Source organism: Patagioenas fasciata, chromosome 20, assembly GCF_037038585.1.
Source record: "Patagioenas fasciata isolate bPatFas1 chromosome 20, bPatFas1.hap1, whole genome shotgun sequence".
NCBI lineage: Eukaryota > Metazoa > Chordata > Aves > Columbiformes > Columbidae > Patagioenas > Patagioenas fasciata.
In genome coordinates this window covers 11,189,834-11,327,496 of record NC_092539.1, presented here as the reverse complement: position 1 = coordinate 11,327,496, position 137,663 = coordinate 11,189,834, and the positions used below count along the sequence as shown (strand labels likewise).

General features: G+C 50.4%; 9 protein-coding genes across 27 annotated transcripts in view; 5 read left to right on the top strand and 4 right to left on the bottom strand.

Moving 5' to 3' along the window:
• The window catches only part of MAPKAP1 (MAPK associated protein 1), a 76,889-nt gene extending 47,710 nt beyond the window's left edge, over positions 1-29,179 (top strand). For 2 of the 3 annotated variants that reach the window (XM_065853935.2, XM_071817519.1), the window contains 5 exons: positions 5,755-5,862; positions 13,541-13,681; positions 18,443-18,580; positions 27,058-27,155; positions 28,628-29,179. In XM_065853935.2, coding sequence (XP_065710007.1) covers positions 5,755-5,862; positions 13,541-13,681; positions 18,443-18,580; positions 27,058-27,155; positions 28,628-28,753 — 611 coding nt within the window. In that variant the 3' untranslated portion in view covers positions 28,754-29,179. The remainder of the gene's footprint in view (positions 1-5,754; positions 5,863-13,540; positions 13,682-18,442; positions 18,581-27,057; positions 27,156-28,627) is intronic. The other variant, XM_065853936.2, reaches the window with a different exon arrangement.
• Positions 29,180-44,413: 15,234 nt separating this feature from the next.
• On the bottom strand, positions 44,414-73,886 carry GAPVD1 (GTPase activating protein and VPS9 domains 1). Of its 7 annotated transcripts, none has more exons than XM_065853604.2 (27): positions 73,804-73,886; positions 67,578-67,793; positions 66,339-67,182; positions 65,066-65,152; positions 63,993-64,127; positions 63,688-63,877; positions 62,719-62,799; positions 61,754-61,914; positions 60,956-61,085; positions 59,960-60,085; positions 59,262-59,435; positions 58,825-58,965; positions 58,210-58,344; positions 57,533-57,652; positions 56,974-57,051; positions 56,479-56,846; positions 55,875-55,962; positions 55,709-55,789; positions 54,939-55,061; positions 54,317-54,446; positions 53,813-53,922; positions 53,057-53,216; positions 52,403-52,590; positions 50,464-50,677; positions 49,859-49,931; positions 48,805-49,002; positions 44,414-48,116 (listed from the first exon to the last, which is right to left on the bottom strand). In XM_065853604.2, the coding sequence occupies exons 2-27, from the start codon at positions 67,760-67,762 to the stop codon at positions 47,976-47,978; spliced, it is 4,461 nt and encodes a 1,486-aa protein (XP_065709676.1). In that variant the 5' UTR covers positions 67,763-67,793; positions 73,804-73,886; the 3' UTR covers positions 44,414-47,975. The 7 variants fall into 7 exon arrangements, with proteins under 7 accessions (XP_065709676.1, XP_071673520.1, XP_071673521.1 ...); XM_071817419.1 differs by lacking the exon at positions 73,804-73,886 and adding an exon at positions 73,648-73,721; XM_071817420.1 differs by lacking the exon at positions 73,804-73,886 and adding an exon at positions 69,979-70,173.
• A 1,244-nt stretch (positions 73,887-75,130) lies between these two features.
• Positions 75,131-79,231, top strand: HSPA5 (heat shock protein family A (Hsp70) member 5). The gene is made up of 9 exons (XM_065854150.2): positions 75,131-75,237; positions 75,362-75,491; positions 75,648-75,879; positions 76,191-76,328; positions 76,563-76,675; positions 76,753-77,143; positions 77,454-77,691; positions 77,826-77,993; positions 78,351-79,231. Exons 2-9 carry the CDS (start codon positions 75,376-75,378, stop codon positions 78,908-78,910), a joined length of 1,956 nt encoding a protein of 651 aa, XP_065710222.1. The 5' UTR covers positions 75,131-75,237; positions 75,362-75,375; the 3' UTR covers positions 78,911-79,231.
• A 514-nt stretch (positions 79,232-79,745) lies between these two features.
• RABEPK (Rab9 effector protein with kelch motifs) lies at positions 79,746-82,247 on the bottom strand. The gene is made up of 7 exons (XM_065854151.2): positions 82,122-82,247; positions 81,902-82,047; positions 81,671-81,820; positions 81,310-81,471; positions 80,624-80,773; positions 80,302-80,451; positions 79,746-80,099 (listed from the first exon to the last, which is right to left on the bottom strand). Exons 1-7 carry the CDS (start codon positions 82,178-82,180, stop codon positions 79,831-79,833), a joined length of 1,086 nt encoding a protein of 361 aa, XP_065710223.2. The 5' UTR covers positions 82,181-82,247; the 3' UTR covers positions 79,746-79,830.
• Positions 82,248-82,293: 46 nt separating this feature from the next.
• PPP6C (protein phosphatase 6 catalytic subunit) lies at positions 82,294-86,003 on the top strand. The gene is made up of 7 exons (XM_065854152.2): positions 82,294-82,435; positions 82,500-82,595; positions 82,718-82,783; positions 83,450-83,591; positions 84,373-84,452; positions 84,588-84,797; positions 85,203-86,003. The coding sequence occupies exons 1-7, from the start codon at positions 82,361-82,363 to the stop codon at positions 85,449-85,451; spliced, it is 918 nt and encodes a 305-aa protein (XP_065710224.1). The 5' UTR covers positions 82,294-82,360; the 3' UTR covers positions 85,452-86,003.
• Positions 86,004-86,148: 145 nt separating this feature from the next.
• On the top strand, positions 86,149-88,741 carry ARPC5L (actin related protein 2/3 complex subunit 5 like). Its single transcript, XM_065853876.2, has 4 exons — positions 86,149-86,353; positions 86,504-86,575; positions 86,792-86,968; positions 88,254-88,741. The coding sequence occupies exons 1-4, from the start codon at positions 86,213-86,215 to the stop codon at positions 88,314-88,316; spliced, it is 453 nt and encodes a 150-aa protein (XP_065709948.1). The 5' UTR covers positions 86,149-86,212; the 3' UTR covers positions 88,317-88,741.
• A 222-nt stretch (positions 88,742-88,963) lies between these two features.
• GOLGA1 (golgin A1) lies at positions 88,964-103,852 on the bottom strand. 5 transcript variants are annotated; one of them, XR_011741999.1, is made up of 24 exons: positions 103,778-103,852; positions 103,102-103,409; positions 101,554-101,644; positions 100,968-101,042; positions 100,376-100,473; positions 99,884-99,916; positions 99,519-99,647; positions 99,082-99,230; positions 98,558-98,669; positions 98,340-98,435; positions 98,006-98,131; positions 97,553-97,648; positions 97,026-97,121; positions 96,621-96,773; positions 96,293-96,388; positions 95,996-96,085; positions 95,161-95,263; positions 94,589-94,746; positions 93,955-94,116; positions 93,403-93,462; positions 92,434-92,604; positions 91,873-91,959; positions 91,629-91,782; positions 88,964-89,436 (listed from the first exon to the last, which is right to left on the bottom strand). XR_011741999.1 is itself a non-coding variant. In XM_065854076.2 (23 exons), the coding sequence occupies exons 2-23, from the start codon at positions 103,231-103,233 to the stop codon at positions 91,702-91,704; spliced, it is 2,394 nt and encodes a 797-aa protein (XP_065710148.2). In that variant the 5' UTR covers positions 103,234-103,409; positions 103,778-103,852; the 3' UTR covers positions 89,462-91,701. The 5 variants fall into 5 exon arrangements, 4 of the variants coding, with proteins under 4 accessions (XP_065710148.2, XP_065710149.2, XP_071673358.1 ...); XM_065854076.2 differs by lacking the exon at positions 88,964-89,436 and having other exon boundaries at positions 89,462-91,782; XM_065854077.2 differs by lacking the exon at positions 88,964-89,436 and having other exon boundaries at positions 89,462-91,782; positions 99,082-99,218.
• Positions 103,853-104,315: 463 nt separating this feature from the next.
• On the bottom strand, positions 104,316-135,397 carry SCAI (suppressor of cancer cell invasion). 7 transcript variants are annotated; one of them, XM_065853693.2, is made up of 18 exons: positions 135,273-135,397; positions 125,972-126,162; positions 124,302-124,433; positions 120,063-120,158; positions 119,365-119,451; positions 118,711-118,809; positions 117,734-117,830; positions 116,793-116,891; positions 116,401-116,553; positions 115,991-116,092; positions 115,603-115,704; positions 114,259-114,337; positions 112,073-112,172; positions 111,575-111,656; positions 107,995-108,067; positions 107,369-107,542; positions 107,053-107,153; positions 104,316-105,968 (listed from the first exon to the last, which is right to left on the bottom strand). In XM_065853693.2, the coding sequence occupies exons 3-18, from the start codon at positions 124,406-124,408 to the stop codon at positions 105,819-105,821; spliced, it is 1,701 nt and encodes a 566-aa protein (XP_065709765.1). In that variant the 5' UTR covers positions 124,409-124,433; positions 125,972-126,162; positions 135,273-135,397; the 3' UTR covers positions 104,316-105,818. The 7 variants fall into 7 exon arrangements, with proteins under 7 accessions (XP_065709765.1, XP_071673635.1, XP_071673633.1 ...); XM_071817534.1 differs by lacking the exon at positions 135,273-135,397 and adding an exon at positions 130,897-134,528 and having other exon boundaries at positions 125,972-130,248; XM_071817532.1 differs by lacking the exons at positions 125,972-126,162; positions 135,273-135,397 and adding an exon at positions 134,782-134,961 and having other exon boundaries at positions 104,316-105,965.
• A 41-nt stretch (positions 135,398-135,438) lies between these two features.
• RPL35 (ribosomal protein L35) lies at positions 135,439-137,280 on the top strand. Its single transcript, XM_065853698.2, has 4 exons — positions 135,439-135,588; positions 135,747-135,883; positions 136,368-136,449; positions 137,063-137,280. Exons 1-4 carry the CDS (start codon positions 135,586-135,588, stop codon positions 137,210-137,212), a joined length of 372 nt encoding a protein of 123 aa, XP_065709770.1. The 5' UTR covers positions 135,439-135,585; the 3' UTR covers positions 137,213-137,280.
• The last annotated feature ends 383 nt before the right edge of the window (positions 137,281-137,663 follow it).

Genomic DNA, 137,663 nt, shown 5'->3' with positions numbered 1-137,663 from the left:
GTGTTCGCACTGGGTGTTTGTTCACATCGGGTGTTCACAGAGGCACAGCCAGGGCTGCGCTGGCCCCGCCAGCTCCTCGCTTTGGGGGTTAAAATAGGCAAATCTGGGAGTCTGTTGCTGCTAGAGGTGCACTGCAGTGCGGATCAAACATGATCGTTTCTTTCTCCTTTCAGCTTTATTTAGAGCTATACATTGCTGATTGAAAAGGAATACAAGGCTACAGTAGCAATTAAGGAAAGCACTTCGTTAATATTCTGCGAAGGCTGGTTTGCCGCGTGTTTTCTGTCCTGCAGAAAAGCGATACGGAAATGAAGCGCTTGTTTCTTTTTAAGGGGCTTTTGACTAAATTCTTTAATTTCACTGCCTGTCAGGGTAGTGTTAAGTAAAATGGGTTTGAACTGCTGTAGTTTTTGTGTACTGGACTGGGTGTCAGAAACCTTTGCCATCACTGGAAATTCTGTCACTCTGGATTTACGATCTGTTTCCCAGAGCTGAATTCCTAAGCAGTGTGATTTAACACCTTGGCTCTCCATCAGCCGGGCCTGGCATTTATTTGAATGCATTACACCACTGGTTTCCATAAACTATTTTACAATTGTTTCATATAAATGACTGTTTATTTCTACAAAAACCATCTGTATTTCTGCAGAGAGGAGCAGATAACTGTGTGTAAAATTCAGTCATGTCACAACAGTGCAAGTTAAGGGAAAACAGATTGGACTGAAAAAAAGTCTTGTGCTCGTGCGTAATGTTAAAAGTTTGTTTGCGCTGTTTAAATAGATTTATTTATTAACCAGTATTTGCATTTGTAATGACAAAATCTTTATTCCACTTCAGAGGTGTTGAGGGGCTTTGTGGATTTTTAAGGGATAAACAGATTTAAGATGTCCTCCCGGCGGCAGGCCTGGGGATGGAAACATTCTGGCCTTCCAGCTATTTCCTCTCAAACTGTTTACATATCTCCTCTTGTTTGATTGTCCTTGCCAAGCACACAAAGGAATCCTTGCCCTTCTGTCGTGTTGTGAGAAACAGCCCACAGAAGGAGCCCCGGGCCCTCTCTGGTCCCGGTTTCTGTGCAGGTGTTGATCCCTCTCCTGCTCCGCTGCTCCCGGTGCCTCCCCAGCAGTGCCCGGGAGCAGCTCCCGGGGGTCACGGTGCCGCCTTTGCCCCTTGGGGACGCGGTGCCTCCCTTGTCACCCCCTGGGGACGCGGTGCCTCCCTTGTCACCCCCTGGGGACGCGGTGCCTCCCTTGTCACCCCTTGGGGACGCGGTGCCTCCGTTGCCGCCCCCACTGAGCTATTGCAGTTCTTCGTTGCTGCCCGTGGAAGCCTGAACCCGGGACTCAGCGCGACTGATACCTTCTGACAGACCATTTGAAATGATAGAAATACATAAACCTCCTCTTTTTTATGACCTTGTAATAACTGCAACATATTTCCAGCAAATATTTTCTATAGCAATAATAAAAAAGTGATAACAAAAAAAAAGAATATAAATATAGTTTAAACTCAAAAGAAATCACACTTTCAAAACCTAGGGTTGGAGCACTGAAGCAATAAATCACGTATCCTTGTGAAAGGAGAAACTTGAAATAGGAAGGTACCACAGACATCCACATTAAATGTTTATCAACTGTTTTCTTTTGACTGCTTTCCTGTCTTATTTCTGGACGTGGTCAGAGCCCGGAACACAGCTCCTGTTCACTTGTGTTCTTTGCCGCCGGCCTGGCACCTCCTGCCGGGGCCGTTCATCGGTGCCTGCCGAGCTGTCCCCAAACGTCCGATGGCTGCTGTGTCGGGGGTCGCAGGCAGGTGGGCCGTGGGTGGCAGGTGACAGCGCTGTGAGGAGCAGACGCGGCCCTGGGGCGCGGGGAGGGCGGTGGGAGCTGCTGTGCCAGACGCAGTCACAGGATGTCCTGAGCTGGAAGGGACCCCCGGGGGTGAGCAGCTCCCGTACCTGCCCTCGCTGAACTTTGTGCGGTTGGTGATTGCCCAGCGCCCCCATTTCCCAGACCCCTCTGCCCTCAGCGGTGTCGGCAGCTCCCCCGGTCTGTGTCACCCTTGGGCTCGGTTGCATCCCTCAGGTGTCCCAGTTGCTTGGCGTGGGTGGTGGCCAGGGGAACCCTGCCCGTTGGAAGCCAGCGTATACCTGCAAATTGTAAAATTAAATTGTAGCAAAGAGCAGAATTAGTAGGTGACATATGGGCAGATGCAGTGGAGCGAGGGAGAAATCAGCAGGGCCGTTGCAGAGCGGGTTGTGGCTGGGGAGCGGGAGCAGCCCGTGAGCCGTCAGACCAGCTCAGCGAGGATGCTGGGTTATGGCACGCTTAGGCTTCCAAAAAGATTTGACAAAGGCTCATAAAGCAATTAAGCTGTCACAGGATGAGAAGGAGGATCCTCACATGGATTAATAATTGATTAAAAGACAGGAAACAAAGAATAGGAATAACGGCCCTCCGTTATTAGTAACTAGGTTACTGGTGGAGTTCCAGTGGAACTGGTGGAACCCGCATTGTTCCGTTAATGTGGGGCCTGGAAAAGGATGTGAATGCTGATGTGACAAAATGTGCTGTTGCTACAAAAGAAATAAGAATAGTGCAAATAAGAGCTGTCTGTGAAGCACTGCAGAGGTATCTCGCAATGCTGAGTGACAGGACAATAAAACCAGAGAGGGAATTCAGTGTCAATGAGTGCAAAATAATCTACGTGGTGAAAAGCAAGCGTGACTGTATGTATACAATGCTGGGCTCTAATTGCCTTCCATCAGTCAAGGGTCCTGCAGTGGTCCTGGGGAGGTGGGAGCACTGGAGCCCAGTGCTGGGGAGCGGAGACAAACATCGGAAATCAGGGAGGGAGGAGGGGACGAACCAGGAAGCACCACTGTCCCATCCACAAATCATGGCCTGCCCACATCTCATTTCATTTTTTATCTCAGGAAGGATAATACAGGAGTAAAAAGACACGGAAAGGGACGTGTGCAAAAATACATCAGACACATGAATGAGTAGGTGCTGGGGACAGGCGGTCTTTCCTAGTCCGGAGTGGACATGGCTGGGTACAGGAGGAGCCTGTGGGTGTGTTGATACTGGTCTTTGTGGTTTAGGTTTGACAACGCCACAAACATTAAATATTGTGGTAAGTCTTTCTGTAATCCTCGTTTTACCCTGTTAACCCGTTTGGAGATGATGGCGGGTGTTGTTTGGTGTTGTTTGGGGTTTCGTTTAAAAGCCTCCTTCTCTTTTTAAGTGTTTGTTTATTGTGCAGATTCAACCCCTGACCGGTGTATTCTTCATTGCTATTGAAAGTTAATGGGGGAAAAATTGCATTCCAAACATTTGAACCTGTAGTAGCCATGGCTGAACTTAGTTGATCTCTGGTGATCGGTTCAATTTAGTTACGATTTTTAGCCATTAGGCTGGGGCTGAATGATGGTGATTTGGTTGAGGCCAAATGTCTGTAGAAAATTGGCTGTTTGATAAGAGCCCTGTTATCAGAGGGGGATACTTTCTCATTTACATTTAGATGAGTATTGATTATTTATTTACTCAGAGAAGTGAGATTCGTTCCCAATCTTATCTCTCTCGTCTCTGCTTGTCAGCAGAAAGAGAGATAGAGCTCCTGACATCAGCCCGAGATAACAGCACTTTGTAGTGAAGATAAAAGTTGGAATGGGCCTTTTTCTAGTCTTGACTGAAAGGATAAGTTTTAAAAATTAGAACTGATGGGTCATGCTTTCAAAACCCCATTCTGAAGGCTTTTCAGCTTAAATGGCAACAGAATTGGTTTGTTGTTATGCGGATGGCCATTCGCCTTTTGTAACAGAGCTGCTTAATTTGATGATGGGCCGGGATTCTTCCTGGGGGCCTGGTGTGCCGGGCAGCGCTGCGGTGCCGGGTTCTGCGGTGCCGGGCTCTGCGGTGCCGGGTTCTGCGGTGCCGGGCTCTGCGGTGCCGGGTTCTGCGGTGCCGGGTTCTGCGGTGCCGGGCTCTGCGGTGCCGGGCTCTGCGGTGCCGGGTTCTGCGGTGCCGGGTTCTGCGGTGCCGGGCTCTGAGGTGCCGGGTTCTGCGGTGCCGGGCTCTGCGGTGCCGGGCTCTGCGGTGCCGGGTTCTGCGGTGCCGGGTTCTGTGGTGCCGGGTTCTGCGGTGCCGGGCTCTGTGGTGCCAGGATCTGCGGTGCCGGGTTCTGCGGTGCCGGGTTCTGCGGTGCCGGGTTCTGCGGTGCCGGGCTCTGCGGTGCTGGGTTCTGTGGTGCCGGGCTCTGCGGTGCTGGGTTCTGCGGTGCCGGGCTCTGCGGTGCCGGGTTCTGCGGTGCTGGGCTCTGTGGCTGCGCTCCCCTCCGCTGCACCGGGAATACCGGGCTCCATCTCATGGGGAAGTAGCGCCCGTTTGGGAGCAGAACGTGCTCGGGTGCGTGGTGAGCGCTTCACATGGCTTCTGGGGAGACAAAATGAGAAGCCATAATTGAAATTCTGCTGTAGTAAATTTAAAATTAATTGGCTAACAAATTCCATTTCTTAGGCATGTCATCTGAGGCTAAAATACTTAATTTTTTTATATGTTTTAAATATTTCATCATATACTCCCATAATTCAAAGTCAGGAAACGTTCAGAAATATTTGAAGTACTGATAAAGAGGGAAGAATAGATTTCATTATTTCAGTTCTAGTTATTTCGTTACATTAAGACCTGGTTAAAGGTGCTTTGCATCACTTTAATGTTTTCGGATCTCTGTTTAGCATTATTTTACCAGCTTATCCCGAAATACATGGCTGAGAACGTGCGGTGAGCAGGAGCGGATCCCCCGCGCTGCCGGGCTCAGCGCGGCCGCACCAGCGCCTGCCTTGGAAGGGACTTTTCCTCTGCCCAGGGTGCTCACCCAAGCCCCTCTCACCCAAGCCCCGCTCACCCAAGCCCCGCTCACCCAAGCCGGGTCCTCTCACCCCATCGGCTCCTCTGGACCTGCCTTACAGGGCTGTCACCTGGAGCTGCGTTAGCGTGTGCCCGTTTGTTCCAGTTAAGGCAAATAGGTTAAGGATCCATTCAGCTGAAAGATTTATTTTTTTTTAAGTGGCCTAATTTTTGTAGAAACATTTTTTTAATCCATTTTTGTTTACTGGAAAACAGTTTTTCAAGTAATGTCTTTCCTTTGGTGATTTGGTTTGCGAAGGAGGTTGGGACCTGGGTCTTGAAGATCCACAGTTAAATGTGGCTGATATGAAAATCAGTCATTTGAAGCAACAGCGTCTGCGCTTGCTGCTGTTTGGAGCAGTTCAACGTGAGTAGTGTGCGGTTCTCTGGGAAAGATAAAATCCACGGAGAGACAGAAGCCGTCACCCCCCGCTCGGCGCAGCCGCTGGGGAGCGGCCCTGGCAGGGCGCGGGCGCCGGGCTGGCGTGGCGGAGCGCGGCTGCGTGGCGAAGTGCAGCTCGCCAAAGGGCAGCCTCCCCCAGGCACAGCGCGGGCTGAGCAGCTCTTTGCACAGGGGGCAGTGCCCTGTGGTGCAGCGCGGGCAGGGGCCGCGGGCAGGCTGCTCCGGGGCAGGAATGAAGCGCCACGTTGGGCAGGAGTTTGCCGGGGGTGAGTGCGCACCGTCCCGGCCCTGCCTGTGACAGGGCCCCTCCTCCTAGCAAAGAGCCTGGAAACGCGAACATCACCTGCCTTACCTGTAGGTGCGAGTAACCTCGTGTTAGTTGAACGTGATAAGCCATCGCTTTGTTAGAAAACAGATGATTTTACAAGTTACTTTATGTTTCAGGTCCTCAGTATCGGCTGGAGAAGCAGAATGAACCTAATGTCCCAGTAGATTTAGACTGTACCTTGGAGAGCCAGAGCACTTTGGAATTCTGCCTGGTCCGGGAGAACAGTATGTTTCCCCTTTTCACTTTTGCTCTTGTAAACTGCTTAAACTCACTAAGTTCTGTATTTTGGAATATGAGCTGTGCTGTCTGGGCGAGTAACTTCTGAGGAGCCTCTTTCCCGAGGCTCTTCTCAGCTGGGCCAGAACGGTATTCCAGGGGGAAATGATGCATTTCAAACCTTCTAGTGAATAGTCTGCATCCTGTTTATCGCTTCATGATTAATCTTTATCTGTTAAACTCTGCTCTGTAAAGTTATGACCAACACTGAAATACATGGAAGTATGAAACTTGTTCTGTTGCAGGCGTTTCTTAGTGAACGCAGCGAGTGGCCTGCAGTGCGTTCTGCCGCGTCGGTGCGGCTCTTGGAGGCACTGATTCTTCTAGTAGAATTTAAGGAAATTAACCATGCACATAGAACTAGAGCAGTATGATGATTTTTAAAGTGCTAGACAAATAATCTCTCTAGCTATGCTCAAATATTTTTATTATGTTACTATTTCATGGTCCTAATCATATTTCCTGATTTATTTCTTTACAAGGAATTATCTGAAACTTTTAAAAAAGGGCATTTAACGTTGATTTGTGTTTGTCCTCCATTGCGTTTTGGTCTGCCCTTCGTTCCTTCCAACAGTCATGCTCTCAGTCTGGGGTTTTTTTCATTCCGTTTCAGTTCAGCTGTTAAAACGCTGCTGTCCTGATGAGGAAACCAGCAGCGCTCGTGCTCCCAGCCAAGATGTCAGAACATTTGCTGCAAGCAGTCACACAAGGGCCTGTTTCAAGCAGCAGCAGAAGGGTTTTTTTCCTTCTTTACAGAGATTAGACCTTTCCATTTATGCTTTTTGGCTATAGCATTTCATATTTTACCCCGGGATGACAGCAGCGCGTCCCGCAGCGCCTCCCGGCCCACGGCTGTGCCGCGGTGCGGAGCGGGGGCGCCGCCGCGGTCACACTGGCCAAGCCTGCCCTGCTCCGGGGGGCGGCACTTGCGCCAAATAGTTTTGGTGCTACTGGTTCGTTTCTTCATGAAACGGTTCTAAGAAAGGGTAGGAAGGAGTGTGCATGAGGAGCCGGGCGCTGTGCGTGAGGAAATGGAGCGATCGTAACCTCGCTAATCAAGTTGCGCTCTTCCACAAGCCAGAATTCTCCGACGTCTGCATCCTGGCTATTATTTTTGTATCGATTTTTAATCTATGAAAAGATGCATACTAGTCATACTTCCATAGGTTTTGCACATTTTGATTAAAAATAACATTTATTTTATCCAGGCTCTGTAATTAACTTAAGTTGTATATACTGCATCTTTAACATACTTTCCCCATCTGTGAGGGATGCCGTGGTCGTTGCTCTATCTGCTGACACCCGTAGCTCCCTCGAGTGACGGGGTTCAGGTTGCACCATTGCTTTAAATCCGTTATAGGTTTGTAGGTGGTTTAGCAGGAGGCGTTTGCTCTGGGAGACCCTCAGGCCTTGTCTCAGGAGAGGTGTCAGTGGTAATGCTGGGGAACGCCTGAGGTCCCGGTGCAGCCGCTGCTGCGCATCCCTCCCGCTGGGGACACCGGTCCCGCCGCAGCAGACCCTGTGGGAGCCGCAGGGCAGGTCCCTCCAGAGCCCCTGGGTTCCTGAGCTCCCCGGGCCCTCAGCAAACAAACGCACGGTGCCAGCTCAAGCGGGGCCTGGGCCCGCGGCAGGACGCTCCTCTCCCGCTGACGGGACCGGGGCCAGACCCGTCCTGCCGCGCTGCGTGTCACGAGGGCTGTGTTTGGCCCTTCATGGTCCCCGTGTTCGTCAGCCGCAGCCTGGAACGTGGAGCAGCAAAGGCCGAGCAGACACGGTGACTCTGGAGTTGAGGAGCAGGAGCGAGTCACCGCTGGGCTTGGTCAAGGCTGGCAGTAACCCAGGCAAACTGATGCTCGCGTGGGTGCTGCCTCCGTTCTGCCGCGCTGGCACTGTTCTCTCAGTGGATGCCCAGCTCAAATGAGCAATGCAGGAGAAATGTTCTGCTTATAGTTTCTCCCCCAAAATGTGGGTGAATTTCAAGTAGTTTCCCGCAGTCCCTGCCCGGGGTAGGTGTGGAACACCTGCAGTTAACGGCGCACGCGGTGTCCGAGGACAGGGCAGTGTGCAAGGTCAGTCATCGCTCACGCGTTGCACATGGCCCGGTTCCCCAGGACACACTAAGAAATTGGCTTTTGGAGTGCTTAAGCAGCTGTCTTGGCGTGGCATTGGAATAGAAACATTGACAGCTTCGCACTATTAGTAAAATAATAGCTTGAAAATCCTAACATCAAAATGAAATATTCATTGTGTGCGTTTTGTTTTTGTTTGAAATACTTTCGGCTCAGATATGGCAGTCAGGAAAAGACTCTGTTATAACATCTATTATTTGGAAATGTGCTCTTCATAGTCTCATATTCATTTATAAATATATATATGTATGATGCCAAACATCTGCTGGTAAAAGAGCTGCCAGTTTCCTTTGGGCAAATAGAAAGTTTATATTTCAGGGTATTAAATGAAACAGAAAACTTTCCATTGCTAAGAAATATGCGTGGAGAAGTCCCCTATCTAAGCCAAGGTTTGCTAATGGCATTCGGACTAATAAACTGTTTCCAGTATGCAGAACTTTTAACTCGCACAGAGATTTATCGTTCAACTGAAAGCCTGCACTTTGTAATGTGAAATGCTTTTATCTGCAGTAGCAAACTGTTCATGGCTAATTTAGTTTTATTCTTACCATCTTACTTCTGGAAAGTTCCTCTTTCTCATTTTATCATTAGATAGTAATTAGTATTCAAGGGAAATTGGTCTTAATATATTAAAATTGGTTTAGTGCCTTTAGACCTGTACCAAAGCCAGTGTCTTATTGGAAAATGTAATTGGGGACTCTGTGTATGTAATTAATTGTATTACAATTAAGAACTTTCATTAAGCAATATACCAGTACATTAAAGTGATAAGGGACATTTTTGCAATGCCGTTAACTTTATATTTTGTTGTTTTATCGAGGAAATACACGTTCACTTGCTCTTGAATAGGCTGCATACGGCATTCAGTGTTCTGATATTACTGACGTGTCATCTTGATACATCCTCTGGTTCTCACAGGCCCCTTTTGGACAAGCTCCTTGGTTTAGCGTTTACCTTATTTCCAGGCTCGTATTTCCAGCGCCTGTTGTTTCGTTACTGTTTGTCAGAATTTTCTATGTTGAGATGGACTGAGTTACAAATATAACTCTGCATTTCACACTAGTTCAAGTACTTGAACAAAAACACCATCTCCATACTGAACCTGGTTTAAAAAACACAAAACCAAGCAAAAAACCCCAACAACAGAGTAAAGATCTTCAACTGCTGTTTCCAGACTGGGACACCTGTCAAATCCAGGGACCACAGCTCGCGGCAGGGCTGGCCGGTGGCACAGCACCGGGCTCCACCGCGCGCGGGGAGAGCAGACGTGTGGCACCCCGGTGCCACTGGTGCTTCTTAGTCCGCTTCTGTGGGCAGAAAACACTTCCCCTTGTTGGTTTGGGTTGGTTTTTTGAAGTAGGGGCTGATGTTTGGTGGGTTCAGCTGCACAGGCTGAGCAGAGGCGAGAGCAGCACCGCTGGGTCCCTGTGCTGAGAAGGAGGTGGGCGAGCTGAGCAGGAGATGGGCGAGCTGAGCAGGAGATGGGCGAGCTGGGCAGGAGATGGGCGAGCTGGGCAGGAGATGGGCGAGCTGGGCAGGAGGTGTGTGAGCTGAGCAGGAGATGGGCGAGCTGAGTGGGAGGTGGACGAGCTGAGCGGGAGGTGGACGAGCTGAGCGGGAGGTGGGCGAGCTGAGCGGGAGGTGGGCGAGCTGAGCGGGAGGTGGGCGAGCTGAGCAGGAGGTGGGTGAGCTGAGCAGGAGGTGGGCGAGCTGAGCGGGAGGTGGGTGGACGAGCTGAGCAGGAGGTGGGCGAGCTGAGCAGGAGGTGGGCGAGCTGAGCAGGAGGTGGGCGAGCTGAGCAGGAGGTGGGCGAGCTGAGCAGGAGGTGGGCGAGCTGAGCAGGAGGTGGGCGAGCTGAGCAGGAGGTGGGTGAGCTGAGCAGGAGGTGGGCGAGCTGAGCAGGAGGTGGGCGAGCTGAGCGGCAGCCGGCTGGAGGAGAACGTGTGGCTGCCGGGGCGCATGTGCCCGGGCAGAGCTGTGATCACTGCTGGGTACGGGCGGCTGTGCTGAACAGAGCTGGGGGAGCGCAGGCAGGTCCCGGTGTCCCTGGTGTCCCCGGTGTCCCCGCGCGGTGCCGCGGCCACAGCTCTTTTCCTGCTCCCTCCGTGGGTTTCCCACCCCACTGCTCCAGGAGCTGTCCCTGTGCTGGCCCAGGGCGGCGCCTCCCTCCAAGCTGTGCTTTGCGCTTCATGCAGCTTCTCATCCTGTACCTCGTTTATCCCACACCTCGTTTCACCTTTTCTCACGTTTTCTTTCACAAAGTAATCTTAGTTAGGCAGACTGTAAGGAAACGGCAGAGGTCTTTGGAACTGAGCCTGCGTGTGTTGCGGAAGGAATCTGTCCCCCCACACCCCGAGCGCTCTCGGTGCCGACACAGCCGGGTTGGCTCTTGGGCTGAATAATAGACCTGGAGCATCCACTTTACTTGATTGTCTTCCCAAGCAGAAGCTTTTACGTTCAAAAGCCACACTGTGATCTCCATTACAAATACCCTGACAGGCCTGTAAATATTTGACAGGTTTATTCACAGCTGCTTGCATGTGGAAAATATTTTTCTGCTTTCCCCCGTCAGCTGGCGGGGCTGGCGGCAGCCGGGGTGCCACAGCCGTCCTCGGTGCCACCGCCGTCCGCGCCGAGCCGCGGGGTCACCGCAGTGTGCCAGCTTCTGCAGTCAGGTTTTCCCCTGCAGGGCATTTCTCCTGTTGTTACTGATATTGCTGCCATTATCCCGGGCACCCGCAGGGGTCCGCGTGTCTTGCCATCTTTAGACAGATGATCTGTTTGGATGGTGAGGTTCCTGGCTGCTCTCCCAAGAGCAGCAACTGTAGAAATTCTGTAAACCTGAATCCATTCACAAAGCTCCATAAAACAAAGTCGGCGGAGGTGCCGACACGCGGGGCATTTGAAAGGCTTCCAGAGCAGAGTCCTGCTGCTTGGCTGCTCCGGCGGTTCAGGTGCTGACAAGGTGCTCGTGTTTTTGGCTATAGTGACAGTTTTTCCCCTGGATATGATCAGGCAGGCTGCTGATTTTCTTCCTAATACTTTTAATTTGGGTATGTGAAATCTGGGAAGACTCAGCATCATTAGAGCGACTCGTAGTGCCCACTCGGGACAGTGGGGAGCACAGGGCCAGTGGCACCCGCTGAGCGTCCTGCGGGTCTGAGTCTGGTGGAGATTTGAGAGCGTTTTGCAGGAGGTGCGAGGACAAGTTCAGGTGTTGCCATCCTTTGTGTCATTTCTGGATTCCTTATGGCTGCCGATGCAGTTTGTCTGCTGGAGTAGCACTGTGTTAAGCCCCCGCTGTACAGAGTTGTCCCCTAGCGTGGGGGAGTCTTGTCACCCGCCCTTGGGACGCGGCCGCGCGCTGGGAGCTGCCTGCTCTGAATCCTGAGCGGGGCTTCGTTTGGGGCAGCACTAACGAGCTCCCTGTGGATGGGGGCGTGTGGGGCTCGGGGTTCCCTCCCAGCCGCCTGCTCTCCACACTGTGCTCTGTCCCTGCTCTGTCCCCAGCCCCGGCTCCCCATGGGCATGAGCACACCTGGGGCAACTGCCCGCCAGGTCCCACTGGTCCCTGGGGGTGAGGAGGGTCCTGGTTCGTGGGGCTGGACGGACACATCGCTGGTCCCTGGGGGTGAGGAGGGTCCCGGTTCGCCGGGCTGGACGGACACATCGCTGGTCCCTGGGGGTGAGGAGGGTCCCGGGTCCTGGGTCCCGGTCCCCAGCCGGGCAGCGGTGCCACTGCCATCCCCCTGCTCGGCTGCCCGGCACCGCCGTGCCACAGTGCTGCGCGGTGCTTTTAAGAGCACCAAAAAGTTTGACATATCTCAGTGTATCTTTGAAGTACTGCAGCATGAGGGTTTGACATGATACATTATGATAATCCATAGTATAGAGACATTAACACAGGGGTCTTTGACAAAATACATTGTAATGTCTCTGAAGGAGCCATTACAATTTATCTTGTCATTCTGGAGCGTAGAGTGGCTGCAATGTTAAGATGGCTCTGCATAAATTCACGTGTAGACTGTTTCATTTGATTTTTGGAATTCTTTTAAGTCAAATGGCACAGCCTCATTTGTAATTAACCCTTCGCTGTCCCCCTTCCCCCTGCAAAGGTCCCCGGTTGTGTGTCGGGAGCTGTGGCATCCCCTCGACCCTGGGGCAGGATGCAGAGCTGACGTGACTGACGTCTGTGGAATGGGAATATCCCGCTTTGCACTCTCAGCGTGCATTTTGACCCATTTAACAGCAAATGCCAGTCCAGCTTTGATGCAGACGTGACAGACGCTTGTCATCGGCTGCGGCGTTTCTTACGGAATGAACAGACAGCAAAGGGGACGCTTTCAGGCAGCCAGGAGGCCGCTCCGTGCTCGGGGGGTTTCTTCCCCCTCTCTCAGGTTTGTCCGCCCCCCAGCACGTCCCGCGCCGAGCAAGCAGCGGGTGCTTGTGCAGCCGAATTCCCCTGCGGAGAGGGAGCTACTGCTCCAGCACAGCGCTCTGGGGCCGGCCCGGGGTTCTCCTGCCCTGGAAAACCCTCCCGTGGCGTGGGCCCGAACACGGAGCTGCCGTGGGCGCCCGCAGGCCGAGGTGCCGGGACCCTGCGCCCCGGCGGGACGCTCGGCGAGGGCAGCGTTGGTGCTGAGGCTGCTCCAGTCTCAAACAAAATGAATGCGGAAAATCTGACAAGTTCTGAGCCTGCTTTGCTGGATCTTTAAGACCTGTACTAAAATTCCATCATCTCATCTTCCCATTATTAAAATTTCAGCAAAATATAAAGTTTTCATTAATCTCCCGCAGCAAATTTAGTGCTCCGAACTGGCAGTTGGTTCAGCTTTTAGGACTACATTAGCTGGGAAATTAAACAAAACGTGTCAGTCCTCAGTATCTTCTGTAAGAAGCTAAATCAGTTTTCAAACATATTTATACCACTTTATCTAACAGCATCCGAACGATCATGTAGAGCTGAGATGCTTTATTAGCAGCTGGCGTAGAAATTACTCTGCACAAAATTATATATCGCATTATAGTAATGTTTAAATTGGTGTTAATCCAACGTCATAAAATGTAAAAAATCTTAAAAGTGCGTTATATTTTTTCAGTAATTGGCATTTTGGCTTAATGAGATGTTACCTTTTATAAAGCCAGTACCTGCAGCAGTAATGAGAATACTAATCAGTAAATAAAGCGCAGCCCCATTAGCGGGCGCCGCGGGTGCCACCGCGATGGCCAGCGCCACGTCCCCCGGGCCGCCCAGCGCCGGAGCCGCCGCGGGCTCCCTGCTCATGGTGCGGGACACGGACCTTGTCCTGCTGTCCTCAGTGAGTCTGTGATTCCGGCTTTGGGGGGAGGGTGAGAATTCCCCCCCGGGGACAGGGACTTGGGCATTTTGCTGTTTGCTGAAGAGCCCTGGCAGCTGCAGGCGTCACAGCGTACTCAGCGCTGCCTGAATCGTACGCGGGATTTAAACCTCTCGTTCATTACTTGTGGTTGTTTTCAGGTTCGAGAGGAGAAGAGGTCTCGGAGGAGGACCCGCAGATCGACATCGCCACGGTCCAGGACATGCTCAGCAGCCACCATTACAAGTCCTTCAAAGTCAGCATGATCCATCGGCTTCGATTCACCACTGATGTTCAGTTAGGTAAATCAATCCCTGCCGTACTGGGGCGGATGGGCGGTTCGGACCTCTGCCCGGCTCTCGTGGCTGCCCGGCCGCCTGGGGCGTTTTCCAGGCAGCCGTTACCGCGCTGTCTGCTCTGTCGTGGAGCACATCGCTCCAAAGCGTGCCAGCATTTCAGCGGTTAAAAAACTGCCGTCAGCTGAAGATACTTCAGTATTTTTATTATCCATGATCAGCTAGCACGTTTCTTCTGAAATAAGGCCATTATTTAATGACCCCCTCTCTCTTTTTTAATGTAGATTTCCGAACAGAAAGCTTCTTGCCAACTGTGTGGTTGTTTCTAAAGGACACAATGCAAAATTAGGAACGATGAGGTTTTTCCTTTTCTGAGACTGAAAGATTTTAACGAGCAAGAGGAAATCTGAGCTGGAACAAAACAGGACTGGTATTCTCCAAGAGGTTTTCTGTTGCCCTTATTAGCTTTCTGAATGCTTTTGAGAACCCGAAGGCCAAGGGATGACAGAATCTTGAATTATAAAAGCCTTATTACTGTTCTAAAATGATTGAATGGCTTTTTATCTTTGTGTTTAAATTGTGAAAATTTGATTAATGATACGTTGGTAGGTGACCTGTGACATTCCCGCAAATACCTTCCATAAAGAAATGATTCAGCAGTAAAATATTAAGTGCCGTTATGTTTACAAAATACATTTATTCTGTAGAATTCAGTGGAATTGTAGAACTGACACTGGAGCGGTTTCTGTGTCGCTGCAGTCTCTTCGCTCCTCCGCCCGTGAGCACGTACGGAAGTTCCGTCTCTCAGTTTTCCAGCCAAGCGTTCCTGGTTTATCCGGGGCTGTTGGGGAGGGACGGGGGTGCTGGTGCTGAGCGGGCGGCGCTGGGCCCGCATTCTGCTCCGGACCAGCCGTGGGTGCGATGGCTCCGGCCGGCGGAGCTGGGCTCGCCGCGTCTGGAAAGCGTCAGGAACGAGAGCTGGAAAAGGTCGTGGCAGATGGGGAAAGATAAATGGTTAAGGAAGAGCAGCTGTTAAATGAAACAAATGGCTTAGCTGGTGTGCAGCGGGCTGACCCTGTCCAGCGCGTAAGGACCAGAACGTTTCCCTTTTATAACAATCGTGAACTTGTATAATTTTGATGGCAGTGCACTGACAACGCGGTGTTTGTAATGTAATTACTTCTTAAAAATCAAAGAAAACCCCAGTGAGATATTCAGAGTTTGGCCAAATGTACAGCGCCAGAACCTCTCAGTAAGTCAAAAGTAATGTATGGCGCTGGGCCTTCTCTGGAAATTTTTATTAAAAGAGCAATGCTGGTAAAATAAGCACGGAGGTGCTGTTTGGATCAGGGCTGCCGAGCGCCAGCGTGCATCTCCTGCGAGTGCCAGGCTGCTCCACAGCCTGGGATGTAAAACCCGTGTCTCATTTTTGTGAAGTCTCATCAGTAACTGTGGTTTGGGAGCTATTCCGGGTCCATTTAATGATGGCAAAGGCTTTTCTCTGTAACATGTTTATGTCATCAGTTTTGTTTCTGCCATAGCAGTGCCGGTTTTTCTAGAGGATGCCGAGGAGCCAGAACGGTCCCGCGGCCCCTTGTGCACAGTGTGGAGGTGGCGGGAGCAGGAGCACAGCTCGGGGGCCACGCTGGACACATCGGGTGTTTTGGGGCAAGTCCCAGTCCCTGGCGGCACCTGGGAGCGCGTTTCCATGGCCTGGACCCCCACACTGGTGCAGAAACCCCTGTGCAGCCCCTCGGCACTCCCGGTTTGCTCCTGCACTCCCGGTTTGCTCCCACACTCCCGGTTTGCTCCCGCGCTCCCGGTTTGCTCCTGCACTCCCGGTTTGCTCCCGCACTCCCGGTTTGCTCCCACACTCCCAGTTTGCTCCCGCACTGCCGGTGTGCTCCCGCACTCCTGGTTTACTCCCGGTTTGCTCCCACACAGCCTGTCCACACTCGCGGTTTGCTCCCGGTTTGCCCCGGCACTGCAGGACGCACACCCATGTTGGGTTTGAATCGGTGCCGTGCTGGGCTCCATCTCAGTTGCACAGGACAGGGAGCCATAGCGCAGCTGCCTTTGTGAGTTCCTGTTTGCATACCGGCTCTTTTTGAAGCGTTAGAGCTGTTTTGAGGCCCGATCGCTGACTGTGAGGCAGGGTTCACCAGAAGTCCTGCAGTAGGCTGGATGTAGTGCGCGTCGCGCCTGTCCCGTGGCACGGGGCGGTTCGTGCTGGCGGCGGGGCCGTGCCGCACGGGGCAGTTCGTGCCGGCGGCAGGGCCGTGCCGCCATGCAGGTGGGTTTGCGGCTTTACCCGCGGCAGGAGAGCTCTGGGCTTTCTGCTTTAGCTCCTATTCCGCTGTAAGGCACACGCGGTTGTACCCTCCGTGTTTTTACAAAGGTTCTGTCGCGCTGTGGAGCAATGAGACGTTCGCCTGGGTATCACATCAGCAAAAGGAGAAGCGTATTGTCTTGGAAAATGGCTGCTGGCAAATATTTCAGAAAAGGGGGGCAGGTGCAGACCCCAGCGACGGGAGCACGAGCAGAACGGTGTTACCGGGCCGAGGCACCCCAGACGTTTCTTTTGAGAAAATGAATGAATTAAAACAATAGTCGAAGCGGCGTTTTCACTTGTTTTCTTGGGTGTGACTAATTTGTGTGGTGGGACAGGCTGCAGAAGCCACACGCATAATAGTGTTTTGATTTTAGGTTTCAACACATCCAGATTGTGCGAACAATAACAGAAAAAAGACAGCGTTCTTTGTCAGCGTGCGCTCTGGATGTGTGTGAGCTTGAGCCGGCGATGTCGAGATACAGAAATAATGGATGAAGTATACAGCAACAATTTGCAGATAAAAATAATAGAAGTTAAAGTGTATTTTACATGATAAAAAAAAGATGAAAGAGGAGGAAGTCGGTGAGATCTGAGGTGGTTGCAGAGCCCGGCTCGGGGAAGTGGCCTCTGCGGGAAGATTGATGCGGCGGGGAGTGACCTTGGCGTGGAGCAGGCGCTGGTGATGTATGTATGAGCATCGCGCTGCTAAATGGACCCAGATTTGTAGCACTAATATACATGGAAGCCCAGAACCAAACTCAGGATGGCAATAAATCAACAGCCACTTTGGGTGTCATTTCTGGTTTATATTCCACTATTGTTCTATCACTTTAATTCATGTCACTATCATCTGTTCATCTGGAACAGTTTTATATAATTTTCCAGTGGAGTTACCTGACAAATCCTATCAAATTAACAAGGTGCATTAACAATATTGACTGACTGTGAATTCTGAAGTTGCAGGACCATACAGTGAACATTTTTGAGCGTATTTTCAGGGGTGTTGTTTTCAGAGGAAGGGATGGGGAACAGCCCTTGCGCACAAAGGATTTGCACCTTGAGTTTTACAACTTGCCCTGACTTTTTCAGTGAGAAAATAAGAACTTGTACCATCGACTTTGCGTGTTTTCCTTAAACTACAGAAAATGCCATTTTGAATAGCTAACCGTTGCAGTGGAATAACAATGCCAATTTTAAATAATTTGTCCAAAATTAGATTACAAACCAAAATGAGCTCCAGATACAGCATCAGCCCACTCGCATTACGAGTTCCAGCGGTCCTGGTGTTAATTGGGCTCTTGATACAGGGGTTAATTGCGCTGTGGTCTGGGCTGCGAGCTGTGTTTGGTGACAGGGCGCCTTCAGGCGGGGGTGGGCGCGTTGCAGGACGACCCGCGGCCACGGGCCGGGGTGAGAGGGAACGGCTGCGCTTGGCGGAAAACACGAACCAACCGGTTTGCAAATTCTGACTTGGAGAACTGTTGGGGTCATTGCGGAGGGCTTGGGAGAGTCCTTACGTGTGTGACATCTTACTTCTGCTTGGTCACATCTCTTGAAAGTTTTGTCATCAGCTCCTTTAGCCTTTCTTGTGCTTGAGATGAGCCGAGTGTTGTGTATTGAAGCACCGTAGCCAAACCCCACCGAGGGAAAAGGTTCTCTCTGTGTTTTTTCCAGAGATGCAAGAGATAAATGATGTTTAAATACTTCTTTCCTGTACTGCTCCCTTTTGTCGCTTTCCCATGAGCTTCTCCTGTAACTCATGGCTGAAGAAATAATACAATTATTTTGAAGGGTCCCCACACCTCGATGTACAAAGCACGCTGGGGTTCGTTCAGCGTGTCCGCAGCTCCTGGACAATGAGCTGCTGCTCTCAGTGCCCTTTTGCTGGCGCTGCCCTGATGGCACCGGGACGGATGAGAGGAACCGTTGGGGCACTGCCTGGCTGCGGTGACCTGGGGAGGGGACACGGGGACTTCGTGCCATGGGGCTCCGGTGCTGTCCTGTTAGGGCACGGTGTGTGTGCTGCTCCGGTGCTGTCCGGTGGGCACGGTGCGTGTGCTGGGCAGGACGCGGCAGGCAGGGGCTGCGATAGTGTCTATTGCACAGAACGATGGTGACTGAAAAGCCAGCGGGATCATTTTATAAACCTTGCAGCTCGTGTGGCCGCTGCTTGCAGGAGAGCTCTGTGTGTGTTGAAAGGAAGCTTTCCGGTGGTTTCTTTCTTGTTGGTACGCTCATGCAGGAGAATAAAATGCGGATTATCAATGCAGTTTGATAACCATTTGCTTTTGGTTTCAAAAGCTCCTGTGCTTTCAAAAAGCCCCAAAGGGCAATATACTTTCATCCCATTTAAGATTTATAAAGTGTGTCAAACAGCTGATATGAAATCGCTTAAACAGATCACTGCTGTGGCTCTCTATTCTTTCTCATCTCAGGTATTTCTGGAGACAAGGTAGAGATAGACCCTGTTACTAATCAGAAGGCCAGCACTAAGTTTTGGATTAAGCAGAAACCCATTTCAATCGATTCTGAACTCCTCTGTGCCTGTGACCTTGCGGAAGAAAAAAGCCCAAGTGAGTAGTCCTTTTTATTTATGTCCTCTCTTCTCTCCCTCCCTGTATGTGCTACATGTCCAAAGAATTATTGCTGCCATGTCCTTTTCTTTCCATAGGTGTATTTTATTCTTTATAGAATGTTTTTAATCTGACTCGGTTCTGTTACAGAGAGCACAACATAAACAGATACACATTTTATGAGCGTCCTTTTCATGCTGCTTACAGTTAATGGCGTCATTAAGAGCGATTCGTGCCCCCTGGCAGTGGCTGCCGGCAGTGTCACCCCAAGGAGACGCGGGCTCTCCAGCCCGTGGCTCCGCACTCGAATACGGGCTTCAGCATAATTACAATTTTGTTGAACTTCTTAACATGCAGGTTGGTTTTAAACAATTTCTTAGGTGCGAATGATGATCTCCGACGTGCAGTAAGTGTCAGTGCCCTCTGAACGCACGTTGGCCGTGGCTGCAGGGTCACGACGTGCTGCTCCGGGAGCTCGGGTTTGGGAAGCGGTGGCCGTGCCGGCAGCAGCGGCAGCTCCACGGCAGCCCCGCTCAGCCGCGGCGGCGACGCCGGTGCTCGCTGCCCTTGGAGCGCGGCTCCGCAAGCCGAGCGCCTCGGCTCGTTGTGTCCGTGGAGTCGTGGAAGTCTAGATCTGTACAATGTGTTTGAAAAAGGACGAGATAGGCCCTGGGGGAATTGGGCAATGTCTCCCGGTGGTGCCAAAATGTAACTATCTACTATCAAAAAGTAACTGCGGTTCAAAAGCTCAGATGGATTTTATTACACTTGTGCTTTTGCAGGATAGGGATGCTAAGTATTAAGTACTTATCTGCAAGGTGACAGAGAGGGAGAATTATGTGATACATATTTACAGAGGTAATGATCTGTTGAATTCTCTTGGAAGAGTAAATTTATGGCTGCCACAGATTTTATCAGCAATTATTGAACTATATCTTTCTCCCCTTCATTACCCCTTCCTACTTCCCAGTTCTTAGTCCAGTTATCATCTTCCTCTTCTGTGTCTCCAGCGAGATTTCCTGGTCCTTGGGAAGGTGCGATCCCACGGAGAGGCTTCCCTGGTGAGCACACAGGCCAAACCGTGCAGCTGTCGTCTTCAGAGTGCAGGTGGTTTGGCACTTGTAAACGTGTTAACAGCTCTGGCTCTGAGGCCACATTTCACTTCAAATGCAAACACTTACGGTGGTAAAATCGTGCCCACAAAAAGGGGCTGTATCTGAAAAGCCGCCCTGGGAACCTGTGGTTTCCAGCTCACACTCCTGTCAACACGATGGTCCGAGCCCTTCCAGCTGAGCCCCCCGCACCGCATCCCGCTGGGGACGGGCTCTGCAGCCCCGCGGGCAGCACCCGCTGCTGGGGGACACCGTGTTTGCACCCAAATCCGGCCAGGGGGTACAAGGGACAGAACTTCACCCGCAAGTGGCGGCCAGCACGGGAGGGCAGGACTGCAACTGGAGCAGGAGTCGCGGTCACTTTGTGAGGATGCTGACAGGTTATGGCAAAGGCAGCCTTTGTGGTACCGCGGTTTTGGTTTACTCATTTTCGCACGGCTGTCATAAACCCTTCCTGTTAAATAAGTGTTCAGCATAGTTCCAGAAGGAGAAAACAATTCCTCCCGAAATCTGCTGCCCTCTTCCCGACTCACTGACGGTGTTCCCAAAGCCGTTCTTTTAGGCCAGGAGCAGAGACTTCTGGTGTGACACCTCAGAATGATGCATTTTGGGGACTCAACAGCAGATCAGTATCTCTGGAATTTTAAATGGAAAAAAGTTATTTTAGTAGCATGAAGGAATGAAACTCACTGTATTTCACAAGTTTTGTCTGTGATTTTTATCAGCATAGTGATATATGTTTGTAGCAGAGTTTACATAAAAAAATTATTCCCGGATCTTCCTTGAATGAATTATTGCAAAGAAAGAGAGGCTGGGTAAAGATAAGGTCTTTGAGTTCGGCAATATATTTTGTTTTCATGTGGTTATCTCTTGTAACACAAACACGCTCCATCTCGTCTTTCAGGACTGTTCTGCACATGTAACGGTGCTCGAGCGGTTACAGCGGTGAAAGCTCCGCGTGTGGTTGATGGGGCTCCCTGCCTTCCCCAGGCACCGGCTGGAATAACGCTGGGCCCGGCTTTGCGGGGCTGACGCGCTGAGCCTGTGCAGAGGGGAGGGTTTGCAGGGCCCCGCGGTGGCCGCGCTGTCCCGCCAGCCCCAGGGGACTCTGCCGCACCCGGCGCAACCGCAGGTTCCTGCAGGTTCCTCTGAACACGGGAACCAGCACCGCTCAGTATTCCGTGAGCTCTTACTCCCTGCAGGCTGAAGAGATCTCACAGTTTTACTGATACTTTTCTGCAGGAACGTGGGAGCAGAAGTGGCGTGTCGGTGCGGTGGAGAGCCTCTGCGTGAGTTCTGATCGTTTTCTTGGGAAACACGGCTCTGTGCGGCGAAGCTGTGGTGGCGCTGGTGCGAGCGCTGGGGACTCCGCAGCCGGAGGGGTCTGTTGTGGCTGTTCCCAGCGGGCCGGCGCTTTCCTGTGCCCTGAGTTTGCAGGACCTGGAGCTGCGCACAGTGAGAACAGAAAATGAAAATAGAAAGCTTTGGCATCTAATGTGCCATTAGCGTGGGTATTGTGGGCAGGGATGGCTGATGATTTTTGTTTGCCCTTGTAGTGGGCCTGGGTCAGCATTTGAATTTTTATTTGTAAATTAAATCAGACTCCCTGAATTTAGACAAAGGGAAGAGGTAATGGCCCTGCTGGCTCGATCAAATGCCATTAGAACCTGAAAACACTGCGTACAAACGGCTTGTTTAAATCAGGTTCAGCCTGATTATCACGAGAGATTCTGAATGTTTTGAGTCTTGAAAGGAAGCATCCTATCATTGAGAAATAAGATTTAAGCCTTAATAAAGTAGTTGTCATTTTTATAGCTGAAAAGAGCTTTGTATCTCAATTAAGTGTACATAATATAAAGTCTTAAGGAAGCAACATAATACGTTTAATACGATTATATCCCTTTGCAATAGTGTAATTTAAAGGAAATCTGATTCTGTTAATGTCTCTTACATTACCTGGACAAGGGAGAAACTTCAGTGTCACCGGCCACTGCCTTTGTCCTCGTTGCGGGTGGCCCGAGCGTGGCGGCTGCGCAGTGGCCGTCCCTGCCCGGGCGCGTGGCCACGGCGCCGGTGGCTGCGGTGCCGGTGGCCGATGTGCCGCAGTGCTGGTGGCTGTGGTGCTGGTGGCTGTGATGGTGGTGGCTGTGGTGCTGGTGGCTGTGGTGCTGGTGGCCGATGTGCCGCAGTGCTGGTGGCTGTGGTGCTGCTGGTGGCTGCGTTGCCGGTGGCCAATGTACCGCGGTGCTGGTGGCTGTGGTGCTGGTGGCCAATGTACCACGGTGCTGGTGGCTGTGGTGCTGGTGGCTGTGGTGCCGGTGGCCAATGTACCGTGGTGCTGGTGGCTGTGGTGCTGGTGGCCGCGGCGCCGGGCGCATGGGACGAGCAGCCCTGTGGGCAGCGCTTTGCTGACCCTGAGCTCAGCACTTGAGCTCACTCACAGTTTTCAACATAACGTGGGGTTTTCCGTTCATGAGTGTTTTATGATAGCTGCAGAAGTCACTATTGTTTGATTATTTACTTGAAACACTGATGAAATATTCTCTATGATCCTTTTCTTGCTTTTTTTCCTTTAATAAAGCCGACACATCTCGATTGCTGGATCCAAATGTCCCTAATATGAAGGCAGTGTAAACAAAGGTGTTCTGTAGGTCACAGAGTACATTGGTAACTTCAGTTTGTAATTTAATTGCCTGCTTTGCACCCTGCAGCTTAAGATTTCCTTTAAATTCTTATTCCATTGTTGCACTGGGGCTTAACAGAGTGTTAACCTGGTAATAGGCACAGGGCCTCCCCATTATATGTCTCGCTATCGAGCGGTTCTGCATGACTAGTTAAAAAAGATGGCAAGAAGATTAATGAAAGGCGCCTGGTACAGAAGGGGGGGCAGGTACCTCTGCGAGACTTGTGCCGAGGAGATATTAGAGCTGAACCAGAGCTCGGCTTTTTCTTTATCCCGTGACCTCTGAACCTGCCGCACTGTCGAGAGCTGCCAGCGGAGCCGACGTTTTGATTGATGTTGCTACACGAGTCAGTCTTTCCCATTGAATTCCACATCTGCACGAAAATAGCTTTTCCAGCGGTACCCGCGCGGCTGTGAGCGATAGCCCGGTGATGCCTGCGCGCCCGCGGGTGCTTGGCGCTTAAAGCTAAAGGAACTTGATGTTTTAATTCAGTAGCCAGTTCCTCCAGATTATGCATGTTGGGTAGTACTAATTTAATGAATTCGTTACTGGGTTGTAAAAGGACAAAAACCATACAGAAGGCGCTGGGAAGGTGCGGATGCATTCCTGCTGCTCGGGGCTGGACCGGAGGCGTTGCGGTTTGCTCGGAGCCTGCGCTGGAGCAGAACAGAGGGGCAACAACCGCCCGAGTGCTCTGCAAACTGCGGGATACTGGGGGCTGGGTCCCGTTGTGAAAGAGGCAGAGTGTGAAATAATAGAAGAAAATTTGTACTCGATAGAAGGCTCATCACACATCGAAAGGTAAAAAATAGGTTCAGCAGGGAAAATGTTCCCAAACTTCAGGCTTGGAGTGAAAGAAACTTCCAAGTGTGCGACAGAACTGAGGCCAAATGCGCACGGCCGCGCGGTTTGCGGAGCAGATCAGCACCGCGGCGGGACGGCACCGATGGCACCGGCGGCACCGGTGGCACCGGGTTTGCTGCTCCCTGGCCGGGGCTGCGCTCCGGACCGCGCGGGGTCGGGGCGACAGGCTGGGGGTGTTGGGGCCCCGGGCGGCCCCTGCGCCTCCTTAAACCCAGCCCTGCTCAGAGCCTTCCACGCGGGTCCTCTGGAGCGCAATCAGGAGCGTGCATTGCCTCATCCTTTTAACAAATATGTTTTGTAGCCCTATTAAAAGGGGTCTTCATCTATCCTGTCAAAGCTATTCTGCTGGGGTTTTTTAGTTTAATTACACTATCCAATTAAAACTCCGTGCTGCATTTTGATTCGCTTCTCCTTGGGCTTGAGTGGATCTGACATTTACAGGACTCGCCTTTCAGGCAGACAATGGTGTGATTGATGAGGTGCAGACGCGGTGAAGGAGGCGATTGCCATGTGGAAACGCTGCTTAGTGCATTTTGATTTATTTATCATCTTTTTTCCCAAACAAGGCTGCTGGTGAGGGGGTTGTGGGCAACCCCGAGTTCCACCTCCGTTTTCACCGTTCTCACAAGAATATTTGTTTGTATTCTGCCTTTCGCAATAATTCAAAGAAGAAACAAAAGGCTTTGGGGAAAAAAAAATCCAGATGTGCGAGTAGTTACCACAATTTGACACGAAAGGGGATGTGTGCAGCGCTTTGATAGCACCTCTGCTTTCAGCACATCTGGGCACAAGACACCCGCTAACCGCCGGTGTGTGATCAGCCGCAGCAGGGCGTGCGGACCCGGCCTGAGCACGGTGACCATGGGCAGCACTGGAGCGGCAGCGCTGCGGCCCGCGCTTTGTCCTCAGCGCTCGCGCCGTCGGTTCCCGCTGAAGCGCCGTGGGGTCAGCGGGACGCGGGGTCCGACCCGCCTGCTTCCACTCGTGTCGGGGTCAGGGCTCCATCCTCTGAGCAGCCTCTGGGTAACTCTCGCTGGCATGGACGGGCTGAGCCCCCCGTGACACTCGGGACAGCGCTGCTCCCCGTGTCCCTGCGCCCGCCCCGTGTCCCCCTGCGGCCCCCACACCCAGCAGGAAACTTCTGAGCTCGCTGGTTACTCGAGCTTCCCAGGAGGGTGTTGGGATGCTAAAGCAGCACCTGTGTTTTTGTGGGACCTCCAGGGTCACAGCCTCGTTTGTGGGGTACGCACGTGGATTTCAGACAGCAGAGTCCCTCCCAGAGCCGTTAGGTGAGATGTAACAGGGGCTGGTGAGCAGAGGCCACCCCATTGCATGCAGTGCTTTAAGTACATTTGCCTTTGTACAGAAACATTAGTTGTTTGTATATTATTTTCATCATTCCTTGCCTTTTTGCTAGTATATTTCTATTTCTTTATAATCCGTTCTGAGTCCGCGAGAGGAGATTTCAAGGTCTGATCCTGTTGCAGCCACAGTTTCTGAAATAGTGAAAATCTGTGATGATGTCAAATGACGCCCATAAGTGTTTTGCTCTTCAGAGAGGTCTTTCTCCAGCTGTTTATCCCACTAATAACTCTTAATTGTTGACTTCTGCCTTATGACCCTGTAATGACAAAGCAATCATCAAGGTATATTGAAAAATTAACATAAATTTGCATTTCCCAGTGTTTGTTTTCTTTTTTGCCCAAGTCATGAATATTCCTTTCACCCTCCATCTAATTAGTGGTTTCCTTTAGTGTGTGTAGTTGTGAAGAGTGGCAGTGGCAGAGGAGAGCGGTGTTTGTGGAGGAGCCAGGGCAATGGAGCATTTGTGCAAAACCCGCGTTGTTTTAGTTCTGCCACCACGGGCGGAGGAGCCACCGGAGTGGCTGCTGTTTGTTACCAGATATTCCTATATGGAAATATAAGCCCATTGAAGTTCCTATTGATCTCTCAATTGCCAAGGGCGGTGCTCCATTGGAAGGTCCATCACATATTTAAGTACTCTTGGAAATGGAAATCAATCTCACAATTCAGAAATTCCATCTGGCTGGAATAGTAGCCGAGCAAAGTGCCAGTTAGGATTTCAATGAACTAATATTTCATGCTGTAAATAGTGTAATGTGGACACGGAGCACATAAACATAATGCTGTAATGGGGCTTTCGAAAGAAAAGTCTTCTCAGCTCCTTTGCACTCAATCACCCGGCGGGGCGCAGGCCGTGCCGCGGACTTGGCAGCGGGCTCGGCGGCAGCACCGCGGCCCCTGTGCCCCCGAGCAGCCCCCGTGCCCCTGTGCAGCCCCTGTGCCCCCGAGCAGCCCCCGTGCCCCCGAGCAGCCCCTGTGCCCCCGAGCAGCCCCCGTGCCCCCGAGCAGCCCCTGTGCAGTGGCTGCCGTGCCTCGGCCCCTGTGCCACGTCCCCCTGCCCCCCAGCATCCCCTGTGCCGCAGCTCCTGTGCCACATCCCCTGGGTGTCCCGCTGAGCGTAGCCCATGGCTCGGTGCGGCTGTTACCAGCGCCTGTCCCTCTAATTGTCATCAAAAGAGCCGAGTCCTCGCAATTCTAAAATCAGTGCTCAAACCCAGAGTTCTGCCCTGTCAGCTCTGTAAGCGCTTTTGCTGGAAAGGAGTAAATCACGGGGTTAAGAGAAAGACGGGGGCACTGGGGAGAGTTTCTCCACCAGCGGGACAACGGCCGGGATCTCAGGTGGCTCTGGTTCCGTGTCCTGTCCCTGTGCCGGGCGGCAGAGCGGGGACACCATGGGTGAACGGGGCCGTGACCGTGAGCTGCCCGCACCCGCACAGAGAACCTGGCTGGGATCCTCCAGACGTGGTTTCAGTTCTAGCGACGCGTCTGTGTAACTGTGTGATCTGAAATGTCCAAGGACAGGCGCGGTGTCGTGTCCCCAGGAGCGGTGCCCGGATGCCTTCAGAATGCTAAAGGAGCTCAGTCCCGAGCAGAGCGGGGTGCATGCATTACCATGCTGATGAGCGCGGCCGGGAATTCCCGCGTCTTTAGTAGCACCGAGGCATCGTTTGTCAAATGATTTAAAGGAGTTTTTATTATTATTATCAGCCAATTTTTCAATATAGAATTTATATTCCAGGTTAGTGCATCATAATGGTGTTTAATTAACATGCCACAATAAAATACTCGCATCTCAGATTTCCTGGCCACAGATCTGAGCGTATATCAGTCACTTTTTGGTAACCTGGAGAATTAGATAATGTAAATAAGGCTTCAAATTAGCTTTCCTCCAGGAAAGACCTGAATTTACAGTAATGTGGCTGTTACTTTATGGATTACTTAACTTTGACCTTTGAACTGAATAGATTGTGAGAAAACTGAGGGAAAAGTACAATGTATAGAATAGGTTTGGTTGGAATTTCAGAGCCGCGCACACCCACACCAGTGGGGGTGTTTTGCCTTCCCACGCGTTCTGCGGACAGACCTTGACGCTGGAGCCACGGACACGGGCTGGGGTTAATAGGCCTTCTATTTTAAATACAGCCCTTATCTCCTGCACGGGGTGATTATACAGCGAGCAGTTCCGTAAAGCTGCCCTGTTGCGGCTGTTCAGCTGCGGCGCGGGCGGGTGAGCGGCGCTAACCGCCCGTTGGATGGGTTCTGCATGTCCTGCGGCGGGGATGCGACGGGAGGAGGAACCTCACCGAGCCGGGTTCAGCCGCTCCCGTGAGCCACCGCTTGCCTTCATTTGCAGCAACACGGGAAGCCTGTCGGCGCTGCGCCCCGTCCGGCGCGGTGCTGCGCGGGACTCGCCCTCTGCGCGCCCTCAGCTCCTCTCTTCTTGTCTTTGCAGGTCATGCAATATTTAAACTTACATATCTAAGCAATCATGACTACAAACACCTTTACTTTGAATCAGATGCTGCTACTGTCAATGAAATTGTACTGAAGGTGAGTGTTCAATGGTAACGTGTCCCAGGAGGGGGTGTTTTAGCGCTCGTTGGGCGCGCGGGGGCCGTGGGGGCGCCGGGAGCTGGGGTGCTGCCCGTGCTGCTGGCTGAGCAGCCGCGCAGGCACCGCCGCTCCTGTGCTGCATGCCCGTGTGTGTTTGGCTCTGGTTGATCCCACCAGCTCTCCGTGGGGTTTCACAGGAGCACACCGGGTTTCGTTGTGCCCTCCGCGTCTGCTCCGGACGCGGGTGTTTGTGCACAGCGGAAAGGTTGTTTTTCCCCCGATACTCCATCAGATCTATTTGCTTCTCCTGTCGCTCGGTACACACACAGACTTATCTTCTGAATCAAATTTTTGTTGCGCTCTTGAATGGTTAATTTGGATTTTCCACAAACTAATATTTTATAGTAATCCAGAATTGAAAGAGCAGTGATTTTTGCAAGCCATCTGTTGCGTTTGCTTTGATTTCCTACGTGGAGTTTGGAGGATTGCTGAGTAACTGACATACGATCAGATAATTTTTATTAATAATGAGCAGGTGGGTGTATTTGGGGGATTTTCAGCTCACTTCATGAACCCTTAGGCCAAGTCTTTTGTTCCTACTTTTCTTAAATAAGCTGCTGTGATCAGAGCACTCGGCACATCCGGGACTGCTCGGGGAAGATGTGCTGGGACTGACGTGAATGTGCAAGAGAGAAATATCATTGCCCAGCTTCTCCTCGGCTCGCAGGTTGTTGGTATTGGGCGTTTTCTGGTTTCATGCATAGGTTGCCGGGTTGTTCTCAGTTCCGTATTGGCAGTCTCAGAAATCCCACTTCTCAGGTTCGGGTTTTCACACGAGCACATGAGAGAGGCCGAGGCTTTATTGACCGTGAAAACTCCCTGCACTTTTATGCCTGAAGCTGTAACATGGAATGAAAGTGAAACACTCTACAGTGCATAAAATTGTGCAAGTTTTAAGGCACAGCAGATTAACCAGCTAATGGCAGACCAAAGGGCATTTTTATCTTTTTGATTCTTGCATTAACCTTCCATTAAAATTATCTATGTGATTATCACAAAGCACTGCAGATAATAAATTTAGGGAATAGCAGGCTTGTTAAATATCATTTTAAAATGCTTTCATCAAGTAAAATGTGCCAAAACACGGGGAAGCTCTGAGATGAGCTGAGTATGCAAACAGCGAGGGAGGAATCCTGTCTACCCAAGCTGGTAAGGGTGTTCCTTGAAGCCGTGACGGTGTCAGCCCCGCGCTCCGGGGCTTTGCCCCTCGGTGTCCTGGGGGTGCGGGTGACACGGGGGGGATGTGGGAGCACAGTGGGACCAGGGCCGGCTCTGCTGCCGCTGGTGCTCTGCACCGCCGGGACCGGGTTGGTAAAGCCTGGCTCAGCTGGGCGGGACGGGGGCCCTGCCCGCCCTGGGCCGCCCCACCGGAGCGCCAGCGACGTTCAATAGCGGTTCGTGTCTTGCAGGTGAACTATATTCTGGAGTCGCGAGCAAGCACAGCCAGAGCAGATTATTTTGCTCAGAAACAAAGAAAACTGAGCAGGAGAACAAGCTTCAGCTTCCAGAAGGAGAAGAAGTCGGGGCCGCAGTGAGGCCTGGCCCAGGAGAGCCCGTCTGCCCGGCCCGAGCGCCGCGGGAGCCGCTGCTGCCGAACCGAGCGGCCGCGCCACCGCCGGCCCGCCCGCGCTGCCGGGAGGTGCCCCGTGGTGGCCGCGGGAGGCCTCCCCGTGACAAAATAAAGAGCCATATCAGCCGGAAAGAAGACTGTTACGCTTCAGGTTCCTTTGATTAGAAATAAGAGAATGACGTAGACTGGCATCATTTAATTACTGTATTATGTACAATCACAAGAAGAGATGTGATTACATGTTATTTCACAGCCTGGTTAAAATAAATTATATACATCTGTAATACACCCACGTACACACAGGTATTGCTTGTGACATGATCAAATTTCTAAAAACAAAATGTAGGACAAATGTATCCATTTTTACTATTAATAAACAGATGTAATCTTTTCCGCGGCCCATATGATGCACAGTTCTTTTGGGGGGAGGCTGCAGTCCCAGATGGTTTCACTGCTGTTGCTGAAGTGCAGGAGGCAACCGTGAGCCAGGGCACAGCAGCCGGCGCAGGGAGCTGGTTTGTGAGGCAACGCTGAGACAGTCGGGTCTGTAGTGGTTTGGTTTGTTCAGAACTATTTTATTTAACTGTGCTTTTCAGCTTTGCGTACGTTTTGCTGGGAGCTCTTTGCTCCAGCCACCACAGTGTTCTGAAAGCAGGCGGCACCTCGGCGCTGGGCAGGAGCGCGTCCTGCCGCGCCGGCTCCGCGGCGTTCGGGACGCTGGGAAATGCCTTCGCTTTTTCTTAGTATTGTTCTTTAAAAATAAAAGTTAAGACCTGCTTTGTACCGGGATTTGTAACTATCTTGGCCTTGTCCACACGTAAGGGGATTACTGGGAACCGGGCTGCGGTTCTGGTTCAGTTCACCAGAGGTGTCCTTCAGAGACCTCCCCAGGCTCCACGCGGCTGCCGGGGATTCGGTGTCACCAAAATGCCGCCGGTTCCGAGGGGCGTTTGACCGCGGGGGCTGCGGGTCCCGCGGGCAGAGCAGGCCTGGGGTCGTCCTGCCCTTGTACACAGAAGCTGAGCCTCAGCGCGGGCGGAGGGAACTCGTCCCTCACCGGCTGCGTTCCGAGTTCCGGGTCCGTGGAGGTTCGGTGTTCCCGGCGCTGCCGCGGGAGCCCCGGCCTCGCTGTGCAGTCTTCCACAGTATCTGCAAAACGAGAGAAAAAGTATTTTATAGTGTGATATTGAATTTTTTAATATTTTATATGTGCGAATGCAACACAGATGCAATGGGGAGAGACCCTTCAAATAATGCAATGTAAATGACCCTTTTAACCAATTTTGTGAACTATTTAACATTAAAGTTGTTATGTGAATGTTCTTTTGCCACATAGTTTCAATTCTTTAAACTGAGCTCAAGAATTGCCTACGTTGATATCAGAAACTAGAGAAGTCTCGTTTTGTCCATGGCTGTAACGCTGTTGCCACCCCCTTACATTCATGTGTTACCAGTAGCTATTCCATACGTGCAGTATTTTGCTTTCAACAAAGCCTAAAGACTCAGGTAACAAACAGATCTCTGCTGGCCGAACTGCGGCGCTGCCCGCGGGTGCAGAGCCCCGTGCCGGCCTTGTGCGGCTGCCCCGTCTCTCCGGTTGTGCCGCGCGGTGTTGCCGTGCAGCGGAGCCGGGACACGCAGCACGTCCAGGAGCAGCCGAGCTGGGGAGCCCCGGGTGGGTTTATTTGCTCGGAAAGGGCTGTTTGCAGCTAAGACGTGAATTTACCTTCAAAGACCAGATCCAGTTGAATACAGGGTGTGGAGGAAACCGTCGCAAAATTCTGGAACCGATCAGCGTTTCAGGAGCTGAACAACCTCTCCCTCCGAACAGACGTTTCCACCATTTGGTGCTTGCTGAAGGGGTTAAATCAGAGCTCATGGTTGCAATCTGTGCGCAGCCGAACACAAACCCAGCACGGGCTGGTCTTTCCCGGTAGTTGTAGATTTAATTGATTCAGATGGGCATTCAACTGGGTCAGCAACGCAAGCTGTTCCCGTGCCGTCGCGGCTCCGGCGGGAGGGCGGCTGCGCGCCACGCGGCCGCTGCTCACGGCCGAGCTGCCGGAGGCACCGGAGCTTCGCTGAATCTTCTCCTACTTCTGCTGTTGGAGGGGACCCGGCTGCAGATGCACCTGGGGTTTACGGCCGATTGCACCTCACGGAGCAGAGCGTGCGCTTGAGAGCAGTCACGGGCACAGGCCTGGTGAGAGCCCACCAGGAGAGACGGGCGACCGTTGTGTGGGACCCCACCGTCGTTCATGTGCTCCTGGGTGGCCGGGCGGCCGTCTGGGATCTGTGACAGAATAAAGTAGCTGATGCTGATGAGCGGCTCTGCTGCTCAGGAGCTTCGGGCAGGTGGGGATGGCGCAGGCTGGAGCAGCCGCAGCGTGTGGGGACGAGCCCGTCCCGCCTCCTGCGCCCCATCAGCATACTGGGAACCAAAAGAGCCACCTTGGAGCAGAGGACGCTCGCACATGCGGCGCCACAGCGCGCTGGGCAGCCCGGCACCAGCTCTGCCCTCAGCTCCGGGGCTCGGAGCCACAGGCTCCTTTGCGGTTTGGGTGACAGGAGCCTGGCGCGTCCCAGGCGCTTTTGCCGCTGCCCCTGCACCCACCCTGCACCGGGACAAGCAGCAAAAACCGTCATACAGCCCTGGGTGCAGCCCTGAGATTAATGGGGGGAGTTATTTATGGAGACATGTTTGTAATGGGCCCATGAATTTCATGGAAATGCGCGGCTGTGGCGGCGTGCGGCATTGGGTGCTGCTGCTGCTGCTGCTAAAATTAAGGCCCCTTAAATCACATCCCAGTGCCGCCTCCCCGGTGCGGGCGCTGGGACGAGACGGCGACGCGCGGGCAGAGCGGGAGGGGGGGCCGGGCAGGACAGCGGGGGCTCTGGCACCGCCGCGCTGGCTCCGGCACCGCCGCGCTGCCGCGGCACGAAGGGTTAAGCACTGTCAGGTTTTATTCTCCCCACACACCTCTGCTTAAATGCAAGAAAAGAAAAAATCTCAACAGGGTGTTGTTTGCTCTAAAACCCTAAGCATGATTTGTGAACTCTCACAGTCTTGGTAATCTCATCAGAGTAATGGGATTATATTTCAAATCACCATGGCCTGTTCATTACACATTTAAACTCCTTTGACAGAGGAAAAGTTAAATAAAATGTGTGCGTCAGCCCTGGTTGACTTTCCCAGTTCTCTTTCTTGATTAGACAAACAGATGCTGAGCTCCGAAATGAAAAAATAATGTGCTCATTTATTCATTTTTCTGACAAGTCACAATAGATTTTTAACTACAAATGAGCCCCCTCCCCAGGTGGGGAGCGCGGGGGAACACGCGCGGTGCCATAATGGGCTCCGAGCCGGCGGCTCGGGCTGAGCTGGGCCACAAGTGGTCATTTCCGCGCCGCGAGCGCGGGGACGGGGCCGCGATTCCCCCGTCACCGCTGCTGCTGCTGCTGCCTGATGGGTTCCTCGGCGGAGCTGACGGCGGCACTTGCATTGCAGCCACCGGCGCAGCCATGGCGGCAGCAGCATGGCCCAGCCTGCAGCAGCCCCAACCGCGGCACCGCCAACCTTTCTGGCACCTCCCGCCGGCTCCGCTCACCCCACACAAATCGCACCTGCGGGACCTGCCCTGCTCACCGGGGCTCCTGTCCCACCCGCTCTGCAGCGCTGCGGCCAAACTGACCTTTGCGTGAGCATCCCCACAGTGTGCCACGGGGGCTGAGAATCCACCAGTGGGTCCAGGCTTGGCGGGAGCTCACGAAGACGCACGCGTGCCGGGGAAGGGCCGGGGCTGAGCGGGCCGGGCTCCCGCGGAACCGGAGGGTTTCACATTGGGCAGCGCTGGGGCTCTGTTAGGGAGCTGAAATGCCAGATAATTAGAAATACACCAGCAAACACCATTATTGTCAGGAGAATGCAGTCGCCTACAGTAATGAAGCAATTATTAATGAGCAACTGCAAGGCTGTCATTAATTTAAGCTTTTCAGGATCACAGACTAAGGCAAGTGAAGTGTTAGAACAGAGCTGGGGCTGGGCTGAGCGGGGCTCTCCCCCATCGTGGGTGGGGAGAGCGGGGTCCCGCATGCCCGCGGTGCCCCCCAACGCCAACCCTCCCACCCCATCGCCCACTGACTGCACCAGCACGGGAACAGCTCCACCATGGGAACAGCTTCACCACAGACGGCACCGGCCCCTTGGGGCAGCCCAGGCGGCGGCTCCGCGCGGCACGGGGACGGGGACGGGGCTGGGACCGGTCGGGCGCTGCCCGGTCCTGCAGCAGCGCGGCCAAGGTGCCGGCGGCTCCGTGGCACAAGTGCCGGGTGTGTGGGTGCAGCCGGCAGCTCCCGCACCAGCGCGCAGCCCCGCGCCGCAATCTGTCACGGCGGCTGTGCCTCGCCGGCTCCGCAATATGTACCTCGTGTCTGGGCTGTCATCGGACATAATTCCGCCCTGCTGGCATATTGCTGATTTGTGCATGCGATGCATGCGATCACCTGAGCGAGGAGCCGGGGGTTCCTTGATCCGGGGCTGTCAGGGCAGAGTGTTTTAGTGCCGCCTGCGATTAGCCGGAATTGACAGGCCCTGCGAGCGGGGAATTGCACAACTGGGGAATTAACAGCCAGGGACTGAAGTGGAGTGTGGCACTCGTTTAATCTGCAATTTATCAGTTTATGTGGCTTCTTGTCGCAGACAGAAGATTACGCTCCAAAAAAGAAGGCTCCCTTTTTTTCTGATTTCACCTGACAGGGAGAGGGAAGCGCGATATTCAGCGGCTGCCGCAGGCGCTGGTTCCGCTGGGTCACCCGCCCGTGCTGCGCCGGGTGGCAGCCACAGCATCCCCAGCAGCCCCGCCACAGGGCCCCATCCCACCCCCAGTCGCTCAGTTTTGCCCCAGAAGGTTGGGCAGGTGCTGCTGTGCCTCACAGCAACGGCCACAGGGAGACACGGCCCCGCGGCCCCCGCGTGTCACGGCCAGGCCATGCGGGGCCATCATCCCATCCCTGTCCCCATCCCCGTCCCCATGGCACAGCTGCTCCCACGTGCCGGCCGCGCCGGGCGTGCGGGAGGCTCATCCGCGGGCACAGAAGGCGGCAGCCACGGCAGTGCCGCCTCCGGCCCCACCGCCCCGCGCTCCAATTTTGATAATATCATTAGAGGCTGATAATGGTTTCCAGGAACACTGTAGCCTTTCTGCGAGGTGACAGCCTGTAAAAGCAGCGTGACAGATAATGTATTCTACAAGGGTACAATAATGTGACTCCGAGCACATTAAACTCCTTTAATGTGGGTGACATACACCTTCCTCGTAACACACATTATCATCCCGGGGCACACGCGGCGACACGGGGCCGGCCCCTCTGCGCCCACGGACACTCACCTGCCTCCCCCGTGCTCCGGAGCCAGCACTGCTGCTGGTGCCGGTACTGGTGCCGGTACTGGTGCCGGTGCCCCAGGGCCCCCATGCAAGTGGGGGCTCCCGCCCCAGCGCCGCTTTTCCTTCCCGCGGTGCGCGGAGGTCAAACCGCGCGGTGCAAATGCCGGCGCTGCCGCCGGCGCTCTCCTTGGCCTTCCTTGGCGGCCTGCTCTGATACTGCAAACCTTTATCCAACCTTATGGTATCAAAGATTATTTATAATCAGTTAAATACGTTTTTAGCAGCTTCTTTCCACACTTACTGCCACACTTCCACTGCCACTTCAACTTAATTAGGGAGGCCTTGCTAAAGAGATGGGAATAAATGCATCTATAGAAATATATCTATGTATAAATGAAGAAAGCAGCCACCACAGGTCAAACCAGTACTTTCAATTTATTGCCCTGGTACATTCATTTGTAAATAGCTTTGCCTTGCTGGTTTCTAAGTGCAAGGCTAATGTTGGAGTGCTTAAATTAATAGTGACGCACACCTTTCATTATTGCTATTAAATTAGGTGCTGGGCTTTGATGGATTCACTTGTTGCTGAACTAAAAGCCTTAGAGATGTGGGTGTGTGTATCCATTTGGTTTTACAGCAAATTCAGGTCTTAATGTCAAGCCAGACAGAGCTGAGCGAGTTCCTCCTCAGCACACACTAATTAGCAGGACAGGCACCTCCTGCCCCAGCCCCGCTCTCGGCAGCGCCGTGCAGGCTCGTGGTGCAGGCTCGTGGTGCAGCTCGTGGTGCAGCTCGTGGTGCAGGCTCGTGGTGCAGCTCGTGGTGCAGGTTCACAATGCAGGCTCGTGGTGCAGCTTGTGATGCAGGCTCGTGGTGCAGGCTTGTGGCATGGTGACAGAGAAGGACATGGTGGGGGAGCCCGGCAGGACCATGGTCCCAGCAGCCCGGGCAGGAAGCCGCCAGCTGCCACAGGAGCCCACACCCCGGCAAAGAGCCTGGGCTGCACTTCGAGTCAGGGACAGCCAGGACCCCCCGGCATCGTACCCGGTACCAAAGGGCTCAGCGGGTCCATGCTGCCACCTGCCACAGGGACGCGGCTGCAGCGTCCCACCGTCCCTGCCCAGAGCACTGCGAGGAAAGATGCGTTGGAACATCCACCAGACCCCGCAAAGTCCCGGCAGACATGTGGCGCTGTGACACGTAACATCAGCCCTGTCACCTCCCGAGCCGTGACTGACGTGCCAGCGTGACACCCGGCACAGCGCGGAGGGTGCTGGGTGTGCACTGGGGTCCCGCTGCCCCATGCCGGGGGGAGCGCTGGGGCAGCCGCTGCGGCTCTACCAGGTAGCCTGTTCTCACTTGCGAGGCCTCTCAGAGACCCTCTAAATACAGACAAATACACGGAGATAACACCTCGCCTTCAGTACCCGGGTTAACTGACCCCGGTGTGCGCACGTGCCGGTTCACAGCCAGCGCTGCCGCGGTGCGAGCGGTGGTGCCGTTGGTACGGTGCGGTGTGCAGCAATGCCCGGTGCTGTGGGACCTGCTGACAGCGGGTGCGGGGTCCCTGACCCATGGCCCCCCATCCTCCCGCAGCACCTTTCTGACCTGACACCGTCCGGACATCCATGCTGTTCAGTGACCGATGCTCGGTGGGGCACGGCAGCTCCCGCCCGGCTGTCCCCATGGGCGGCGGGGACAGGGACCCTGTTTGGGGCTGCGGGATAGGATGTGGGATGGGGCTGGGGATGGAGCCCAGGCCTGGGCTGGGCTGAGCTGTCTTTGTTCTGCGCGCGGTTCCCACTCTTAGCGTGCCATCTTGAGGCCATCGGCAGCAGCCCTGCGGCTCTGCCACCGCCACAGCCCTGTCCCTGTCCCTGTCCCTGTCCCTGTCCCTGTCCCTGTCCCTGACCGCAGCTGGGGTCCTGCTGAGCTCCCAGGGCCACCCACCCACAGGCAGCCCCGACACCCCCGCCAGGACGTGGCAGCTCAGGAGCTGTTTGGGCCCAGCGAGCCCCCCACGCTGTGGCAGCCCGGAGGAGCCGGTGCCCACCCTGCCATGGCGGGGGGGACGCAGCCCCAGCGCCCACCGCCCCGCTCGCCTCCCGACGCTGCCTGGGACCCTTGACCGGCCCCCAAGCCGGGGCCACCGCCACGTCCTCAGCAGCCCCCGGAGACCCAGCTGAGACACAGGAGTTGGTCTAGCGTGGGGTTTTTGTGATTTTCCTCGTGATTTCTGGTGAATTAGGCAAAAACCAGGCTCCGCAGGTCCCTTTGCAGTCAAGGTCCCTTCTCCAAGGTGTCTCTTCTTGGAAAAGCAAACAAACAAACAAATCTGTTTTCTCGGGGAACGGGCCCATTTGCATCCCGGTTTGGTGCCTCTCATCACTGCGTTGCTGGGGGGATCAAACTCATTCCCACACTAAACCCTGCAACAGAAAATAAACACGCACAGCCCACAGCGGTGGCTCCCCCAGGCTGCGGCGCGGCCGCGCAGGGCCCCGCTTCGCTCTCTGTAAAGCATCATTATTAGTCAATAAAAGTTAAATCCCCGCGATAAGACGGCACCCCCCATGGAGGAACAGACTGATGATTGTGAAGGAGAAGATCTGATAAAGGCCTAATCCAATTACTTGCCAATGTTTGCTCTTTTTTAATGGGACTTTAGGGTTGGTTTGGGGTTTTTTGATTGTTTTTTCTTCTCCTGAAGAATTTTCTGCCTTTCCTCTGCTCTGGGTGACGAAATGATGGCAGCAGCAGGAGGAGGGGCAGGGTGGCCAGGGCTGAGCAGAGGAAAAGCACCCGGCCCGGCCGGGGGGCTCAGCCCCTGGGTGGCCCCGGGCAGGGCTGTCGGGCAGGGGTCTTGTGCCAGAGCATCATCCGAGCAGCTGGCACTGGCAACCAGGTCACCGTCTCGCCTGAGGGACCCACATGCCCGTGTCCAGAGCTGGGCACAGACATCTGTTCAGTGCAGCTTCCCTGCGGACAGCGGGGCGCCTGAAGCACCCGGGGGATGCAGGAGAAATAGGGGAGCGGGAGCCCCCAGGCTGCCAGCCGTGCCCCGACGGTGGCACAGAGGCGATGGGGACACGTGTGGTGACGTTCCCGCTGGTGCCCCGTTCCTCAGCCAGGACCCTCTGCTGGCAGCGGCTCTCGGGCACGGGCCGTGCCAGACACACAAACTCCCCTCCACGTCGCTCTTTGGCGTTATAGGGATAACAAATTGCTAATCAGCAGCCACCCCCTCCTCAGTGTCCTCTGCAGCAATGCTCCAATAATTAATTATAAACTACAATACTGATCAGCTTGCGTGTTCTCCATCTGCACTGACAATCATTAACCATAATATGAAATTTATAATGTTGAGACGTGGAACCTGGTGAGATGAACTGCTCTGCTTTTTAATCAGTTTTATGGGATGATATAATGCATTGATCGACAAAGACAAGATACAGCGCATGTTCCTGTGTCTATAGCCATGCAACCTTATTAATTTAGATTTACAAAGAGTTGCTTGATCTGGAGGGCAGAGAGCAGTGAAGCCACCCGGTGCAGAACCGCGCAGGACCCGTGCGGGCGGCAGCGGGGGGTCCCTGGGCAGGGGGGTTTGCGGGATCCCCGCAGCCCCGGTTCCCCTGGCTCTGCCGTGGCACAGGGTGGTTCCGGCATTGGGCAGACTGTGCCCAAACACCCATCCAGGTGACACTGAGGGGACCATGGTGGGCTCGTATGGCCCTGGTGAGCAGTGGTGCCATCCCAGCAACACGGCACTGGGCAGCCTGTGCCTACCCGCACGTCCCTGCCCGCACCTCCCTCCTCCCCTCGAAATGCATCTGCGATTGGGGCAGCGCCTTCCCAACCAGTACGGCCCAGTGGCGGCCGGACAGCTGGTAACCATATTGGTGTGTCTTGGGCTGTCATATCACATTTGCTCGCCTGCGCTTGCTCTGCACCGCGGAGGCTGGGCCGTGGTTTTCAGGTCAGAGGCTGCATCCAGCATGGAGGAAAATTCCCATTTCCCCACCAAGACTTTAACCATGAAGTGGCACCGATGTGGCTCCTCCGCCCCAGCAGCGCGGCCACCCCGGGACCCCAGCCCCGCGTCCGCACCGAGTGACCCCGCTCGCCCCTCCGCAGCGTCCGTCCCGCGGCAGCAGCGAGGAGCTGGAACGGCCACGGTCGATAGCGAACGGGGCCGTAATCAGCACCAGGCAGCGCAGCTTTATGGAAAGCAGGACTTGGCTTGTCAAAAAATTCAGTTTCATTCTTTCAATTTAAAAGTTTAACTAATAGAAGCAACTGAGAAGCTGTGGTATACTCAGGCTTCTGTTAGGCATTTGATTTAATATTACATGACATTTTGATTAAAAAATTAGCTCTATATAATATCAATAGAGCACACATTAAAAGGATTAAGAATTAGCTGACTGACAGGTCTCAAAAAGTAGTTGTCAATGGGGAATCATCATCGAATGATGATGTTCAACATTTTCATCCACAATCTGGAAGTAAATATGAAATCAGTGCTGATAAGATTTGGGATGACAAGCACTGGTGGGCAGGTGGCAACACTGACACAGGGGAGCTGCGGGGGGCTGAGACGATGCCCAGCACCACCAGCAGCCCGGCCTCGTTGCTGTGGGGACCTGAGGGCAGCCGAGCCTCGCAGGGCACGGCGAGCGCAGGACCAGGCTCGTGCCACGGGGACAGTGGGTCCCGGCCATCTCGGGGGATGCGGCAGCAGTGATGGGAGGTGGGGGCTGCAGCCCCTGACCCCCGCTCACCCTCCATCAGAGATCACTGGTGCTGCTGCAAAGATTGATGCACGAGCTGTGAGCCCTCGCAAGGCAAAACACATCACACCGACACCTCCCGAAACAGCCAAAGCCCCCAGCAGCCCCAGGCACCACCTCGGCTGCAGGTTTGGGTGCCACGTTTCTCAGGGTAAGGCATGAGAAGGAAAACCTGCAGCCAGCCCACAGCTCTGCTCCAGCAGCCCTGCGCTGGGAAGAGCAGCAGCCACCTCTGCTGGAGCTGCAGGCAATGAGGGCTCACGGCACCCGGGAGCAGCAGCGCCGGCAACAGCGACTCCGGCACCCGCGGGTGCAGCACGGCCATGGCCGGGTGTCACCCAGGCCCTTCCCGTGCACCGTTCCTGCACATCATAGGAGCCCTGCAAATGACACAGACGAGCTGTTGGGGACAGAGGGGACAGCACGTGCCGCTGCGATGCCTCACGCCTGCGCCCCACACCAACATAGCCCGAGCTGTCCAGGCTGCCGCGGTGGGCTGGGCCGCGGGGACACGGTCACCCGCACCTGCCCGGTGCCACTGGCCGCTCCCAGCACAGGTCGGGGCGCTGCGGCTGCTCTGCCTCTGCCTCCCGGAGCAGCTGCTGAGTTTTTGAAAGGCAAATCTTCATCAGTGCAGGGAGGGTTCCCAACCCAGGTTAATTCCCAATTGTGAACGCTTTCAATTAGCGACCACAGGCACTCAGCCCGCGGGATGTGCTCATTAGTGACATGGCCTTGCCGCGCAGTGACAATCCGGATGACAAACCTGTCTGAAGGACACGCGAGGTTTCAGCTGTGGCACAGCACACGTGTTAGCAGGGGAGGGAGGGGGAAGGTGCCCCCAGGTGCCCCCAGCAGAGCGGGGATGTGCTCGCACATGGACCCCACAGGGACCCGGGGAACGGCACGGCCCCAGCACCAACGACCCCAGCGAGGGTGATGGGGTGCCTGCGATGGCAAATGTAGGAGAAGGAGCCCGCTGTCCCAGGCTGAGCACATTCATCACCAGGAGAGGCATTTGCGGAGCCCCTGGGGCCGCTGCGAGTGCTGAGTTCTCTAAACCCGGCTGAGCAGATGGCCCTGGGCCACCGTCAGAGACACCTGGCGAGAAGGACACGTCCTGTGCTCAGCCACGCGTGGCAGAGCAGAACTGCAGGGCCTCTGGTGCTTCTGCAGGGCCACAGCTCAGGGACCCGCACAGGGGACGCATCCCGCACGGCTGCGGCGCTGCCCAAACCGGCCCGGCAGGAGATTCACCGTGGGCACCGCTGCCCTCCCGGTGGCCCAGTGAGCTCCCGCTGCGAGCACCGCGGCAGCGGGGGACGGCGCTGACTGCGCTTCCACGGGGCCCGACTGGCCCAATAAAAGATGATCAGCTGAATAAAACAAGAAGTGAGTGATGCCACTATGCCCTGCTGGATTGAAATTGTGTGAGCAAAGTGGTTTTCCCGAGGAGATTTATTTCCTCTGCCAGCTGCAGGCAGCCAGCCCGGCGGAGAGAACGAGCCTCTCGCGCCCAGGCCACCGCTCCCTCCTCCAGTCAGCACGCGGCTTTTATTTCATTTTTGAGGGAATCAGAACAACAAAGGAAATGCGAACAGATATTCACCCACTGCAAAACACAGGAGCACAGGTGTGTGCACACACCCCCAGTGCACAGCACCTGCTCCAGCCCCGGCCCTGCTCCCACCGCGCCGGCGGGGCCGGGTCAACACCTCAGCACCAAATCCCACGTGGGACCTGCGGCAGGAGCTGGGAGGGGATCCCGGGGCCCGGACCCAGCTCCAGCGGGCTGTCTGCCCCAGGACCCGGGCAGGAACAGGAGGGCAGCGGGCAGGCAGCGGGCAGCAGGGCTGACCATGACGGATGTGGGCACAGACAGCACAGGTGGGGCGAATGCAGCAGCAGCTGTTGCCGTATTTGCTGCCCTGGGCAGGGGAGCCCAGCAGCAGCTCAATAAGCACTTGGCTCTGGGCAGGCGCTCACCAGCAGCCGCCAGGCAGGGGACAGCGCGGCCACCGCCTCCTGCACCCTGGCGAGATCAGCGTCCCACGGCAGCTGCCAGCGCTCCCGTTTTGGTGCTGAGCGCCCACAGAGGCTGTGCCAGACGAGTCCCCAGAGCCACAGGGAGCTCCTCGGACGAAGCCGCGGCCTCTGCCATGGGCAGCTGCTGGTGGTGGGGACAGAGCTGGGGTTCCGCCCTGCTGCAGCCTGCGGGGAGCTGAGCTACCATGACAGCAATCGTGGCACCTGAGGTCGCCCATCTCTGCTGCTCAGAGCAATCCCTGCAGACAGCACAGCAGAACCAGAGCCTGAAACCACTCGCCATCACCTCTCCCACCATGAGCTTTGATTTCAGCCACCACCCCCTGCAGCAGCCGGGCACCGGTACCTGCTCTCGCCGCACCCTGCTCGCTGGAAAGCTATTAGATCCCCAGTAATTGTAAATACTGCAAAGTGCTCGAGTCAGCAGTCTTGCTGAATTTTGCTTTCAACATCTGCAGCCCAATAAATCTTTGTCTCCTTCAGGTGAACTGCGCTCTCAGGCTCCAATTTCCATCCCTCAGCACCATCACCACAGCAGCACCGGCCCTGGGGGTCCTGCTGCCAGCCCGGGCTGTCACCCTGCAGGGCCACAGGGACCCAGCCTCCTCCTGGGAACCACGGGCAGCCCCATTCCCACCAGTGCCAAGCGGCCGCGCTGCAATGGGCCTGGCGGCCACCGGCACCATCCGCTTTGTGCCAAAACCCTTCTACTCACCAGACCTTCACTGGGCTTTTTTTTTTTTAATTGTTTTCAAAACAGATTTCATGTGGTCCCAAAATGAGACCATGATTGTAAATTAAAGTGTAATTAGCCTTTACGCTTTTATATTCATTAACTCTTCTCTGTTAATGATGCAGAGGTTGGAGCACAAACCCAGCATTATGAAACCACATCCAGGAAATAAAATAGTGATTTAGATAATGGCCAGAATGTATTGCTACTTACACATAATTAAACAAATGCTCAATTTACACTTGGAAACATGAATGAATGTTGATTAACCCCAGCCCAACGACTGTGCTGGCGCTGTGGTTAAGTGGCTGCGCTGCTGGCGGGGCTGGCAGCGGCGGGCAGGGCAAGGACCCGCTGCCCACAGCGCACCCGCTGCCCACAGCGCACCCGCTGCCCGCACGCACCTGCCCGGCCCAGGTGCTGCAGCGCTGCCCAACCACGGCCACCCTGTCCCGGATCCACGGTCACGGTCTGGCTCCATGGCTGGTGCCAAAAGCCGCCTGTCCCACAGCGGCAATGGCCCTGCTGCTGCATGGCCGGGGTTGCTGCCACCAGCACCAGATGTGCTGCACGCAGGGGCTGTGCCCGGCTCCATGGCGAGCAGCGTGGCCGGGGCGGGTGCGGCGCCGATGCCAGTGGGGCCCAAGGGGCATCGCCCCCAGCCGAGCAGCACTGTGGGCTGTGGGGTACCGTGGGCTGTGCCGTGAGTCTGCCCACCGCTGCCGCACAGGCTTTGTCTCCCTGTCCCCTGCACCTCCTGCTCTCCACATGTGCCAGTTACTATGGAGACATTGCCTCGTTAGCGCAGGAGGAGCCTAATGAAGTCCACTTGTACAGGATAACGTGATTTTTTGCTGCAGAGGTGGCTGGAAGGAGCGCCAGGGACACACGTCCCCCAGCACCGCGTGCACCCTGCCCACGGCTCTGCCGGGGGTCCGTGCCCGACCCCGCTGTGTGCCCAAAGCAGCAGCTGCTGCCGTCCCCGTCCTGGCGAGCCCTGCCCGCGGGGTGAGGTGACACCAGCACGCAGCCGAGCCCAAGGAACTGTGCTGTGCACAGGGAGGGCTCTCCCCCCCAGAGGGAGCTGGTGGAGCTGAATCTGGTGCCATGCGGTCCCCTGCAGTGTTTCCCCGTGAGGCTGACCCCGGGCTGGTGGCCAAGACAAGGCTGTGACAGACACAGCCTCACAAAGGCGTCACCCTCCCAGGCCCAGGTTGTGCTGGTCACAGGGGACCATGTGCACACCCCGGGGTGGCAGGAGCAGATCAGCCCCGGGGGACTGGTCCCCCAGCCCAGCAGGATGTTGAGAGTGGGGTGCAGGAGCTGGCAGCATCTGTGCTCCCCACACCCCAAATCCAGCCCTGTCGGGCACCCCGTGCATCCCTCAGCCCCTGGTGAGGGACAGGACGACTGACGGTGCTGGAGGGGCCTGTCCAGAGCTCTGCTCCCAGGAACTCCCGTTCATGGATCGTTGACTCAACAGGCCATAATGGCTCCATCTATCGGGGTCACTACGGGTGCCTTTGACACATGATAGACAATAATTGCTCCTGCTTAGAGACTTTTGAGTTCATGGATCATTGACCTGATGGGCTGTAACAGCTCTGAAGGAGGCTGCACACCCTGCGCCTCAGCGCCCTCGGGAGAGAGCGGCTTGTAAAACCACAGCATGTGCACGGGGCCACGCGGAACACGCTCCCCCAAAAAACACTGAGCACAGCTCACCCACGGCCCTGGCCCCTGACGCCCGGCTGTGGAGCAGAAGCCATGGTAGGAGGCACAGGAGCCAAGGCCAGCACGGACCTCGAGCAGCGGGGACAGGAGCAGGGCAGCGGGGAGGGGTTCACCTCCCGAGGGCCGCAGGCTGGAGCTCCCCTCTGCGACGGCAACTTCCAGGTATATGATTTAATGAAAGGCACAATAAGAAGTGAAACAATTAGAATTTCTGCCTCATTATCATGGTAATCTTATCAGTCGGATAATGAGGTATTAATGGAGATTTAATGTGCCTCTCATAACAGAATCCCTTGGAGAAAACACATAAGGAAATTGCTGTAAATCCACTTAATGATGGAAAGGTCCCCAAACACCATATTCCAGAGGATGAAAAATGCTGGATGCAAATGAGAGAGAATCAAGGTCAATAACACTGCAGGGACAGAGCTCACGGCAGCACCGCACCGCCGCGCACCGACCCGGGCCCGCTGCTGCGCCCGCTGCCCCGTGCGGCGGCACCGGGACGGACGCACGGCCGCCAGGATCCTGCTGCTGCGAACGCTTCTGAAGAAACAGCCGAAAGCTGGTACTTTTGGACTCGAGCGCTCCCGTCAAGGCATCAAGTGGCGCTCAGCGGAGGAGCGGCCGCTGTCCTGGCACCTGCCCCAGCGCGAGGCACCTTCCAGCGCCGGGGCACAGGGACACGTTTCTTCTCTCAAGCCCGGTCAGCCAAGCCCCACGATTCAAAAGGAGCGACTGAAAAGCTCAGCGGTGCAGCCTCCCCGAACCCCACCTTGGTTCTTTGCGAAGCTGTTGCTGCCCGTGTGGAAAACGGTCTGAGGTTCAACCCAGCAGCGACACGAACGGCACCGCGGGAAGCTGCTCCCGCTCCCAACGCCATCGCCGGCAACCGCGGGCGTGCGGAACAAGGCAGACACGTGAAACCCAGGCGGTTAAACTGCTCTCCTTTTAATAAGTTTTTACAGAATAATACATTAATAATCACGTTAGAGACAAGATGGGTTTCCTGTATACAAGATTGTGCAAGCTCATTAATTTAGATTTATAAAGGCTTTACCAGTTTCAAAGAGGAGAGGCAGTACAAAGCTTTTAAATAGAGGTAAAGCACAATTCAAAGGTACAGAACACACACTACTAACTCAGCAGAGGTTAATTCTCAAGTAGTGCAGGCTCAACCCAGTCACCGGCCGGTGCCCAGATCGGAGAATTCTCCCCCGTCCCCGCTGCTCCCGCTGCCGTGGGCACCGCGGCCACAGCCCACCCTGCGAACACGGCGCTGGGCAGGCCCTGCGGCCACCAGCACCGCCGCCTGTCCGCACCAGCACCGGCACCTGTTCGCACCAGCACCGCCGTCCGGCCACACCAGCACCGCCGCCCGGCCGCACCAGCACCGCCACGGCAGCCGGCGCCCAACCCGCCGTGAGGACCTGGCTGCACAGAGCATTAACATGTTCAAGCGACACGAACCAACACCGTGCTCACTAGAAACGCACCTACAGGAAACAGGATCACGTTCGTGGCTTTTTTTCCTGAAATTTATGGCAGTTACATTCAGCATTTGGTAGTATAAGGTCTTCTAAACAAAAACTCTTCAACTCAAATGTTTAATAGGCCACACACATCCCAATTCTCCTTAAAAAGGATTTAAAAAAGCATTAAAGAGAAATCTCGGGAGCAAAAAGGAATCTCCTAGGGATGCAAACCCAGTGCTTTCCCTTCCCGGCTCTGCCCAGCAACGGGAACCGCGGCTCACGGGATGGGGACGGACACGGAGCCGCCAGCGGGGCTGGAGCTGCCGGAGCCGCCGACACCAGCGCGGGGGCAGCAACACCCGACCTGCTCCCCACAGCCGCCCCACATCGTTCCATTCACCCTTCAGCGGTTGAAGGAACTTCATTAACAGAAAGCACCGAGTTCACAGCAACAGGTACGTGGTTGGCTGGCACCTTTTGGCAACAGTTCTGCTACTTTTGGTCCTTTACACGCTGCCTTTTCGCCTTCACTATTGCACACCAAAACCCAACAACGTCACTTCCTATTCAGGTTATTTATCATTTTAAAACTAAACGTTACGGGACACCAGGGGAAAGCAGGAAGAGAACATTACAATGAGGTTTTTAATTATTTCGAAAACCTAATTCTCCAACTACATCTACCAAGACTACATAAAGGACTTTCAGGTTAGGTTGAAAAACAGAAGCAAAGGACCATCTTGCTACGAAGACTCTCAGCTCATCTGGGGCTCACTGAAACACTTAGGGGTTTAAAAATAACTCAATAATAATAATAATAATAATGATCATAAAGACTCCAGTTCTTTTAAGTATTTTTCTATGCAAAAAACCAAAGTGATAAAAATGGTGAAGGAAATGGTTCTTGCACTTTCCATGAGAACAAATCCAAGAGATCAAATCCCGCTTGCCAGGTCTGCAAACAGCAGCAACTTCAGGGTCTTTGTGCCTCTTTTAGGGACTGCACAACACTGCCCTCGCCCAAAACCCAACTGCGGCACTACAAGAACTTTCACACATCGGCCTTAACACCTCAGGTATTCAAGTAGTAATGAAATATTACAGGACACTTCGATATAATGAAATTTCTATTGCTTTGAGATATGATCTAGCCATATCCTCAAGGGCATATTTGTGCTTTGCTGCTGAGTGTTATTGGTCAGGGCTGTGCTTGCCGTACTGAGTTAGGTGTTCAGCACCAAAGCCCCGCCAAGGCTGAGGAACCAGAATATTGCGACGCGACGCCGGCTGCGTTACCGCAGTAAGGCAGATCGGGAGGATCTTGTTTCTACCAACTATTGCTCCTCCACACAGTCGAGTCTCTTATAGAGGAGAAAGGCTATAAACAAAAGAAGAGAGTCACCATCCCACCCTCTCGCCTGTGATCGGTTTGGCAAAAGTGCTGTCCTGAATGACGAGCGAGTTTCTTTAATTATGCCTTGACAAGCAGCACAGCCAATCAAGCACTTGATACTTCACACGAACCGCTCTAATTTCAGTTATCCAAATGATCTTCCCAAGTACTTGTTGCTTACAGGTTTTAATCATCAAAATGCGCGCACACAAATGACTCCTACTTTGAGAAGAAAGCGAGGTTTTGTTCTCTTTGCCATTCACAGACACCAGGTCCCAGTAACACAGCCCCCTGGCAGAAGTGCAACCAACACCCGAGGAGAGCAACAATAATACTGACATGAAAAGCTCAGTGCTCACCGTCCTTTTCCACCGTAATCCCCGCCAAAAAAGAACAGCAAGTGCTTATATACAGAGAACAAGCACCGGCCGTCGCGCAGACCGCTCACTCATGAAAAATCCATGTGGTGGTGTGCATCAAAACCTCTTTCAATTGATAATCGTCAGTTTAAGGGAAAGGTGGGGCGAGAAATCTATAAAACACCCTGAACTGATGCCATGATATGTTTCATAAAGAACAGTGTTCTATTTTAAAATACTTTATATGAACAGTAAAACTTGCACTGCTGCATAGCAGACAACACGAAGAACATTAGTAAAAACATTCACTGAAACCCCTGGCATATGTATTTAATGTCACTAATCAAAATATATATTACAGTCCAAGGTTCTGTTAAGGATCTCTGGGGTTTGTACAGTATACACAATACTTCAGAAAAAAATATTACACTAAGGTATTTTATTTCTCCTTTTTTATATTAGACGTATCTATTGTAACTTACAGTCCCTCTCCTCTATGTACCCAAACCTTGAACACCCTAATGCCCTAGCCAAAAAGTGTCTAGCTAGCTAATAAGCCCTGTCTATTATAAATTCCAGTTTTAGAAATTTCAATAATCTTAATTACATTTCAATAAATAGTCCAGTCTGCCCTTTTTTCATCTCAGCCTTTCGAGAAGTCCTTTCAGCACCAAAACCCAGCGTGTCTCACCTGTTAGAGGTCAGAGAGGCTTTCGCTTGTTTATTCAAAGGATAATGAGTCCAAGGATAATCGTGATGCATTAAATATAGTTATATAATATTTACACTGTCCTCTCAGGTTTTAAATTTAGGTGAAATATAATCGATAACTGACGTCAGCTACTACAAACTTTCAGTGTGGCTGGTGTTTATTAATAAAAGGTGTATTAAGCTACAAAGTATACTAAGTGTTGCCCTGATTCTTCTTGATTCAGTTTTCCATTAGAAATTAAACCAGGTGAATTATTCACGTGAGTAAGAATTCGGGAAAGGGAGGTGGAAAAAGCATGAAGAATTTTCTGCATGCTTCGAGATTCCAAAATACCTGAAAACTGTGGTCCCTTTTGAGTGCCAGTAACTACAGGGGAGAAAAACGCAACCAAAGAGAAGAGGAAAACCTGTTAAATTAATTTGATTAGTAAAGGTGTGGTTTAAAATGCCTCAATTCTGTACAGTATTCTACAAGGAAAGTCTCTTCTTTAGCTTTGCGCTGTTGTACATTCTCGCGTGCTCTTCTGCTAAGAGCCTGCCCGGCCGGGTGCGCTTGGAGCTACTTGCGATCGTCGATAGTTTTAATGAACTCAACGGCTGCCGTGAACTGCATCCACCAGTACGATTCTTCTCCAGACAAACAGTTGGCATAGAAACTACTGATGTACTGAACAGTGGACAGCAAACACGGTGGGTTGGCCTGGGGGTTAAAGAAGAAAGAGAAACTCACAGCTCGTTTGCAAAGCTAAACGGGAAATGTTACAAGACGCAGAACAGAAATACAGTTCTATTCGTGCGGCGAGCCTCAGGGGTTTGTAACGTGTTACCACGTAAGGTGTCTGTGGGGCAGTGACTGGTTATCCAGACCTCCCCCACCTCACGCGCTCTGAAGGAATCAGACTTGGCGAAAGGAGCATTTTTCCAACACGGAAAAACAACCAGCAGGCCAAGAAAACAAGGGTAACACCAGCAGTATCTACAGAAGTAATCGAGGATTTCAGCACGCGGAAAAGCCAATTGTTTCAGCGTGTTACACGTGACAGACCATCCTCCAAACGCTCGTACGCCAGAAGAGGTGAGCAACGCAAGTCCCCGTGCGGACGTGGGTCCTGGAGGGCAGTCCCGAGCAGGCACAGCCCTCGGACGGCGCTGGGCGCGCTCACAACGCCCACCCCACACCCCGAGCTCCCGGGGCCAGGCAGAGCCTGCCTGGAGTCAGAACCCGTCACCGTGATCGGATTGCTGATGTTTGCTTGAACCGGCTGAATTGGACCTGCTTTTCAGTCTGGCATGCTCCCAATTACCCAAATACATTATTTTCCTCCCTAAAATTTGCTTGTTTATTACAAAAATTAGCTGGGGTTTGAGATCTTTGTAAAAGAACTCACCTTTATGAGGACAAAGACCAGAACAGGAACAAAATCATCTGCCCCAGGTACTGAATCTTCATTTGCCAGACTAAGCAGGTTCATGATGGTTGAACACATTCGCAGGATACACTGTACTTTGTCTCGGGGGGTTTTATAAGCGCTTATTGTGCGGATTTCAGACTGCGCAGATGGCCACGGTGCCTCCCGGAGATACACCTGGAAAAAGAACACACCACGCCGCCAGCTCGTTTGTCCGAGCTGCACGGGGACCTGAAGCACCAGAGCCTCGCGGGCAGGAGCGAGGCCCCGGAGCAACGGGAAGCTCCACGCCAGGACGGTCACCTTGCACTCGCAATGAAGGCGGCTTCCTGCTGTGTTACAGTGAAAATTACACGGAGCCAGCACTCCACGTGCAATTAATACAATCAGCCTGTGCTTCTCCCCGACTTTCCTAGCACACGGTTCCAGATGAAGGCAGAGCTGTACAGCTCAGTCTCCTGTATCAGCAGCATCAGGAACACTCACCGTTCTCAGCCACACCGTTCAAGTGCTGAACTGAGAACAAGGATGGCTGCACGCACAACGGGGACGGCGCAAACATCCCATCCTTGACAGGCTTCTTAAGGCTACCAACCTGCTTTTAGTTATCCTGTTAACCATGAGTAAAGTGAAAGCACTGGGCAAATTCACAGATCTGCAGAGGTTCCACTGAGGCTGGCTGGTTCTGAAAGCCCACGTGGCAGCTGGAAACCCCAGCCATGGCATACAAATCACATCAGAACCACAAAGGATTCAAATCTTGTCTTTGAAGCAAATTATCAGGAAGTTACTGCATTTTAGTGCCCTGTGGTATTAGTTCTTAAATCCTACTAACCAGGCACAAGTACCAAACTCGGAAAAAAAATGTTTGGAATGATCAGTCGGTGAAGACAGCAAAGCACGGGTGCAGCGTGTTCCTGCTGCAGGGCGTCTCAGCTGCCACGGACAGAAAAACACCAACCCTCTCCCCATCCTGAACACAAGCAAAGCCGAGCACCTGGCACACACAGGAGAGAGAAGGAGAAGTCGTTACCTCGGGTATCTGCAGCGCTTTGTGGTTTGCGGTCACCACTTTCGACAACCTCTGTATGTGCTCGTGGAGGACCCTGAGAACAAACACAAAGAACAGGAGCGAACAGTAAGCAGCAGCCAGCAGTCCCATGGTAGTTCCCACTAAGTCTGATACTACAAGAGAGATCTTCAGGGATGTACATAATCACAGTGGTCCCACAGCTAATGGACAGCAGGTCAATACGGGCGCAGAGGATTTTGCCATACAACCAAGTACAACCACACAGAGCCCAAAACCCCAAACGCATGGGAAACGCTGTCCCAAAACCAGGAGCAGTGCTGAAGCAGACCTGGGTCAATCTCTCAGCAGACACCTGCAGATCTGAAAGCCTGCAGCCCAAGGCATTACACTGATAATTGTATTCTGTTCTAGCAGTTTGTTGCAAACACAAACTTTCGCACATGATGCTAAAGCACTTCATTGCTCTTTTACAAAACATTCTGAAAGGAAACACGAGTCTGTACGGCGCGGCTGACTTGGTCAAGTCTGTCACACGAAGGCTGCGCAGCTTCCGTCTGCACCGACCGCAAAAGAGAAACCAGGTACTTCCAATTACGTTAACTTACTGGTCACGCAAAATATCTCCATCCTGATTAGGGTAGAATGCCAGTTTGAAGATCCGATTCATCACACTGCGTTCTATCGCTAATTGTGCATCCTGAAGCTGCTCCTCACTGGCATTCTGCCATATGGCGTCCTGAGCCATAGCGCCATAGAGGAACTGAAGAAAGTCCTCAACTTGGGCTGTTTTATCGTCTGCTGCTGTGAGTTTCTGGAAATCTGATTAAAAAGTAAAAAGAGCAGTTAAGTAAAAAACATTATTTCTGATGGGTTTTCTGGAAAGAAGAGCCCAGAATCTACTTCTGACTTCCAGCCAGGCAGCACTGCGGCTCTGTTTTGCCCATGCCCCAGTAAGGGAAACACAGGCATGAACATTTGAAATAAATGGAAGGGTTAAAGGAAAAGCACACAGAATACGTTTAGCAAAGCATATGGTCAAAACACTCTGCTTGATACCGCGTTAATCACTTCCTCTGTGGTACCAGCTCTTCTGTCTCCTTCCCAGCCACCCACAGAGATAACACCCAGAACAATCCCTGCAACAGCCGCCAGCGGGAACCGGCGCACGCAAAGTCGTCGGATGCTGAAACGGGGATGGGTGGCGAAAATATCACAAAGACCCATGTGTACCATTTCCCAGACCTACCTTGATCAAGTATGCATAGTTGCAACATTCACATTTATCTACGAACTACAGGATGAGTGATGCAGCCAAGCTAATGCAGCGTGACCAGACCTCTGGCCATTCATCGGTTCCGTGTTCCCGGCGCCGTGCAGCGGGGCCGCGCCTCACACCTGCCGGCAGCCCGGGCAGCGGGGCCGCGCCTCACACCTGCCGGCAGCCCGTGCAGCGGGGCCGCGCCTCACATCTGCCGGCAGCCCGGGCAGCGGGGCCGTGCCTCACACCTGCCGGCAGCCCGCGCAGCGGGGCCGCGCCTCGCACCTGCCGGCAGCCCGCGCAGCGGGGCCGCGCCTCGCACCTGCCGGCAGCCCGTGCAGCGGGGCCGCGCCTCGCACCTGCCGGCAGCCCGCGCAGCGGGGCCGCGCCTCGCACCTGCCGGCAGCCCGCGCAGCGGGGCCGCGCCTCACATCTGCCGGCAGCCCGCGCAGCGGGGGCTGTGCCTCACATCTGCCGGCAGCCCGCGCAGCGGGGCCGCGCCTCGCACCTGCCGGCAGCCCGCGCAGCGGGGCCGCGCCTCGCACCTGCCGGCAGCCCGCGCACCGTGGCCAACTGCTCCCTCCGAGCACCCAGAAATAGCTGCTGCTTTCTGGCCAAGGCAGGGGCTTTAACTCCTTCCTGGCTCACTGAATCTTCTACCAGAGCTTTAATCCCAGCAAATGTTAAGTTCTCATGTTAATTCCAGCCTATTCAGCCACACTTAATATGCGGCACTATATGCTCCAGCAGCAAGAACCGACTCCAAATTTCTGATGTACTTCATTTAGTCAGGTATGTGTATAAAGAACATAGAAATAGTTTAAGTGATCCTCTTTTGAGAGAGTTGTCTTCCTGGTGCCAATATCCCTTACTACTACTATTCCGCATATCTTCCAAGGTACAACCATGGGTTCTGTACCAAGGTCTGTCTGCTGCAACTTAATTTATCATTTATCAGTAGATCTAAAATAATTAATGGTATTCATTCTTCTGCCCCGTGATTTAGCCTAACTTAGATGTGATTTAGCCTGACTTTTTAGGCCAAGTGAGGTCAAAGTACCTTCCTTTTCCCTTAGCCCATGAAAACTGCAGTTACCATGACTTAGCTGCCGTAACATACGGTTAAGTCACTGTCTATTTGAGCCGCTAATTCATCAGCTGAAATGAAAACTGGTTTAGGAATCTGCTCCTCTGATCAGAAGTTGTATTTCAAAACGTTAACTGGAGTCAGCATCTAAAAATGGAGTAAAGGAATATAAACGTTCCACAGTCCACATTAACCTTACCTTGAATAAACTCCCTTATTTTCTTCTCTTTGCTCTCCAGCAGCAGCCTCACGCACACTGTAGTGAAGTATCTGTTGGCCACTTCTTTATCTCGCAGAACTCTTTGCAACAGCCTTTCCAAGTGTGCTTGTGTTGTTTGCAGGCCTTGGCGACACCGAGTTAAATAAGCGATATATGGAGCTCTTTTCCTAAAATACAGAGTGTTCCACATTACATTCATAATAAAGATAGAGGCTTTATAAACCGCAAAGCTGTAAAAGAGGAATCTTCAACCTGTTGTTTTTCAAACAAAGCCAATGCCTGAGTTCGGAAGCTCTGCCTTGTGCAGATTTCTCTGCCTGAATTCACTGCTCGCAGCACCCAGAGCGTGAGACCAAAGCACAGCCCAACGGCCCCTCTTGCGCGTTACAGCTGGACATTGGCCATAAACTGGTTTAACCCGACTTTATTCGTACCCGGACTGACTTCAGGCCCAAGTTTTTTTAATCTGTTTGCAAACAGGAGAGACAATTTCACCGCTTTGTGGGGAAGCAGAGGTGTAATAACCTGACTTGGTAAAGTACAATTTAAAACAAAAAGAGATCTTCCTAACCTGCTAGTGAACAAATATATGCATTTGGAAACGCATTAATAATAAGATAGCGAACAAACTACCTATAGTCCTCCGCAATAGATGCCAGCAGCTTTCGACAGGTCCTGTTATCGAAGCGGCTCACACACCGCATGGTCTCCTGCAGCTGGGCCATCAGGTTCTTGTCTTGGAGGTTGATGGCTTCAGCCAGCTGGACTTTCAAGAAGCACACGATCTCATTATCTAATACAGAACAAAGGAAAGTTATTAAGGAAAAGAAATGTAGGCATGATAAAAATAGAAATGTTTTTTAATATGGGAAACATGTAACAGTTAAAACCAAAACTTCTGTACATGAAGCAATAAATGTGATTTTAGTAAAAGTTTAATAACTGTTCCTGAATTTTCCAGATATTAAGCAATAAGTTTTCATATCACTATTATTTAGTATTTAGAACCATTCTGAAACATGAAGAGGACCAGATAAGGTACAAATTCACCTGTCTGCAAATGAACCTAGATGGGATGGAGGGATGCAAGCACAAGACACATATATTAAGTCAACCTAACGACTTGGTCAATCATTCAGGTTACTCCACCAGTACTGCAGCTCGATGGCCAAGAGTACTTTGGGAGCCTGTTCCACAGCTTGGGTCAGGCTCTGCCTGCGCTCTGAGACACTTCATTACAAACACCAGACCAGACCAGTTGGCAGGTTTGTTTGTGGAGGAAGAAAGAAAACATTTGGGGGTCAGAAAGTGGCCCTTCGGTGTCTGTGGACATGGGAACAGAGGCGGCACGCACGGTACAAAACACCTGCATACATAAGGAGCATTTACCTTCAGGGTCTGTGTGGTCTGGCAGCCCGTTCCTCGTTGAATGTGTCAGCATTGGGAAGGCAACAGAGTCTGCTGAACAAAGCGCCAATCTCAGTTTCTTCTTCGCATCCCTTAAAGAGGAAAAACATTTTCTTAACGAAGTTGCTGCGAGGTCTGCCTCTCCACGAGCAGGGCTCACCTGGGGCGGGGGTTTGCTTTTCATACTGCCTAGAAGTTATTTCATATCATTTTAACACACCGATGTTGTCAAGACTTCAGAACATCAGTTCTTTTGATACAGCGCCTAGAGCGGTTTCAAAGGAATTTTCCTAACACTGAACTGCTCTGTCCCCCCTCAGGTTACAATATTCTCCCCTTCACCAGTAGAAACACAGCAGTTTGAGATGTTTAAAACTACAAGCACGTAAAAGTTTACAATTAACCCATATAAAGATTTCTGCAGGAACCAATCACGTGGCTTCCATTCTACCCGGTGGGTGAGACCAGACCTGCAAACGGATTTACCTGTAGGAGAAAGCCGAACTCTGCGGCTGCGCCACTTGACTCGCAGAGTCTGGAAGGTCGTCTGCAGACATGTTCTGCAAGGCCTCGTCGCGCGGAGAGTCGTGCACGCTCTCACCGTCCCCAAGAGCCTCTGTGGAAACCACAAAAACCAACATTACACCTGAAGACGGGAGTCAGGAGAAGCAGCTACAATAATTCTCTATTTTCTTCTTATTCCAAGGTCGGGGGACAGCAAAGAAAACTTGTCCTGAGTAAGTGAACAAAGGGTATCAAGAACATACAGTCTACAAGTCACTGAGAAGCAATTACGTCAGTTCTGGAAAGCAATGTACTTCTGCAGTATCCATTCAAGAAATACAAACCAAAACAAGCACAAACCGAAAAATCTGGTAGAGATGTGCAATTAGCAACCAAGCAGCTCCCCAGCGACAAGAAAGCTTTGCTTGGAGTACTGCTGTGACTGCCAGTCCGAGGGACTGTCCCACAGCGTATTCCACAATGTCCCTGGTTTGGTGTTCACGTTGTTCAGCTTTTAGGACTAACATTTATCGAGGATACTGATGTGTTTTTATCTTTAAGGAGGAGAAACTATGTTGGTGCTGATTAGAAGCCAAGTCCCTACCTGCACTGTCGTAGTTTGCTATGGCTCCTTCACTAGGACTGGTTCTCTTAATGGCGTTCCTGTATTTGTCCAGAATGTCCTCGGCAGCCTGTGCCTGGGCACTGACCCTCGGGCTGGGATCATCTGCAAACACCGTTAAAAACAACAGCAGTTAACTCCGCATTGTGCCAACCGAACGCAAATACAAACTTTAGGCCTAGACGTTTGGGCTCAGTTTTTAGCCACATCAAACAAATAGCTGCTTGTGTTCCACGGACCCACAATTCAAATACATTTTATAATGCCCGAAGCAAGAGCAGCAAAAAAAAGTACAATGAAGGTGAATAAACAAAGCCAGATGCTTAGCATATTTATACTGTACACACAAATGGTTCTTGTATATTGGAATACTTCTAGAAATGATTAGGTAAACAGAAAACTAAACATTCAGGCTCAAATCAGGTTTAATTAAGCACTGCAGTAATTACTACAGGAAGGTGTCTGCAGCCATCCTTACAGCTCAGCTACGGTAAGGACACAAGCTTCATAATGAGAAAAAAACGGTGTAGACTTGAGTGAATGCCCACCCCATACATACTGACAGAAGCATGGCAATTTAAAAACAGCCTTCGATGCAAGACGTCTTTATCCACCTTCTTATTCAGAAAGGCAGTTGTGAACATTAACTACAGGAGCATCTACCCTTCTGTAAGCAGATACCTGCTGGGCACTCTGCAACCACCCAGGGCACCTTATGAGAGAAAATGACTGCAATGATATTATTCACATACCTTGAAGCGCTGGGTACCTGTCAGGCACCATGTCATCTTTGTCTTTTTCTTGTTTTTCTTTCTTTCTAAATGGAATAGGAGCTGAAAATGCAAGGTACCTTATCAAAGACTATTCTGAGACAGACTGAAGGGACTAAGAAAGCAGCTCATGCGGACAGGACCCTACCTTTGGGCATGGCAGACACAAAACGCTTCCTCCACCAGGGCTTGTTTCTGTCAGACTTCTCATCATCACTGTCTTTTCGATCTTCAGTCTATAGAAGGGCAGAGTCGACATTTGAGCATCTACCACACCAAGTGCAAAGACAATTCCTGCTCAATGTCAGGTTATGCTGTGTCGAGCGTGAACCAGAACTACAGCAGAGCACAGCAAGGCACAGCGGGCTACGGCAGGAACCCCCTCCCGAGGAGGGCAGCCCACAAACGCAGAACCAAAGCCTGCAAGAAACTCACACTCCACGTGTTTCTTTTTGCATTACTTTTCAGGACGCTGCAGCGTTTTAAATGCAAACACTACAACAAATCTATTTCTGAAGCCCCACCAAGTCAGGTAAAGCTCATCCAGTAAACTTAAGGGAAGCCAGGTTCATTTAAGCCACGCCGATCATCTGTCGCTTTAGTTTGTAAAACATTATTGGCCAATGTTTAAAAGGTAACAAAAGTGCATTGTAACTCCTTGGCTAAACACATTTAATAGCAGCTTTCTGGCATGAGATGCATAATTAAAGTGGGCACGCTAGAAAAACCAGAATGGCGTGCAGAAGCCTTACCTCTCCCCTGGAGGAGTCCTTGCTGGGAGAGGAGGAGGAGGACTGAGACGCAGCCGCCAGAACAGCGGCCCCGGCGCTCGGCATCGGCAGCTCCCTCTCCTCGTTGCCAGGACGCCTGTTCCAGCCGGGGTCGCTCATGGGCCTCCGAACCGATGAGACTATATCCGAACTCCTGCTGCGGACCAGCCTTTCTGGATAGGAATGCCTCTGCTTGAACGCTTCTAAATCGGTTGGAATTAAAGCGTGAGACCCAAAGTTTGGTAATCGGGCCTCGTTACCTCCCATCGCTCCTTCCAGGATGGGTGGATCCGGTGGGGGGTGAGAGGGTCTTGCATAGTGCACTTTAGGCCTTACTACGGCTGATACACCTGAGGTCACAAACACAAAAGAAACCACACGCGTTTCTCTTAAGATTCCTCCAAAGTAACCAACACTAACACAGAAGCATTGAAAACACTTGTTTTTTTTTTAAAAAGCTTATTCTCTCCAACTCACCCTCATTTGAGGACAGAGGGTCAAACAGCGCAAGCAAAGAATCTGTCTGAGAAGGAGGAGACGTCAACTGACTGGCTCCTGAAATACAGAAAGGAAAACGAGCACTGTCAGAACCACCTGCAACAGAAGGGACAGTGGGAAAAAGCCCTCAGCAACATGAGTTTACAACACTTCCATTGCAAAATACTTCAAAAGATATTCTTCTATAGAAAGATCTCTGGGTATGCTGAAATTAGCAGAGAATTACGTCACAAAAAGTGCAGAAATCCTGAGGAGAGATCCAGTTCCGAAGTACAAGAGGACAGTCAATTTAATCAAATCAAATTAAGAAGAAGTGAGCTTGGATCTAGTACTCAAGGGTTAGCACCATCAACACCGGAGTCTCTTTGTCAAACAAATACAGTGCAAGCAAATAAGGAAATGTTAAGCTTAGCCACCAGAACTTTGAAATTGGAAGAAACTGTAAAATTTAATGATTCTACAAATGTCCTTTTAAGCAACGCTGCAAGACATCAGTTACCAGATGTGGATTCTCAGTTAAGGTAAGGAGCTTAATTACCATGGGCTGTTTCATCCATGTCAGGACTTGTCACAGAATCTTTTCCCCCAAAGTCAGAGCTGCACTCGGACCTGAGATCCTCAATCTTATTCGGAATATCTTCAGATGTTGCACTAATACCTTACACATAACAAAAGAAGAATCTGTAATAGTCTTTCAGAAAAAAGGGAAACAAAAACCTGAAGGTGTTAAAATGTTTGGTGAACACCGCAATAATCAAGTCCTAACACACAGCAGCGCCTACGGGCATTTCATTCTGAACTTCTACACTCCTAAGATAACATCTCTGCTCTACATCTTCAACTGTTTTAAGATAGCCATGAATATGCTTTGAAAATTGGCATTAGATCCTTCACTCTAAGTATTTTGTAGAGAACTAAGAACTGAAGTAGATACATGCTGATTTACCTAAATAAAAATGGTTGTGACACTAAACTAAATGCAAGAAAGTTAGAAGTTCCTTCTACATCAACACCGTTGCTGTTGTAGCACAGAGTATTCAGTGCTCTGCTGCCTTTTTTTCTGCAAGATGAACACGGAATTACTGCTTTGAAAACTCCAGAACGAGTGCAAAAAGTTACTTTGGGAGTGAAATACCGCAAAACTAAAGGAAGCGCGGCAAAGCGGCCGCTGACCACGTCCCAGCACGGCAGCGGCCGCAGAGCGGCCAGACCCACCTGATACGACGCTGAGCCCCGGCGTGCTGGGCCGGGAACTGACCTCCCGCACCTCCGTGTCGTCAGACGTGCTGCCCAGCCCCGAGCAGCTCTCCAGCTCCTGCAGCCGCTCCTCCTGTTTTAAGTCTGGAGCCTCTACAACAGGGAAGCAATGAGAGCAGAGAGAAGAATCATTACTCAGTACCACGCTCCCTGCACGTTCACAGACAGAGGGAAAGGGGCGGTTGTGTGTTTATTCAGTGTATGAAGTTCTAAGCTAACTCAGCCACTTCAGACTCTGCAGACAGCAGCGCTCTCCCTGCACGGGCATTCTAGGAAGTTGTTACTGGTTTAAGGATCCTATTGCTTAGGGACAACAGCACACAGCCAAGTCTCCATTAACCAAGCTAAGCTGTGATTTCTAAGTAACAGTGACTCTCTCACAATGCTTTCCACCTCTCTCTGCCCAGGAACAGCCTGTCCTGTTCACACTGGAAGTATTCACAAGCATCAACTTAACCCTAAGACAGCAACTTCTCGAAGAAGGAGAGAAAGAGGTTGTTGCTTGGCATTACAGGCCCCTGGAAGAGCCTTGATTCGTGCTAAAGAAATAAGCAAAACCCGCGCGGTTCTGACCTGAGTCGCTCGGCAATACTTCCACACTCCAGGCCTCGCTTGTGGTTTCTGATATGGTTGAACCTGTGCAGGGATCAAGCAACACGGATCCTGAACCTGGTAAACACAGCAAGCTGCCTAGCATGTTCTCTGCAGCTGCACCTGCAAAAGTAAAGCCGAAGCACAAAGCTAGATACGGGCCTCCTGAAACAGCTCTAACAAGAGAGAAAAACAACACCACCTTCCAAGCGTCCTTAGGAAACCCGGCATGAAAGACAACGTTGAAAAGGTAGAAATGAACAACCAAATACAACACAGGTCATGCACACAGAATCCTCCTACAGAAAAGCTTCAGTTTAACCAATGCAAACATCTATTTAGAAAGAGAGGAGGGCTCTGCAGCCTCGCTATTTCAGAGCAAGCATGAAGCCTCTGAACATACCAGGGGTACCAGTTACCTGCTATTTCTTGCAAGCGATCTTCATCAATATTTGGATCGAAGTCACTTCCCAGTACATCCGTACTCCAAGTTTCGCTCACGGTTTCCGAGATGTCTCTGTCATCAGTCAACCCCATCATATCACGGATTTCAAACTTACGGAGCTTGTCATCAAGGTTATCCTGAGTCGTGGCTATGGAAAAATAAAAAGCTCTCAGGTTGTTTTAAGGGCTTCTCCAATCACTTCTGCTTGAACACAGGAAAAAGAATCCAAACAAAACAACCCTCTAATTCTGTCCAGTAAAACAGTGCTGTAAAGTAGGGTCTGTAAAGCACTATTATACTGTTTGAGAGATGCTGCCTGAAAATAGCTTTTAAGCACATTTGAGACATAAGAAGAAAAAACTTGAACTGCACAGAGTGAGATACTGACCAAATTGTCAGAGAAAATGAATAAAATTCAGGGCACTATTAAGAAACTGATACAGTTTCTGTACAAAGAACTTATCACAGAAAAGCTGAGGCCTCCAGAGATCATCCAAGTCCAAACCCCTGCTCAAAACAGGGTCGATTACTGCAGGTTGCTCACAGTTATGTCCAGTCACGTTTTGAACATCTCCGAGGCTGGAGACACCACTCTGGACAACCTGCTCCAGCTTGTGACCACTGCGTATTGAGCAGGAGCCACGCGGTGCTCTCAGGGGGCCGTGCACCTGCCTTGCTCGTGCTCCAGCAGCTGCAGGGCCTCCACGCCATTGCTGCCCGAGGGGCCCGCGCCCAGCTCCGACACCGACTCCCCCTCCAGATCCAGAGACGACACCGAGTTGGAGCGATTTGAAGGACCTGTGGAAACAGACGCCACTGTAAAGCTAATCCGAGTAACAGCTCCTGAATATACAGCACTAGCTGTATATATACACAATCAACTAGAAAAACGAAAATAAATGAACCAGCAGTTCCAGTGTAAAATGCTGAACTGATGAACTAAACGTACACTTGCTCTACTCTAGATCCCTATTCTATAGATACTTAACCCGCACTGTGATTTTTACTTCCCATGCTTACAGTGTCATGCAAACTAAAATAACCTACAAATACATCAGCAGAAACGGCTGGAATCTCACCATTACCACACTTAACCGTAACAAAAAGTCAGTAAAGTCTTTGCCATTCATTTGTTTACTTGTCCATGAATTTGTTTTCTGATTTTGAAGAGAGCGAGCGCGAAAACTGAATTATGGAATTACACTAAATAATGCAGGCTGAGCCTGAGTCAGCTGTACAAACCTCTTCACCACCACAAAGAAACCTCAGCTTGCTTGAGGTTCCTATAAAGAGTCCTGAATGTATTCTGAGATAAGTAATGGCTTATTAAAACATGACGAAAAGTAAGCCTGAGAAGTGTGAGTTTAGAGCTAAGTTAGATTATCTTAATGATTAGTACTGCACTTAGGTTTCAAAAGAAAATGAACCCCTCTGCTTTCTCTTTCTATATACGCTTAGGCTTCTCTTCCTAATCCTCAGACTCAGTGAGGCCTTTGCAGGTCAAGATTCAGCTGCAGACTCTTTTCTCTGCACGGCTCTCGGGGCGACACGGCACAGCCACCCCGCCGGCAGAGGCCCGGGGGACAGGCTGTAGGTGACACACGGGCCTTTACGCTTAAGGAAAAAACAAAAGGACAAAACTTCTTAAAGACTGAAGTAGCCCTTCACCTTCAGATATTCCTTCCAGATTATCACTGCAGAGGGAAAAGCGCAAGGTTTTATCAGGTTTACCGTGGAGCTTGTTTTCATCAACAGGGACATCTCCTTGCCCACCATCTGCAAGCTGCATATTTAAGACCTGAAGAGCAGGGGAAAGAAACAGGACTCACTTAAACCCACCTGTTCTTCAGATAATTGAACAGTAAACAAGACATTGTGCTCATTTTTTGCATTTTTTCCCCCTAGATGTTAACGGCACAATCAGATTTCGAACATTCCATTTGAAAAAAGCCAATTATCTCCCAGGTCGGGGCTTGGAGAGAACGTAGGGACCCGAGACGGGAACATGAGGCAAGTCCTGATAACGAGGGAGCCAGCAGCTCCTCATCACCCAGCAGACCAATATAACACGGAAGCTGATCGTTACCAGGCTGCAAAAGGAGATAAACCCGACTACCAGGCAAGGCTGCAACGCTAAAATTCAGGTTCTTCAGACTCAGGGACAACAGCCCAGGTTTGCTCTGAAGCACCAAGGTGACAAAGCCTCTGCAGAAACCCACCGGGTTCATTTGTCCTGTATTAATATAATATATCACTTTTCACACCTTGCAGGTACACTGAGTAAGGGGAAAAAAACCAGTAATCAAAGGGAAATTTGAAAGGTACAACCCCCAAATTGAATGAAATAAAGTAAGGATTTAAATTCCCATTCTGGATTTATTACCGGACTTGGTGTCCCGGTTTAACTGCTCTGCCGTTAGAGAAGGCAGAGGCCGCGCTTCCCAGAGCACGAGCGTTTCTCCATACCTCGTTTTCGGACATCATGCCCGGAGTGACCTGCGGAGCCGTCCCCAGGGAGATCACCAGCACCTCCTCGGCCTGCGCGGCGGGGACGGGCTCCTGCGAGCAGCCCTCGTGCTCCCCGTGCTGGTCCATCTGAATGTTCGACCTGCTTCTGCTACGGGTTGCTGAGGGAACATTTCGAAACACCAATATTATTAAGTTTTTCTCTGCTTAAGCAGTAAAAATGACAACGCAACTGAAATACAGAACGCCAGTGTTTTGAATTAATAATACGCATACTAAATAAACTCAGAAAATGAAAAGTCAGACTTTGAGAGATGGAAGTGGTGTTTAAACTGGAGTGCTGAACCGTGAGAAAGCAAACTTTCTAAATAAAAAAAGAGCAAACTTCCAAAATAAAAGTTTAGAGAAACTGTGCCCTGTTCACCTACGCAAATCCAGGGTATTCGAATCACAGAAAGACCCTTAACGAACTAACTAGGGAAATGAAGAAGATTGTTACCAACATCAACAGAGGTCTAGCTTCCCGTGGTTTATAACATTCGTTAACTTATTTAGGAGATTTTTTTCTCCTAAAAAGCAGGGAAATGTTATTTAACAGCTGTCCCAAACCCAGACGCACAATTTCAACATCAGGTGCTCCACTCTGCTTGGTTTTTGACTCTCTTAGTTTGGCACCGCGGGAGGAAAAACCCCCCGGAATGACGGTTTCTGAGCAGGGCAGCACGGCCCCGTTACTCCCGTGTTTGACCCAGGGACAAGAAGGCAGGCGTGCAGAAGTCACACCAAGGTTTGATTATCACACAAATGCACACGAGGCGTTTATAAAACGACACGGACACACAACACGAGTTTCATATAGAGATCAATGAGGAAATCCGGAAAAGCAAAGCAAAGCAAAGCTACGCTAACGCCACATGCTCGATGGAAAACGGCACACAGAAGAACGGAAAGAGGGCATTACCCACCAAACGGGGTTACTAGAGTTATATGAGCTGAAAGATTGGCAGCAGAAGTGTCCCAGGCAGTAATGGCTGCCAACTGCTGTCCTGGATTTCGAAAGCATTAAAATGAAACAAAAGAAATCAAAACTTGGAGCAAAAACTATTGTATACCATAAAATAAATGCTGTTGTGCCACTGCTTTACAGGCACAAGACCAGAACCATTGAGGAGTTAAAAAACCATGGGATAGATTTGTTTGGGGTTGGGTTTGTGGGCTTTGGTTGCTACTTACCATGCTTTACATATTTTCACCCTGTTACGCACTAACACCAAACCTCCCAAACAAACAGAAATATCCCACGTGGTCATACTCATGCAAATACACACGGAGGAAGAGTACCACGCTGCCCAGTTTAAGGGAAATATCATTGAAACAGAAAAGTTTAAATCCCAGAAACTATATTCAAAAAGAGAACAAAAACCCAAACATAAAATTGCATTACAGTACACTAACAATTAGAATTAGGCTGGGCAAATAATGGAGAAAGAAGAAAGCTTCTGTTCTCAGCACATACTCTAGAAGTTCTGCTCTTGCTTTTTCATCCTCCTCCACATTTGCTCTCTTCTGAGACAAAAATTCAGTAGTTATTCTATCCCACTAATAAAGCGTCATCGCTTCCACCTTCCCGCTTTCCCAAGCAACCTTCCCTTCCCTTCCCTTCCCTCCCGGCGCTGTGTCCTCTCTTCACCCTGCCCCTCATCCCCATGGCACCAGCGCGGCCGCCGGCCACCCCAGCACCGCTCTCGGGGTCGAGCGGAGCGGAGCAGCAAGGCACAGCAAGGCACCTCGGGCCCCTCCACGCACAGGGGGTTCTCCACCATCGACACAGGGAACAGGAACTGAAGGTGCAGTCAAAACATAACCCCAAGAGATGGCTGGAAAATGGCACAGAAAATGTATCTAGGTATCAGAAGTCTGCTTGCCCTCCTTACCTATTGGCAATCGATTTTTCTTGTTAGCCGGAGTAGTTGCAGGAGAAAGTTGTGGGGTATTATACGGAGTCATTTCCAGGCTGCTGCTTTTCCCTGGCTTGTTCTGGGGTAGGTTTGCCAGCAAGTTTTCCAAAGCCATCCGATCTTCCTTAAGTTGATCACTTGACATCACATTCCGCATAAAGCCAACCTGAAAATGTAGAATTAGCGCTGGTAAGACCTGCAGCACAGATTACCAGCGCTGCTCATCCCATCCGTGAACACGCAGGGCCAGGTTTCTGGTTGTAAAGAAGCGGAGCTGTTACCAGGGCCGTGAGCTGGCTGTGCGTCACGTACACCACGGTCCTGCTCAGCCCCTCCAGCAGGTTCACGGGAGACATGGGGGGAGTTTCGACCGCCCGGCCGTCGATAACCACATCCAGGAACGCAGCCACACAGCTCTGCACGGAGAAAAAGGGCTTTACATGGACACCATGCACTGGAGAGAACAGCAGGTATGACATGAGCTGAGTTTACGCTGGGATACAAGCTCTGCTTCCTACTTTTCAAATCTTGGGATAACATACCACATATCATTAAAATCACTGAAGAGCAAGCAAGGAAAGCATGCTGTTAGGTTTAGCATTTCCTTCATTCCTTTTTTGCATTCAAAAGTGTTACTTAAGTGCCTTCTTACAATTCTTTTAGAAATTAGACTGTTATGCCAATTGAACGGCCCCTTCCTGAAGAACCTGCTGAGCACAGACTAAAGTGAAACGAGGAAGCAATGCACAACATCACTTCCCGACCTGATTGAATGGGACTTTTTTAATGAATCTAAACCTTTTACGAGGAATGTGTAACAATCATAATTAGCAAAAGCCTGAAAGTTACACAAGCAAACCAACAGCTTCTTAAACATGCGATAATACCCCAAAGATCACAAGTGTCACGGTTCCTCTGAGGAACCTAATTTCAGTGTTGCTATGGACGATTCACACTAACAAAGAGAAAACTGAATTAAAAAAGCAAAACTACACAAAAAAAGGACCAGAATGTTCTTGTTACTTGGTCTTAAACCAGATTTCATATAGAAGTTGTCTTTGGATCAAAGTATTTTCATCAGGTTCCGTAGAACAGCCACAGGCAGTAATTCAGCATTTATGTTCAAGAGGTAACTTGGTTTTATTTCTTTTTTGTGTTTTAAGTAGTATTACATCAGAGTACACGTGAGAATCCCTGACCCTTAACTCTAGGACCCAGAACTTCGTTCCCGGCTCCGTGCAGGATTCAATCTGCTCCTCGGTCCCTGTAACTCACAGGTCGGCGAGTCCTCTGCAAACAGAGGCTGCGGAAGGCGAGAGGCACCCGAGCTCTGCTCTTCCAGCCGCGCTCTTACCTTGTCGAACTTGGCCAGGCTGCCCTTGGTGCGGGGATCGCCCTCCTCGGAGCCCGTCATGGCCAGCTGCTGCAGCAGCCTCCCCACCTGCGGGAACAGGGAGCATGGCAGACAGCACCCTGCTGGACCCCAACTCGAAAATCAGCTAAGTCACCTCCTTCATCCTAGATCTATCTTCATTTAACACTCCAAGAAGTGCTTCTGGTTGAGTGCACAGTCTTGCACTTGCTTTCGGGGCATAAAAGGCGCAAGAAGCTTTAGAAAACAACAGTTGCCGCATTAACCAAGAAAATCTGCACACACAGTGTGCTCTGAGCATCCACTCTTCCCCAGGAACAAAGCACGTTTTGTTTGACACCACGTCAGAGCTGAGGGTTGAATCTAGGTCATGCTAAACCTGGAGACGTTAACAGGTTGCACGGATTTTACTAAGAGTGTTTTGGAGGAAGGAAAAAAGAGCAGGAGGGCTAACCCTTGTTTGGGAGCATCTACTGCTCACTGACCCCAACTGCAAAACAGCTCTCAGTTTCGGTCACCGGTTGCAGGTTCTGCTGCAGCGCAGGGGACGCGACACGGGGAGGATCCCGATTGGGTCACGGAGAAACGCCGGCAAGGGCCCGGCCGCAAAACCCCCCGGGACGTGGCACGGCGGGAACCGCGCACCGACCGGTCACGGCCGGCGTTAAAAAGCAGGTTTTGCTACGTGTGTGGAGAGTATCCTCACTCAAACACGTGTTGCCTAACACCCTCAGAGTCCAGCTCTGCACAGTCACCAAACCGCCTCAGAATGCGCCACGAGGGCCGGGGAACACCGCAAGGTCCCTCGGAACAGCGGATAACTGATCCACAGCAACACCGCCCACTGCCTGACGAGAAGGTGTTAAAATACTTCATTATTTTGTGCAACACCTGGCATGATACTTAACATTAGCAAGAATAGCGTAACTTTAGTTTACACACATCCACAATTCTACTTATTGCCACTTTTACACTTTAGTTCCATCCCTTATAACAGCTTTTTATAAGGCACATTTGCAACTCTTCTAAGAGATATAGGAATACATGTTATAATTGTTTTAAGCTGATATCTTCAGCAAACAGATAAACTTTAGAGCATGCCTTTTCAGCCACGGTAACACAAGTATGTTGTTAGCATTTGTCTTACAGGTAGGAGGGACAGTAACTTTCCTGTAGTAACATCAGTGGGAAAAAAAGGCCAAGAACATTTCTCATAGTTTTTATTTTCTAAAGACTACTTTAAAATGACTCATACCTGCATCAGATTAAATCTTGCCACTTCGTTTATAGGAGCATCAGAAATGATCCCGTACTGCTCCGGGTTCACGATCGCGGGGCAGATGAAACAGGCGAGGAGCAGATCCGTGCACATGGCCCTGACCTCCCCGACCTCCAGCCTGTCCACACACGAGAGCGTTTTGTACATCTGAGACACGATCCAGCGCAAGCTGTGCGGAAAACAGTACGTGTTTTGTTTGAGATACCCAATGAACTTGTTCACCAAGGTCACCAGCTTGGCCTCATTGGAGTCAACCATCTCCTGCACTCTCTGCCTGAACTTCTCCGTGCCTTTCTCTCCAAACAACTTTTCCTGCTGAACTGGAGAGAATCTCTCAATTAACTTGTTTGGATCGGTTTCCAGGTGGTCTTCATCTTCAACCAGGAGCTGCATGATCGGCTCATGCAAAGTGGCAGTAAGAAAAAGTTTTGCAGAAAAGAGTCCTTCGGAGAAAAGTTTGAACAAGATGCTGAAGGCGCAGGTGCCTCGTCTGAGCAGCCGCCGCGGGTTGTCGCTCTCCTTGAGCTCAAACTCGATCAGGTACCGGAGCACCTGCAGGAGGTAGCTCTCATCCTCCTGCATGATGCAGTTGCCGTAAATGGAGGTAAAGACCGTGTGAATGACGCTCTGAGTGTTGTCCTGGTTGAGCTTCTCTCCGGCAACCAGACAGGACGCAATAAGCCTCGGGTTCTCTCTCAGCCTGTTCAGGAATTCTCCGTAAGCCGTCTCCTGAAATCCCAACTGCTTATATCCGTCCACAAACTGCGTGTCCTCCAGGACTTTAGCATGCTGGCAACACTCGGCAGGAGAAGCTTCGGCACTTTGAAGGAAAACATTGAAACAGTTTAAGTAATTCTTAAGCAAACCAACTTCATAAAAGATGCTAGGTGGTCAATGTCTTACAAGACTACCACCAAGGACAACAGTCTTTCCATACAGAACACAAATGATTTACGAATTCAGGAATAAGGAGAGTTCATTCCCACAAACTATGAACAGAAGAAAACCAAATGAGATGTTACAAAGAGCCAACGGCCAACACGGATGTTTCAGGCGCGTCAGATTGCCAAGCAGAGACTCCTTTTAAAACCTGACTATTTTTATGATTAGTACAGCAAGGGACTCCAGATACTAAGTGTGAAAAATCTGATGGATCTGCTGCAATTCACAAAGTTTGGGAGCTTGTTCTCCCCAGGACCACCCCCGCCAAGTCACCTTGTAATGATCAGTCTGTCCAAGTTAATCCTTTGCTGCTTGGAAATCCAGGCTGTGCGGTACAGCTTCTCCGCTGTCTTCAGCACGTCTGCATTGAGCCTCTGAATCAGCTGCTTTTCTGAGTTGACGTAGAGCCGCTCCTGCTTGAGGTGATGGGCCAGCGTGTGGATGTCCAGCTTCACCATCTTGGGCAGCGAGCGGGTCCCACAGCGTCCACTGAAACGAAGAACGAAGATGAAACGGGACAGGTCAGTCCGCACCAAGGAGGCGAGGAGCAGGGCACACGCTCACTCGGCAGGAGATGCTGCGGGTGCCCCGTCCATCTGCGCACATTGGCACGTTCCCTAAATCCAGAACCCACCACTTAATGACTATCAGTCCTTCCTAACGCAAGTTTCCTAATTGCCAGTCTCATTAACCCCTTGTTATATCAGCACATCAGGACACTTGCACAGTAGCAAATGGTGTTTTCGGCTCATGGACTGAATTAGCGGTAGCACAACACCACAAACCTCCCAGCATTGGCCTTTCCTGCTAAAAATAATATTCAATAATATTACTAATTAAAAAATAAAATCAAGTATCAACACTGAGATGAGGCAGAGGTCGGAAGTCTGGAGAATTCATTCAGAAAAAATTCCTCAAATCTTTCAATTCAGAAGGATATTTCTTGGGCCCACGATCCAAAAATGTTGTTTTAAAGAGAGAAAAACTGCAACAACCATAGGATTTCATAGCACACCGGGGACAAAAATCTACACAAACCACTGTTACGTCTCAATGTAACGTTAGCTCTGACTTCATAATTAGACAACATCTTAATTACCAGTCAGATAAACAGAGTGCCACACCATTCAAAACATGTTTCAAGGAGCTAATCCACCTAAAAATTAAGTCTATGGAAGAAAAAAACATCAACTGCATTAATGCTGCCAAGGGAAAGGGTAGAATCGTGTAGATCAGATTATGTTTCCATGGAATTAATGATTAACTGCTCTGTGGCGTCTTCCCCACCAGCGCTAACAGCCACACCAGCTAACTGGGGAAGAAAAGAGGGCTGGTCCAGCTCCAGTCCGCCCCAGTGCTCCGTCAGCCGCCGGTGACGGAGCCGCCGCCGAACCCCAGCGCCGCATGACAGGAACCGCGGCCCCGGGGCCCAGGAGCTTCGCCCGCACGACGGCTCCTCCACGCTTGAAGAGCTACGGACACCGTCCCGGGCACCGGCCCCGCGCCCTCCGCGCTCCGAGATCTGTGGTTCACTGCTCAGCCTGGCAGGAGATGATCCCTCTGAAGAATACAGATTAGCTCCCTAATTAGGCACAGGTTTTACATTTGTGGGGTCTTCCCAGCGCGCGGAGAAAGGCCGATCGCCAGGCGCACCGACAACCCTCGCTGCGCCCTGCGTGCCAAGAAGTTCCCGCATCTTTAGTTTCAACCTCACAACCAAAACCCCAGCAGGGACAAAAAGAGACGCTGTCGCAAGTCTTTATGCAGAAAACATTGCCATCTTATCCCACCTGATGGTTCGGAGTCCATTCCTAGCAAATACAGACAATCACGTATATAAAGCCCTCAGAAAAACCCAAACAAACCAAACCGCACCAACACAACCCTCAAAAAACCCAAACCGAACACCCCGCAACCCAAACCAGCGGCTGCAGCTCATGCATCCGAAGAGGAGATTAAGGAAGGAACTTCAAGGATGCAGTAATGTACATGTTTTTAACTAGGACGGCCTCAGAGAAATTATTAGAAAAAGAAACACTGACGTTGCTGCCAAAGCTCTTTGAGAGACAAATAACAACTTCTTGCAACAAATTTATTTTTAGTCCTAGAATTTTAGGGCTTGCAGAAAATCCCATAGCATTAAACTTGATACTACCCGCAAACCCCGCAGTAACCAGTTATCCGGCTGTGAGCTACTGATACCAGCTGGGAACAAGCAGTTGCACCCACAGAAACATCTGCACTGGAGACCTGCAGAACCACCCGCTGTCCCCGAGGCTCCGCGGGGGCCGCACTGCAGGGCTGCTCACGGCTTCCCGAACCTCAGCGCCGTCACCTGATGTTCTCCGTTCTAAGGTGTCCATGCACCGGCTCCGCTCTCCCGGCCCGTCGGTGCAAGTGGTTCTGCCAGTGAGTGAGCGCACAGGGCACAGCGGGGAGCGCACAGGGAGCCCATGGGGAGCAGTGGGGAGCACACGGGGAGCCCATGGGGAGCTCCGGGGCAGCGGGGAGCGCACGGGGAGCCGCCGCAAACAGCCGTTGACTCAGCCCGCGTTCCTGCGCCTTCGCCTTGCCAAATTTCAAAACAACTTTCTATTTTTGGGTCACTCATTATAAACACATTTAACAGCAGACAAGCTGATTAAATGGCTTCTGAGGTGTCTCATATACTTACCAATAACGTTACTTCTCTCACTGTTTCACTCACTGCCGCTGTTTTTCCCACAGGAGCTGTTTCCAGCCCCAGGGATGCACTGAGCACTTGGACCCTTCAGCCTCTACAGCTGCTTCTTTCTCCCCAGCCCACAGGTGGGAGCCAAGGCCAAAAGCCCAGCCAGCAACACGGGTGGCCTGGAAACAACACCCTTTCTGTGGTGAGTTATAATTACCGAAATAGCAGTTAAATCACTGGTAACCTTTTCTGGAGCTACAGACCATTTAAAAAAATAAAATAAAGATATCAGTTAATACTCAGAAAGCAGACAAGACTCCCACACAGCCCAGAGTCCTAACGCATGTGTCCACCTGCCCAGCAAATAAAAAGAACGACAAAGCCGTAGGAAAGGTCAGACCACTGCAAACCAGCATTGTACCACTTGTGAGGCCACCTGAAAAGTGACAATACGGGCCTTGTACGTGCTCAGAAAGTGAAGTTACCGCCTAACACCCCAATGATCTGTGCACCTCCCCACGACAGAGCATCGCAGCCACTAAACAGACACCGAAGCACTGAGCAACCAGGAGAAGCTGCAGGCTGCTGTGTGTTTTTTAAGCTAATTACCACCGTAAAGCTCAGGCCCCACACCAAACAAGGCTCTGAAGGACGACCACTGCACCTGCACCTCTAAATATACCGATCCCATGACTGCTCGCTCGTGTCCTATCAACTGGCCGCTATTCCCGTGTCTGTCTTAACTGTCGCTACTGGAGAACAGCATAAGTAATGAAGCCAAGAGAACTGATTTGGAGCTGAACCGCAGCAGGTCAGTAAGTACCACTGCTTTGTGCAGAACTACGAGAATCCGCAGGGTTTTCCTGTCCATCCATGGGATGTCAACAGTTTTTACCCTACGTACAAGAAAATGGATCTGTCTTTATAACCCTCCTCATTCGACTGGTAGTGATTGCTACTGCAATTCAGCTCTGCGAAGAGCGATGCCTCGTTCGCTCCCGTTTACTGGTTTTTAAAAAAGGATTTTCTGAAGCCACACAAGAACGGCGGGTACAGAGCAAACAACTCCATCCTCCCCGAAGGCTCCAGCAGACACGTGAGAGCACGGAGCCCGCGGCAGGTACCTGAGCAGGCTCCTCACGGCTCCGGGAGAGCTTGCGACACAGCCCAGGAAACCCAAAAAAACTCGTTGAGCAAGACGCACGCGTTATTACCCTCCTCAGACACTGGTATTAGTAACGCAGCCCGTCTTGAAAGAAAAACCCTTGTGTCAGTAACACGCCTCCATGACACACGCTGCTCCCCTCCAAAGCCCTCCTGCCTCCACGTCACTATGAAAAGACAAGAGTCGCCTTCTCGGACCTGCCCAGGCCACGGCGCCGCGGCAGAGCTCCGGCCGCGGTTACGGGTTTGGTAACGCGCCATGGCAGCACCGCAGCCCAGCCAGCCGCGCGGGTACCAGCGCCAGAGAGTTGTTGGTCAGACCATCGCTTTCTTATCAATGAAAAGCTACCCATAATTATCCAGTCACCTGATTTATGGCTGCCATGCACCACACCTGAAATAGCAGACGGCTGCAGTTGTATGAAGTATCTCAATCTCCTGAACTGTCTTCTAACAGTCTGCTGTGGCTGAAAGAACAGCAGATGTTAAATCACCCCTGCTATCTACGCGTTATTTTTCAATTCCGGCGATTTTTCGTCAGTTATTTCAAGACTGCTCGGTAACCAACTAAAAGCTGTGACACGGCAAGAGGTGCTCGGCACAACAATTAAAATGATTTCGCTTCACGATGCTCCACCACATCAACAGCAAATCCTGGCAGCACCCAAGACGTCTTGCCCTGCTATCAGTGCAACATCACCCAAGGCAACCTCTGCCTTTGATGAGCGCAGGATATAGATGGCTTCCTATGTTTGAAAGTCCTGGAAAACACCACATTTAATCTTTAGGTACCAAACTCCACCTTACCAAGTGTGGCACACAGGAACAAGTGACATCTCCATTGAATATTTCTGCAATACAGTTGACAGAAAAGAGATGAAATAGTAAATACTGCTCGTACACCAGATTCTTCTTCCTCCTCCAGCATTTCCTGCTCAGGGTTATTTTCTCCTCCTGAGTCTCGCTACGCAAGGCTCAACTTCCAAAGCAAGTTTGGGCAGATCCAGCGTGGGCAGGGCAGAGCCAGGCAAAGCTGAAATCACTGTCTTACTGAAAAAATAACTCCTAAGCTACCCTGAATAGCTTCTGTGCTAATGCACCCCAGGTGAAGCACCTCTTTCTTCATTCATATCCACAGGGACAACCAAGAAGCCTCACTTCCTTACACAAGCCAGCAGCCTATCTCCCAAAGCTGAGCTTAAAAAATCCCCATTCTTCAGTAGGAGAGTTCACCGTGACCCGGGGCTCATCTGCTGAACCCACGTTACAACATCTGCCACCTCAAAACACACGCACAACGTGCAAAATGCATTCTGATTTGCTTCAGTTCAACTGCCTAATCAATATGAATAGGAAACTCAAACCTTGAGTCTGCTTGTGCCCAGTGGCTGCTCTGAACCAGCACTGAGCAAACTGCATGTGCGAGGAGCACCTTGTTTCTTATGCTTATCAGTAACACACAGGACCAGTGGGCTGCTAAATTATCTGTATTACTGTGTTGCTTAAAATCAACAAAAGCACATAACTCTGCTAACTATCTACTCCAGTTGCTGGTGATGGTAGAAAGAGGAGTTCCCCTTACACAAGGGGTCGTACTCACAAACTTTTAGGCAGAACAATCGTGGAACTCGAAGCCACTCAAGGTGACAAAACCAACTCGCTTCCAGCCCGGCCCCTGGAGAGCAGCTCCCTCCCCTTCCCGAAACATCCCACCCGCACCCACCGCGAGGGGCAGCTGCTATAGGGAGAGAGTATCTGCTATAGGGAGAGAGTATCTGCTATAGGGAGAGAGTATCTGCTCCAGGGCCTGACCAAGCTCACATCAAACCCCTCGCACGGACCATGTTACATATCTGGGGACCCTCTGCAGCAGCAGCAGTTTCCTAAAAGCCCCATCCTGCTGCTTTTAGAGAGCGCAGTATTTCACATTCCATGTGCTGTCCGTGCCATTCCCCCCTCCATCAACTTCAATTTGCAGCCTCTACGTGCGAGTCCACCGCGTCGCCCACACACCAGCGTCCTGTCTGTCTGTCTGTCCGTCCTGTCTGTCCGCGCGTGGTGCCACACGGTGCCAGACCTTTACCGAACGGCCGTTCCTCCGGAGCACCGTATCGTGACTTTGCAAGAAAAGAGGCAGATAATTGCTCGATCAAGTTCTTCAGCATTAAGGGTCTATTACGAACGAAAAAGGGAAGTCACGGTCCTCGCCAAGTTACGAGTTTTAAACCTGCACATCACGAACGCCACGAAGGGGGCGGCGGGGCCGCTCAGCGCCGGTTCGCAGCGCCTGGTCCCCCGGGCACCGCGTCCGAGCGGCCCCGCGCCGCAGTTCGCGGATCCTCCGCAGCCCCCGAGCGGCTCCGGGCACTGACACGGCAGATGGGGCCAGGTGGGAGCGGACGAACCCCCGGGAACCCGCGCGGCCAACTTCGCCCGGGCCCCGCAGACCCCGCGCCCGGCTCCGGGCGACCCCCCCGCCCGAAATTCAATACAAATAACACAACGCACCGGCCCGCGCTCCCGCCGCGCCGCCCGCCCCCCAGCACCAGCGGGGTTTGTCAGCCCCGGCCCGGCCCCCCCTGCCCGGCCCGCTCCGCCTCCTCCGAGCAGCGCGGGAGGGTCGGGCGGGCGGCCGAGCGCGCTGGGGGACAGGGCAGCTCTTACCCGGCCAGCGCCCCGGTTCCCGCTGCGGCCCCGGGCCAGGCGCGCTCTGCGCAGGCGGCGGGCGGGACCGGGGACCGGCCCCCGCGCTCCTGGGACTTGTAGTCCCGGGGCCGGGCCGGGGGCGGGGGAGCGAAGCTCCAACCCCGGCGAACGGTTCCGTCCCAGGCGCTGGGAGTCACCGCAGAGCCGAGGAGGAAAACCCACGGCCACGAGCAGACGTCAGGGATGAAAACCGGACTGCAGAACCGGGGGAACAACCGCAAACGGGGTTTCCAGGTGTGTGCTGAGCAGCAGCAGCAAAGGGTCCTGACAAGTGCCGCTCTGCGAGGAGCCCCAGTGGCCCAGGCAGGCCCCGCGGGCACAGGAGGGGACTTCAGAACAGCCGTTTTTGCTCACAGGATGCTGACACAGCAGCAGCTCTGTTTGGAGCCACTGGTTTCATACTATAATTGCCAAAAATTATTTTTATTACATTTCAGAGCTGTTACCGTCTAAAGGTGAAAGAACAACTTTTAATTTCTCATCTTGTATCACTCTTAAATGACCCAAAACTTTGGTTTTAAATGAGATTTGTGTAGTTGTTTCTTTTTCCTTTCGAACGTGACTTTGAACACCAGCAGGCAGATCACACGTGTGTACGTGACACGGACGCCTGAGCCCATGGGCAGCAGAGACACATCCTGGCCTGGCACCCACACAACAGGGGGACCCAGGGACCTCCCAGGATCTGTGCCTTCCCCTGCCCGTGGGGCTCCCACCCGAGCAGCCAAAGGCTGATGTAACGTTGAGTTATATCGGAGCGAGGACGCGGTGACTCAGCGCCGAGCCATCCCAGCTCAGCTGGTGACAGGAGCCCTACTGGGACAGCGCTGGCTCTCCAGCTGGCCTGGGTGAAGCACCAGGGACAGCCCACGAGGCTAACGGGGGCTGCGGGGACCCGGGGGCCCGGCCCTGCTCGGCTACAGGGGAACTGCAGCGGGCCCGGGGCCGCCGCCCCCTCCACCGCCCCCAGGGTGCGCGGGCTTCGCGCCGCCACGCCGGGTCCGGGCGCACCCGGGCCGGTAACCATGGAAACTTCCAGAACGTCCCCCCGCCCTCGCCGCGCCATGGCGCTGTCCCCAGCCAATGGGCTCCCCCCTAACCAATGGGCTCCCTCCGCTTGGCTCACGCTTCTCCGCTGATAGGTCCGCGTCGCCGGTGAGCTGAACCAATGGGATGGCAGGAGGGGGCGCGCCATTTATGTCAGAGGGATCGCCTGAGTCTGACCAATCAACGAAGGCCAGCTTAGTAGGAGACAGCCAATGGGAAGGCTCCAGCGAGGGCTCTGCAGCCAATGGCGATCCTCCACGAAGTAGTAACGGAAGGTATATAAGGGCGGGCGGCGCGGCCTGGGCGCTCAGCGGCAGTTTGTGGCTCGGCGGCTCGGGTGTGACGGTGAGCGCGGCGGTGCGGGCCCGGCGGGGCCTGGGGCGGCCCGGGGGGTGGGGGCGGCGGGGGGGCTGCGGCTGCCGGGCGCGCACGTGGCGCCTCCATTTTGTAAGCGGCGGCTTCTCGGCAGGACGAGCGGGCGGGATGAGGCACCTCCTGTGGGCGCTGCTGCTGCTGGGCGCCGCGCGCGCGGACGAGGAGGAGAAGAAGGAGGACGTGGGCACGGTGGTGGGCATCGACCTGGGCACCACCTACTCCTGGTGCGTGGGGAGCGGGCCGGGGCCGGGGCTGGGGCCGGGGAGCGCTGGGCCGCGGGGAGGGGTGGGGGGGGCGGCTGGGCCTCGGGGCGGCGGCGGGGGGGGCCGTGGCGGGGGGTGCGGGCCCCGGCGCCGCCTGACGGTCCCGCCGCCCCGCAGCGTGGGCGTTTTCAAGAACGGCCGAGTGGAAATCATCGCCAATGACCAGGGCAACCGCATCACGCCGTCCTACGTGGCGTTCACGCCCGAGGGGGAGCGCTTGATCGGGGACGCCGCCAAGAACCAGCTGACGTCCAACCCCGAGAACACCGTGTTTGATGCCAAGCGGCTCATCGGCCGCACCTGGAATGACCCTTCAGTGCAGCAGGACATCAAGTACCTGCCGTTCAAGGTGGGCCCCGCGGGTGGGTGGGTGGGTGGGCAGTGGGAGGGGGACCTGTGTGTCAGGTTGGAAGAGGAGCTGCAGGTGCTGCTGCCTTCGTCTGGCAATGCTGCCAAATCACGGTGCGTTCTGAGAACTCTGCAGAGGGGTAGGGGGCTGTTGCGTGGCTATAGCCTGCAGATAACAGCTCCTTCTGTTAGCTGGCATTACCTCGTGTTATATAGAGGTTTGCTTGGTCTTCAGAGAGAAAGAAACACTTGGACAGGTGGGAGTAATCAATTCGATGAATTGTTGAATAAGACAGTGTATGTTTTTTTCAGGTTGTTGAAAAGAAAGCCAAGCCCCATATTCAAGTTGATGTTGGAGGTGGACAAACAAAAACATTTGCACCTGAAGAAATTTCTGCTATGGTCCTGACAAAGATGAAGGAAACGGCAGAGGCCTACTTGGGAAAGAAGGTGAGTTCCTGTGCGGCACTGCTGAGAACTCAAAGCAGCAGCTTCACAAAACGAGAGATGGGGGGCTGAATCTGGACTAATCTTGCGACCCTGAAATCAGTGCTGCTGGTGGTGGGTTTTCACCTCTCTTTAAAGAACAACGGGCTCCTTGTTACCAGCATTGTTGTGGTTATTTACAAGCTATAAGCTTTTTAAAATTTCCATGACTAAATGGATCTCTTACTCCTCATGCAGGTTACCCACGCTGTGGTCACTGTGCCAGCCTATTTCAACGATGCTCAGCGCCAGGCTACAAAAGATGCCGGTACTATTGCTGGGTTGAATGTGATGAGAATCATTAATGAGCCGTAAGTAGCTTTAATCTGTGGTGCTGCAGGGGAGGCAGGGGGTAGTGCCAGAGTCTGACCGGGCTGTTCCTGCACAGAACGGCCGCTGCCATCGCCTATGGACTGGACAAGAGAGAGGGTGAGAAGAACATCCTCGTGTTCGACTTGGGTGGTGGAACTTTTGATGTCTCCCTGCTCACAATTGACAATGGAGTCTTTGAAGTTGTGGCTACTAATGGCGACACTCACCTGGGAGGAGAAGACTTTGACCAACGCGTGATGGAACACTTCATCAAACTCTACAAAAAGAAAACTGGAAAAGACGTCAGGAAGGATAACAGAGCTGTGCAGAAGTTAAGACGGGAAGTGGAGAAAGCGAAGCGAGCCTTGTCGTCTCAGCACCAGGCTAGAATTGAAATAGAATCCTTCTTTGAGGGAGAGGACTTCTCAGAGACACTCACCCGAGCCAAGTTTGAGGAGCTGAACATGGTAAGTTTAGAAAGGTAACATTACAGTGCCTGAGCTCTAGGTTGGAGATGTGTCAAGTGCAGTATTTTGTGCTGTGACACTGCACTGTGGAGTATAAATAACTTCCACCTGCACTAAAGAGCCAGCAGCTGCTCCTTGCCAGGCTGGCCAGTGTGCACTGAGGACAACTGAGGCCTCATCCGGGCTGGTCACAAGCCAGCCAATGTTCTTCCTCTGTCATGGTTGTCCTTTGTACCCTAAGGCTGCATAATTTGGGGACCAGGCACATGGCAATATAGTCTTACAGTCCTGGCTTCTTTTGTCTTCCTAGGACCTGTTCCGTTCCACTATGAAGCCTGTTCAGAAAGTTCTGGAAGATTCTGACCTCAAGAAGTCTGACATTGATGAGATCGTCCTTGTTGGTGGTTCTACTCGCATCCCCAAAATACAGCAGCTGGTTAAAGAGTTCTTCAATGGGAAAGAGCCTTCTCGTGGCATTAACCCAGACGAGGCCGTAGCCTACGGTGCAGCTGTCCAGGCTGGCGTGCTCTCTGGGGACCAGGACACAGGTAGGGACACCTTCGCTGGCACCTCGAGAGAGCGGTGCCTGGAGTGGGTGTTGCTTACTGACGAATGCAGGAGAACTTTCTTTTCCAGTCCTTAGGGTGTTTTGTGCCTGAGGTCTCTTCCCTTGCCCTTACAGGTGACTTGGTGCTGCTGGATGTCTGTCCCCTGACGCTGGGCATTGAGACCGTCGGGGGTGTCATGACGAAACTGATCCCAAGAAATACTGTTGTTCCCACGAAGAAGTCTCAGATCTTCTCCACAGCTTCTGACAACCAGCCAACTGTGACAATCAAGGTCTATGAAGGTAAGTGTCACCTGTGGTGGCCCGTGTAACACCTGGAATCTGTAGATGGCTACAGGTATCTCCTGATGGAGAAGCGCTTGGCAGCAGTAGCTCTCTAAAGCTGCTCTGATCAGGTTTTTGACCTGCATCAAAAGCTCTTACTAGAATTCTTTTGAAATGTCTTTTTTTTTTTTTTCTGTGGCTCTATCCTGAAGAGCCCTTCAGAGTGAAGAGGTGATGCTGTAGGAAAGTCTAGACAGAAGTCAGGTTGGAATTAAAGCCTTACCTTGACAAAGTGTGTAGCTCACAAAGCACAAACACAGCTAGGAAAGAAAGAAACCATCTCTGATTGTGTCTGTATCTGATTGTGTCTTCCAGGCGAGCGTCCCCTCACCAAGGATAATCATCTGCTGGGAACTTTCGATCTCACTGGAATCCCTCCTGCCCCTCGTGGTGTCCCCCAGATTGAAGTCACCTTTGAAATTGATGTGAATGGAATCCTCCGTGTCACAGCTGAGGACAAGGGCACCGGGAACAAAAACAAGATCACGATTACAAACGATCAGAATCGTCTGACACCAGAAGAGATCGAAAGGATGGTTAATGATGCTGAGAAGTTTGCGGAGGAAGACAAGAAGCTTAAAGAGCGCATTGATGCCCGGAATGAGCTGGAAAGCTACGCCTATTCCCTGAAGAACCAGATCGGGGACAAGGAGAAGCTGGGTGGGAAGCTGTCATCTGATGACAAAGAAACAATAGAGAAAGCGGTAGAGGAAAAGATCGAGTGGCTGGAGAGCCATCAGGATGCAGACATTGAAGACTTCAAAGCAAAAAAGAAGGAGCTGGAGGAAGTTGTTCAGCCCATTGTCAGCAAGCTCTACGGCAGCGCGGGCCCTCCCCCAGGAGAAGAGGAAGCGGCGGAGAAGGATGAGTTGTAGATACTGGTGTCTCCAAATGTGGTGTGTGTGTATATATTGGACTCAGGAACACTTGTTTAAAATATTGGACTCTTAATTTGGAATGTAACTCTGAATCTTCACTTGCGAGTGGAGCTGGAACCGCTAGCCCGACGTGGCTGTATTCTGCTTTTCGTTAGCAGTCGCTCTGTGTGGGGAGGGCAGGGCAGCAGGGGTGTCAGTGCAAAAAGGGTTTAGACATACTGGCAGTGGACGTGTTCTATTTAACAACTCGGTCATGTGAGCTTGGTGTAGAACTTTTCTACCAGAGGTGACCACAATAAATTTGTTACTTACACTGGACTATGCTCCAGCTTGTGTTTTCTATTCCCTTGTTGCAGCAGCAGGTTCTAAGCAGGGTAGGGACTGTGCCCAAGTGCTGAGGTTCAGCTCAGCATGGGTCCAGCTGCTGAGCAGTCAGAGCTGTGGCAGCTGTTAATGCAAACTTCAATGCAAGGCCTGGGGGGAGAGGAGACCAGCTTAACTGCAAATAGAATTTCCTGCAGTATTAAAGCTATTTTAGGAGCTTTAGAGTCTTACATGACCTGTTTTCTGAAGGCTGAAAACCAGTCTACACCCAATAAATGTTGTGTGTTTTATTTTTTTCTAATAAAAAAAGCCTAATTGGAACTCAGTCTCTATTCAACCATGATCCTTGTCTGATCCATAAGAAATTGAACTGAGCACAGAAGGAGCTGTTGTGGTGCCTGCCCCAACGCCTCTTTGAAACCACTCAGCACTTCCCATTTCCCTGCCACAGACAAGTGCAGCAGTACAGAGAGCCCCTGCCCCCCGGGTGTGAGCACAGTGCCACCTCTTTGAGGACAAGCATCTGTTTATTGGAAAGCAGAATTAGTCCCTCAGCACCACAAAGGGCTGGTGCTGCGTGGGGTGCAGCTCTGCTACTCCACTAGGCTGACCACACAGTCCCGGTAGATCTGCCCCCGCGTGTCCATCCCCCCAAACACAAACAGCAGGTGCAGGACGGTGTCCCCAGCGTGTCCCTCCTCGCTCTGTCTCTGGAGGGTGCCGGCTTCGTCCCCCTCTTCCGGGGTGACAGCTCCTGTGTCCCCACTCTTGCTGACCCGCCAAGGAATGATGCACATTGCGTGGTCCAGCCTCCCAGCGGGCAGAGGGGCATCAAACTGCAGCAGCGTCCACTGCTGCATCTCTGCAGTGCAAAGAGACAACTCCTGTCCTAAAATGCAGCTTCAGAAGCTTGAGAAGCTGCTGGGACAATGACAGCAGGAACCAGACCAGTTTTCAACATCGGGGTGTAACTCCAGTGCAATGACACTACGAGGGGGATGGAGCCCAGGAGCATTTTCCAACAGAGCAGCATTTGCCGTTAGGCAGCTGAGAGGCCTCCCTACCTGTGTGATACTTGTACGTAGTGTCCAGTGCCCCGTCCGGGCCTATTCCACCGAAAATGTACACGTGGTCTTTAAACGCAGCTGCTGCGTGGGACGCCCGTCCTCCCGGGACGTCACCGGTGGCCGGTATCTTAACCCACCTCATGTCATCTGTTGGAGAAAAGGAACACGCCTGTGGTTAGGCACTATAAAAAACCCATGGCTTTTGCTGTTTTAAACAAATATGGTAATATTAAGAACTGATGTTTTAGAGAAAGAGTCCCCAAAATCAAAACACATCACCCAACAGCTATTGCTCTACTTTACCTATATCTGTACTTACTTACATCGATGCAGAACAGATCATTGTAAAAAACATCACCAGCTAAACCTCCATGTATGAAGAGTTTGGTCCCAACTGCAACCACCACGTGTCCGTGCCGAGGAGAGGGGGGATCACCGTGAGTATCCGGCTGGGACCAGGCCAGGGTGGCTGGAAATGGGAGCGCGATGCATTAGGAGGAAAACTCTGGAAGCTCCGCAAAGCCCTCTGAGGCTCCCCCAGGAAGCGGTTCCAGGGGGGCAGAGGGAGCGCGTGCCGGGTGCTGCGCAGGCCAGCTCCGCGGTGGAGCTCTATGCTGTTTGGGCACCTCTAGGACGGATTAATTCAAACCCTTTTGGGTGCACACAGGGCTGCAAGAACAAACGGGACAACTGACAGTACAGGAGCAGCACAGGACGATGCCACCGGGGAAAGGAACCAGCTATGGAGAAACGTGACAAATCACTACTATCCCCCACAGCGTTCCTCATCCCAGAGCTTTACGCTGACAATCTGCCTCAAATTTCCAGCAAATACAGAAAGATCAATGCACATCAACAGCGAGGAACAGCCACCCATTCCAACTCAGAGTAAATCAGGGACCCAATGTTCACACATCGGGTGTGAACCCAAGACGCAAAGCTGCCGTTCAACAGAGGACGGGTTCCACCCTTGAGCAAAATGGCCCTTTACGCATGCAGAGGTACCTGTGTCAAACACGTGAAGCTGCTGGTCTTTAACCGGCTCTGCTCCCTTATCTCCTCCTCCAAACACGAACAGACGGTCCCCGATGGCTGCTGAGGAGGTGTGACACGTCCTGGGCACCGGCTGCACTCCGCTCACTTCGGGGCTCTCCCAGGTTCCTATTTCTAGTTAAGGCATTTGATTAATAAATTAATCAACACGATAACAGAAAGTACGCTCCACTTCCCCTCCCAAGCAACGGCCACCACGAAGCAGCGTGGCAGCGGCTCTGCCCACGGCTCCCGCGGCCCCAAGCTCCACACGCTCTGCGGATACCGAGCTCAGGGGCTGGGGGCTCGGCCCGCCGGCTCTCCGGGCACTCACCGAGGTCCAGCACCTGGACGCAGCTCAGGTTCCCCGCCGGGTGGGCGCCGCCGAAGACCCAGAGGCGCGGGGAGGCGGAGGGCAGGAAGGTGCCGTGCTCGTAGCGCGGCCGCAGCCCGTTCCAGCCGGTCGGGACCCAGCGGAGTGCGCCTGCAGGCGGGACAGCGCGGTCGGCAGCGGCCCCGCGACCCCGGCCCGGCCCCGCTCCTCCCGGCCCGGTCCGGCACTCACCCAGCTCCACGAAGTGCGCGTCCGCGAAGGCGCCGGCGGGGTCGGCGCCGCCCAGCAGGAGGACGCGGCCGGGGCCGCCGGGCAGGAAGACGCAGCCGTGCCCCACCCGCCCGCGGGGCCGCTCGCCGCGCGGCGCCAGCCGGTACCTGCGGGGAGCGAGGGCAGCGCTGAGCGCGGGCCGGGCCGGGCCGGGCCGGGCCGCCGTTCCCGCCCCACTCACCAGCTGCCCGGCCGCGGGCGGCGCCCCGACTGCAGCAGCGGCAGCGCCCGCGGGCCCATGGCGGCGGGACCGGACCGGACCGCACCGGACCGCGACCCGGCAGGAAGCGGCTGCCGCCTTCCGGCCCGCGCCCGCCGGAAGTGCGCCGGGCTTCCGCTGGCGTCGGCGGCCCGCGCCGCTCCCCGGAAGTCACGGGCCCCGCTTCGGGTCCCGCTTCCGGCCCCGAGCCGCCGCGCAAGATGGCGCCGCTGGACCTGGACAAGTACGTGGAGATCGCGCGGCTCTGCAAGTACCTGCCCGAGAACGACCTCAAGGTGCGGCCGCGGACGGGGGGGGGGGAACCGGCCCGGCCCGCGCTCACCCGCTCTCCTCCCGCAGCGCCTCTGCGACTACGTGTGCGACCTGCTGCTGGAGGAGTCCAACGTGCAGCCCGTGTCCACGCCCGTCACCGTCTGCGGGGACATCCACGGGCAGGTAACGGCGGCGGCCGCGCCCGGGCCGGGGCCGTGCTCGGTGCTGTGCCCGGGGCCGTGCCCGGTGCCATATCCGGTGCCCGGCGCCGCGCCCGCCGCCCTCACGCGTCTCTCTCTCCGCAGTTCTACGACCTGTGCGAGCTGTTCCGGACGGGCGGGCAGGTCCCCGACACCAACTACATCTTCATGGTGGGTGCGCGGGGCTGACAGCGGGCTCCGCGTTAAACCCGGCGCGCTCGCCGAGCTGTGCCGCGGCCGGCTGGCGCTGCGGCCGCGGTTCGGCTGCGGACGGTGCTGCTGTGCGAGGGGTCCCAGGGGTGGTCTGAAGGGACGCGGGCGGCAGGAGCTGTCCCGGTGTCACGGTCACTGCTGTCCCGGTGCCACAGTCACTGCTGTCCCGGTGCCACGGTCAGAGCTGTCCCAGTGCCACAGTTACTGCTGTCCCGGTGCCACGGTCACTGCTGTCCCGGTGCCACAGACAGAGCTGTCCCAGTGCCACGGTCACTGCTGTCCTGGTGCCACGGTCACTGCTGTCCCGGTGCCACAGTCACTGCTCTGCTGGTGCCGTGGACAGAGCTGTCCTGGTGCCGCAGTCACTGCTGTGCCAGTGCCGGAGCTGTGGGGTCCGGCGGGTCACGCTGGGCCGTGTTGTGCAGCTCCGGTGAGCGTGGCGGCCAAACCTGATCATCCAAGTGGCCACAGAACAAGTTCTCGTAGTCCCCGCAGGCCCCACCTTCCCTCCAGCCTCAGGTCCCTTTGTGCACCGTGAGGAGTTAATAATGGATTTGTCACTTTGCGTTTTTTTTTTTTCCCTTCGACTGTTCCTCCATTCGCGAACCTTATTGTGACTTGCAGGGTGACTTTGTAGACAGAGGTTATTACAGCCTGGAGACCTTCACTTACCTTCTCGCACTGAAAGCCAAGTGGCCTGACCGCATCACGCTGCTACGAGGCAACCACGAGAGCCGGCAGATCACGCAGGTGTACGGGTTTTATGGTGAGTCTTTATCCAGACAATCTCTGAGTGGGATTAACGTGTCACAAACGGCATCTTCCAGTTGGGAAACCGGCTTTGGAGGCAGCGCTGCCTGGGGCCGGGTGGGCAGCGGGCTCAGGGAATCCCAAACGTTGTCATTTGTTAACGTGATCCTCATGGTCCTGAAGTAGAATGCAGTTTAGCCCAGATCTTGCTGTTCTTTTTCTCCAGCATCTGGGGTTTCTGTTTGGTTTTTGGTGCCACTTTCAGTTTTAGAGACAGCACGTGTATTTACACAGAATGTGCTTTGGTATTTGTAGTGAAAGGTTCTACACGAGTCATGATGTTGCTGTAATTCCCCTTAAGTTTCAGTGTAGCTAAAATCAGTGTCACACAGTTTGCTGTGGAAGTCACTTCCCGCCAGCAGTGACTGGGCAAACGCCACTGGCAACAAACCAGCAGCAGAACAGCTGTCTGAAATACTCAGGGAGTTAAATTGCTTGGAAACTTCTTTTTGTTCTGTGAGGCTTTGATAAAACCTGAGGAAATCCTGGAAAATACATAACACCTGCCACGAGGACTGTGGCCTGTAACGTACTTTGTTTTGGATAACGTGCCGACAAGAGCGAGTGCAAATGTTCACAAGTGGCGTACGAAACACCTGCTGAAGGTTGAACGACACCCTGTAGCTCCCGCTGGCGCTCAGAACTTCTCCTGCTCACCCTGCTGGGTTCACACGTTCTGCCTCCATCCTCCTGGATAAAATTTGCTGTTACAAATAAAACAATTCTCTGCTTCGCAGATGAGTGCCAAACCAAATACGGAAATGCGAACGCGTGGAGATACTGCACCAAAGTGTTCGACATGCTCACAATCGCAGCTGTAAGTGTCAGCGCCGCCGTGCAAAAACACACATAGATTCTCCAAATGGGAATTCTGGGATTCCTGGCCTTTAAGGGTCACACTGGGCTGGATTAAAATACTGAGGATTTTGTACACGTGTCTTGTCTTCTGCAGTTAATAGATGAGCAGATTCTCTGTGTGCACGGCGGCCTCTCCCCAGACATCAAGACACTTGATCAGATTCGCACCATCGAACGTAATCAGGAAATTCCTCACAAAGGCGCCTTCTGCGACCTGGTTTGGTCGGACCCCGAGGACGTGGACACGTGGGCGATCAGCCCGCGAGGCGCGGGCTGGCTCTTCGGCGCCAAGGTCACAAACGAGGTAACGGTGCCGTCGCGCGCAGCGTGAAGACTCTGGGAGGTGCTGGAGCGTCCAAGCTGCCGAGTGCTGTAACTGTGATCTTGTTTTTAAAAAGCATAATGCAGCGAGGCTGGCAGGTGTCACTGGGGTTGGTGCAGGATGCTGTTCAGAGGGTGTAGGATTAAAAACAACAACATTTTTCTTAGCAATTGTTGACTGTTGCTTTGGGCCGCAGTGAGCAGGGCTCTCGGGCGGCACGCACTGATGTGTCGCAGCTGTCGGGTGTTCCTCAACACCCCAACACTGTTTTCAGTGCACGGGGTGTAAAAGCTGCTCCAGCCCCGCGTGTGCCGGGGCGGGCGCCGTGACCTGCAGCTGCTCGTGGAAAACCCACGCGTTCCTTTTGGCCTCTTTTTCCCTTTGCAGTTTGTTCACATCAACAACCTGAAGCTGATCTGCCGGGCGCACCAGCTGGTTCACGAGGGCTATAAGTTCATGTTTGACGAGAAGCTGGTGACGGTCTGGTCCGCTCCCAATTACTGCTACCGCTGCGGGAACATCGCGTCAATCATGGTCTTCAAAGACGTAAATACCAGAGAACCAAAGCTGTTCCGCGCAGTCCCCGACTCCGAGCGCGTCATCCCCCCCCGAACCACCACCCCCTATTTCCTCTGAGCCCCGCTGTGCCCCCCGCCCCACCCTACAATATACTTTTTATTGAGCACTTTGCTGCTGAAATGCTGCCTCTTGCCTTTTTTATTTTTAAATTATCTAAATTTATTGTGTATTATGGTGTCTGTAGCAAGTTTATTCTTTCCCCCCCCCTACCCTAGAATGATTTCAGAGTTATTTGTACTATGCCCCTGTAATTTGTACCCCCCGCCCGTAGTCCTTGCGTAGCTCTGGCTTTAGAGACGTTTCCCGTGTCCCCATCGTGCCGCACGGGGAGCAGCTCGGTCCCGGTGTGACATTCAGCTTTTTTGGTAAGTTTTAAGGAATTTCAGCAGCAAAGTTCCCGCCGGGCGCGCGGTGCCCCGAGCTGTGTCCCTGTCCCCCACCCCGGGCTGGCGCCTCGTCCCTGGTTGTAGGTGCAGAAATAAAGTGGCCAGAGGGGCCGAGTCGTCCCCCTCCCCCCCCTTTTGTTTTTTGAGGATTCCGGTAAAAAACCCACGGAAACTGCTACAGCGATCGGATTTGTACATTAAAATAATTGTTCTGATTTTTTCAGATACTTTGTGTTTTTTATGAAGTCCGACCTTTCGCGGGGTGATTGACGGCCTGGGGCCCCGCCCCTTCCCCTCGCGGCTCCGCCCCCCTGCGCGGGGCGGAGCCGCGAGGGGAAGGGGCGGGGCCGCTGCGGGGAGGGCGGGGCCGCTGCGGGGAGGGCGGGGCCGGGTCCAGCGCCCTGTGTCGGTTCCGGTTCCGCTGGCGGCGGCATGGCGCGCAGCACGCTGTCCTCCCGCTTCCGCCGCCTCGACATCGACCAGTACGACGAGAACCGGTTCGTGGAGGAGCCCGAGGAGGCGGCGGCGGCCGAGCCCGACGCGGGGCCGGAGGTGGAGGCGCTGCTGAGGCAATATCCTTTGGGACCGGGTTGCGCGGAGCCGCCGTGTTCGCGGCCGGATCCCCCGCAGATCGGGATCTGATGCGCTGCTCCGGTATCGCTGCGAGCGCGGGGTTCGGGGCCGTCCCGCGGAGCCGTTGAGTCCTTGACCCGAGGCCGCAGAGGGGACGCGCTGCGGGCGCTGCTGGCGGCGCTGCGGAGCGCGGCGGGGAGCGGCCGGAGCCCCGCGGGGAAGGTCAGCGGGGCCGGGGGGACTGCGGGAGCGGGACGCGGTCGGCGCCGCTGCTGAGCGGCACTGCGGTTGCGTGCTGTGTTTTCCCCGTGTTTTCACTCCCCAAACCGCCCTGGAAAGCGCTTCCCCCGCGCTCCTCGGAGCACTTTGCCAACACGAGTCCCGGGCTCGGTTCGGCTCGGCCGGTTCTCACGTTGCTCCCCTCCCCGTGTCTCGCAGGAGCAGGCGCAGGGAACGATGCTGAAGGTCCTCACGTCTTTTAAGAGCAGTGAAATAGAACAAGCGGTGAATTCCTTGGACAGGAACGGCATTGACTTGCTAATGAAGTACATTTATAAAGGATTTGAAAAGCCAACAGAAAACAGCAGTGCAATATTGCTCCAGTGGCATGAAAAGGTGCGTTCGGCGCTCTCCTGGCTCAGCCGCACTCCACAGGGTCACGGTCGGCGCTTTCGCGAGAGCCCCGCTAGAGCAGCCAAAGGTGGCGGGGGCTCCTCAGTGCGGAACAGCCCCTGGTGCTTCCCGTTGTCTTTGGTCTCTTAGAGCTGGGACTTGTTAAGCCTTTGGCTTTGTCCAGGCTTATCCGTGGCTGGGGGTTGAGGCTTGTGCTGGGGCAGTGGCCGCTGGGGGATGCGTTGTGGTTTCTGTGCCTCGGGAGCTGCAGCGCAGCCGGGGGCGGGTGACGCGCAGCGGCCGCGTTCCTGTCGCTGCGTGTTCGGCCGCGAGGGGCTCAGGAGGCTCCGCGGCAGCGCTGCTGGCAGCACCTGCCACGGCTTGGAGACGGGATTGAGCAAACCTGTGCAGTTTGCACGCAAGAGGCTTTTGAGATCCCCAGAAGGATCCCCCTGCGATCTGGAGAGGTTCTGGTGTCCCTGTGACGTGCCCGCGGTCAGACAGGGAGGGTGGGATGTGTTTGCTCAGCCGCTGGCAGTCGGATGTTCCCTGTGTGACACATGAAGCAGCTGCCCGGTGCCGGGTGAAAGGATTTTGTCATGCGCAGCTGCGCGGGCTGTGGCTGCGGCTGCTGCTCCCCCAGGACTGCAGCTCCCCGTGCTGCCGGTGGCACCGCGCTCGTCTTCACATCTATGGGTTTTTTCCTGTGACGTGTAGAGAATGAACTTGTGCGGGGAGTCCAGCAGCTGTCACCAGCTCTGCAGAACAGGGACGGGGAGCAGGAACGGATTTCTCAGGACAGCAAAGAACATGTTTCTGCTTGTTGGGTTTTGGTCTTGTTTTTCCTCCTGTTGTTCCCACTGGTGGCTGTGTTCAGGTGACCACAGGTGGGTGACATTACCCAGCGCTACCGCGACTGGCAGGATGACCGGGCTCGGAGCACACAGGCACATGGAAAGCATCTCGTCCTGTTTGTTCTGAAAGGAACATGGCGGGTGCGGATGGGGCAGGGGTTACAGCCGTGCTCCTGTGCTGCTCCTTGGCACAACCGGTAAGATGTGCGGCTTGCTCGGAGAGGAGGCAGAGAAAACAGACTGTCATCAATTAACTGCATGAAAGATTTGAGAGCAAAAACGAGGGAGGACAAGGTGGAACAGCCCAGGCTGCCTCTGTGTGAAAAGTTCTTGGAGGAAAGCCGCATACTCTCCTATTACTGAACACGTCTGTTTTAAGATGCCTTTTGCATGCGCCGCAGTGACTCTAACACCACTCTCCTCTGTCCCCGCAGGCTTTAGCAGTCGGTGGACTTGGTTCCATAGTGAGAGTTCTGACAGCCAGAAAGACTGTTTAAAGGACTGGAAACTGAACCAAGACCACGATCAGTTTTGGACTCGGAAGAAGGAATTAGCTGAAATGACACTGGTCCATCTTTGTTAGAGATCACAATCTACTGAAATACTGTGGAAACCTCCTCTCGGAATGTGTTTAACCTTAGAGGTGGGGCAGAGCAACGGTATTGCTGCGTATTCCGACTATCAAATACAGGAGCCGAGCCGTTCTCCTGTAAGCACAGATATTTCCAGATGCTGCTTTATCCAGGTGTGGTGACACAGGATCCCGCGTGTGCTGCTTACGCGAGGGTGCGTCCGAGAGCCGGGCGGGAGGAGCGCTGCGGAGGCTGCCGGTTGTGCATGGGGTCGAAGGACGAACTGGACGGGGGGCTGGTTTCATTGCAAGTGCCTGCTGCATCAATAAAGTTCTTGGATCGCGAGTTAAGTCATTGACTTTTTGCTAAATCTAAACCTGACTCTTACTGAAAAGCAGGTCAGCGATACACCATTCTGAGCGTCCACTTTTGCATGAATGCTCTTAACTCCACCTGTTTACAGAATCTGTCTCCAAATCCGGCTCTGTGGGCTGTAGGGAGTGAGACCAAGCTCAGCTGTTCCAACCAAGGCTGCTAAGATGCAGTAAATAGAATATAAATATCACACATAATCACCCATGGTTTGATTTTTATATTCTTGTCCATCCTACAAAGTCAAGAAAATACTTCAGAACTTATTAACTTATTGATGTGTTAGTGTGTCCTCACCTTCTGACAGACTCATGTAAAGCAAAATGAGCCGCCTCCTGTGAGTGGGGACATGGATGTTTTATCCCCGATCTGTTCACACTGCCCACAGCGTCCCAGGGCCAGCGGGGGCTGTTTCGTGTCCCCAGGGAAGGGACTCCCCGTGTGCAGCTGCTCCATCCCGGTTCCTGCGGCTGCTCCAGGTGCAGCGGAGCCGCCCCAGCTCAGAGCCCGTGGCAGGAGGACTCGGACTCGGTCCTGTCCCTGAGGACTCGGTCCCGTCCCCAGGTGCCGCCCCACAGCAGTGCTGACACACCCTACAGGATGGGGTTTGGGTCACGCTTTAACGTTCTCTCAGTTTTAAATAGCTACAGCGTCCCAGTAGAGATAACCAGAACTATAGTGAGAAAGAAATCAAGATGAGGGTTTTGATCCAAAATGTATTGCACCACAAATTTCATAGTGTTTCATAATACAATTCATATTTACAGCACAGAAGGAAAGAAATCCAATGGCCATAGAAAGGATTATGTATACAAGGGAAAGTGCATTAGCTTTTTAATACATGTATACACACCGTTCTTGCTCTGATATCTGAGGAAAATTCAACACTTAAGAACTCCTTTATGGGAAGTTGATCCTGTATGAGCTTTGGGATCTTAAACTGAAGTTGTGTAAGTGAGCACAGCGTGTGAGGTCCTGTCCCTCTGCTCGGGCTGCCTGTCCTGCTTTTCCTGCTGCTCAGCAGTAACCTTTCAAGCCAGGATCAACACAAACCGATTAGTCATTCAGCAGGATCAGCGAGAGCAGAGGGAGCCCTTGCAAACAGGACACGCTGAGGAAAGAGACCTCAGACAATAAAACCTTCCCAAAACCAACACGGTTACCCTGTTCCTGCTTTGTTTCAGTAGAGAAACAATTGATCTAAATTTGCTTTTGGATTGTCTGTTTTCCCGTTAGAGCACAGCTGTACTCCCAAACACCTCTCCACGCTGCGCCATGGGTCTGGTTACTAAACACCATGTTTGGACAAGTTGCAGCGTACTAAAAAACTCCTTCTGTTTTTCTCAACTTCAAACCAATCCACCAGCACTAGGTGAGGAGTGTCATGGTGCGCAGGTCACCCTGCCAGGACCTGCGGCTGGAGGCAGCTCAGGGCCAGGTCAGCGCGTTCACCGAACCGACACCTGCACCACCACGAGGTCACCGGACCCCGTTGGCAAAGCAACGTAAAACCCGGACGGTAACCGCATCTCCGCTAGAGGACAGGTTCAGTTTGCTTGAATATATTCAATAAAAGTATCATTAGTAGCACAAACCTCATTTAAGAGAACGGCCAGAATCGCCGCCTGCTCATTGAATCCCATACATCTGTAGATTTTTGAAAGTACACCCCGTTTTTAAGCAGTTGGACTTGCTGCTGCTGCCCGTTTTCATCTCGGTTTCACAGCGGCGTCAGTAACTACGGGTGAGGTTGTGGCTCCGCTCTGAGACAAGCGCCACCTTGGTCCCCTTAGGGGGAAGGGAAGCAAGCTCCTGGAACCACGATCTTTTTATGAAGAGTTGAATTTTGCCCTCAAAACCAAAAACCTCCCGAGCAGCGTTTCTTTGACCATGTAGTGGGGACATGGTTAACGGCCCACGACATGGTCATGAAGTTTTCAGCATGTGAAGCACAGAAAACCGCACCCAAGGAGGCGATACCGGTTATGGGGTTTGTTACTAGCGAACTTGGAAGAAGAAAAAAGAAAATCAACCTGCTTAGTACCAATATTCTTCCCCCTTTGTCACTAGATTATTATTTCTTTTTAAATAAAAGGCATTCTCAGTGTGCACTTAAGATACCTGGAATTCAGCTTAAAAAATTTAAAATGGTTTACTACCCCTTCTTGCCAACGCTCCCAACCTACGGCACAGGCTGACAGATGAGTTTTAAAGGCGACTGAGTATTAGGTACTATAATTAAGACCATTTTAAATATTATTTTTTCTTTAAGAAAAGTAAAATCAGACAACTCTAAAGTTGTGCTCTCAAATTAAATAATTATCATCAACATGCAGCCTTCGGGGCTGCAGGCCAGGATATATGCACCTTAAATTACACAGTGATATGAAAAAATGCGAACTATTAGTTGTGTCAGTATAACAAGGCAAGGCAGATTTCGTTTTTGGTTAAAGCTCCTATTCCTGTTCTTCAAAAGGCTTTTCAAACACTCAATACAGTGCTGCCAACATGGTTTTTCCATGGCTTGCTCTGCACAGCGAGATGGGAGCTTCTCTGTGCCGGAGCCGCTCGGCTCAGCACCGTGGGACAGAAGCTGAGCCACCGGCCCAACGGCCGCATGGGGCAGAGGCCGGAACCGCCAGCACTGGTGTCCATTGGTGACCGGCACCGCGTGGCGCCAAGGAACCCAGACCCACCAGCACAAGGAGCGACCTCCACCGGGGGCCATCGAGCCAAAGGTCCCACAGCCAACGCAAAAAAGGTGTTCGGGTTCGTAGTGAAAATCTCTCCTTGCACAGTATTAGCTCTGTAAACAGTGTCAAAGTTCTTGTACAAAATACTGCAACGACAGTGATTAAGACACACCTGAATTAGCGTGTTCAGCGTTCTTTTCACAGAAAAAAGTGGCTGGCTGCTGACTGCCCATCTGCAGGTTCCCTTAAGGCCACAGTGTCCTCGGGCTGGAGATGGACGGCCGGATACTGCCCTTCGGAGACGGCTTGGACCCAAACCACGACATCTGGGACAGGAAAGCACAATACAGGTTCTGACATGTTTCACTCTGTGTGCTGGGAGTCCCGTTAGAGCACAAGTGGGACAGAACCCTTACCTTGTACTCCAAAGTCTCTTTAAGCATGTTTTCTTCCTCTTGTGAAAAATTCAGTAACACAGAAACAGCTTTAATTAGGTGGAATGCCTGAAAGAGACCACAGTGTTTGGTTGCTTATGATGCTCTCAGGCTCTGCATTCTGGACTATGGTGCAGCAGAGTTTTGCTGCAGGTTTGGTCACAGATTTTCTCGATCCAACCCACTGACTTGCAATCAAACAAAGCACATTGTTGGCATGACTTCTGCCCCTTTTGACACAACGTGGAGAATGTGAAGGAGCTCCAAATGCACAAGGAATTACGTCTTACAGATCAGCAGCGAGTGGTCTGTGTCTCAGATCTTTAAGTTCCAGACATAATTAACTCTTTAAAAACCATGATGTTTCCCTTTCCTTTAGTCCCTAATAATCTGTACTTCCAAACATACCACTGTTAGCTATTTTGCTTCATTGTGCTAAATCAGGCAACAACTTTTTAAGTGTAGAAGTAAGGAACTGGCATAGAAGGCGGCAGTTTCTAGAGAGAGACTGACTTGGAAAGAGAAGGTACACGCACATCTTACCTCAGATTCCCGGCAGGACATGAATTTTAGTACAACATGTTTAAGGTATTCAAAGTTTATCTCCCTCGAGTCATTTAAATCAGAGTTGTTTGTGACAGTCACAGAAGCGTTAGGCACTTCAGAATTTGCTTTTTCACGCACTTCAGGTACCTCACTGTCAGGCCTTATTTTCTGAAAAAGAAAAAGAGAAGTACATTCTATACTCTGTCAGCTTGGTGCTGGGAGAGGAGCCGGGTCCAGGACGCCTAACTCGTGTCCACAAGGTGGGTACGACCTGGGCATCAACAGAACCAGCTTCTCATCCCACACGGGGCCGCGGCAGAGCAGAGCCCTCCCCTCTGCCCACACTCCGGGTCAGACGCCAACTGCCGACAGCGTCCTGTGGACATCACCCAACCCACCATGGAACTGGCTCCATGGCAGAACAATCACCTGATCCTTTCCTTTTATCACTAAGCTGCTCTGGGCCTTTCAAACGTGGGCTTTCCCCAAAACAATTTTCAAGCTCAGAACAAAAATAATATCAGGATATGTTAAAACCTATAGAAGATTTTTTTCTTGGAGAGAAAAACTGTTGTAAGAGGGATTAAAGGGAAACTTTCCCTGGGGCAGATATCACTCCCACGGTAAAACTGAGCTGAATGGCAGCAAAGCAGCAACCAAACCTCAGCTGTTCCCCCTACAGAAATGTATTAGAGGTTCCCACACACAGGTCTGCTACAGCTCCAATTCTCCATTGCAAGAGCTGAGTGGGGATGGCCACCTGTCCCACCATTCATTCAATAACTGATCCCGACTAACACACTTCCTTCATTTACAGGTTCACCGATCTGCCTGCAAACACAAGGGAGCTGCAGACATCCCCAGTACAAAAATCCACTCAAGCTGGTAGTCAAGCTTTTGGAGTTAGGAGTGCAAGGAACTGTCAGTAAGTGCCAGCTGAAGAGACCGAACAGGCCTAACCCTTACCAGCTCTTTCTGGAGGGTTTTCTTGAGTTCCGTCATCCTTTGCTGTAGCTGCTTTATCATCTGTAAGCAGAGTGAAGGATAGTGTTGATACAGTATTCACTGCCAGGACACATTCTGACCCACAGGTACCTGGAAAAACCCATGACTAACAAATGGTAATTAATGAAACAATCATTGCACAATGTTGGCAGCTCTGAAGAAGCAACCTGAATGTCTTGCCTGTCTGGCTGCACACGTCAGCAGGTGTGTGACAGCACAGTGGAGCGAGCTGAATTCACACAAAAGGGCTCTGCGGGAAACCTGAAATGGTATCATTTGGTGCATCTTTCCTCCAACTAGATGAGGATTCCTACAATCCTGGCTGCAGTTTTTTTACCCACTGTTGCTAGAATCTTGTACAATCCAGAGGAAAAAAAATTTACTCACAGAATCCTGGATTCAGACTGGACCTGCCATTTTGGTAAGCTTATCCTTCTAAGGCTGCAGCATGGGCAGCAACATTATTAGGTTTCCTAATTAAAAGGGACAAGACTACCAGCTGTTTCAGTTCACCTTGTTTTTCTCAGCCAGTTGCTGTTCCAGCTCTCTGTTATCCTTCTGAAGCTGCGTGACATCTGCAGCTGCTACCTCTCCGTTCTGCTCCACCACACAGTTTTCTGGAGAATGGAAATGGTTGTTGTTCAAGGCTCCCATTGATTCCTCTAGTTCTGAAACCTACAAAAATGAAAAGAGCAAACTGCAGAGATATCGCGACATTTGCAGCCCAGGGAGACAGCAAGACTTCTTTTTGGTTGCTGTTTATGTGGCAGGGTGGTGGTCGTTGCTTTTTTAAACCAGAAGCATTAGTGGTGGTCTAGCTGGCTACATCTCTCTCTGCCCTGCTTAATACTTTTTGGTCTCTGTCTTATTGGTCTCATAATGGTTCCCTCAAGACATTTTATGAGTCAAATAAGATAAGGCATCATCCTTCATAAACCAGTTCTAGATCTGGCAGGAAGAGCTTTCTTTAGGAAAACAGTGAACAAATGATACTGGCAGCCTATGCTGCTGGTGTTCCAGGTCACGAGCCAGTTGTCGGAGTGAACAGCTCCCAGCAGGCACCACCAGCACGACACAACTGGGGTCTCCTGCACATGCGCCTGTTTCCTGAGAAGTCTGAGCAGATCAGCTTTACAACTCAACTCACGTTTTTCTCATGTTCTCTGGTAAACAGGCACTCCTGGACCTGCAGCTTTAGCTCATCAATTTCCCTTCTTGCTGTTTCTTCTTTCTCCGCTGCTCGGCTGCTGCTGGCTTCCATGTCAGACTGCAGCTGATGCATCTGCAGCAAGACAGCTTCACGATCTAAGAAAGGAGAGACCTGCATAGCATCAGTCGACTGAAGCAAATGGGAGTTACCAAGTATTCAACAAAGCAAGTTACAGTGACAGGAAATCCTGACCTTTCTGCCTTGTTCTCTTGTAAAGACAGAAAGACGATGGAATTTGAACCACCCAAGCTCACATGCATGCTCACAATCAGAGCAGAAAGTACAGCAAGATTTCTTATTTTATGGTGTATAAACATAAGATCTGGATTTTAAAAAGTGGTTTTAAGAACACGGTGGAGAGACTATCCGACGGTTACTGAGGGATACAAGACTTTGAAAACTCTAATAGATAATACATGGAAGAGAAATCTAGAATTATTAACATCTATAAACAGGCAAGCTCAGAACTAGACACTGTACTTGGATGAAGCAGACTCGTTTGGTCTAACCTTGACTGAGTTGGTTGAGCTCTTCCTTCTGTTTCAGAAGTGTATCACATTTTTCAGCGATCAGCTGGTCTTTTTCCTCTACTAAGGAAGCCAGATGTGAAACCTTCAAAGCAGGCAAACGAACAAACACACGTCATTAAAGATATAAAACTAGAAGGGGGCATTGAAAGATTTTAGCATCGCTCAGGGGTTCAGAATGTTTGTTTGTGGGAAGGACTGGAGAGGGGTGTTCGTATCGGTGACGATGGCCGTGGGTGGTATCTGTGACTGGGCTGCCTGGGCTCCGTGCCAGGCAACACAACACCTTGCAAAGAGGTTTGTGCCGCATCAGTGTTACAGTGTGCACGTCTGACCTATCCAGAGACTCACAGAAGGCACCACCTCCCTGACGCTGACCTCATTAAAAGACACAGCAGCTGATGCGCTGTAAGAGCTGAAACACCCGGTGCTGCCCATAAACCCTGTGCCTGTCCCAGCTCGTCCCGCAGCCGGCAGCTGTAACACTTGTGTTCACTTGCTGCTAGCTGGGCTTCCCCTCAGTTGTTCATATTCAACTGCCCCAACCTGCCGGAACTCAAGCCCACAAACTCCTCAGCGTCCTCAGCCTCGCAGTCAGTAGCATTTTACACTCGTCCAGCGGAATAACTCATGTTGATTGCAGGCAATAACATCCTGAGGCTCCAGGTTTACTGAGGCAAGCACTGCTGTCTTGCATGCTGTCGCTAAGATTCTGATTAATGCTCCTGACTGTTAGGATAATTAAGTCCAAATCTAGTCTGATCTGTGAAAGGTGGGGAACACCCAAATACATTCTAGACTGTTGGTATTAACCAACCTGTTGTTCTAATTCCTCTCTTTGTTTTCGTGTTTCTTCCAACGCTTTGGCAATTTCGACACTGACAGTCTCTCTGCTGCTCAGTTCACTCTGCAAACCAAAAATAATTCGGAGGTTACCTGAAACGACTAAAATCAAGTCCGTGTCTCATCTGCAAATCCAAATCCATGCGCAGCTAGAATTTATGGGTGTTCTAACACACAATTATTCACGCTTCCAAATCAGAGCTGCTGTTTTGTTTTACTGCACTGCAGCTGCTTGCACAGAACCGATGTCAGAGGCCCATCAAGCCCTTACCTTTAGCCTGTTCAATTCAGATTCCTGTTTTTTTAAAGAGTTCTCATACTCTTCTCTGCTTCCATTAAGATTTTCATTCTCCTTCTCCAACTGGCTCTGTAAAATAAAGATTGCTTAAATACTAAGAACAATTATACAAATGCGTTGTTTAAACAATTAAACACATCAAATGCTTTGTTCGCGTTTAGTTTCTCAAAGTAAGAGATCTTCTATTACAACGCTAGGAGCTCTGAATCAGAACATTCAGACTGTGTAAAGTCTACAAGCCGCACTAGAATTACTTTCTGAAGAAGACTCCCATGGCCCACTGAACAGCTTCTGTACTTACAATCTTGTGCTGAGCGGCTGTTTTATCAAATTCCCGAGCTGCTTCGAGAGCAGCAATTTGAGACTCCAGCTCAGTAACTTTCTGATCGTACTGTTGTTTCTCACTTAAAATCTGTTGCTGTAGTTTACTTCTTTCGTCTTCTAGATCAGTTTGCTTAAGGGAAATAAAGAACACTACGTTAAATAGTATTTTGAAGCCCTGACAACAATCAGACAGCATTCTGTGAGACACACTCAAACTGAAGCAACGCTCCTTTGGAGCACCATATGTCCATATACAGACTCTTGTTCAGGAGACAAACAAGGGGAAACCACTCGGGTAACAACAAAGAGAGAAATGAGTGTTTCTGGGGATGCTGGAGACTGATCTGCTACTGGTCAATGAAACATCATGCAGCATACTCACCAGCTTCTGCAGCTTGAGATCCTGCTCGGCAGCTGCTTCTTTGCTCTTTTTCAATGCTTCTGTTGCAATCTGTAGTTTTTGTTCCAGTTCTTTATTCTAAAATACAACCATACATTAAATTCCTTATCCATTGGCACCCATGTTATTAGAAAAAACGTAGGGAATGTGGGATGACCAGCAGGGGAAGGCAGAAGGTAAGCATTAAAACCATTAAACCACATCTAGGTCAGAGACTGCCTATGTGACATCACCGATTGAAGAACTCTGCCCCCAGCAACACCTGCGCTTCAGATGGTTGTCTCCTAGGCCAGGGAAGCCGCACATGAAACCTCGACCTTCAGAACCTCTGGGCCCTTCTCCACCACTGGTGGGAGATGACCAGAGACACTGATCAGTTACACTTGCCTTTGAAGTCAAAATGTGACACGTTTATCACCTTTGGCTGAGAGCACAAGTGCAGAGAGGGGAGCAGGTACAGGGCGTAAAGAGGCTGGAAACAGTGGGAATTCGCAGTGAAAAAGCAATACCTGTGTTTCCAATCGCTTCACCATCTCAGCATGAAGCGCTCTGTCTGTTCGTATCTGCTGCCTGGTTTCATCCACTTTCTGCTCAAGAGCAGTTTTCTGAAGATTATGTTGACACGAACAAGAGGAAGGAAGGACAGAGAGATAAGAGTTTTTTAAATTAAGATTTTAATTTATATTTCATTAATAATGTCAAACTAAACCAGAACAGTTATTTTGATGTGCAATACAGCTTTGCTGTCGGGAAACAGCGAGTTTGGTGCTTATGGCATAAAGTCTCCACAGATCATGTTGCCCTGGAGATGATATAATTAAGATTACAAATGCCAATATATACTGAAGGGACAAATGAGCCTGCGTTCCATTATCATACATTCTTTCCATGTGTGACAAGTAACATACATCCTAAAAAACTCTAAGACTGCACTTTTAAGCAGTCTATAAATATATAATTACCTCCTTGAGTAGCTCCTGCACATGTTCATCCCCTGAAAGATTTCTTTCTAGCTTATTTTCCAAGGAAGACACTTTTTCCTGCAGCTGTTCAGCGAGTTTATGTCTCTCAGCAAATTCAAGAGTCATCTGCGGGAACACGAAATCACAGAATCTTGTTTGTAGTGAAGCTTTCAGCTAATCCACTGCAGTTTGACTTTAAAAAGTACCGCCAGAAAGAGAAAAGTCCATTATGATCCCAAACCACTATCTAGATACCAAATTTCAGGCTCACATTGCATACTCAAGCATACACCTCTACACCAGCCAACAGCAGATGCATCTGAAAACACTTAACCTTTTGCTTGTCTTGTTCATATTCCACCTTCAGAGCTTCATGCTCCACCCGTAACATTTCCAGTCTCTTCTCACAACCAGAACCAGCAAGTCGAGCCTAAAAGTTTTGAGAAATTACTTGCTTTGAAACTTCCATTTCCGTAACACATAACTGGTATCTAATCCAACTTCTGCAGACAAGCAGCTCTTGGAATCAAATCTCACTTGACTCGAACTTACATTTTGCAGGTCTACAGAAAGCTGCTGAATGACAGTTTGTAGCTCCTGTTCTCTTGACTCCAGAGCAGTGATCTTACTCTCCGCATTTGTCTCAGCTGTCAATAGTTCATCTCTTCACAGAAAGAGAATAAAAAAAAGTGACATACTGTTCCAGAAAAATCATCTTTAGCAGATAATTCTGCTTCTTATGAAAAGAGACGAGGCAACATCCACAAGATTTTCTAGTCCTAAAACCAGCCACTGCTTGATTACACATTCTCCAAAAACAAATGACAGTTAAGCATTCAAACTATGAAAAAAAGAGAAATCGTAACAAGCTTACAAAATGCTAAACAAGTACTACTGCAATTGGCTTGAAAAGAAACATAAACTTGTCGTGCACATCCACATGGTCACACCATTCACCCAGCTCACTACACACACCAGCTGCTCCCACGGACAGGAGTGGGCAGGCGGTGGCAGCGTGGGAAAGGCGAGCGCAGCTCGTCCTGGCTGCATGTCCTGTCCGTACGTCCCATCCGTACCTGTGCGCCTGCAGCTCCAGCAGCCGCTGCTGCAGCGCCTCGAGGTCGCTCCGGAGCCCACAGGCCTCGCGGCGGGCACGCGTCAGCTCCCCAGCACACGCCTCCAGCTCCCGCTCTCTGCTGCTCAGAGATTCTTCCTTTTGCAAAAGCTGAACATTAGAACGTTATCTTTGACAATACAGGTGACCTGATGACACTGATAAAGTCTTCTCATTGAAACTTGTCTCTTTTATCCAGCTATAAGCTGTATTAAATAATAAATAACCCCCAGAAAAGCCTCTGTAACGCTGCATGCGTGTACCTGCTGTCGGGATTTTGACACTGACCAAGACCATACACAAGCGCTAAGGCTAAAACAATTAATGCAGAGCTACCACTAGTTTGGTATTCTAACAGAAATATTAGGAAAGGAAAAAACCAGTTTAAAATGATCTTACCATGTGTTTAACTTTGGCAATCTCCTGCTGCTGAAAGCCCTCCAGCTCATCCATTTCATCCCTTTTTTGAAAAAGGTTCAAACTCTGCTCCTTCATTTCTCGTAACTGTGTTTCAAGCACTTTTTTTTCCTGATAAACCAACAAAAACAAAAGGAATCCAGGAATATCTGTGTGCTCATTTTGAGTCAACGGGAGCTCAGTTAAAACTCTCCTGGAGCATTGGGGCCGATAACTAATGCAAATCTCTGGCCTCTCCCACTGAACAAAGATCAAATACAAAGGGCTGAACAGAGCTGAGCTGTAGAAAGTGTGCAGGCTGGTGTTTATAAATATGAACACAGAAAAAATCCACAAAGTTTAATTACCTTTTCAACTTGACCCAGTTTTTCCATCCACTCCTGAACAAGAAAGGAGGAAAAAAAAACAAAATCAATTTGTAGAGTTTCAAGGACACCATGGTTAAAAAAAAATAAAAAGAATTTGTACTGCTAACATTGAACTAAGTTGTGGTAATGATTACAAATAACCCGCAGAAGAAAAGGAACAGCTAGTTGTTTTAATACTAAACACCGAGGAATCACTTACACTACCTGAATACAAAAGCTTTATGCAAGTAAAAGAAAATAAAAGTGACAACGGGTTTACTGCACCTGAATCTTACCAAACACAAGCACAAGCTCAGCCTTAAAACAGTAACAGTCAGAACAAGGACAAGTCCTGCACCATTTCTGGCGCATGAACTGAACACTCCCCTCTCCCCAGCGCTGACAGGCTGAGCGCACCCAGCGCTGAGCAGCTTTTAATGAACGGTCACACCTGCTTCAGAGCCCGAGCTCGTGTCCCAGGGCCCCCGGTACCTGGTCCTTCTTTTCCAAGGCCAAGGCCATTCCTTCTGCCATCTTGGCTCGACTGGCCTGGTGAGCTTCGTTCTGCTCCTGGAACTTCCTCATGGAGGCTGGCAATGCAAAAGCACCGGCTGTGTTAAAAACTCAGCTTGGAAAACAGCTTCTCAGTTTTCTATAAGTTATTTATAACTTTAAAGAGTTGCTTCTGCAAGCAATGAGCCCCACCTCGACTCTTTAGCACTAACGCTGTGCCGCTCATCGCCTCACACTGCTCGTGCCCTGGACAAATGCCAGAAACCCCAGCACACGGCAGTGCCGTTCCGCACGGGATTAGAGCAAAGCTGAAGCTTCAGAAAGGGCCCTCTTGCTCATTAGCCCCAGATGTGGCAAAAGGAGCACAAGAACAACTTTGTTCAACAGCCACCACGCTGCTGCTGCTCTTTATGCTGTAAATAGGGCAAGAACTGTGTTCTAATTCTTTGTAAGCTAGAAGCGCACAGTTTGAAAGGCAATGATTAAACCATCTGTACAGCAAACCTGCTGCCTTCCAACCATAACAGTGTTCAACTTAAAGAAAAAAAAAAAGAAAAAGAAAAGTACGTACAATCCTGATGCTTTTCTAATGCATTTTCAAGCTTCTCTTTTATCTTCTGCAAGTTTCGGATCTGATCAGCATAATCTTGTGTGAGGAGGGAGAAGCACAGACCAGGAATGAACAGACATTGGGGAAGAAGTTTTTAGGGGGAAAAAAAAAAAGAAAAAAAAAAAGAAAAAAAAAAGAAAAAAAAAAAGAAAAAAAAAAAGAAAAAAGGATGAGTGGAAAATGATGATGATTTTCAAACCAGAAAATCATTCCTGTGGAGGAAAATTGGGTGACTACAACAACGAACACAAGCGAGTAGTTCTGTACTGTCCGTAGGGTAAATGGTTGGTACAAACAGGAGGATCTGTCCTGGGCGTGCTGGTTACACAAAAAAAGGCAGAACCAGAGAGTGAAGCACTAACCCCACTTTTTTTCTCCACTCAAGAGCGGTGACCTATTGAGCTGTGTCTGGGAAAGGTCCCTCTCCCTGGAGGACGGGGCAGCTCACAGTGTGTGCACCCTGTCCACACCGCGGCTCCGCGGCCCGGCCCTGACTGGGGCTCCCGCTCGCCCAGCACCAGGGTTTTATACGTATTCAGACACGTACCAGACAGCTTCACCTCCAGCTTCCTGATCTGTTCATTTCTCCTGAGGAGCTGGGAAGACAGATCCTCTCTAGAGCTGCTTCCGTCAGAAGCCTTGGGAGGAAAACAACACTCGGGTAACTCACAACATTCAGGAAAAGCGATCCTGCCACATGCTAACTCTATGATATTAGTGTTGTCCCCCTAGGAATAATGCTGCAGCTTTTCGAATAAAGGAGAGAGTTGTACTAGCACAGCAGAATGTGTAAAAAACACTGAAGTGGCAAAACAGGGATTAAACAGTCAGCTCTGCGCTGCCAGCCCGCTCCATGAGATACAGCGCTCCTAAAGAAGCTGGAGCTGAAAACTATTTGTTCCAACCGATCGCTGAGGACACGGCACCACAGAATGGCTATGGAAAAAATCCAGCTCTGCAGGACGGGGTGCAGAAAGGGTCCGGGCTAAAGTCTTTTGGAAAACCCCGTAAGGAGAAATGAACCAGTAACGGCAGCAGCCTGGCCATGCAACCGGCTCTCCGTGCAGAGTCTGCTGCGGAATCGGCTTAGGATTCTCTGGGGGGTGCTTTCCTCCACAAAAATCAATATTAAGAGCAGTTAAATGAATATTGCTAAAGCAACCAAATCTTGAAGGCTTTCTGAAAGCCACTCAAGACTTCAGCGGCTGTTGTTATTTGTTTTCTGTCCTCTAAACTCAGAAGATGGTCAATGAAATTTCAAAAATCAGAAAAACACAAGACTAACATACTTCCATTGTAAAATTTATCTGAACATTAGGAGTTCTAGCTCTCTGCTTAATAGAATTGGAATTGCAACTGAGCTTCAGAAAAAGTGAGTTAAAACTCAAATGGGTAAATAACTTCTCCATTTTGCAGACAGCAAAAGAGAATCACGAGGCAACTTGCTGCAACACAGCGGGTACCACTGGCTCCAACAGTGGCACGACACTGTGGATTAATCCGGGTTTGAAAAAGGGGCAGAGGTGCCAGAGCACTACAGGGTTTCATTTTACCCTCATGCTCTTGGAATTACACAGTTTGTGTAAACAACACTTTACAATGAGAGTTTAAAGCAGACACTGGAGGAACTACAACAGCTCTGCGTGCAGCTGAACCGAACACACGTTGCACAAACAACGTGTTGGAGTAGGAAGAGCATCAGGAAGCTGAGAGGTAAACATGGGCCCATAGCAAGACCACGGCTGCCCAGTATCTACCTCACCTCCCTCCTGCTTCAGTAACTGAGTTTACAAATAGGTATCGCACAGGTCGCTACAGCTTTAGTCAATGTTTTATGTCTGCTGAACAATGTTCTGCATTGGGACAGCTTTGTAACTCCTGTTTCCGTGGGAATAGGAGCCTCCTAGTTACTACAGCTAACATACAAACATTCTCTTCAGTGTTTTAGTTTATACAAGCTAATGATTCATTTACACATCAAAGTGTACAAACCCAGCACAATATGCATCAAATTCATACACAAGACTTAAAATGATTGTCTGTATAGCTGCATATGCTGTAAGAGAAATCAAATAGAAAGCAAGGAGCAGCTTACAAAGTCATCCCCGGAGTCGGCTCCGGAGGCGATGGACTCCCTGCTGACGGAGCGGGGGATCCGCGCGGCGCCCCCGGGCCGGGGGGCGATCGCCGCCTCTTCTGCCAGCTTCTTCTTCAATTTCGCAAACATCTTCCCGCTCTGCAGCGCTGAAACAGCCAGACACTTTGAAAGCCACTATCTCCAGTCCAGTTAATACACTGACGCTCTGTTTAAAGCTTCCAGACGCAGAGATTTAATTTTGTGCCTCATCCACTCAGTCTTATTGCATTTCTAGTTCCATTTAAGCCTTCGCAGCCCGACAGCACCTGCGAATTAGAGACATGGTTTCCACACTCAAAATTTCAACGCGTATTAAACATTTAACTAAATGCCTTTTCCTCTCACACCTGTTACCAGAGGCGAAGCAGCAGCTCGCCCGAGCAGAGCCCTTTAAAAACAAACCACCCCCAACCGAACCCCAGCCGCGGCTCCGGGCGGTGGGGCCGGCCTGGCCTGAGGGGAAGCGCCCGGGGGGTGGTCGGGGGGTCTCCGGGGCTTCCCCGCAGCCCGTCCCCTCCCAGGGAGTGAGGATCAGGGCTTGGCCCGCCCGGGCGGGTCCGCGGCAGCTGCTGCCCCGCTCTGAGGCAGCCGAGGGCCGCCCCCATTCCCCGGTCCCGGCCCGTCCCGCGCTCACCGCCCCGCCGGGCCCGGAACCGCGGCCGCTCCGCTGCTGACGCTGACCCGGAAGCGCCGCGCAGGCCGGAAGCAGCGCGAGCGGGTGCGCAGGCGCGGGGGGGACGGGCCCGATCCCGGCGCAGCCCCGCCCGCCGCGGTCAGCGGGGCGGCCCCGGACGAGCGGTGGCGGTTTGGTGACAGCGGAGTCCTGGGACCGCGGCGGGCAGCGCTGTCAACACACGAGAGGGGACACGGACCGCGGGGAGCCCCCGCCACGCACACGGAACCGCGGCCGGACACGGCGGCACCGGGAACGGGACACGAGTCACGGCTGGGACAGCGGTACCGGCAGCAGGAGCGGGCCCGCGCTCCGGGTGCCCCGGTACGAAGGGTTAATCGCTGCAGTGAAGAGCCGTTCTCGTTTAATCCCAGGAGGCGCGCCCCTGGCCTCCCAGAACACCCACGACAAGGGCAGAAGTTCTGTGAACGCAGGGACACTCCCGACCCTTCCCGAAGAGCCCCCCGTTCAGAAACCGTGAACCAAACCACAGGCGGTGTACTGTTTCATTCTTTTTAATACATAAACAAGTACCTATACATATATACATATTTACAATTTACACCAGCCAGTAAATGTATGCGTATTGTACATATACACACAAACGCCTAGAACACACGTGCACACACACAAACACACGCTGTAAAATGAACGCCACATCCCAGGTAACGAAGTTCTGCCAAAGTCCAAAGAAGAGCAGCACCAAGTGGTGGGGGCTCGGGACACGAGCGGCAAGACTGCTTAGAACAAACACGAGCATTCACAGATCGGCTACACGAGGGAAATTACAGAATGGATGGCGTCAGCTTCAGCCCAGCTCCAGAGCACCTCTGCGCAAACCTCCCAGCCGCGCTCCAGCAGCTCCCGCTGTTCATACCGTGCCCTCCTTGGCTGAACAGGCCCGTCAGCGCTGCTCTGCTGCCCAGACTGCAGCTCGTACGGTGGCACTGCAAACAGCCCTACCGCGATACTACAGTAATCACCAAGTTCCGCGGTTTTTTCACCTAAAAACAGACGCATGGCTGGGGTTCAGCATAAAAGCACTGATCAGACTTGCCCTTTACCACTTTTCTAGCAACCCATGGAACAGTACAAACTGACTTTTTCATCTAATAGTTCTAAATACTTCCCGTTCCTTCTGCTTGCTCACACCTGGGAGCCACGCATCCCATCCACACAGGGAGAGGAGGGATAACGCCTGCTGGAAATGCAAGAACTTGCGTCTAGCACATCAGAACGGAGAACGGCCTCTCTGGAGCACGGTGGCAGCAGCACCCGTGGCAAGGTGACCCATCTGACAGCGAGATGGGGACAGCTGGCTTAGCTTTGTCATTGTGAAACCCACTGGGCTGAGTGGGAATTATGTCCTTGGCCAGCAGTGCAAAGTTCATCTGGAAAATTGCTGTGTCAAATTTATGGGGAGCATTAAGTATCTTCATAGTGTCACTTCAAAGCCACTGCTCCAAATGCTAATTAGTTGTCCATGATTTTATCTACTTATTTGGCTAAGACTGAAAAAATATATTTGTTATGAAGGACTCTGTTTTATTGCTATTGTTGGTTTGCACTGCGTGGTTCCATCTTTACCATTTCAAATCCAGACTCTTTGGGGATAAAATATTGTTTTTCTATTGATTTTTTCCAATTTCTTAAAATTGTATAAAAATAAAGGATTTCCACAAATGTGGGGTAAAGATAACCAATAATACTTCTATGCTTAGGATCAGCTGTTGGAAATGTGGTTGATAGCCACAAGACCATAAATAAACCTCTAATGATGCTTTAGTTCAACATTTAAAAGACATGAAAACTTCTGCTTATAAAATTGATCCCATATAGAATGGAACAGCTAAACTAACAGCTGTTTATAATAACTTTTTAAAATAATGGTCCTAAATTTAAAAATAAAATCAAGTACTTCCTTTTATGATGTTCACATTATAAAACCGCACCATTCAAAATCTGTGGCCAGGGAAACCCCTCTGCAGTAAGACAGTTTCTCTTAATAGTCATCAAGGGTGTTTTCCAGGAAAACGTTCCTGACATCCAGGATGGAAGCCAGCTCCAGAATGTGCTTTTGGAGGTGAGGGTTCTCCACCGTTTCATCTCTCGGCAGCTGAGGATAAGACTCTGGATAATTTCGAGTCTCCTGCTAGAGGACAGTGAAAACACAGAGAATCAGACATTGGTTTATTTTTATACCCTGTATAAAGAAGATGGCAAAAGGCCAGTTTCACCTGGGAGGAGTCCTAATCTGTTCAGCATGCCACAGGGAGAAAATATTCTTTCAGTTTTCTCTTTCTGTTGACTCAGAAATGGTCACAGTGGCAATAAAACAGCCCATTCGTCTAAGATGGTTATTAATATGCTCACAGAAGCTTTACAAAAAAACAAAAAACAAAACCAAAAAATCCCCCCGTGCACTTATCTACTAGGCTGGAGTTAATTTCTTGAGATTATAGACATGCAAGCATCTCCAGTGGGAGATTCATCTCATCCTAAACCAAATATCTAAGACACTGGGGGCAAATCCATCCCAATAACAGAAGACCTGCTGCTTCTCCCTGATATCAGAGAAGCCAAGGCAGCTGAGGATGGGAAAGCTATGAGATGTCTGCAGTTAGCGTACATGAATACTGTATATTTCTGTGCTTCGCCTTCCATTTTCCTCCGTAACGTCTAAAATGGAGCAGGCAGTTCTTACGCCAACACTCCCATCTATAAAATGGTGTGGATCCAGCAGCAGACTTGGCTGCTGGCACCGCACTAACAAATGGGAAGGAAGATGCCATCCTCCTGTTTAGTTTAATGATTTACATTTCAAAGACCTTTCAAAATCCACTCACACTAGAATACATTCTAGCAATAACGTTCTGCTCCTCCCCACTTCCTCTTATATTCTTGTGCTATACCTTTTTAATTGTGTAGAAATAATAATCTTGAATTACTAAGGAATTTTTCTAGCAGACAAGGCTGTTCAGAGCGACATACACGAATCAGAGTGTGTCTGCTGCTCATGCAGGAGAATACGGCTTCAGCGAGGCAAAGGCTTCCCGCCTTTGGAGAGACACAAAGGCACCGATTCAATACGAGCTGTAGGCATCAGCACGTGAGCATCGGTGATCTCGCGGAAGACACAGCGATACGCTTGGCCCTGAGACCCGCCATCCCCAGGCAGAGCCGTTCCATCTGCACCGGCCTGTCCTCCCCACAAAGGGACACACATCCCTGCATACCCGGAAAATTTTGTGCATCCTCATGGTAGCCGAACAGAAGACAAATCTTGTTAGGAGCAAGCGAAGAAATTCATCCCCAAAAAACTGAAGAAAGGACTGATCTGTAAAGAAGGCAAAGAAAACTCAGTTTAGAAAGGCTTAAAAAACAAACAAACAAACAAAAAAACAAACAAAAAGGAGACTCGAGGGAAACCACTATGAATACTTGTGCATTCCCTTTATTCACTTTTCTGTCCCTTGGAAAGGCTGAACACGTAAAACCAGCACGTGCTTAAGCAGCGTGCTGAGGTTCAGCTGTGCACCTCGAGGCACGCACCTATGGAGCGGGAGTGGGTCAGCAGCTGCGCAATATCCCGGTTGATCTTTCGAAGGTAATCTTGACACTTCTCCCACAGGCCTCTGCGCATGCTTGATAATCCAGAGACAAACAGGAATGCCATTAAAGGATTGTTCAGGAAGAGCGTGAAGAGGCTGCCCCGCTGAGACTGATCTGAAAAAAGTAATAATTAAAAAAAAAAAAAAAATCAATAGACAAAGATACATTTGGCACATGAAACAGAGGTTGTCCCTGCCACGGAATGAAGTCGCTCACACACTAAATCCTGTAACAGGGGAACTACTCCTTGTGTTGTCACATCTCTGTGGCAGAGCTCTTTTCAAGAGGATGTGATGACCAGCAATAAAGGCTTATGAGGATGTGCCTCAACACCACGAGAAACTCGATTCTCTCATTGACTGTGGGAGGCCTATGTCTTCACTAATATCAGCATTGTCTGCATAAATTATTTGCCATAAACAGTAACTAAACTTTATCATACTAGTTCAGGGAACGCTAATCTGATTTAAGGATTACCTAGTGATGAAAAGCTACCTTTTCCTGAAGAATCTGAATTTTATTTGTTTGCAACTGCGGCTTGTTCGGAAATGCAATACCACACGTACCTTGCAATGCCTTGGGGTACGCTGTTGGAGAGAGCAAGCACACCAACGGCTGTCCAAATAAGTTTGTGAAGTTCTGTAACAGAGAAGAATTTTGAAGTATTGATGGTCACTTTGCTCGCTTTTGAATATTCAAGCAGATTAAAGGTACAGAGACTGTTAACGACAGAGAACACACCAACGCCCGTCACACCGTGCAGCACTGACAGTGAGGCTGACGAGCTGACCTACAGATCACAGCATGGAACTATAACCCATTGCATTTGAAAGGAATTCGAATTCTCTCATTTCCCTGCTACTGATACCAGACACTAATTCCATGGAAATATGGCTTTCAGTAGTAATATATTACTTGGAAAAAATCACTTTCTGCAATGAAAAGGAAAGCCCTTGGCTTTCAGGTCAAAATAGACTTAGCGTCTTTGCTCAATACCAGCTGAACTATCGCATCCAAGTGGTTTATTTCCCCTTTTCTTTCTAGCAGGAGGGACTATTGCTGATGAAACGGAAGAGCCCAGGGGACACAAGTTTTAAAATAAGTTTCCTTTAAAGCAAGTATGTCATGACCTCAACATCTATACCAAACCCTCAGTTTACAATACTAGTTTCACGCACTTTCCACCAACACCCTAAATATTGCCTAAGTGTCCTGTTGCCCAAGAATCTATCCAGAAACCTCCAACGACGCCTGTGTCCAGTTTCACTGCAATTACCTGGTAACAGTCCTACCCTCTGTCCATCTGGCAGGTACACTGATTGGTAGTAATTATCACCAAGGAAAAAAACCTCATTTACACAACCTCATTAGCTGTAACATGCCTCACCAAAGCAGCTTTTGTAAAACTGAAGGCTCGCAAAGCCATAGAAAATGTAAACGACCATGTCTGCATCCTATCAGTGCACACATTCAAACCAGAGCGCGAGTGCAACGCACATTCTTGCAGATTATATTCTGCAAATTGGCAGGTTACAAATGTAAGGTATACATCACCAGGAGGATTTGCTTGGGTACTCATCAAAAAGCTCGTTTTTTAATTCCTTCTGGTGTCTGCTTAATTCAAATGGACCTTTCCCTTCCGGGCAGTATATTTCAATTAAATTAGTTTCACTGAATTAATTCCATCGAAGTCTGCCAAATACTAAAGAGAGTAATCTAGTCTAATCAAAATAAAACATTTCCCATGTCTGACAGAGTGCTGACTAGTCCTAAAACCCCTTTATTTCATTAAGAGTCCAAGGGAGATTTATAATGTTAGATACTAAGGTTTGGTCTCTAATGGAGAAACAAAGACTATCACCATGAAGACAGTAAGTGCAGGCCAAGCCTGTACTACAAAGACACATCAAACTGCCGAAGGAGCCACCCCAGCCATCGCCAGCCGGATCTGAATCCACAGCGGCAGGCGACATGTTCCCAGTACCGTGTACGTTTAGTGTTCACCAACAGATCCACTCGTTGCATTCTACCTGGTATCACCCAGCTGGAGACCGAAGCAGATTCTCCACACTCGGGGAGCGGATTCGCCAGGGTTCACTCCCCACCTCCTCTGCTCCGTGTCCCAGCACGTTCGGAGCCAGAGACGCCTGCCCTGTGCGCTGTGGCAGCAGCTCTGGCAAGGAAGGTCCCACCTCTCCCTGCACAGACCCCTCCACAAAGAGTAAAACACATTCTTGTTTCAGAGTTGGCTCTGGTTTTAAACTTCAGCACTCAAGTTTTCTGACAGAAGTGCTGCTGCTTTTTAAAATGTGTGTCATATACAACTCTTTCCAAAAAAGAACTACCTGTCATCTCCACAAGAAGTCACTTCCCACGTAAGCTTTACTAAGCTGAGTGTTCATATCACATCACTGGCCAGGGCCTTGCATTCTGACTGGCTGGAGCTTTTGGTTGGTTTGGATTTTTTTCAAGACTCTGTATTTGACCATAATCTCAAGACAACCAGAGCTACACAAAGATACTGATTTAAAAATATGATTTCATCCACATATACAGTGGTAACTTTCAAGATCACAGCCGTCTATATTTAAATGTAAGTGCTGAAAAAAATTCACGGCTTTACGTAGATCTGCTCGATTTGCAGTTATCTTCCACTTTCAGCTAAATATATAGCGGAGGAAGCTGTTCAAGTGCTGCTGATTTGACAAACTGGCGAGGCACTTCCTGGCAGGACTGACTTTCAGTCACCACCATTTAAGGCCTCCAGAGAGAGGCAGCGATGAGAACGCGTGCGGGAGAGCAGCAACGGCTGCAGAAAGAGAGGTGCGAGCAGTTGCCGCTACTGCCAGCACTGCAGTGACATTTAAATGTCAGGATAGCTCCAGTCCCATCAGAAACCATCAGAGCAGCCGTGTGGAAAAAGTCGGTACGCTGACTGCAACTTGTTCACAATTGCACAGAACCTCTCTGTTTGTGCCAGTGCACAAATCTCCAAAGCATCTCGCAGCACAGCCAGAGGAGTCGCAGGACAGCTCCGTCAGTATGTTCTGGTGACAAGGAACCGAGCACGTAAGCACGCACAGAAAGGCGACAAACAGGCTATAAATACAGAGGCTGAGAGCTCTGCCAGCTACCTACAGCTGAAAGAAACCAAAACACCGAAACCTATCCCCACACGTCTACCTGCCCAGGTTCAGTGGCAACACATTGCGAAGGTGAACGTGTCGGGTAAAAATTCCATTGCTCAAAACAGAGCTATTCTGAATTATACTGACCCCTAATTTAGTACCTCTGACTGGCCAACAAACGCCTTTAAAACAACCAACACAGACTGTGGATGCTGAGCAAGGACCAAGCTCATGTGGCCACTAGACGGCCCCGTTCCTCCTCTGAAGCGCAGCTGCGAGCTTCACTTCTCTCCCTGCACATAATGGAGCTATAAAAAGGAAGACACAAGGAAGTGGCACTTTCCCCAGATATAGCACATTCTGATCGTCCCATTCACGAAGTGCCGTAACGCCAGCCAGATGCAACTGCTACTGGAAACGCCTGCTACTGTATTACCCGAATTGCAGATTCCCAAGGTGATCTGGCACGGAGTAATTCTCCTGAAAGTCCACAGCACCCTGGGAAGGCGGCTCCTTCTCCGAGATACACCACTCTACAGCAACACTGGATGCTAATGTCAGTCTTGGTATTTCCTTCGTTCAGATACTTTTCAGACACAGACACCCCATGTCTTATAAGACCAGGCTCAATGCTTTGACTCCTTTCTGTTGCTTAAAGGCAACTGAGTGTTGGGCGACTGGAAAAAAAAGCAGCAGATTAGTGATCTCCCTCCCCCATGCACACACACCGAGATTTGTCTTTGGTATATAACAAAAATAAACCTCCCACCAGAGACCTTGGAAATCTTGAACCTTTTTTCCCTCCAGGAGGATTTATTACTTTCCAATGAGCGGCTGTTCATGTGCTTCTCCTTCTTGTTCCTATTCATAGGATCAGATCCTGACTAGCATGCACAACCTCAAAAGAAAAGAAAGACTGAATACAAACTGTTTAAAAAAATAGCCCGTTAAAAGTGAAAGCTAACTAGGGGTTGACACTGTGTCCTATCGCACGAGCAGCTGCCTTCAAGAGCCTTACCTTATAGGCAACACTGTTTGAAGAGTCCACAATGATAAACAGGGGCTTTCTTGTGAAAGGGTAAAGATCTCCAGGGTGAAGACTGAAAAGAGAAAGGGACGCTTCACAGAGCGCTAGAATTGCCGCAGAGCTGCGCAGCGCACCAGTTCCTCAGGCACAGCAAGCACACTCCTCCTCATTCCTCAGACTCATCCTCAGAGATTAACTGCAAAACTAATTTGGCATTCTCTGTAACATGGGCCATTGCACTTATTAGTTCTTTCCAAATAAGAGGTGTTTATCTTTTGGGGAAAGTCACCCATCATTACTTTCAAGCTTTCCAGTAATAAATCGTTTACATTAACTCACAGTGATACTTTTTGAGTGTTTACGTCACCATTTAAAGTTGCACATTCATCTCTAATTGTTCAACTTCAAGCCAATCTACATCCTGATGTCCTGCACTGAAGAGTTTGAATTGCAGAGGCTTTGGTGCATTTTTCTCTCTCGTGCCCTTACCAGTGCATCTCCTTGTACGCCTGGTTCCGCTTGTGGAGGGCGTCCCCGTTTATGATGTCGCGGTTGCTGTTTGTCAGGACACCACCAAAATCATACGGACCTACACGTGGCAAAAGCAGCGTGACAGTTAGCAGAGGCAACTCACCTGCTCTGGATTTAATGATTACATGAAAGGGAAGAAACAACCACAAATACCAGAAAACAAAGCGAATCCAAACTACTGCGGTTGTAAGGAGGGAATGAAGGAATGTGGAGACTTTACTAACTAGATATTTGATTTTATGCATTTTTAGTAGTTTCAGCATCTACCAAATAGAAGCAAGCAATGCAACTTCGTAACTTCTACTTTATTTATTAACTATTTACCCACAAACATAATACAAAAGATCCAAATATTGACTCATGTTACTCTACATAGCACAGAGATTAAAACCCATCACACATTTCATATGGGAAAATCAATACCTCTGTAAAATTACTATATGAGCTAGTGTATTCTAGGTGCAGAATTTGATCAAAAAATAAGGCTAAATCAATCAAAAACTCTGTAGCCTCTCAGAATAGATATATTACTATCATCTGCAGTTATAACACTGCAAAGGGAGGAGAATGAATATGCTTTCAATGCTCCTAGAAGGGACAGAGCAGTTTTAACCAGATTTCAGATCTGCAGCAAAGGTTTATGTTCCAAGACTTCAAGCACAGAATTCACAATTTTAAATGCACGCAGCCTGACGTGTTCCTACGGTGAGCTCAAGACATATTCTACTAAGTTTGCACAGCAGAGCTAACCACCTAACTGATGGAGAGCAGAGATGAACGGAATGGCTATAAAAATGTCAAATCCTACACAAAAAACGTGCTAGAGATACTGGGGAACATTTCCGCCATTTAGATGGGTATGAAATGTCACCAGCGAAATCAAGTAGTAGGACTTCCTCATTCTGTTATACATTTGCAAAGTTGGTTGACTCATATTTGGCCACCAAATGCAATTTTGTCAGGTTTGGATCCATAAGGCACCTTTCCATTCTAAGGGAAGCGTTGGGAATACAAGATTAGGAACAAAACATACATTAATTTCACACTGTTACGAATGTCTCCCGTGATCTGTCAAACACAAATGGCTCACAGGCAATAAACAGTGCAACTTGCAGCTGCTCTCCCTTTTAATAAGGTAGAACTTCCTTGTCTGTGCAGACTACGCTACCTTATTAAAAGAATGCAGTTGTGATGGGATTTGTTGAATGGAAACTGAAGCCTGAGTCGGCAGCTCCGCCAATGGCAGAGCCCAGATGCCTCTACAGCAAGAATTACATTGGAACAACACATGCAGTGAAGGCGACAATACACAGGCGTTAAGGAACAGCATTGTTAGAACCTGTCACCAAGTTGCAGCAAAACAGAAAATGTTAAAGTGTTTAAAAAAAAAATCACTGCCACAATCCAGAGCTGACAGGGATTTTTTTTCCTTTAACATTTTGACAGCTCCGTACATCATGCGCTGGGATGGACAAGGCATGCGTCTTATAAAGGAATGCAAGTCTCAAACTGATGAGGTGGGTACAATATTTAGGATGTTAAAACTTTCTTTTTTCCTTAAATGACATGAACAGATCTTTGGGCTGTATTCACTTCAGCCAACCAGTTTTCGGCTTTTAGATTGCAGCTGCATCCAAATATTCTGCTAGGGTGCAAAGAACAGGAGGATGAGGTGAAAGGAATTGTCAAAAATCATGAGAAGGGCTTGAATTGTCAGGTTAACAAGCGTGCAAATAGAACAGTCCCTGCAGACGCTTCAGCCCTTTTGCCATCCATCTCCTGAGCACACGTCTCACGGTGCTAGAGATTGGAAAGAATCAAAAATGCCATTTGGCCATTTTATTAACTCCGCACTGAGGCATCGACTGAGCCATGTGGTCTTCACAACTGGCAAAGGTTTTAATGCTTCGGATGCATCAAAAACTGGGTATGTCCTTTGCAAAGGTCTCAGGTTAATGCATACTAATTAAAGCACAGGGAATTAACTCTTGTTTGTGGAAAAAAGGCTATCTTACTAAGTAGACAGGAGAATAAATTGACTTGTCTTTTAAAAGGAGCTTTGTGACATCTTTCTTGGTCACTTGTCCTGGAACATAAAGAGAATTCAAGCCCTGTTCATGACAGGGAGCATTCCTTTATTGTACCTTCACTATCCGAACGACCTGATGGAAACACGCCCGTGGCAGACAAGTAAATCAGCAGCACGCTGTTCGCAGGCAGCTCCTGAAATTCAGATAGAGAAGAGTGGCAAGGGAAGGAATGTGTAAGTTTATTTTAATATTCAATCATCATCTTCATTAATACATTGCTATTTAAGATTGTGCTACTCCTGGCTTCTCTTCATTCTGTTCTTTGTGTATGTACATCCCCATCCCTTCAATGGACGAGTGTGCAGACAAAAACAAACTGATGACACGTTCATACCTTTTTTCCACTCAGACCTCTAGGCTGATGTTAGAGGTTCAAGCAGCACTAAAAGAGCATCTGCTTCCGCACAGACTCTCGTACTATCTTGCCAGATCTGAGGCCTTCCAAGATATGGAAACCAAAAGCTGCCAAGATCATGCAGACCTGAACTCCCAGACAATTCAGGGTCCAACAGGAGGTTCTTTGTTTCCAAATACCCCAGAGTCTGCAACACCTGCCTCTTCCCTCTGACCCTTCTCAGCTGGACAAGCACAACGCATGAAGGTTTCTGTACAGACCTGTACAAGAAATCTGTTTTCCACCTTTCTAATGAACTGCCTGCATGAGGGAACAGATGCTTCTCATTTCTGCAAAAGACTGAGCACACAAGCACCCAAGGTTTGGAGTCCTACGGATGCACTTCAGCTCACCAGCTGTTTCTTTACAGTTGTTTCTTGAAACAAACTGAAAGGTGTTTCTTTACAGGATTCACATTCTGTTTTTACCACTAAATCCTAAGTTGCTGACTTGTACAGTCATAATTAAGCATTATGAGCACAGCAACTTTATTAAATTAAAATACACATAGCAACTGTATTAAAAAAAGTCTACAAATGTATAGATTGTTTACATGGAAGAGAACAGTGGGTAACGAAACAACAGGCAGATAAAACTGCAGCATGTGCAGGAGAGGAACAGTTCCAATGGGCTACAGACCTGGAGACCTCCCAGTCACACAGGGCTGAAGAGCAACAGCTTCTTGACACAATTCCCTGATTTTGTGCTGTGTTTGGCACAACATGAAACAGAAGAATACTCTTGATTCTTCTGTTCTCCAGACGGCCTATCTCAGAGATATTTCCTACATAATACATATAGGAGATAGATAAACTTTATCTAGAAAACTTGTTCTTATGTCTGTATATGTAAATGTCTGTATGTACGCGTGACTACACATGTACAAATAAAATTAGTAGATAAAATTAAATCATACACAACTATCTCTCAAGCACATTTTATTCAGTGTCACATACCATTCTGAATATTTTTCTATTACAAGTAAATTCACCAGTTTCACAAACCTTGAACGATGCTGCTAAAAATGTATATAGCTGGCTAAAAGTTGGTTTATAAAGTAGGTATTTGTGGGGGTTTTCCCGCCTGGCTGGTTTCTCCGTGGACTCCTGTTGAGAAAAAACAAAACACAACATATTTCCCACACAAAATGGTCTCTACATGCTTCATTTCCTACTAGAGGGTAAAGCAAGATGCACACTATTTGAACCAGAACACTACTTGGGTCCAACTCCACAGGCTTGAGCTACTCTTCACTAACTTCTAGTAAGGTTACACCAGCTTTACTAACCTGCTCTGCACAGTGACAATACTGAACAAGGACCTCCTTTAAAACAAACCAGACAAAAACCAGTTAAGATCTGTTGCCAGTCTTGTCACTGAAATGGAACTTACCTGCATTCCAGGTTTGTTCATTTGTGATGCTAAATTCATTGGTTCCCTTTCAAGAGCTTGTAGCATTCGGAACATATCAATTGTTAATTCACTGAACTTGACCTGCAAAAGAGTCAAACAGTTTATTCTGCCAGATACAGATTAAACAGTATTTCTTTAGAATTATCCGGGTAAGGGATTCAACTGCACACCAGACAGACCATTATCTGTGTCTCGGGGATCTGAACCTCTAAAGACCTGTCAATAACTTTTAGAAGAGCTCCCGAAGGACAAAGTCTATTTATTAGTGGTCTACCAAGCCAGTTCACTGCAGTGCAGACCCCTACTTCACAAATTAGACTTTTCTGAGGTGTTTACAAATCAAGCGGTAAAACCCAAGTACAAACCCAAGTCCCTGGCATTTCTTTTACCTGGTTGTTGCAGTTCCCAATAATCAGCGCATCTGCAAGAGCAAGCTGTCCCACTATCATCCCCTGCTCCAGCAGCGGAGCTCCGGTTTCAGAGAGCCTGTTAGAGGTGATTACAATGGTGTTGTCATCATTTAAAACCATGACAGGATCTGCCTAGAAAAAGCAACCAGAATAAATCAGGAATTCAAGAAAACATACAGATTTGCAGTCAGAGAGAAGTCCAAAGGTTTTGTCACTTAAACATTTCATAACTGAGGCAGATTTTTTAAATTAATTTGCCATACATGTATTTCATATGTGGGCTACAGAGTAATGCCTGACTGCCTGGAAAAGCAACAGCTCTTCAGGACTGCAAGCAAGCACATGGTACTAAAAGGGACTGGTATTCTCACCTCGATAAATGCTGCCACTTCCTGAAGAACCAGGTTCCACTCCACCTGATCTTCAGTATTAAACCGATGTGTGTAGTCCTCAATTTCATCTGACAGCTCCTGATGTAAAAAGTTCAACGACAGACACAGTCACTTCTTACACCGAGAGCTTAACAGGCAGGCAGTAGCTCCACAACTTGGTTAGCTGTGCTGGCCTTTAAGAATAATAATTTTTTAAAATATTACTTGAGAACATATGCAGCGCACTTATGACTAACATGCCAGCCAAAACGTGCTCTTTCAGGAGACAGAATGCCAATGTTACACTGAATGTTGGCAATGCAAAGTATCTTTTAAGTAGGTCCAAATGCAAAGAATAGCTGGAGTTCAGTATAACTATCCCACTCACAGACAGCTACATCAGTGGTTATTACCATAAGCTATAGATACCAAGGACTCAAATTTCAGCTTACAAGTAAGTTTAAATCCACTGAGGAAGTGAATGGTATGGCTTTTTTTGCTGCTGCTAGGCTAAGCCAGCAGTTCAAGTAAGCTTAGACACAAAGACAGCAATGTGACCTACACAAAACTGTCGGTGCCAGAAGCTGCTTACAGCAAGGTTGTTGGAAGGGTCCAATTTTTTAGTAATATCTACATCATGTAGCAAGGTTCAATTTTGATGGATCTCTGGAAGGTGCAGAATGTATTCAGGATGTGTTCTAGACATGGGTCAGCAGTTTGGAAGGGAAGAGAAATAAGCTCAACATCAAACGAGGAGACACTGGCTTTCCAAGCAACGGTATGTCATGAACACTTGCTGAGGGAGATCTAATTTGGTCATCGATCCAATGAGTAATATTTCAACTGAAATAGGCTATATTACGTTTTCCCTAATTAGGAGAAAACCCTGAAAAAAAGAGCAACCTCCCACCCCTTAGCACCTTTATCCTTGTTTAATGTACCTTTACAAGGTCCTTTACAACATCCATCTTGTTGAGCAAGAGACAAACCACTATGAATCTTGCATAGTAACGCAGCTTCTTAACCACCAATTCAGGCCTAAACACGACAACAAAAACCACAGTCAAATCCGAGATGTAAATAGAACAACCTTATCCGAAATGGTTCGAGCACTCAGGCTGAAATGGAGAGATTTTTGAGAAGATAATAGGATCAATAGATATCAGAAGGGAGCAGAGAAAAGTTCACCTTTTGTGGCACACAGCTGCATTGAGACATCAGCAAGACTAGAGATGTGCAATTAGTTTGAGTCCAGAGAGGCTTGGCAGGAAGCTTCCTAACTAACCTGCATTTATCTGGATGGTGACTTCAGATCATTTCTTCTTTAGAACCATAGAATCACATTTTAATGAGGGAAACCAGATTTACTGGTCAGAATATAAGATCAGGATCCAGAACTGAGTTCTCTACCTATTCTTATTTATATCTATGTTCTTGGCAGGCAGCACATTTTCTGCCCTGCACAACACAGCCCTGTTCTGAGTGCACCTTTCTCAGAATAGTGTCTGAAAGGAAGATGTTAGGCCTCCTGGAGCTCTTGGACCTTGTCCAGTCAGTGACACAGGGCTGCTGTACTGCAGTGCTGACGGATGTTCCCCTGAAAAGCCTGACTAGAATCAAACAGGTTCCTCTGCTCCAGCCCAACTGACCCATCTTCCAGCACTGACACTGCTCAGGACTCAAAGCGACTGAACTTGGGGGCTAAGAGCTTTCTAGCCAGGGCCAGATAAAAGATTCCTCAAGTCATACAGCAAAGCTTTTGTTTATAACACTGAGATTTGTAACCATGGCAGGAGGATCAAAAGAAATTTTCTTCAACAACACTGATTTTATCCCAGTATCTCCTACAGCTTATAGATTTGCTGCGTTCACACACCACTCTGGTCTTCGAAGAACAAAGGCATGCACTCAGACATACCTGTCTTCTTTGTTGACCTGGGAGTAGTACGACCTCTGCCTAATTGCTGAGTAGAAGGAGAAAGCCTCGTTGAGATAGCTGGTTTCTGAAGTGCGCAAGCTGCAGAGGAAGAATCAGATTAGCTCAGGGCTTCAGATGGGAATCCGTGCCAAACCCTCCTTCCTGCCCCCTCAGCCATCTTGTGCATCCATGGCAAAACTCCCTCAAGTAACATCTTAGGAAAGCCAGACTCTCATTCTTTGTGCCTGCTGGGAAGACATATTTCAGAGATTGGATTCAACTTCAGACAACCAAATCTGCCCCATCTTGTATCCACATGTACAGGTGACAGGTTAATTGAAAATTTTAAACAAACATTAAGCTTCCAAACTTGTAAATCACACTTTTGCACAATTGTCAAGTGCAGCACGCACAGAAGACTTAGAAACACTTTGAGACAGGAGGTAAATCTTCAGACAGCAGCAGCCTGACCAGCACTGTGGTATTAGGCTCACCGGTGCTGCTCTCCGCAGCACCCCTGTGCTGTCCCCAGGGCCTTCTCATCCAGAAACAGGCATCACGATTCATTTCTCCTGACTGAGTATGCAGATGTTTGGCATGGAGCAGCCGCTAACACTGCATTCCCCCACGGAATCCTTTTCTGTGCTTACTTACTAATAATGGTAATAGAGCTGCCCAATCTTGGAAGCAATTTCCCCAATTTGCCACCGCTTCAACCCATACCGATTGTCCAACACTTGTCTATTTCGCAAGAGAGAAAAGAAAGATTAAAAGGCATTCCAGAATTTCTCAGAACATCACAGCAGACAAGACAAAGAGCCATTCCGGGGCCAGATTCAGCTTTCATTTCTGGTCCGGCATTCCCAGTAGCAGCCCCTCACAGAGCCAGCAGCGCTGCTTGTGCACCCCAGAACAAGCAGCACCTATCTTGCATAAACTAGACCTAAGTGTGTTGCACAAAATGCACACAAAAGGTCGCAGCTTCCCAGGAGAACACTCAGGCTCCACAGCCAATGTAAGGTGTGAAGGATCAGAGCCCACGCTGCAGCAAGACGCTTCACACCACTCCAGATGGGCTCTGCGTCGCGGAAGCCACCAGCCCCGCTTCTCCTGGGTAATGTATTACAGCAACAGGCATTTAAATAGAGCAAAAGGTTTTGCTGAAAAAGTCACACTGAAAACTCTGCAACATTTTAATTCATCAGACTGTGAGCACAGCAGGAAGTGACTATTTCCCCCTCTTCGGGCTTGAATAATAGTGAAATCTCAATCCTAATTGCGGCCCCCAGACGTGCCAGAGATTAAAGCTGCACTTAAATCCACAGATACATCTGCCTACAACATTCCCTTACCGATGCTGCTGCTGAAACTTCCAGAGTTTGGTGTAAACGTCAAACGTTCGCCCAAAATAGGATTGCCACTGCTTTTGGCCATACTGAGGTAAATCCCTGCAACAGACAAGAGACAAACACAGAGTTTGTGTCAATGTCAGGATGGCTTTGTTCAGAATCCACTTGAAACGCTTTATGGCTCTGCCTGCACCCAGAACTACAAGGATTATCATTCCTGTAGTTTCTCGAAAGCTGTTGTTACTGGAACCTGCAAGGAAATCCCGATTAGCTTGCAGGAAGCACATACATGAAGATCTGACCACAGCATCCCTAAAAACATGTCACAAACCAGACAGTATAGCCATTTAACATACATACAAGAAACAATTGCATATGCATATATTTGAGAAAGAAAAGTGTTAAATTTAATAAACACATCGACAAGTTTCAGTGTTTAAAAAAGTGAATACAAATCAACACTAAAATTGATCATTAAAAAAAACCCAAACAACCGTCTGAGTTCCCTGGCACTAACTTAAAGAATGACTAAATTAGCAAGTTGGCTCAAAGAACCCTACAGTAGTGAATTGGGCTCTCCAGGCCGAGTTGCTCAGGATGCTGAAGCAATGGTCTAACATAAGGAGACAAGAAAATACCCTTCTCTCGAGCACTGGTAAGTAGGTATGTGCACAAATGAAGAAATAAGCAGGTAACTATTTGCTGGTGATGCTTATGCATATATTCCTCATCAGTAAGCTAAGCTAAGTAAGCCACCTGCCCTTGCTCACCCTTGTCCCCCTCAATTCTGTACCTTCCTGTGTATGAGCGTAAGCATTCTTGTAAGGCCTACAGTTCAGCTTGCTGCACTGCATTAGTTTAAAATATACAAAAATCAGTGGCATTTTAAAAAGCCTCTGCTAGCGTCGCGCACTCGTGTTTGGCCGTTGTTGCCCACGGTCACTGCTGGGTGTCCACACGTGTATTTTTCCAGCAGCCTGCTCGCCTAATTGCAGCTGGCATAGCTGCACAATACCCTTGATTCCTCGGCTCCCCAGGGAACGGGAAAGATCTCCATGGAAACAGACAGCAGAACTTGTTCTTTTGATAGTATTCTGACATGGCTGTAATAAAACTTCATTTATGACAATACATAACCGTGGTTTCACCACAGATTTTTGCAGACAAGAGCTGTCATGCATTTACTGTTTTGTGTTCCGAACATCATGCATGCTGCTCCCATGTAGGAAGAAATTTTGCTGTGTGAAAACACAAAAGAGGACATTTAATGCAGCTTTTTTAATTCAACCAGAGGATCTGCATTATTTGGTGAGAAATAGCCCAAAAGAATACTAAAGTCTCAGTCGATTGCAGACAGGATTATTAATACAGCTCCTCCCGCTGCAGGAGAAAAGGAATATATGATCTATAAGCAATTACACACCCAACTTGAGAGCGAAAGACCTACGTTTTAGCAAGACATGTTGCTGCTTCCAGATCTCCAGAAGGATGCTGGAGCAGTATGGAGAGAAAACAGCAGCAGCCTCCAGGTGTGGGGTGTGCGTGGCTGAGGACGCGGTACCGGGGAGGCGGGGCAGCTCCCGCTGCTGCTCCGCACCGCCAGCTCCACGCCAGGAGTGGCAGCAAGAAGGAATCCACACACAGAGCAGGGAATGGAGATGCTTTGATTTAGGACAGTTCTATCCGGACATGAAGACCGTTACACACTTCATTGCAATGGTCTCCAACAAGCGGAAACTGCTTCCAGTTTCTTGGCTTTTAAAACATTCTAAGCTGGGCACAAAGACCCAAGCTCAGATGTTCTGTAAGGACAGGTTTCTCCCACGGGGCACAGAAGACTGGCTCACTTGCCACACTAAGGTGGCTGGTGAACAAATTCCAATCTCAGCAAAAACCAGCACCATTTATGTGCTCATAATTCATTTTCCGTCAGAAGCTCCTTCCAGCCATGCTGTTGGCAGAAGCCAGATAATACTGGCTGGAAATCAAGGAAAGGTGCTGAGGTTTGTTTGGTCAGCACCGCATGGAAGTTGTCACACGGGGACAGCTTCCAGAGACTTGCAGATGTTGAGCAAGTCCTAGACACTGAGCAGTACACTTCAAAAAGAAAGGTTACAATAACTGCAAGTTTAGCATTCAGAGCTTCAAATACATCCACAATTTTGACAGATGATAAAGACGACAATTTCCTTTTATGTCCATAGGCTCGTGGTAATGACAGGCTGCTGTTCCCAGAACCTAAGCAGCAGTGGGATAGCGGCGTTGTGCTGTAGCTTCCCCATACACGCTTTCTCTTTCCAGCCTTATTCCAAGAAAAAGGTGAGTGGGGAAAGGAGAGAAGGGAGCAATCGGAACGTACTTCATTGAGTTGTTTCCAACTTATAGCTCAGGGTGTTCAAAAAGGGAGTACAGACACCAGAAAGACAATCTCCCCTCGAAGCTATTCCAGCAGGCACAGCCACCAAAGGATGGTATCACTGGTGGTGCGAGCATCAAGTATACTTTGGAGCAGCCACCTTGGCAGATCATCATATGTTTTCCTCAAATGCTGTATTTGGCATCCGTACTGGGAAGAGAGGAAGGAAACGCTACTGAAACAAAGACGTGGCAGGCTGAGCCTTGCATTTTGGCAGCAGCAGCAGCTCAGCAGCTGCCAACGCAGCTATAGGCTCAGTCCCTGGCGCTGAAGTGCCCAGAGGAGGTTTCGGGAAGGAAATCATTGCTCTCCTGTCCCTCCCCATCACTCCTTTTCCATGAAACATGGGAGGGAAAGAGAATGGCATAAAACACAACAGCAAAGGCCATTGTCATCCTCAAAACAGAAGACAGCAGGCATGAACGTAACGCATTTATTACGCTAAAGGGCAAAGCAAGCAACTGGACTAAGAATTAGGATATTTGCCAAGTCATTTCCAGGTGAATACCCAGAAGAGAACATGCACTAACAGAGGAGATACCTGAAAATTATAATGCTGCTTTATCCAGTCATTATGCCCATAGGAAGCACAGGCATTACAGGTGAAATGGTCAAGCTCAGAGGAAGAAGCAACTACATCAGTCGTGCCAGGACAGAGGCGGGCTGCTGCTCAGTCTGTTCTTATCTTCACACAGCAGAGCCAGCTGCTGAAGCCCATCTCTCTATTTTTATTGCCCAAATTTCATCCAAAAGTATCTTCTATTTTCTTCTAGCCAATAAGGAGGTTTCTTTTTGGCAAAGTACCATGGATACAAACGGAAACTACATCTCTGATCTGGAAATCTGATACAAGCACTAACTCCTCCCATGCCCGGAGGAAAAGCCAGAACGGCTGCAGCACTCTGTCACCTCTGTGATCTAACTTGAGTGTCACGATCCACACATGGACTGTATGAATCTGTGCTCTGCGGTGACTCAGGCCAACTTCGAGCAAGCCAATGTAATGACATAAAAGGTCCTGGAAATCCTGGCCTCAAGATCTCAGCCCTTTTGGTTTTGGCTGTTTCATGAGGTGCTGAATGTATCACCAGAAACTCCTTGTCTCTGCTGCCCATTTACCATTCTGATTTTGGAGCACAAACTGTTTGTTTTGGATCTGGTAATCAACTTCTAAAGCACATGAAAGGATTATCTATAGTGAGGGGTGGGGGGAAAGGAATTAAAAACATCTTTGCTAACCATCTGTGTTTGAATAACAGCAAGCTATATGGGCCCAAACATACAGTATTACTCAGAGACCAGTAAGAGGCTGAACTGCCAACAAGATATGAGCTAAAAACCATGTCCATTAAGAGACTCTACAGCAAAGCTCTGAAATAAAACAGCTCTTGAATACATAATCTTTAACTCGGCATATATTTATACAAACAGGATGCCTATATCACTGGGTTTTTTTTGCGCGCTGCTGACTGTCCACAGCCATACCTGGCCCGTGATTGTGCACTTCATACACAACATTTCGGTAGGAATTCTATCAGTTTCACTGAATTTCCACCTTCTAGTTTACTGTTAACTGCCATGACTGAGACATTCAGCTCACCTTCTTCACATTTCCTTCCCTGCTGTCCTCAGAAGAAATGCATGAACCTCTCCTCCTACAGATATACTTACATACATGGTCCAGAACTACCCATATATTGTTCTCTCCTAAACAAACTTACTGGGTTTGAGTTAAAAATATTCATTATACAACTGACTTCAGCATCACTTACTAAAGAGTATGTTCCAATGCTTTTCTGAAGGAATACTGTCAAAAATGCACTAACCTTAAGCCATTGAATAGCTGTTTAGATTTATCCAATAAGTAGCAAAAGTCTGTCACTGTTTTCCTCTCTGCTTGAGGAATATCATCTTCAGCTCCTCCTGATGACATGATTTCTTTTAGGGCAAACTCAGTCCTATGAAGAAGAAAACAGCCATATTACTCAAAAATTGAGGGCTGCTCTGAACTCATCCAGATTAGATGCATGTACAGCTCCATTGGGATGGCGACAAAGAGCATGCAGTTCTCACATAGGTTACTCTTCTCGAGACTCATTAAAAGTAACAGCTGAGAATCAAAGCATGGGACTAATTATTGCACAATGCACCAGTTAACAGACAAAAATTTAAAATAAAAGTGGTACAACAGTCATAAACTAAAAACCTCTGAGGACTGTATTCACAAACACAGAACTGCCAACAAAAGGATTATAACATAAACAGGACTTGGGTTTCATACTTGGACAAAGAAATCCTCTCTAAATTTGCCTTTTTGCAGAGGTGTTTATCCTGCAGCTGTATTTAGAGAGACTTGCCTCAGGTCTGGTTACATTTCCTTCTCTTCTGGAACTGCTGAAAACAGTAGCCCACTAGTTGCTATTGCTAAAACTCAGCAGTTTTGGACAGAATGCTAAACAACATCCTGCTTCCTCTCTACTGCCCATGCCTGTTTAATTCCATGGCTTGCACTGCCCACAATTACACCTGCAGATCTATTTTTACTGATCATATGAGCAAAATGTCATATTGTACCGTAGTCACCTGAACAAAAAACTAAGATATAACATATTTAATCCTAGTATTGATTAAGTAAAGGAATATGAAAACCTCTGAAGGCAGAGCAGCTTTTAAAATCTTGCTTGATACATCATAGATGTAAAATTATGCTCTTGATTATCCAAAGGTGAGCTACAGATTCCCCGGGAGCAGCAACACCACACACTCCTCTGAACACGCTGCCAGGTCCTGGGCTCTGCTGCGTCTCTCATCACTTCAATGCAAGATAAACACACCTCTAACTGGGCAAATGCAGAGCTTGGACTTTCAGCAACTTCTCCATTGGTTCTGGTAAGCACTTTATTAAGCAACAAGTTTCCATTTGTGCAGAATCTCTGTTTGGATGCTATTTGTATCAATAATTACCTACAAGTCCCAATTCAAGCCAGGAAATGGCAAAGGTAACTCCTTCGGTCATTGGAAAATATCCCGAGGTGTCTTTGATCAACTGTCACGAAAACCTCCATAATATCCAAACAGACTTCAGAAACACTTCTCTGAACAAACACTTCGTGCCATCTTTTGGGGCTAAATTAGTGAGCATACCCTGTCATCCCAGCACAGCCAGGATGCAGCACATGCATCCACTGGTCTTTTACACACCCAGCGACAGTGCACAAGAGCACTGGTGCAAGGACACGGGGTACACTGCACAAACCGCTTGTTGAACAGCTCCAGAAAAAGGTAGGAAGTATCTCCTTATCGTCAGGTAACTGCAACATGGGTGCCAGACAGCGTAAGAGAGTTTCAAACATACCAACCAGATGTCACAAGCTGTTGGTATGAGCCCAGCAAGCAGGACGTAAATCTGGCAAAGCACCAGCCTGTGTTTGAAATCTCTCAACACTTACATTCACACAGCACGACACACACAACATCGAGTACTTAGAGCACCAACGTATGAAATCGGAGCGAGCAGCGGGAGCTGACACACGATGTCAGAAGTAGCCAGGAGGCGAGTCAGGGCTGTCAGTGCGAGGGACGACACCCAGGTCCCGTGTGCTCCGCAGCGAGGGTGACCCGAGTCCTGCGGCGAGGCCAGTGGGATCGGCAGCGCTCCACCGAGCTGGACCAGGCACGCGACAGCAGCTTCGGACACATTGGCAAAAATTGAGGCGTTTGCTTCAGTTGCAAAGTATGTTTCATACAGTCTGCACATCATTCCTTTAATTTAACGGCAAAGTCAGTTTTCTTTTATGCTTCCCCTAAGTTATACTGCCCAGCTACCCCAAGCACTGCTATTATTGGCCAACTTTCAGGTTATAGGCAATTAAGGTATATTTTGAAAGCCTACTGCAAGCCCAGCCAATTCCTAAATATTTAGCACAATGCTAGTTTGTGGAAAGTTAGAACATAGTACATATATACATCCATTAGTACATAAACAGCCAAATCAGAGTTAAAAGTACAATGACATGAAACCTCAGCCATCCGCACCACGATGAAACGGTGTGTCTGTGATGACCTGAAGATGCAGCACAGCTGCTGTGGGACGAACAGTCCCAGCCAGCAGAGCTGGGCTGCCCCACAGCATCAACCTGGGACAGTGGACATGGAGTAGATCAGGTTTCAGTCTCTTGCAGGATAATTAAAGGCAGGTTCTGGCTCTGCCACATACAGCACTCAGAAAGCAGGACTTTGAAATGATCCAGTGCATCTACATGTGTACATGGTGCAGTGGAAAGTCCTATTGAAAATCCTGACACTTTAACAGTAAGCATGAGTCCTGCTCAGAACAGACTGGTTCCTTACTCACTACATGTCAAATCTATCCTCATGATGATTATAAAATAACACCATATAGAAAATATATTACAAAGATACTCAGACTGAATCATATCACCGGCACACAGTCTTCCTTCTATGAAAAAATAATCAGGAAAAGGAATAAGGGGTTCAGCCAAGAAAGAAAAGCAGTGAAGAACTAAGTGGAGTAGTACTAAGCACGACCATTTCCCTCTGTGAGATACCTGTAGAAAAGCTGCCAGAAGGTAATTCTTCTACAGATCTCAAATTCAAAGCAGCATTTTGGTTACAGACATGAGACAGGCGCTGCTGCAGTTTAAACCCCGGTTTCACACAGACACAGCACACGTCTGAATATGAAGGAAAGATGGAAAGCAAAAGGCCAACAGGAGCCATTAAATGAGAGGTGAAGCTGGCTGTTCCAGCTGACAGAGAAAGAAAATAAAATTAGTTATCTCATGCACTTGTTTTGGCTTATCGCGCTCCGGAGGGGGTGATACTGGGTGGTGTACAAAGCAAGAACTACTATCACGAGCAGCTCGGGAGAGGAGGAGCTCTTCCCTGCGCTAAAGACTCTGTTGTAATGCAGTAGCGTTACAGACAGGAGAAAGAATTATTATTAGAAACAGCAAGTGGGCACAGCAGAGGGAGGAATATAGCTACTGACATTGCCCTTTCCTCAGGGACTGCTGAGCTCCACAGGAAAAACAGAAATAAAATGCAACCAGTAGTACATCCACAGTGTGGACCTCCCCTTCTCTTTGGTACCAGAAGTAACCCACAGATCTGTGCTCCTCTTCTGCAAACAGGCAGTTCTCCCAGTTTTGACAGCCCAGCTGTACCAGAAATATCACCTACTTCATTTTTCGGTTTCGTATTTGTCATTTTTTGCTTTCTTTCATGCAAAAGCATTGGGCTGTTTTGCATGACAATTTCTAAGTAGCATCTTAAAAAAATTATCTCCAGAGTCTGCTAAAGTAGACACTGAAACATTGGTTTAAAAGACTATTAAAATAAGTCAGAAAATGGTGACTTGCAGCAGAACTTATTCTCTCAAAGATTTTGCCAACTCCTCAGGCCAAACAAGGCAGAAGAACTGTGCTAGCCAAGCACTGCGCTTTGTGTGCCAGGTTCTCACCATGCTCTCAGAACACATAATTCCAGGTTTGCTTGGTATAACACATCAATAGATTTTAGAAATTCACCCCATTGCAGCACACAGGGCAGAGGAGAATCCCAGGGGGATGGGCGCAGGAAGCAGATGAAAGTTTAACAATGCCAGCCAGGATTTTTCAAGTGATGTGTCACATCACACACATTTCCATCCACTTCCCTGTTGTTTGTTGTCTCTCAGCTAAGGTTTTCCAGGCTCAGCTGGATGGGACAGAGAGCACTGAAGTCCACAGCATGCACTCCTTACCGGCCTTGTGCTGGCACTCGGGCCTGGAGAACCAGGCGGGCTCTGTGAACCATGGGAGAACACTCTGGTTCGAGGAAATGAAGCTGACAATGAAAGTCAAATGTAGATACGTTAAATTACTGTGTTAGGTGCACAACTCCTTAGCCAGGATCACTGTAACCTGCCATTCCGTTGCCTGGTAGAAGAGGGTGGTCCTAACTTCACACCCGACACCCGCCAGGAAATGAAACCTCCCTCCCCAGCGCGCAGTGAGGTGCCCGGCACACTGTCCAGCGAGTCGGCTCCGCTGAGCGAGGTCGGGTGCGGGCAGGGCAGGTTCCTAGAGCCACAGAGCTGGCTGGACACAGGACCGTGGCCTCCTGACAGAGCATTTGTACAACCCGTCTGTCTTCTGTTCAGCCTCTGCTGGTTGTGTCCTGCACCCAGTCACCTGGACAGCCCCACCACTTGAGTATTTCGAGGATAAAAGCTGTGAGTACCTACTGGCAGTGCTTTATCTACTTCACTTAAACCATCATTGACAGAACAACAACTCTTCTCACTAGAGCGTCAGCATTACCCTTAAAACTCTCATCTTGTACTACTAGAGGCAAACAATCTCATTACAAAGGCTTTGGCGGCACATTTATTCTGTCTGGTATTTTACCAAGGAAACCAGAGCCCGTAGTGGTGAACACAAGCAGTCTGGAGTACAGAAACTTCACATATATTATATACAACCTGTCTTTCTTACTTCAAAACCAGAAGAATTTAGTCTTATATCTTTAGGCATTTATACTTTATCACATTCAGAAAAAAACGGTATGATTTTGTAAGTCTAAGTACAAGCGCATCTTTCAGAAGCGACTCTTCCAAAAATCAGACCATGTCACTTGTTGTGTCATTTAACATGTGACTTCACGGACCTTATAAATACCGATCTCCATGGCGTTCCAGCCCTCCAAAGATATGCACAGGAACAGATTTACTACAATGCAGAGAACTGATCAATGTCACCCAGTGAAGCCTCTTGACTAAAATTAGAATGAAAATCTGTATTTTATTTCAGGTTTTTAGTACCAGTTGGAACCAAACCCAGCCATTTCTCATCCCCAGCCATTGTTCACATCAGGACATGTCTGCACTGCAGCAGCTGCAGCTCCTGGCACAGCGGCGGGCTGGGACGCGGCAGGATGAGCCCACCTGGTTGGGCAGGGGCCGCAGCGGGGGCAGCAGCAGCCGGGTCCAGCACCATGTCAGCACACCCAGCCCGTTCCTGCACCCGCTGAGCCCGCTGCTGTAGCAACACGCACACAGAATGCACAATGAGAGTCGCTTGGGCAGAGCCCAGGCTTCAGAGACATTTTGTGTTTGGACACCACAATAAAAACCAACTCACAATGTAACTTAAGAAAGAGAAACATGCAGCTAGTTTATTTAGCTGATAATGCTGGTCAAATCATGTTCTCTCTGCCTGGATGCTTGCTTATTTCGAAAGGGTACTAAGGAGAAGTGCCACATGAACTAGGAGGGCAAAGAACTTCTGTTTTGTAAACAAATTACAGTGCTGCTGACTGCAAGTCACCTGCAAGCACAACTAGTTCTACTCCAACTGGGAATTCACCAAGTAAGGATTTTTCCTACTAAAAAAATACTAACTTTGCACCTCACTTGCAGAAGTAGTACTAGAAGTAACAAGTATCCAGAACTGCAGCTTTGGCATCTTTTCTCCAAGAAAAATGCAGAGCTGCTTATGACCATCACCCCATGGAAACAGAGCATCATCCCTCCTGCCTTCCACATTGAAATCATAGAAACCACACCTTACCAGCACTCTTCTGAATTCACTATAGGCACAGACCAATATAAGAGACGTGATGTCACCATGGGATGCACGTGGCCTTTTGCAGTTGCCTATATAACACAAAACTTTTGCTTCTCTTCTTTATGTTTCTGCCACTGGCAATTTGTTCCACATTTGTCCACTCTGCGCCCTCTGTGATCCCTCTTTCGCTGCAGTTCGTGACCTTCTGTGTACAGGGTGGAAAAAAAAGGCAATGTCATCACAGTTGGGCCTCTGCTTTTCCACTGACTTAACTGGTTTGCTACTAAAAATGAGCTCAAGCTCAAAGACAGAGTTTCTGGGTCAGCAGAGCCCAGGAATCCCTAGGAGGTGGTTCAGAAGCAAGGTGGAAGAGGATGCAAGTGTTTCCTTTTATCCAATTTCAAACCATGAATCTGTAGTGGTGCCTGCATTCCACCTACATGGTACTTGGTAGTCATTTGCATTGTGTGAGAGAGCAATAGCAAAAAGAACATCAGGCTAGCCTACTCTTGGCAGGGGTGGGAGGGGAAGAAGGGAGATAGAAAAACACCATCAGCTGCGGAGGGCTGAGCTGTGTGTATTTACATTTCACAAGCTAAACTATTTAGTGGTTTATTTACACACAATGTTCTTGGAGCAGCTAAAATGCCAGTTGTGTTTTATCTTGATTTTGTGGCAATGCACATAAGCCACAAAAATCATAGGAAGAGTCTGCAAGTGAGATATGAACCTCGTATCTGGAAAAGCACGTAAGCCACTGTGAGAAGGGACAAAGATTTTGGGAGCACAGGCACAACAAGAGCTGAAATACACTAATTATGACAGGACACCAAAATACAACCCAGGGACTTACACTGTGACCTGATCGTTGCTTTCGAGTTCATGCTGCAGGGATCGCACATCCCAGCGTGGCTCTCACAGGCAAGTCAACCTCCAGCACAGCATCCGGGGGCTGTGGGTCTCCCGGGCTGCCCCTCCATGTTAGAGCGAGGAGGGAATTGCAGTCAGCTCCATTTTATGCACACTCCATGGCAAGATGCCAACACAAGTGTTGACTGAGCCAAATCTGGGCCCCCTTGAACTAACCCATCACCTAAAGCAGGGCGGAAAAGCACATGCCTCTCGTATCCACAGCGGCCAAGTTCCTGAAAAGCATCTGAGTTACAAGACAGATTTTTTTCTTTCTTTCTTTGCTCAAAAAACAACCGATGTTTTAACTCTTCGATGTACACTCACTAATTCAAAAGTGAATCGTTGCTACACAATGTAGCCTGATGTTAATGCGATGGAGAGACCTCTTTCTAGCAAGTCCCATTATTTACTAGATGGCCCAAATGGCCGTTCAGGTCAGCGTCCGATCACAAGGGCAGTTCTCATCACACTCTGCATCTCGTTAGCGTTTGCCGCCAAGGTGCCAATGGCTGGTGTCCAACTGGAACCTGACTCTGAAAAAAGAGCATGCAGTAAGAGCTATGGAGAGCTTTTTGATCAGCTCGGTTCTCCCCCCAAAGCGGTGGCTGGCACCAAGCTGCCAGCAAGCTCAGGAACTGCACCGAGAGCATCATGCTGGGAATTCACCCGCCTGGGTCAGAACTGCTCCTGGACCGCTCCTCTGCCACGCAGCACAGAAATCCCTCTGCTGACTTCTGCTTTAATTACATTAAAAAAAAAAATCAGCTTCTCCTCTGTCTTCCATTATAATAATAGCAATAATTAAAAATACTTCAGATGACAAGTCCTCTAAACCTGCTGCTCCATCCAGGCTGTTTGGCATTGGATATTTCTTTTCTTGCCTGACATCCTCAGGGAACCAGAGCAATGATTATTCTATCCTGCTCCTCTTGCAGGCCTGCACTGCACTCTCTCAGCACATGTAAACTGCTAGGTAATATTTGTGTTGGCAACTAACCTACATACTTTACAGAAACAGACCTCTGTTTGACCCTCCATGCAGCTCCCACACACAATTTGGTCCACTCCTTTAAACTGCTCCCTCTGCTGCAACACGTACCCATTCCATACCTCTGCACACACCAGAGCAGCGCTTGTGCTTAAAGGGAGCTGCTCAGCCACCAAAGCCAAGCCAGCAGAATGTTCTTATGCAAGAAACCACAGAAAATGATTATAAAACTTGCATGTACAGAACCTGGTTTTCCTTCTACAAAAATTGCTGCAACTGAAGATTTCAATGAAAAAAAAAAAAGCAATGCCAAAAAAATTAAAACAAAGCAAAAACCATGAGAACACTAACCTATGAAAAGTTCTGTGGAAAAAGACAGCAACACACAAGTTGTATCGTGCTTTGGGGAGTTAGTGGGGGATATTAGGGTTTTTTGTTTAAAGTACAATTAAATTTTAGCTATTTAAGCAGTGTAACGGCCCCTCAGAACAGATTTTCACGTCAGAACTCTTCCTCCCTTGCCCAAAGCACACAATGCAGAATAAAAGATAAGCCAACAAAGTAACACATCCAGGTGATCAAATTAATTCCCATTACCCATCTATTCCACAACAGTTTATAGACAACTCCATTTAAAGCCAGCAGAGCTAAACCAGAATAAAAGCGATGCAAGAAGAGGCACAGTGTGGCTGGCAGGGACGCAGCAAGCGCGGCTGCAGCGGAGCAGGGACTGTGCAGTCGCAGCGTGTGACAGGAGCAGCGCTGGCAGCAGAGGAGGGAGCGACAGCCCCGGCCTCCCACCCGCCTAAATCTGTGCCTTCCATGCAACACCACAGGCCAACACCACTGCGTTTCAGCACAGAACTGTGTCAGGGGAAAAGCTTTTGATGGGTTTTAACTGTTATCCTCCATTTTTATTACTTCCTCAAATAAAACAGTAACACAAATGAATAACGATACAGGCCAGCTACATATTCCTCCTGCTGCTAAGCACTTCGGCATTTTATCACTTGTAGATTTGGTTTCTCAGCTGAGCAGATGAACACACAACAGGGTGCTGCTGTCTGTATCCTTCTTACATGGAGAGTTTAGCCTGACTAGTCATCTTTGTGATAAAATCTTCCAACGTTTGCAAGGGACATGGATTGCCAATTGCATTTTGATGCTGTGTTGTACCTATATTTCAAGATAAAACAATGATTACAATCTCCTTTATAGCACAGCGCAATATTTCTTCTCTCCATATAGTTTCTATAAATGGTTTTTATATTTTCTGTAGCAAAGTAGCTGGCTATCGCGTTTGTGTACACTCTCTGTATTATTTTGGCAGCCCAGAATGATCAGAGAACTATAGTCTTTGTTTCTAGTTGACTCATTGTTTCTTTAATTTAACATAAATGGTGACCCAGTTTATCAGAACATCTCTAAGAACATGACCTACAGTCAGGTGTCACGCTTCTTAATCACCACCGCAGCAGTCGGAGCAAGGGAAGTCACAACTCTTACACAACAGGGTTCACACAAGGCAGCAGTAACCATATCTGCAAACTTCCACAGCAAGACCTGTAACAGGATGATCTTCTACAATTTCCAAAGGCTGCCACCAACACTGTGGTTCTGTTGCTCGCAGGAATGGTAGGAGATGCCTCACAACAGCATTTTAGCTATCACACGGTCTAACAGTGCTGCTTTGCATTAGCTTAGACAAGATGCTCACAATTATGGACTGCATTTGGATAGCTCTTGGAAAAACTAGCAATCTTCTGTATTAAGGGATCCATTTTGCAAGTTGAAGGACTAGAATTGCGTGGCCAAGACACAGCTTAAACAAGCGAGCTTGGAGCCTGGTTATTAAGTTGCAGAAGTGCAACTCAGGCTTTGACAAAAACAGGTCCTATTCTGAGGTGGGAGATTAGACCTAAACTCTGAAAACCTGCAGTCTTGATCCTGAGTGTTTTATCTTGGGCAGCCTTTGGTTATTGACATTTTTATAGCTAGCGACAGGCAAGAAATCGGGGGGATGACCCAACGTAACAATCATTCAGCTTCTATCTCCAGGGGCATTTCACCTCACATACTATCCAGGTCATTAATCAGTACAAACCAAGAATTTGGTGAAGAGGGAGGTGCCAAGATGAAAGTTTTAAATCAGAGCAAATCCACGATGGTTCAGTTGAACTTGCAATTTGGATTTCCAGCATTGCATGGGCAGCTGTTGTAAAACCCAGCAATATTTCATCCAAAAGGATTCATTAGCTGATGCAGAACTGCGGGTACCTGTCAAAGGCATGTGAAACACCTACAGTCTCCCCAGCGGGGAGAGGTGGGGTGATGAGAGGGAAGACACCATAAAAAACAGAGAACTTCATAAAGCAGGGACCATTTTCATAATTATTACAGTTACACTGCAAGTCAAGGCCTAAGCAGAAAACGTGTCACGTCGCATTTCTCTTCTCCGTTAACGGCAGAGCCAGCGGCGAGCGCGGCTCCGTGCCCGGGGCCTGGGCAGCGTCAGCGCAGCGCTGCCCCCAGCCCGGCCAGGGCACACACCTGCGAACCCGTGCCCGGCTTCGGAAGGCGCCAAACGCCGCGGGGAGGTCGCCCCGCCGCCGGAGCTTCCCCACGGGAGGGGCCGCTGGGCACAGCCCCGCCCTACCTGCCGCGCCGCCCGACCGCCTTACCTGGGCTCCCGCCTGCGGCACGGCTTCTCCGCGGGGCCTGCAGCTCAGCGGGGCCGAGCCGGCGGTGAGGGAGAGCCGCCGCCGGGCCTGCCCCGAGCCGCCCGCAGCCGCCGCCGCTCCCTCCCGCCCGCCCACGCCACCGCCCAACCCCTCGCACCTGGAGGCCGGGCCGGTGTGAGGCAGGCGCTGCCGGGCGGCTCCTCTCACCATCCGCACCGCCCCCGCCAGCTCCCGGGAAAAGCCGCCAGCGCCGCCGCGGCGAAGGCTCCGGCTGCGCGGAGCGAGGCTGCCGCCTCACGCTAGTCTGGGCCGGCCCCACCCGCTCCTATTGGCTGAGCGCCCGGGATAACAGCGAGGCGGCTCTCTGATTAGTGGCGCAGGCTGTCAATCAGGAGCCCCCGGTCCTCCCGCGCGGGGCCGCTGAGGCACGGCGGTGCCTGGATACGGCGGGAGCCGGCGCCACCGTGCGGGGAGGCCTGTTACGCCGAGCCGGACCCGACCCGCTCCCTCCGTCCGTTCCTCGGCCCGTCCCGCCCGGCCACCTGCGCGCACGGCCACCCTGCTGCCCCTACCCCGCTCTGCCGCGGTGGCCGCTCCCGCCCCACCCGCCGTCACGTCCCCACCGCTAACGGAGTAAGAGTGCCGCACCTCGGCCAGCACGGGAACACCGGCTCCGCTCTGACAGGGCTCCGGCGGCTAAAGGAGAGGTGGGGGCCGGCGGCAGCACCGAGCCGCCGCGGCAGAGCGGCGCAGCAGCCCCCTCCCCAGGGGCCGGTGCCCCGGAGCCTCCCGCCTTCCCTGTCAGAGCCGGGCCGGTACCACCGCGCTGCCCGCGGGGGAAGCGCAGACTCCTCCCCCCGGCCGGCCGCGGATTGGTAGGCTCCGGCCGGCAGCACCCTCCGCCCCCTGTCCCCGCGCGGCTTCCGTCCCTTCCGCCCCGAGTCGCGCCGGTGCTGCCATCATGGTGAGCGGGTCCTGTGCCTCGGCCGCAATCCGGCGGCATCGGGCGCCGCGCTGGAGGGAGAGGAGGGCGGGCGGCGGCGCGGGGCCTGCGGGGCGGCGGGAGGCGGCGGGGCGGCGGGTTCCCGGGAGCGGGGCTGACGGTCTGTGCGGCGCCCGCAGGCCAAGATCAAGGCCCGAGACCTGCGCGGGAAGAAGAAGGAGGAGCTGCTGAAGCAGCTGGACGATCTGAAGGTGGAGCTGTCGCAGCTCCGCGTGGCCAAGGTGACCGGCGGGGCCGCCTCCAAGCTCTCCAAGATGTGAGTGCGACCGGCCCGGGGCGGCGGCTGTTGGGGGCGATGCTGCGGGGAGCGGCGGCCTCCGCGGGACCCGTCTGGGAGCACGGGCCGCGGAGCGATGGGTTTGGGAAGGGCTGGCACAGGCCGTGGGGCTGAGGAGGGGCTGGCACAGGCCGTGGGGCTGGCACAGGCCGTGGGGCTGGTACAGGTTGTGCAAGCGCCTTGTTCTGTAAAAAAAAAGAAAAAATGCTGTGGAAGGGGCACAGGTGCTTTAAAATCCATTTGTGCGTCTTTTTGCTTGGGCATCACAGAGTGTTAGGGCTTGGAAGGGACCTGGAAAGATGTGAAGCTGAGATGTGCCAGAAATTGTTAGTGTTTTGCTCCAGCGAGGCACAATGTGAGTTCCTTGGTTGTAGCATGCACGCGTTTTCTGTATGCTGGGTCTAAATTTGTGGTGCTTGTTTTTCAGTACGTTCTGAGACGTGCTCTTTTTTTCCACCTGCAGACGTGTGGTGCGCAAATCCATTGCCAGGGTCTTAACTGTTATCAATCAGACCCAGAAGGAGAACTTGAGGAAGTTTTATAAGGTAAGCCCAAGTATCTTACATGGTGGTCTTCTTTCTCTTATTGTTTTCAAATACATAGTTTGAAGGAACTGATTTTATGGGTTGTTACTTGAAAGCTTAAAACTCAAGGAAGAAAATTCTCATTTGTGTTTAGTTTTTAAATTCTCTAGTCCTGATGCTTTTTAAAATATTACTGCAAGGCTGCCCTGAATTCCATAAGCTGGGTGTGAATCTGCTTTTGCCAGGTCGATGTTCTGGGCAGCATCAGCTCTCCAGGGTGCAGTGTACTTCTAGAAAAGTTTCTGTAATTTTCAGAATATTAGTTCTTGGGGGTCGAATAGAATAGGAAGAAAAAAAACGTTTCAGGGGGTGTTGGAAAACTGGAACTTCTAAGATGAAGCTTTACTTAAATCTGAGCCAGCACTAGTACAACTGGTACAAAAAATAGAGTCAACTCATGTTTCCTACTGGACAGAAGTTCTCTTAAGCTTTGGACTGTAGTGACAGTCCCACCAAAAAGGAGCGTAAACCGTTGATGTTGTTCTTACAGGCAGCTCGGCTCCCTGTGAGCTCGTGCACCCGATTGCTGCCTTGCAGCCTCTCAAACTCAAACGTTGTGTGTTTTTGCAAACAGGGCAAAAAGTATAAGCCTCTTGATCTGCGGCCGAAGAAGACTCGTGCCATGCGACGCAGATTAAATAAGCACGAAGAAAATCTGAAGACCAAGAAACAGCAGCGAAAAGAACGTTTGTACCCTGTCCGGAAATATGCCATCAAGGCATAAAACCACAGTGTGCCGAAAGTTCTTAATTATATTGGCCAAGTATGTCCCATTAAATAGAATTTTCTTTGGAGGCTGTCACTGGTGTTTTTTTTAGTGCGGTGGGCTAAAGAAGTCATCAGCTTTATGAAGGTGAATGGGAGGATTCACAGAAAGCTTATTTCAACTTCGATTGGTAATGAAAATGCTAACATAACCTGCCGTTTAGGGTCGTTGGGTTTTTTTTTGAAGAGCAGGCAGATGAGTACGGAGCTGTGAAGCTGCTTCAGCTTAACATGTCGAAAGTATTTAGCTTGAGGTTGATTTAAAATGGAAACTTCACATGGATGTTCACAGTGAGCCGGTATCCATCCCTTCAGTAGCGTAAGAGTAAATATTTGAAGTTTCTGTCTTGTGCCAGTGTTTAAGTGTTTTGGAGATGAACTAATTTGCTGAGGTGGTTTAGAGGACTTCA

Excerpts from the sequence above, each read along its gene's own strand:
- PPP6C (XM_065854152.2), top strand. The coding sequence starts at position 82,361 with ATGGCGCCGCTGGACCTGGACAAGTACGTGGAGATCGCGCGGCTCTGC. Across the intron at positions 83,592-84,372 it reads GCAGGTGTACGGGTTTTATG|ATGAGTGCCAAACCAAATAC; the intron begins GTGAGTCTTTAT and ends TCTGCTTCGCAG. Across the intron at positions 84,453-84,587 it reads ACATGCTCACAATCGCAGCT|TTAATAGATGAGCAGATTCT; the intron begins GTAAGTGTCAGC and ends TGTCTTCTGCAG.
- HSPA5 (XM_065854150.2), top strand. The coding sequence starts at position 75,376 with ATGAGGCACCTCCTGTGGGCGCTGCTGCTGCTGGGCGCCGCGCGCGCG. Across the intron at positions 76,329-76,562 it reads AGGCCTACTTGGGAAAGAAG|GTTACCCACGCTGTGGTCAC; the intron begins GTGAGTTCCTGT and ends CTCCTCATGCAG. Across the intron at positions 77,144-77,453 it reads AGTTTGAGGAGCTGAACATG|GACCTGTTCCGTTCCACTAT; the intron begins GTAAGTTTAGAA and ends TTGTCTTCCTAG.
- GAPVD1 (XM_065853604.2), bottom strand. The coding sequence starts at position 67,762 with ATGGTGAAGCTGGACATCCACACGCTGGCCCATCACCTCAAGCAGGAG. Across the intron at positions 65,153-66,338 it reads CAAGATTTAATCTGATGCAG|GTGGGGAGGCTGCTGCAGCA; the intron begins GTATGAGTCATT and ends CTGTTCCCGCAG. Across the intron at positions 59,436-59,959 it reads GCTGCTGGAGCACGAGCAAG|CCACGACTCAGGATAACCTT; the intron begins GCAGGTGCACGG and ends ATTTTTCCATAG.
- RPL35 (XM_065853698.2), top strand. Across the intron at positions 135,884-136,367 it reads GCCTCCAAGCTCTCCAAGAT|ACGTGTGGTGCGCAAATCCA; the intron begins GTGAGTGCGACC and ends TTCCACCTGCAG. Across the intron at positions 136,450-137,062 it reads ACTTGAGGAAGTTTTATAAG|GGCAAAAAGTATAAGCCTCT; the intron begins GTAAGCCCAAGT and ends TTTTGCAAACAG.
- ARPC5L (XM_065853876.2), top strand. The coding sequence starts at position 86,213 with ATGGCGCGCAGCACGCTGTCCTCCCGCTTCCGCCGCCTCGACATCGAC. Across the intron at positions 86,576-86,791 it reads GCCGGAGCCCCGCGGGGAAG|GAGCAGGCGCAGGGAACGAT; the intron begins GTCAGCGGGGCC and ends CGTGTCTCGCAG. Across the intron at positions 86,969-88,253 it reads TGCTCCAGTGGCATGAAAAG|GCTTTAGCAGTCGGTGGACT; the intron begins GTGCGTTCGGCG and ends CTGTCCCCGCAG.
- GOLGA1 (XM_065854076.2), bottom strand. The coding sequence starts at position 103,233 with ATGTTTGCGAAATTGAAGAAGAAGCTGGCAGAAGAGGCGGCGATCGCC. Across the intron at positions 98,670-99,081 it reads CTGGAGCTGCAGGCGCACAG|AGATGAACTATTGACAGCTG; the intron begins GTACGGATGGGA and ends CTTTCTGTGAAG. Across the intron at positions 93,463-93,954 it reads AACTGGCTGAGAAAAACAAG|ATGATAAAGCAGCTACAGCA; the intron begins GTGAACTGAAAC and ends CTCTGCTTACAG.
- RABEPK (XM_065854151.2), bottom strand. The coding sequence starts at position 82,180 with ATGGGCCCGCGGGCGCTGCCGCTGCTGCAGTCGGGGCGCCGCCCGCGG. Across the intron at positions 82,048-82,121 it reads CGCCCGCGGCCGGGCAGCTG|GTACCGGCTGGCGCCGCGCG; the intron begins GTGAGTGGGGCG and ends CGCTCCCCGCAG. Across the intron at positions 80,774-81,309 it reads GCTTCACGTGTTTGACACAG|CCACCCTGGCCTGGTCCCAG; the intron begins GTACCTCTGCAT and ends TCCCATTTCCAG.
- SCAI (XM_065853692.2), bottom strand. The coding sequence starts at position 134,834 with ATGGTGAGAGGAGCCGCCCGGCAGCGCCTGCCTCACACCGGCCCGGCC. Across the intron at positions 124,434-134,781 it reads CACACCGGCCCGGCCTCCAG|GACTGAGTTTGCCCTAAAAG; the intron begins GTGCGAGGGGTT and ends TCTTCTTCATAG. Across the intron at positions 107,543-107,994 it reads GTACCCCAAGGCATTGCAAG|ATCAGTCTCAGCGGGGCAGC; the intron begins GTACGTGTGGTA and ends TACTTTTTTCAG.